Source organism: Rhyacophila brunnea, unplaced genomic scaffold, assembly GCF_057557595.1.
Source record: "Rhyacophila brunnea isolate RB1 unplaced genomic scaffold, BYU_Rbru_1.0 scaffold_73, whole genome shotgun sequence".
In the NCBI taxonomy this organism is placed as follows: Eukaryota; Metazoa; Arthropoda; class Insecta; order Trichoptera; family Rhyacophilidae; genus Rhyacophila; species Rhyacophila brunnea.
The window spans coordinates 439,468-583,646 of record NW_028233343.1 but is presented as its reverse complement, the minus strand read 5'-3'; the positions used below and the strand labels follow the sequence as shown (position 1 = coordinate 583,646).

The 144,179-nt window shown below is 24.7% G+C and overlaps 1 protein-coding gene across 1 annotated transcript; it reads right to left on the bottom strand.

Moving 5' to 3' along the window:
- Positions 1-139,825: 139,825 nt before the first annotated feature.
- LOC147064331 (trehalase-like) lies at positions 139,826-141,790 on the bottom strand. The gene has a single exon (XM_085958488.1). The coding sequence runs from the start codon at positions 141,788-141,790 to the stop codon at positions 139,847-139,849; it is 1,944 nt and encodes a 647-aa protein (XP_085814614.1). The 3' UTR covers positions 139,826-139,846.
- Positions 141,791-144,179: the final 2,389 nt, after the last annotated feature.

Here is a 144,179-nt window from a genome sequence, read left to right as displayed (position 1 = left end):
TTCCTCTGCTTTTATAGAATAAATATTCGTGGTTTTGTAGCATTAGTTTTCTTGTCTATATTTTTCAATATATGCTCTATAGCGCTAAAAATCCTTTCATATTAAAAAATATTGGCTTCATAAGAGATTTTTCATAACAAATTTTATTGATGGTTTACGACATATTTATGTTGAATATTATTGTTTAAAAAGAACAAAATTATAATTCATACAATATGAATTCATGTTCTTTGTTGAAAATACAAATGATATGGTAATTTTGTATAAATATCAATTTTTTCATTAGCCAATAATATTGTTGTTTAATTAATCCTGGCTTCATAATAAATTTTCAAAAAAAAAATTCATTGATGTTTATAAGATGTTTTGTTAAATAGAACAAAATTATAATTTATATGATCGGGATTTCATGCTATTTTTATGAAAATACAAATGATATGGTAATTTTGAATAAATGGTAATTTTTTCTATTTGGCCAATAATATTGTTGTTTAATTAATTCTGGCTTCATTTAAGAGATTTTTGAAAAAAAATTAATTGATAATTCATAACATGTTTTGTTAAATAGAACAAAATTATAATTTATATGATCGGGATTTCATGCTATTTTTATGAAAATACAAATGATATACTAATTTTGACCACATATCAATTTTTCTATTCAGCCAATCATATTGTTGTTTAATTAATCCTGGCTTCATATAAGAGAATTTTCCAAAAAAAAATTCATTGTTGTTTTTTAACATGTTTTGTTAAATAGAACAAAATTATAATTTATATGATCAGGATTTCATGCTATTTTATTGAAAATACAAATGATATGGTAATTTTGAATAAATATCAATTTTTTTTATTTAGCTAATAATATTGGCTTCATAATACATTTTCAATAAAAAATCGATTGATGGTTTACAACATTTTTTGCTAAATACTATTGGCCAAATCGAACTAAATTTATAATTATTTAAAATTTAGATTCATTTTCTAATCTAAAAATACAAATGATATGATAATTTTGAATATATTATATTTTAAAAATATTATTTACATTAAGCTTATTAAAACCAATTTTTAGCTATTTATTAAATAAATTATTCTACAGTAAAATTTGCATCCTATCACTTTGATCACATTTAACAAAACACTTTTTCTAAAATGCGAACTTTATGATCATTCTTATATCGATTTTCATGAAAGTCGTGGCTTATAAAATATAAATGGTTCGTGCAGAGGTTTATACGTGATCAAAATGGATTTTAAAGAATATTATAATATAACACACAAATCATTCCCGAATCTAGTGCCATATTAATCTACCAAATATTAATCAACCACATATTCTACATGTACGAGCAAAGTCTAATTTTTTTGTTACTAAATCGAACGTCTTTCAATGAGAATTTTTGCAAATTAAATTGCTTTTTTTCTGATAAAAACAACTAAGTGTTAATATATAGAACAAATAAAAATTATGCTTTGGATAAATGTATTGATGTTTACATTTGAATATCAATAAATATATTTCCAATATTTAATAACTTAAGGTACAAATATAGTCCTATAGTTTTTTTTATTATTAAAATTTAGATCTTCTTTGCTTTTCTTATTTTTTCGAAATATTTTTGACAATTTCTCATTTGAGCATTTACTTGTGTTTCATCAGTTCATATTTTTTATCACAAATCCTTAAAAGGAAAAATTATTGTGAGGTTTATAAATAAGCGCATCTTTTGCGTATTATCATAAAATGAAAAACATATTATTGCTGCAAAGATTTTTAATGTTCATATTTTTGATGTTTTGTTGTGTTTCAAGTCATGATGAAGTGATAGTGATCGATTCCGATCATAATATTCATAAAATAAGAACGAAACTAATTGATGCTTTTACGGGTATAGGAATAAAAAACATTGAAAAAATAACAGAATACCAAATTATTGGGGTCTTGGTGCCACGGGAAAAGGTTAAAGAACTGATATATAAAATCAAAAATAAGTTCAATGAGATGGATGAGTTGGAAAATACAAATAATAAAATCGATTCTCCGTGTAAATCTATGAGTCAAGAATTAAGAGGCCTCGATAAACTTGGTAATCGAACACACATACATACTTACTATAGAAGTTTTGGTTATTCTGAAAATTTCAGGAAACATAAATATTTTAGAATTAACGAAAATTTATCATCTATTATTGAATATATGTTCAAAAACAAATTTAAGACTTTCGAAAATCTTGATGAGATTCAAACTGAAGATTTCGCTAACATTGCACAAGAATTTTATATAAATTATGAAATATCGCATGGAATAAACAAGCTTTCTAATCACATCAATAATTACAATGTTGCTTTAAGTGAACTGGATGTAATTGTAAATAATTTTGACACAGGATTCAGTTTTGAAGTTATCGGAATTTGTGATCAAATAGACAAAGATATACGAATTTCAAATATTTTGCAGAAATATATACAACAGGATTTAAAAGACATATATCCAACCGCATATCAAATTTTTCTCGATACATTAACATACTTTTGCAGATATTATAAAAAACATGAGCTTCATGATAATCAAATATTAAATGAAGAGGAATTCAACAAAAATGATACATTTTGTCAATTTTATGAATTTAGATTTGATATAAGTACGAATTTTAATGATTCTACATATTTAGTCGAGTATAATATATCAAAAAATTCTATTGATATCAATGGTTCAAAACAAATAAAAAATGGCGGCATTATTATTGAAGATATAAATGATAATGATCAATCAGATTCCGTAATTTATGTTGACGACTTGAAAAAAAAAACATTAAATAAAGTTTTTGATGAGAAAAAAGATACAACATGTGTAGCTGATTCAAATGCGCATTCTATAAGTGGTGAGCATAAAAGATTTGTTTATAAATCAGACGAAGAAATAGAGACATTGATACATGATGAGTTCATAAAATCTGGATTATTTATTGAAAAAAAATACGTAAAAGAATTTTGGAATGCATTTGTTACTGCTTTAGACAGTAAATTCAAATCTAAAGAAAATTCATATCTTATTTTTAAATTGTGCAAAGAAAAAGCCGATGTGGTAATGAATTTATGCAAGGAATGTTGTATTGAGAACCCCAAAATTTATAAATTTTGTTTCTTGAGAAACCAAATAAGCGATGGAGATTTATGTATTCAATTTCACAATACAAATATACTAAAGGACAATATTTATGGAGAAATTTTGTGTGTAGATGGATATTTTGAAGTATTGAACATATGTAAAGGCATATTTAACATAAAAGTTTGTGGAAAATATTCCAAAAAACCGCAACTATTACATGAAAAAATATATATTGGTTTTGATTTGGATTTTACACTATCCAATACACAAAACAACTATATATTCAAATTCACATCTACCATAGATGGTAATGAATTTGAGTACAGTAAATCGAAAATTAATAGCGAGCAATCTCAAATATTTGTATACAATAATGTAAATCGCTTTGGGTGGATCAAAAATATGATAAAAAATTACATGCTTGAGGAATATGAATCCTTAAAAATCAAGGCTTTACATTATAATTATAGACTAAGCTATACTGGTTTTAAAAAGGGTTTTAAAAGGTTGGAATTCGAGAAAATTTGTTGCACAAAATATTTCGACGAAAATATACAAAAAAGATACAAAAATATTATTTGCAAACTAAAATCCTTGTTTATTTCAGGCTATAGGCTTGAAAAATCGATATATATGGCTAAAGATTTAAACATATTCGAGGAGATAAACCTATTTGAGATAAATGAAAATCAAGATGATTGCTTGTTGTACCTCAATATGTGCCAAATTTCTCAAGACGAAGTCAATAGTTGCCAAGATCCAAAACAACATCCAGATGCATCCGTTGATTTATTATTACGCATACAAAATTGCATCGATGGTGAAAAAATAATACTAAGATTTAAATTCAGTTGGAGCAAAACAGTTAAATACAATTTGTTCTATGCTTTTGTCGTAGAAAAAATAATTCAAAAGCTCAAGAAAGCAGAAATTATACAACCTAGCAAAGATTATCTGAATAGTAAATTTGATCAGAGGAAAAAATTTATAAGGTATTTAATAGAAACAGTAGAAAATTCTCGATACTCATCTGTGAACAGCTTTCCGACGAAATCTTTTACAGATGAAGAGTATAAAAACGCATATTTTATAAATATTGAAAAAGCGTTTAATTTGTACAAAAACGCGACCAAACCCGTAGTTCCGGTAGAGAAGCCTATCAAATCGAGAAATGCTTGCTGCTTGGAAAGAGGTATATTGCAGATTAAGAAATGTGTTTACCTGGAAAGAAAATATGATTTTGATTCTGTAAGAGAAAAACTCATAGAAAACATATATATCTCTGCCAGTACAAAGAAATATATGTTAGAATTAGCCGAAAAAAAGTCTAGGGAATATAAGTCTTTGAATTTTCACGTCGATATTTTTACCCCTAGTGATTTTGTTCCAGATAAGAAATTCAAAGACAACTTAGAACAGTGGATTATATCCATACTAGAATAAAAACCTATATAATTGTTGAAAATTAAAAAGATATAAAAAAACAGATTTGTTTGTATTTATATTTATTTTCAGAGTAATAAATAGACAAGGTAAAAATGACTTTTTATTTGTGTCGTTGTATTAAAAGATGCAAAGCTTATTGCTTTCATTTGATTTATGTATAAAAATTAGAACAATTTTTTTTAAATAATTATCAATTGTTCTTTATTTTTTTAAAAATTACAAGTAAGATCTTAAACATAAAAGACACTTTATTAGCATGCAAAATTTGAATTCTGTAATTTTATTCATGTGCAAGACGAATAAAGCCACGGTGAATATCAAAACAAAAAAATTCACTATATAGCGTTGCAATTAACTAATAAATGTATATTATATTTAGCCAAAATTATGGTACGCATCTGCAAAATTATATTAGAATTTAAAATAAAAAAAACAGCATATCTATATTTTTGCATGAAAGCAATTTTCATTAAATACGAAATTACATATTCGAATATTCAGGTGCATTTTTTTTCAACTAGTGGAAGAAAATGAAAGTCTCATATATGATGCGATTTTTATATTAGAAAATAAAATCTATAGTTTTTATCCCACAAAATATACCAAAAAATATAAAAGTATCTAGATTTTAGTTTTCTAAAATTTATTTAGCCGATAAAATGATTTTCTTAAAAAAAAAATTGTATTTGTAATGTAATAGTGGCAGCGAAATTCATATAAATTTAAGAATTTTATATCTATTCAAATAAATTTAAACGGACAAATACACATAAAAATAATTTTACGAGACAGCAATTTCAAAATAAACTATTATAAAGGCTATATTAAATTAGAACCAATATACTTTGCCAAATATAAAAGATTGTATTTTAAAAGATAGAAATTGTGAAAGAACAGACGAAAGGCAATTTTTCACGGAAAACATTCTTAGTCAAATCAGATGCTTAGAACCGAAAAAAATGACACCAAGAAGCGCAGCTATACAAAAAATAGACGAAGGTTATAAACACTCATATCATTTATAAACACATAACTAGATCTTCAAAAAATATATAAGACAATTTATATATTAAATATAGAGTTAAAGCTGATAAAAAGTATATTTTCTATATTAATATTTGAAACCACATCAAAAACTCTTTGATATCTATAATAAATCAATAATTGGCATGGTTGGTATAGTTTGATAGTTAGAAATTGCAAGTATAAGCAAAAGAAGGAGCAACAACTTGTTTTATGCGTGGTAGAAAAAAAAATGTTGATAACAGAAAACTCAAAAGGTTAACTAACACAGTATAACACAATATAAAATATTAGACCACTTAAGAAGCCGATGTAAAAGATTCGCATCTGTATATTTTACGGAGATATAACGAAATTGTATGATGTGTTCTATTCATGCACAGGTGAAAATACAACTTTAAAAAATCACAAGAAATCAAAAAAAGTCTGTTCGAAAAGTAATTGAAAACAAACATACATACATTATGACTTGTGCATGAAAAAAAAGATAAAAGATATTCAAATGATCGACATGTCATTTTCGTGTATGATAAGAAAGATACTTAATCACGTTAGTAAAAACAGAAATAACAAGCATTATAAGATAAAGAATTTTAAAAATTATCAGCTTAGAAATACTTCTAAAAAAAATATATTATCTCTTATTTTATTTGTTATACTCGAATATTGCTATACTATATAAACTCGAGTGAATTACAGACTAAATACCATATCGTATATTGAGGATTTTAGAATGGCAAAAAAAGCATATGCAATAACAATTGCGTGATAAAGAACATTGTAAAATATAAGTTTCAAGAGTAGTAAGCAATGGCGAAGATTCTAGAGATAATAAGATAGTAAGAGAATCAGTCTGTTCTATTATATAGAGCAAATATAAGTTTTGCTTGAACAAATATGATTTCTTTAAATATAATCAACATTTAAAAATAAGATGATTGATTAATCATTTCTTTAATTTTCATATGGTCAAGTTTATCATTAAAATATTTTATGAAATATATATTCTTCATAATATTATAAGCTTACAAGTAAATTTAAATTTTAATTTGCATTTAATAGAAATTTGAGGTCTTATTTTATTGGAAACAAAAACTTTGTTTATATTTCGGCAAGTTTATGGTTTTTTTTCTTTTTACCTTGTTGGTCTTTACAGTATCTGAAATTATATGCAAAATTATAACCGATGATAACAAGAGTATTATAGAAAATCACTGGAATTACAACTTAAATTACCATTTTGTAATAAATACATAAAAATCAATAAAATTAAGTTTTTCCTGGATAATATATTAGAATAGCTATAAAACAAAAACATTTATAATAAATCATTACTTAACCATTTTCAACGTTTTTATATTGTATTAAGCATAATAATATCTTATAAAATTAAAAATTTAGATTCCACATAAATACCCTATTTAAAACGATAATAATTCAAAATCGCATAAAGTACATTTTCATATAAAATTCTGCATATAACTGTTGCAAAGCATATTAACAAATACTGTTAAAAAAAGAAATAGAAAGCAGTTAAATAGTTAAAAAAAAGTTATTTGGACTGAATAAAAATGACACGTAGATCAATTTTATTTTATCGACACTGAAAGCATGTTTTTTATAACCCTATAGTACATATACTTGTAATTTTTATATCTTATTCTTTTTCTGTATTATCTTTTATAAGGAAAAATACTAGACATTTCACCACGTAGATATATTCAGAAACTATGTTTCCAATAAAATGAAGATATCTATTCCTTGTTTGTTTTTAAGGCAATAAATATACTATATTTGAAGAGAAATATTCTTATTATAAATTTTATTCTGACTACAATTGAAATGATCTGGCAAGATTTATATATTCTGACTCTGCCATATTTATTTAAACGGCTGCTATTATATCCCACAATGAAATTCATTTTAATATATCTTGTCGATTCTTCACCGTATATAGAGCATGAAATAGCTATCTTAGACAAATTTTGTTGCGAATGTGGAATTTAAGTTTCATTTAAACTATTTTCATTGCGCAATATGTTGACATTTACTGCATTCATATATAATTTCCGAATTTATCCCTGTTTAAAAATAAACTATTTAGATGGTTATGTCGGTAGATTGTAAGGATTAGAAAAAGGTAATATTGACTTTTTAATTCTTATAGTGCTATCAAAGACTGCTATGCGACTTTAAATCATTTGAGGTTTGTCTAAGATTGTAAAACTGTGTTTTTACGTGTATAAAAACATTTTTGCATCCTTTATAAGGAAAATTTGCGTTTAAAACGATAACAATATTAAATACCAATTCGATTATTTCCACGTTTAAGCAACTCTTCACTTTTTATGACCGATAATCTCGCATTCTATTTATTCAGATTTATGTTCAACATTTTATACAAGATTTTCTGAATGGGTTTTATACACCGTGCACATTAGACAAATATTAAAAAATATAAACAATCGAATCGTATTTTATGCTTAATCACATATATTTTATTGTTAAATATTTTTTTAATATAAATTTGCTTAAAATTCTGGTGTGACGTATAAAAACGCAGAAAAGTTCGCGAAGGATTATATTTTAGCGCATTATCTTTTTATCTTATTACAATTCAAGATTTTTACCGTTCAATCTTAATGATTTTTTCAAGTTTACAGATATAAGACAATTAATGTTGTTCAAGCTTAACTTTTATTTGCTCTATGTAATAGATTAGGCAGATACTCTTACTATATTATCATCTCTAAAATCTTCATCATTGCTTACTAATCTTAGACTTAGATTTTCTGGTGTTTTAATCATGCAATTGTTATTGCATATGCTTTTTTTGGTATTCAAAAATTTTTAATATACGATATGGTATTTCGTCTGTAATTCACTCGAGTTTATGACGTATGGTAATATTCGAGTATAACAAATAAAAGTAAGAGGTAATATATTTTTTTAGATAGTATTTCTGAGCAGCTAATTTTTTCAATTCTTTATCTTATAATTTTGTTATTTCTATTTTTACCAACGTGATAGGTATCTTTCTTATAATACCCGAAAATCTCATGTCGATCATGTGATAATTTAGTAATTTTAAAATTTTCTTTGTCATGCACAAGTCTTAATGTATACATGTTTGTATTCAATTACTTTTCGATCTGACTTTTTTATAACTTCTTGTGATTTTTTAAAGTTGTATTTTCACCTGTGCATGAACAGAATGCATCATACAACTTCGTTATTTCTCTGTAAAATATACAGGGTAGAAATCTTTTACATCGGCTTCTTAAGTTGTCTAATATTTTATATTGTTTTAAACTGTGTTAACCTTTTTACTTTTCTGTTATGAACATTTTTTTTCTATCACGCGTAAATTAGCGTTGTTGATCTTATTTTGCTCATACTTGCAATTTCTAACCATCAAAAGAGCCAACCATGCTAATAATTGATTTATTATAGATATCAAGAGGTTTTTGATGTGGGTTTCAAATATTAATAAAGAAATTATACTTTTTATCGGCTTTAGCTCAATATATTCTATATATAAAGTCAAGTTCATTTTTGGCGATCTAGTTGAGTGTTGTAAATGATGTGTGTGTTTATAGCTCTCTTCTATTTTTTGTATAGCTGCGCTTCTTGGTGACATTTTTTTCGGTTTGCAGCATCTGATTGAACTAAGAAAACAATCCTTATAAATTGCCTTTCACTTTTTTTTTTCAAAATTGCCCTCTTCTTAAATACAACCTTTTTTATTTTGCTTGTGTAATAGATATGTCACTTAAGATTTTTCTTATTCGGTCATATAAGTAGCAAAGTAATAAGTTCTAATTTAAGAAGCGCTTTATATAAGTTTATTTTGAAATTGTAGTCACGTATAATTAATTTTATGTGTAATTGTCTGTTGAAATTGTTTTGACTAGATTCGAAATTCTTAAATTTATATGAATTTTGTTGCCCCTATTACATTAAAAATACGAAAAACGATTTTTTTATATAGAAAATCAATTTTATCTGCTAAATAAATTTTAGAAAACTAGAATCTTTACTTTTTGATATTTTTTGTTATATTTTGTGCAATAAAAACTATAGATTCAATTTTCTAAGGTAGAAAAATCGCATCATATATGAGACTTTTAGATTCTTCTAGTAGTTGAAAAAAAATGCACCTGAATATTTGAAATTAAATATCGTAATTATGAATATGGCTTTAATGTAAAAATATAGATATGCTTTTCTTTTTATTTTAAATTCTAATATAATTTTGCAGATGCGTACCATAATTTTGGCTAAATATAATATGTATTTATTAGTTAATTGCAAAATATAAAATTTAATTATTATAATATGATATCGATTGTGACTTGATTCTTCTTGCACATGAATTAAAACTCAGATTGCAAATTTTGCATATTAATAAATTTACTTATATGTATTTATAATGTTATTTAAAATTTTAAAAAAAAATAAAGAACATTTGATAATTGTTACAAATTTTTTTCTATATTTTTTATACATAAATCAAATGGAAGCTTTCAGCTTTGTATCTTTTAATACAACGACACAAATAAAAAGTTACTTTCACCATGTCTATTTTATTACTCTAAAAATAAATATAAATACAAACAAATATGTTTTTTATAATTCTTTGTATTTTTCGCCATCTATTTAGGTTTATTTATATAGTTAATGATAAAATCCACTGTTCTAAGTTGTCTTTGAATTGCTTATCTGAGATAAAATCACAAGGGGTAAAAATATCGACGTAAAAATTCATAGAATTATACACCCTAGTCAGAATTTCTGCTAATTCTAACATATATTCTTTTGTTTTATCAGTGATATTTATGTTTTTTATGTGTTTTTTCCTTCAGAATCAAAATTATATGGGATTTATGGACATCCACGGTTCCCTATCTGCACAATAGGCCTTTCTTTGCAATATACTTTACTCGAGATACATTTATTTCAATCGAAAGGTTTAAAGGTGTTATTATATGATTTCAACGCTTTTTCAATATTTTTTTTAAATTCGTTTTTATATTCTTCATCAGTAAAATATTTCGTGGGAAAGGTGTTCACAGATGAGTATCGAAAATTTTTAACTGTTTCTATTAAATACCTTATAAATTTTTTCCTCTGATCAAATTTACTATTCAGATAATCTTTGCTAGGTTGTATAATTTCTGCTTTCTTGAGCTTTTGAATTATTTTTTCTACGACAAAAGCATAGAACAAATTGTATTTAACTGTTTTGCTCCAACTGAATTTAAATCTTAGTATTATTTTTTCACCATCGATGCAATTTTGTATGCGTAATAATAAATCAACGGATGCATCTGGATGTTGTTTTGGATCTTGGCAACTATTGACTTCGTCTTGAGAAATTTGGCACATATTGAGGTACAACAAGCAATCATCTTGATTTTCATTTATCTCAAATAGGTTTATCTCCTCGAATATGTTTAAATCTTTAGCCATATATATCGATTTTTCAAGCCTATAGCCTGAAATAAACAAGGATTTTAGTTTGCAAATAATATTTTTGTATCTTTTTTGTATATTTTCGTCGAAATATTTTGTGCAACAAATTTTCTCGAATTCCAACCTTTTAAAACCCTTTTTAAAACCAGTATAGCTTAGTCTATAATTATAATGTAAAGCCTTGATTTTTAAGGATTCATATTCCTCAAGCATGTAATTTTTTATCATATTTTTGATCCACCCAAAGCGATTTACATTATTGTATACAAATATTTGAGATTGCTCGCTATTAATTTTCGATTTACTGTACTCAAATTCATTACCATCTATGGTAGATGTGAATTTGAATATATAGTTGTTTTGTGTATTGGATAGTGTAAAATCCAAATCAAAACCAATATTTTTTTTTTCATGTAATAGTTGCGGTTTTTTGGAATATTTTCCACAAACTTTTATGTTAAATATGCCTTTACATATGTTCAATACTTCAAAATATCCATCTACACACAAAATTTCTCCATAAATATTGTCCTTTAGTATATTTGTATTGTGAAATTGAATACATAAATCTCCATCGCTTATTTGGTTTCTCAAGAAACAAAATTTATAAATTTTGGGGTTCTCAATACAACATTCCTTGCATAAATTCATTACCACATCGGCTTTTTCTTTGCACAATTTAAAAATAAGATATGAATTTTCTTTAGATTTGAATTTACTGTCTAAAGCAGTAACAAATGCATTCCAAAATTCTTTTACGTATTTTTTTTCAATAAATAATCCAGATTTTATGAACTCATCATGTATCAATGTCTCTATTTCTTCGTCTGATTTATAAACAAATCTTTTATGCTCACCACTTATATAATGCGCATTTGAATCAGCTACACATGTTGTATCTTTTTTCTCATCAAAAACTTTATTTAATGTTTTTTTTTTCAAGTCGTCAACATAAATTACGGAATCTGATTGATCATTATCATTTATATCTTCAATAATAATGTCGCCATTTTTTATTTGTTTTGAACCATTGATACCAATCGAATTTTTTGATGAAGTATTTTCGACTAAATATGTAGAATCATTAAAATTCCACTTATATCAAATCTAAATTCATAAAATTGACAAAATATATCATTTTTGTTGAATTCCTCTTCATTTAATATTTGATTATCATGAAGCTCATGTTTTTTATAATATCTGCAAAAGCATGTTAATGTATCGAGAAAAATTTGATATGCGGTTGGATAAATGTCTTTTAAATCCTGTTGTATATATTTCTGCAAAATATTTGAAATTCGTATATCTTTGTCTATTTGATCACAAATTCCGATAACTTCAAAACTGAATCCTGTGTCATAATTATTTACAATTACATCCAGTTCACTTAAAGCAACATTGTAATTATTGATGAGATTAGAAAGATTGTTTATTCCATACGATCCTTCATAATTTGGATAAAATTCTATCGCAAAGGTAGCGAAATCTTCAGTTTGAATCTCATCAAGATTTTTGAGGGTCTTAAATTCATTTCTGAACATATATTCAATAATAGATGATAAGTTTTCGTTAATTCTAAAATATTTATGTTTTTTGAAATATTCAGAATAGCCAAAACTTCTATAGTAAGTATGTATGTGTGTTCGATTACCAAGTTTATCGAGGCCTCTTAATTCTTGACTTATAGATTTACACGGAGTCTCGATTTTGTTTTTTGTATTTTCCAACTCATCCATCTCATTGAACTTAGTTTTGATTTTATATATCAGTTCTTTAACTTTTTCCCGTGGCACCAAGATCCCAATAATTTGGTATTCTGTCTTTTTTTCAATGTTTTTTATTCCTATACCCGTAAAATCATCAATTAGTTTCGTTCTTATTTTATGAATATTATGATCGGAATCGATCACTTTCACTTCATCATGACTTAAAACCCAACAAAACATCAAAAATATGAACATTAAAAATCTTTGCAGCAAATATATTTTTTTCATTTTTAGATAATACAACAAAATAATCGCTTATTTATAACCCTCGCAATATTTTTTCCCTTTAAGGATTTGCGATAAAAAAAAATATGCATCAAATAAAGCACAAGTAAATGCTCCAATGAGAATTGTCATTAATATTTCTAAAAATAAGAAAAGCCAGCAAGATCTAAATTTTTGTAATCTAAAAATAACTATAGGACTATATTTGTACCTTAAGTTAAAGAATATTGGAAATATATTTATTGGTAAAAATTCAAATGTAAACATCAATGCATTTATCCAAGAATTATTTTTGTTTGTTCTAAATATTAACACACAGTTGTTTTTATCAAAATAATAGCAATTTAATATGTATAGATTCTCTTCGGAAGACTTTTGATGAAGTAAACAAAAAACAATTTTATACTCCTTTTACATGTAGGAGACGCGGTTGATTAATATTTGGTGGATTAATATGACACTAGATTCGGGAATAGGGGTTTGGTATATTATAATGTTCTTTTAAATTTATTTTTGATCATGTATAAACCTCTGCACGAACCATTTATATTTTATAAGCCACGACTTTCATGAAAATTGATATAAGAATGATCATAAATTTCGCATTTTGAATAAAGTCTTTTGTTAAATGTGATCAGAGTGATAGGATGCAAATTTTACTGTAGAATAATTTATTTAATAAATAGCTAAAAATTGGTTTTAATAAGCTTAATGTAAATAATATTTTTAAAATATAATATATTCAAAATTATCATATCATTTGTATTTTTAGATTAGAAAATGAATCTAAATTTTAAATAATTATAAATTTAGTTCGATTTGGCCAATAGTATTTAGCAAAAAATGTTGTAAACCATCAATCGATTTTTTATTGAAAATGTATTATGAAGCCAATATTATTAGCTAAATAAAAAAAATTGATATTTATTCAAAATTACCATATCATTTGTATTTTCAATAAAATAGCATGAAATCCTGATCATATAAATTATAATTTTGTTCTATTTAACAAAACATGTTAAAAAACAACAATGAATTTTTTTTTGGAAAATTCTCTTATATGAAGCCAGGATTAATTAAACAACAATATGATTGGCTGAATAGAAAAATTGATATGTGGTCAAAATTAGCATATCATTTGTATTTTCATAAAAATAGCATGAAATCCCGATCATATAAATTATAATTTTGTTCTATTTAACAAAACATGTTATGAATTATCAATTAATTTTTTTTCAAAAATCTCTTAAATGAAGCTAGAATTAATTAAACAACAATATGATTGGCTGAATATAAAAATTGAAATTTGGTCAAAATTAGCATATCATTTGTATTTTCATAAAAATAGCATGAAATCCCGATCATATAAATTATAATTTTGTTCTATTTAACAAAACATCTTATAAACATCAATGAATTTTTTTTTTGAAAATTTATTATGAAGCCAGGATTAATTAAACAACAATATTATTGGCTAATGAAAAAATTGATATTTATTCAAAATCACCATATCATTTGTATTTTCAACAAAGAACATGAATACATATTGTATGAATTATAATTTTGTTCTATTTAACGAATAATATTTAAAAAACATTAGATAACCATCAATGAATTTTTTTTTGTGAAAATTCGCTTATATGAAGCCAGGATTAATTAAACAACAATATTATTGGCTAATGAAAAAATTGATATTTATTCAAAATTACCATATCATTTGTATTTTCAACAAAGAACATGAATCCATATTGTATGAATTATAATTTTGTTCTTTTTAAACAATAATATTCAACATAAATATGTCGTAAACCATCAATAAAATTTGTTATGAAAAATCTCTTATGAAGCCAATATTTTTTAATATGAAAGGATTTTTAGCACTATAGAGCATATATTGAAAAATATGGACAAGAAAACTAATGCTACAAAACCACGAATATTTATTCTATAAAAGCAGAGGAAGAAAATAATAAAAAATAGAAGGCTTTATTAAAATAATATAATTTGTAAAAGCACCTTCAGAAGTAACCATAAAAAACCAGACTTACCTGTATAAATGTACATTAAATATGCGATTAATTATATTTCATCAAGTTTTTAGCTTACGAACGCCTTTATGTTTAATACTTAAAACTTAATATATCGAGAAGTTTATAGTAATTTGTATTTTTAGTTTAAATGATAATTATCAAAATTCTCGTACTATAAAATAATGTGATGAATCCTTTTTGAAAATCTGATCTTTAAACCACTAAAAAAGATTAATGAAATCTATAAAATTTATCGCGATTAAAACCTGGGGTAAGTTAAGGTTTTTTATCTTAATGTAATTATTTTGACTACATAGGACTATGAAGATCAAAGGTTAAGACTTTTATAAAAAACCAAGTTGATACTAATTTACAATAATGTTATGCTAGAACTTTATAAAATTATAAAGACGAATACTAGTAGTCACCATCCTTAATATGTGATAGATAAGCGAAAATTTTTCTATCAGAAAAACTGAGCTAAGTAGAATCATGATGTATAAAGTAACATATACGATTAAAAGACAAAAAAATGCAAAAGTCAGCACAATAAAAAATAAATATCTAAGGAGTTTTAGGATTTTTAAAGTCATTTCTCTATATGAAAACAAACATACAAAGACATTTGATATGACACCATATAAAAATATTGAATAAAAAAGCCGAGATTATAAGGCTTTGAATCGCGACAAATATAAAATAAGAACGGCAAACGCGTAGATGTATAAGATATAAAAAATTAAAGTGCTTAAGCCGAAAAAAAGAATTTGAAGCATACGGAAAAAGATTTTTCGCTTAATGACTCATAAGGAAAATATAAGAATAGACAATAAACAATGCAAACTATAAGATTAAACAAGAAAATGAATAAAGAAAACAAAACGTGGATGTGCAAAACGATAAAAAGATATTTGAATCGTTTTAGCAAAAATAACTTAGAAAAACATTCCTTTTTAAAAGAGAATGATATAAAAAGTGTTTGGTATATGCACAATTGAAAGTAAAACTCCCACACGGAATATAAATTTTTCAATGAAAATTATTGAACTTAAAAGAACTGTACTGTGACATGAAAATGTTTTTTATACAAGAAAAAAAAAGTGCAATCTATGGTTCTAAAGAGAAACTAAATGCCTTATTTCTATTAAAGATGCCTAAAAATTTATTTTTGTTAAGGCATAATACGTTTTAAAACAAGTTCTAGGTGTTTACTAAAAAAAAAGATTGAAAAATTACAGCTAGAAGTAATAAGACAGGGTTCATATAGGATGCAAAGTAATAGGCGCTTCATATCGCGTATATAAAAACCCAAATAAAATAACTAAACGAAGATGACTTTATACAAATAAAAAATATAGGATCAACGAAGCGTTATCGTAAATAAAAATTGTGGCGCCAATCTTCCTTTTTTTCTTATTCATGTACTCGAAAAACCAAATAATTTGTGAATTCTTTTATTTATAGACGTGAATACAAGCAGAGATGAACAATAATGCAATAAAGAATACAGATATTTCGTGTATAGTTTGAGGCTGTTAACAGTGCTTCACGCATCCAAACTTCTATCCGTTCTATATAGGACCAGATAACATGTTATATTGATAAAGCCATTTTGGTAAATGTACAAATAGGGTTGTTATAATTTTTCAAAACCTCTTTACTGTCTTTTCGATCTCTAGCTTTCCGAATGGTCTAGAAAACTTCATGCTTTTTCAGCAAAAACGATCGCATATTTTATGAGCCTAAGACTAGAACTCATCTAAGCATAGCCTGCGATGTGAGAACGAATAGACTACCCACGCGAATCTTGTTAGTGTATAAGATAATTAGAAATATAATATAGTATTATATATAGTGGTATGTAATTCAACCAACAAGTAAGAAGGTATTATATAAATAATCGTGAGAATAAGTAATTTAAACAAAAAAAATGTATTAAAAACATTCTAATAATTTTAAGTGGTGCTATCTCGCTTATAAAAATACCATTTGTGTATTATCTATTAGAGCGAAAAAGTTTTGAAATAAAAGCGATCTTATTTAAGAAGTTCTATGGCCAGAATTTATATTTATTCTACTATAGAATTATGTAAACCGAATTTATTAACAAGAACATCTATCAGATATAACCAATATTCTTTTAATAGAGAAAATGCTTTTTCAATGTAAAAAGACACTAAGAAACGATAAAGAGATGTTGGAAGCAAAATCCAAAAAAAAATGAATAATATTGAGTGATTGAATTCGATAAAAATTATATTAGATTGAAATATATCAAAAAATTATAGGATATATAAGATCAAGCTGTAAAGAAAGGTTTTGTGATAAATATAATAAATAACTATACTAAGAACTTCACAGTAAACAAACACATTTATTGATATAGTCATTCTAAAAAAATGGTTAAAAATATGAAAAACGAAGCGGAAAATATGCAAGAATCTTCTACATCAGCATACAAACATATACCATATATAATAACCAGAGGTTTTGTTAATTAAAGAAGCAGTTTAATCTCTAGATCATCTAGTTTAAAAATTAAAAAGGTGCTTATTCAAATATTCTCTAATACAGGACAAAAAATAGTGGTACATACACTTTAAGCATCAGAAAATTTAGCTTTACAAAAATGATAATAATTAATATTATACAGAGTCAAAAAATTTGTTCATTTTAGCAGCAGCATAATAAATGAACATATAATAAAACTTATATATAAAAGTGGCAAAAACGACCATATTTTTTAGTTTACGCCTAAAATGGAAATTTAATATCTCTTAAAAAATAGTTTAAATATGTAAAGAACAACTAACGCACGTTAAAAATAATACATGTGGTAGATTATTTTTATTTTTATTTTGCTCTTATTTATATATGTAAGAGAAGATAAACATAATATTTGTCATTTGATAAAATTGTTCCATTGCAAAACATGCTAATTTTTAAATAAAAAGATTGACCAGTCAAATAAAGGCAATTGTAAATTCACAGATATTAGTAATGATATAACACTCCATTGTATTCATGAGCTTATAATATGTGTTGAAGTATAGTGTTGGGATATTTTACCAATTTAAACCATAAAAGCCTCTTTAATCAAGATAAATACAAAATTTGTCATTGAAAAAACTATAAATGATTTGTTGAAATGGTCTTCAATTAAATTAAAATCTAATATTGTAATTAATGGCTCTATTTTGTTTTGAAACACAATCTGGTAAGAGGCAGTATATACTTAATAGAAATATTTATTGATAAAATGGATCAAGGTTACCGTATTTTTTTTCTTCGGCTTTACAAAAAAATGATGTATACTTTTTATACTTAGAAGCATTGTATCACGTGTAAAAATATAAGATATGTAAAAACTTATACAAACTATTTACTTTTAAAGTTTCTTTTTTAGAAAAATTACAGTGTAATTGATTTAGTTTGATTAAATAAATAAAAGTCAATGTATGATTACCGATAAAATGAAAGAAACTAAGGATAATTTTATGCTGTCATATATAAGCAGAAGAAAAAACGTAATATACATATATTACGCATGAAATAATCTGCAAGATTGACAAATTTTGTATAAAATAATCCTTTAAATTTATATGTATCGCGAACACGAATACACATTAATACTTGATAATGGGGTTTCTAAGTATTATAATCTAGATTATTTTCAAATACATAATTTATATGAACTCAGAAAAAAGGGGTAAATTATATTTTTAAACGAAGGTAAATACGAAAGGCATTTGATACAGGGAGTCGGCACACAAATAACACATCAAAATGGTATTTTGGAGCATTTTTATGTGAATTGCGTGTAAAAAGTAAAAAAATCTTTATAATGTTATAAAACTTAGAAAATGGGAACTCGTAAATGTCATAAGAGAAGGTAAAACCTTTTTAATGCTTTAAAGTAATATTTGATCAATATCAAGTACCAAACTGCGGTAATCTATATAGAAAATCTTTTTTTATATTCGGATTTGCTATTTAGTCACAATTAGCTAATGTAAAAAAAAATTTAATTCTGCAACCGTTTAAGAAAATTGCAACAAGATTTAAAAGAGATAAATATGCTAAGTTATGTAAGATTATCGTATAGTACGAATATACCATCAAAAGTATGTTTTTAGTACGTTAACTAACAAAATAACGTATGTAATTAACGCAATCAACAAGCTTAATAGTTCACCATTTTTATTGTTACAAAATAGAAAAGATTATTATCTCTTATTTATAAAAAAAAATGTTGTATATTCTCAGAAAAAAAAATCTTAACCTATAATTTTTGTTGAAAATTACAGATGACCGTTCTACTGATAATTTATTTTTATTAACAAAAACACAAAGAAGCCATTACCAAGCTCAATAGCAAAAATTGTACACAAAAAGCTATAAAAATTAAAATACAATATACAATTGTATTACTATCTGCATGTTGTATTGTGAAAATACGTGTTCTTATGTTATATTAAATATTGTGCATACTATAGTTCCATATTTTCTTCGCTTTTTTTAATTCCAAGTGTTATGTTGTGTCATAAAAAATCGCAAAAATCAAATCACTATTTAGCTATGTACGATCGCAATTAATGTAATGTTGGGGCTAATATGATGCCGAAAAAATTTGATTTTGCGAATAGGACCTTAATATAATAAAAGATATATCAAAATCAGAATTCTGGTTTAAAAAATCTGGTTATATACATTTCCAAAGCACACAAAAAATATATAACTATATAATAAAGGCACTAGTAATTAAATAAATTGTAGCTTATAAATCCAAGAAAAACGTGTTAAAATAATAAAAGACATAAATTTATTATAGCTCAAGTTTTAATGAACAAGGATAAGATTATTACCATAAAACATTGGTTTTTTTATTCAGAATCAGATAAAAATAATTTTTTCTTTTTAAAATATTTATTTATAGAGTTTATGATATTTACTAAATTATATAAATTTTTGTTCTTTTAAAGAAAATAATTGCCATATCATGTGCGCTGCACTAAAATCAGATAAAAATTATATTTTCGCTCTTGTTTTTATTCTGTCTATTTTTCGCTTTAAAGTTATGACGAAACTAATATGCATCTATGATAATTTAAAAATTATTATATGCACTAATATATGGCATGGGTATCTATATTGCTAATGGACATTGTTTAAAGTACGTTCGACCGTAAAAACAAGCCTTAGAGGTTATAAAACAATTTTTTAATTTATGTAGAAGAATTACGCAAATAAACCCAAATTAAAAATTTATTAAAATAAATTGCATATTTTCTAAATCTATAAATAAATAAACATACAGAAAATTCCATGAATATAAATCCAAAATAATCCAGTAATCCGAAAAATGTTTCATTGCAAGTAAAAATTCTGATCATGAATTAAACTTACGTGCTTGTAAATACATGATCTAGGTAAATTTTATACTTATAATATTTCTTTAATTCTATAAAATCAACTAATATGAAGCCAAAAAAATAAAACAAATTAAAGATCTATAAATCTAACAAAGTACCGCTATTATTATTTTATATAAATAAAACAATATAATGGCACAGAAATCATACGTTTTTTTACCAACAATGGTATGCTTAAAATAATAGATATTTTCTGGTATCTTAAATCACATCTTAGAAACTCTAACTTGATGATCAAATTCACAATAATGCCATGAATGCAATAGAAATAGCAGAAAATAAAGTTCGTATAATTAATTTATCTAGCACCTAAAAAAAGAAATAAGTTTTGAAAGTAATAATTTAAAGTAGAAAAAAAATTTTGTTTTAAGTTATTTTAAAAATGGAAAAATAATCTTGCATGGCGAAAATAATCTAGAGTTTAAAGATTTTTCTATAAAAATCGATGATTTAATATATAAGACCAACATATTAACTGATATAATGCCTGTCTGTCTCTAAAAATCATTTTTTTGAAAATAACAATATTCAATACCATTATAGGGGGAAAACAGTTAGCATACTAGTTAGTAGTTAAGGAAAATTATGGTTCAATATATTAGAAGAAATGCATATAGTATAGATAATTTTACTAAACATGGCAGCAATAAAATATAATCAAGAACTTTACGAATACACCTGCGCATGGTCAAAGAAATAACAAAATTTTATATTTGGAAAAAAAAATTTCTACGAGCATATTTTCAAAAGAAAATTTTGAGTGCAAAGGCAAAAAACTTATATAGACTAAAATATGATAAGATAGATCTTTATTCTTATCTAATAAAAGCAATCGTAATATATTTATACTACTGATGTTTAAAAATTATATGATTTGCTACCAAATCTTTTTTTAGAGAAATAAAAACGAAACAATAAAATAGAACATATTGTATGTTTGTTTGATTAATTTCACAATTTTGCATAAAGTATTTAAATGAAGAAAAAGGCATAAAAAATTGCTAAATAATCACACTATCGTATTGAATTTAATACTTTATAATATAATCTTTGCATAGAGATAAAAAAGAATAAATTTTAGTTCATAAATTTTATAAAAAAGTATTAATCTTAAAATTCCAACAGACTAGTCATATTGTGCTTGAGATGGATTAAATATAGATATTTATTATCAAATCATTAATAGAAAAAATTTTCATTCATTATAATTTTTATTTTTGCTACTAAAAATGAATGTTGATGTTAAAAAACATTCATTCAAATTAATTTATATTTTTGCTACTTAAAGCGATTTTTGATGGTAAAAAAATATATTCGCTGCAAAAATAGCTGAATGAATTTAGAAGTATATTGATATATAGTAAAAATTCTAAAATTTAGTATCTTAATTTATTCTATTAAGTACTTGTTTTATAAAAAATAAAAATGAACAGTACCTTTAGAAAGATGAATATAGTACGAGACCATTAAATCAAACAAAAAACTAGGCTCAATAATGACAAGATTGTGTATGAAATAAGAAAAAAAGAGCAATAAATACTATATTTACATTATGTAGTACATGACACTGGTAATCTTTTCACATGAATGGTTTCATTTGCACAGAAATCTGTGCCATGAAACATCTTTTTATATAAATACCAATATATATATATTCTTAGTATATTGCTTCTGATATAAATTTTTAAAATTACATCTTCTCAAATGAAGTAATTTTTACGATAAAAAAACAATGTTTGCAAACACAAAAGAGCTTTAATAATTTCTTTTTAAAAATTTATATGAAAAAAATACAATTTTTTTAATTTAGGTTTTATGCAGTGTTTTTTTATAAAAGTATATTAAATATATGGCTGATTATATTTCTTTCAACGAGATCATTAATATACATTTAATATACGGCACAAAAAAACTTAAATATCATTAATAAAAATATTCTTTAAAACAGTTACCCATATAGATGTCGTCAAAATTAAAAAAATTGATCTTCATGACAAACAATGGACTAAATGTATGAAGTCTTCAACAATATATAGAATACAAGCCTAAAATTCACAATTTGCATGCAAAATTTGTAAATTATTTATTTTGTGTTATCTTATTTTAATTACATGAATTTTATTAAAAATCCAAATATTGCAAGATACGATATCAATAACAGCTTTAGCATAATATCATATATAAAATTCACCCAAATCGCTGCATTTAAATATATAAATAAATTAAGATGTCAACCGTTATTTTATACAATGTTGCCACTCAAGACTCGAAATAATATAGAACGGAAGATGTTAATGTACTTGGAAAATTCTGAATATCACATATGTCTTATATTTAAAACGCAAGAAGAGTTTTTCAACGCTTTTTTGAATTGGTTTTTGGTGTATAAAAGTTCTAAAAAACTTATTATGGATTACACTAAGAACATAAATATGTGTTATTTTTGCAATCAAAAGTTAAGCTAACATTTTGTTATTTATATAGGCATTGAAACTACGGGCTATTAAAGCTCACAGGCTTAGTTCTATCAACATATAGTCTGACGTGCAGTTTTAAAGTTTTAAACACTCTCATCAACGTATTTTCGAACCCTTTATATTATAAGATACTACATTACATTGGATTTTTTAGAACATATTTACTATATGTTATTGATTATATTGTTAATGCTGTAAAATTTGAATTTTAGATATTTTTTACTGCAAAATATATAAATAGTTTATTGCCGATATAATTAGAAATAATAAATTAAAATAAATGCATTGTTTAAATTTATATACATCTAGCGCTTAAATATAAAAATATGATAATAAAAAAAACATCTATAATGTAAAATTAAATGAATATTATAAAAAAATGGATTTAACATATAATTATTAAAACGTAATTTGGCTATCTTTGATTCGTTTCATTTCTATTCATGAATTAATTATACATGATGAACCGTATTATTTGTCAAAATTAAGATATGCTAGTTTTACGTGTTTTTTTCATTATTAGAATAAATTTGAAATATAAAAATAATCCAGAAAGAGAATAATAGTCTAAATGCTTCTAAAAAACATAAAACTTTTGGATTTATAGATAATATAATATCAGCACTAAATAAGAATTTTAGTAAATTATGGGTATTTTAACATTAAATATATAGCTGAAATAAGCATAGGAAACATAATTTTATATTGCACACGACTCCTATTATACTATAAATATAATGCAAAAAACTTTCGTCAAGATACTATATGTTTTAACATTGCATGATCTGATTGCAATGAAGTTAAATGACAAATTTTTTTAAAATTTCTAAATAAATTAAAATAACATAACATGTGGTATCAGAACAATTAAAAATTTAGAACAGGAAATATATTATGTATAAAATAGATTAGACAATCTGCATATAATCATACGTATTTAGTTGTTGCAAACATATACATGCCCCTTAATATTTAATAAATGATATATATCATATCTAAATTTGCATGCTTTTTCTGTAACTAGGAAAAAGATAGCTAAGTCAATATACAAAATTTACGAGTATACGAATCAATCATTATTTTTTATGAATATTATGTTTTTATTGTTTACTAAGACGGATGCGGTAAAGTATGGAAAAATTAACTTGGAGGAATTCATTGTAACTAACCAATTCGGGCATATGTATAAACCATGGTTTCATGACAAACTTCGATGAAAAGTATCAGAAAGAAGATAAGTATTGAAAAAGTAAAAAGGTGAAGATAGCCGAAATTATATATTGCTGTTTGCACTTGAAATCAGACAAATTTGCCAGAAAACGAAAATTTAATGACTAAAATATATAGCCTTAAAAAAAGCAGTTTATATCTAATACTGAGGTGGCTTTTTAGAACTGATTTAAAAAATAAGAATTGTTTGTTATTTTAAAACGTTACTTGTGTTTTGCATATATATTACATGCAAAATCGAGGCACAGGTCTAAACTTTGGATTCTAAATAAAACATATAATATTTGGTATTGAAAAAGGCAACCAATAGAATATGTGCTTAAGTCAACGTGAAATCGGAAAATTCATGCTTAAAACTAAAACAAATATCATAATATTTAAATAAATCAATGAAAAAATTTAATTTATTTGGAAAGTATACTTATATGTTACCCGAATGAGATGGTAAATATAACTTATACCTCGATGATAAAATAGATCCTATACAAAATTAATATATTCGTCAATTACGTGATTTTATATATGCGCTGCTAAAATAATATTATACTTTGTTAATGGTCTTACAAATTACTTAATTAAATTTATTATTTATTGAGGCATTTAGTATACAGCTTATTAAAAATATATAAGAAAAACTTGTATTTGCTCTATAAAAATATTTAGCTGATACTTCAGTCCACCTCATTATCTTTAACATCTTCCTTGATACATCTTCTTATCTCAAGACTTATTAGTACAAGTTTAAACTAAGATCTTGTTGATTTTGCGTAAGCTTCTGATTCATTTGGCATTCCCAACTCCTCAATATGCGACTTTGGTATTTTGATCACTCAATCGCAATATTAGACGGAAATAAATATTCTAATTTTATTTACTACTTTCTTATTTATTTATGGAAAAATTTTCTTTTTATCGATTTTATCTATTTAGACGTGTTTAGCGTGTTGAGAATTTTGCAGAACTCCTTGATGCATCTTTTGACACCTTCCTCTGATCTATCTTCATCAACTGCTCTTCTTCTCTCAAATGAGATGAGTTCAAGTGTCTTGTGGAGTGTGAGAGCTTGCATGTATGCTTCTACTTCGTCCGGTATTTTTATCTCCTTAACATATTTTTTATGATATTTTGTGACCACCCCATCCCAAGTCATCACATATGGCATTATTCTTGTTTTGCATTAATTAGTTAAATTATAAATATTTATAGTAAATTTCGCACGTAACAATTCTTATCGGTTTCAATTTACTTAGAATGTTATTTATGAATTAAAAAGAGATAGATTTGGGGGTGATTGCAAAATGGATATAATAGACTACTAAACATTGTAAACTACAAAATTATATCGAAAATATACCTAAATAATAGATTAAACAGTCATGTGAAATATAATATTCATGGATCACTTAAACATTAAATACGGATTTTTATACTATAAATAAGCTAAAAATATACTTGAAATATATGTGAATTATTATATGTGACCATTATTGACCACTAAAAAAATCAAGAGACACCATTAAAAATCAGGATCGTCAAGAAAATAATTACCAGTAGAAAATGTATTCAAACTCAGTTAAGCTATGGTAATTATATGTCAAAAAAGCATATCCGTAATCTGTAAAATACATACAGAATAATCTGGGGTTATTATTTGTGATTTCATCCTTCACGCCTGTTTCAAAAAGAATATGATAATTTCGAAGATCTGACTTTATTTTAACGTATTCCTCAATAGACTTGCTGTATATTCTTGTGCTTGTAACTTAAGTTTTTTTATTGGCATATATTTTTCTTTGACACACAAGTGAATAAAGACATGAATGTGTAATTAAAACTATTGTTAAACAATATTTTTTGATAAAGTTCTTAGCTTAAAAAAATCAATTCTATTTTAAAAAATACAAATGATACAATTACAAATGTTTATAAAATGAAATATATGATGAAAGGGTTTAAAAGACAGTAATAGCGGATTTGATTATCTTACGGGGTAAATAATAAAAATACGCGTTAAATATAAGCATATGCCAATAAAAATTGATTAAAATGGTATTTAGCTTCGACACTAGTTAATTGATAACAGATAATATAACACTTTTATTGATTTTTTTTATTTTGGTTGGTTCTAAAGCACAGATATTCGATCTGAATATTTATTTTTGTTCAATCATTTTTAGAGTGTTTATTTTATACCTTTCATCTTGTTTCTGTCAGAAGGGTATTTTGAAGATTGTTAGTTTTAATATTCCTTCATTTCTGTTAGAAAAGGGGGAGTCTAATGAACATCAAATTGTAGAATATTATGTAATAATTTTGTTTAAGATGCTGTAAAACAATGTTTATTGAAACTTAACTTAAATTATACAATGCAGATATATTTAAGAATATTTAGGGGTGATTAAAAAAATGTTGTAAATTGTAATTAAAGATGATAAAAACATTATACTACACGGTTTCTGCAGAATTAAATTCAAGCAATATTAAATTTTACCATATAATATCATCATGAACTCTCAAAGAGTAAAAATAAAAATTTCATCAAGTGATTCAAAAAAAACAATGCCACAACCTTTAACAAATAATAAAACGAGATATTTATAAAAATATAACAGTAAAAGATACATAAAAAAATTTCAATATATAATAAAAACTAAAAATTATTTTTAAATAGACTTAAATATATTTACAGCAGCGACTTAATATTTATAAAAGAAAAAAAGGAAACAATAAAAAATGATTCAAATTTTCATTCATGCCTATTCTAATTTCTGAACTTTAAAATGCTAATACTGAAAATAATATATCATTCTCTGTATGGTTACAAGAAAATAATAATGCCGTATACCTTTTTATTTTTTTTAAAGGCAAATAAAAAATATTTATGGATAGTTTATTCATTTTTTATATTGATATTGACAATCTTACTGTATATATCATGTAGAAGGTTTTGTTGCTGTATTAAGTAGTGCTCACAATATACTATTTATTGTATTTTTAAATAATTAATTATTTTCTTCTCAAGTTATATTTTCATATATAAAAATTTTTTATTGCCTTTTAATCAAAAAAAATAGAAAATTATTATTTATATTAAATAGCCTGAAAATATCTAAATTAAATATCCTGAAAATATCCTATATTATCATATTCTGATAGCTAGAAAATAAATAAATTTCTATTTTAGAATATTTAATTGAAAAAAAATACTGAACGTAAAAGGCGATTTACTTGTATTATTTTTTTTGAATGTATGCGAAAAAATGATGTTTCTAATGTATAACAGAATCATCGATATTGAAACGACACTTCCTTACTTTTTATATTAAAATGGCATCATAAAATTTTCCACGTATCGAAAACCCACTAAATAATTTTTTATCTGGAAAAAAACGGCTTTCAAAATACAGTATAGACATAAAAACTATGCTTAACAAAATTAATATTTATAAAAAAATCTTAAATCTAAAAATTGTGGAATTTGTTAGAAAAACACATTTGCGAGTATTTAACAGTCATTTCTTTATCTAATCCTAATTTAATAAATTCTGTATAGGTATTTTATAATGAAGAGTATTGGTTTGGAAATAATTGCACTAAGCAAAAAACAGAAAACCTATAAATTTTTAAGCAATTCCTTACATTTAGTCAAATGATGGAAGAAAATTATATTGAAATAAAAAGCATAAAACGATGTGAAAGAATTTTTTTAACCTGTTAAAATTGATTTATACTCTATAAAGACATTATATTTCAAATTTTTTATTGGGAATAAATAAAAGATCCTCTTATCCTCTAGAATTTCAAATATATAGACGAAAAAATTTCAAAATTAAAACAGTGGGATCAAGAGATAATCGATGGTCTTATTTTTTTAATATGTATCATTCTCAATATATCAATATTAGTAGCAAAAAAGCCACCACTGATCTTGTTGCTCCAAAAATATAGTTAATATTTAAAATATCTAAAATGAAAAAAGAATATGTTTTTAAAATTGCATTTTGATTTTTATATCTTTACAATAAACATTGTTGAAAACATAAAATCGAGAAAGTATTATCTGCTAATATTAGAGAGATTATTAATATACTAGTGTAAGACAAAAATTATTACATATGTTAAAAATTAAGACAGTGTCGTAGCACAATAATACAATGGCATCTAAAAGAACTCGAGGTAACTAACCAGATTGTGGCATATATAAAAACTTGAGTTTGAGAAAACGATTATATTGATAAGTCTCGAACATAGGAGAGGTGTTTAAGGAGATTTCAGAGAGTAAAAAATAGCCGAAAGTATTAAGACACTGTGCGCACGAAAAAATAATCAAGACATGCTTGAGCACAAAAACATAAATTGATACGAACAATTAAGCCTTATAAATATTAAATTTTTTACTTATGAGCCATATTTATAGTTGTGATTTTAGTTTTTGTTCTCAGACACAGCTTGCTTGATTCTCTGTACATGCAGCGTATTTATACTTTCGGCTATCTTCTCCTCAACATAGTCTTCTTCAATACCCCTCCTTCTTTCGAGACCTATTAATTCAGGGGTTTTTCTCAATCCAAAGATTTTAATATATGCCTCAACCTGGTTCGTGACATCTAGTTCCTTCTGGTACCTTCTATGATATCGTGTCACCACACCGTCCCATGTTATAACATATGGAATTATTTTTGTCTTATATTTGTATATTAATGAACGTCCAGATGCTAGCAGTTCATATTTTGCAATTTTTCGTTTTCAACTATGTTTATGTTTGTAATACTCGTCACGCCAATTTCGATCAGAGTGATGCAGTTCTTCTTTTTGTCATATACAAAAATATCAGGTCTGTTATTCGATAACTTGATGTCTGTTTTAATTCTTGTATCAGATTTGATCTTTGCGAATAGGTTTTCCATTATTTCTTGTACATCGTGTTTGCGGATTTTTTTGGTTTTTTTTGAAATTGTATTTTCTTGCTAACATAAAGTGAAGACATCTTACAATCTCGTTGTGTCTTATTTTATAGTCATGGCCAAGCATTTTTTTACATCTGCTTGCTACGTGGTCGATAGTTTTATTTTAGTCGTTACAGTGCTTGCACCTTGATCTATCTCCAAAGAATACGTGTCTACACTGAATTAAGCAGAATCTCGCCTCCATATGATCTGATATTTATATATTGTAGCCACTTTTAGGATCCTAATATTTCAAGCGTTGGATTTTTATATACATCGAAGAGTTTTTAATGTAGTGTTTTTATTGATGTATTTTACACAATAAACTCCTTTTTTGTTTTAATTCAAGCGCAGAAAGATCTATGTCAGCGAGGCCATATTTTGTTCTGAGTAAATCAATATTACGGATAGATGAGTTGCATTTTCATTTTCAAATTTAAATATTGCGGCTTTTCTGGGTGATTGTCCATTTTCTTGGTTTAGGGTTTTATATAGTCGTAAAAGTATTCTTTCAGATTAAAAATCAATATGTTTCAATCCACGTCCTAGTTCATTTCTTTCAAGATATAATTTTTTTTTATTGGCTGGTTGTAAGTGTATTCCATTTTCTATTAGAATTCGCCTATTTTCATAATCTAGCTTTCTTAAATCTTCTGGTTCAGCTTTAATAAACCCGCATAGTAGTTTATCGGTGATATTGTATATTCATAAATCGCCTTTATTATGTTTTTACCATTTGGTTTTGTTTTGCATATTCTTTAAGCTCTTTCTAGCATTTCTTACCTAATTTTATCCATCGTTTCGCGTTTAGTTCTCGATTTGGAATCTTCTAGTATCCCGAGATATCTATATCCATCTTTTCCTTCTATTACTGTGGCAATATCTTTGCAATTTATATTGTAAGTAGCTGATTTGGTAACGTTACCATCCTTTCCGATACATCCGAAGAATTTTGTTGCTTCTTTGGAAATTAGTTTTAAGTTACTTTCTTCTTTTGACAAAATCTTTAAATCGTCAATGAAAAGGAAGTGATTGGTTGTAAGTGCCTTCTTATCAAAGTAAATGGATATTGATGGAAACTTTTCATTTAATCAATGGCTTAGCGGATCTATACAAAGAACAAACAGTAATGGAGATAGACTATCTCCTTGTATAATCCCCTTTATATTTTTTTTCTTTAAGATTTCTTCATTGTTTAATCTTAGAGAAGACTTCCAGTTTTTTATTAACACAGATATGAGGGAATCATCCATTCTTGTATTTTAAGAATTTTTAAGTAGAACAGGAGATACTCATGGTAGATTGAGTCAAATGCTTTTTTTATATCATGCAATGTTACGTGTAATTCATTACTATGTTCACTGTTTATTGCAAAGTCTATCATGGCCTGTTCTTTAGGTCCCGGTACTCTTCTGACTGTACCAAGTTGGTTTTCTGATAGTAGATTTCGGGATTCGACGTCTAATTGTAATATGATTGTGACAGCTTTGGTTGTCAATTTATATAAGTTTGATATACATGGTATCGGTCTATATTCCGATCCATTTAAAACTCTTTGTTTGGGTATGGGGTATGTGATTTCAGAGTAGAACCAAATTTTTACCTCTTTGTTTTCAAGGCATATTGATTTTACTGTTTCATATAATATTGGGTGTAATATTGTGATTTTTTTGATTAAGAAGTTGTATATACCATCGCATCCAGCAGCTTTCCAGTTAGGCAGGTAGTTGATGATCTCGAAAAATTCAGTTTCAGAGATAAAAACCATTTGTGGTGTGTTTTCCAGCGCGTTTTTGCGCAGATAAGTATCGAAGTTTAAAATTTCCGTGCTTTTAGTCCACGTATTTGACCAGAAATTCACTATATTTTCCTTATCTGCCTTAATTTCCGGTTTTACCGCATCTGTCAATGCTCTATAAAATTGTCTTCTGTTGACTTCGAACTGGGTGATTGTTTTTGTAAATTCTTTTCTTTTTTCATATTGCTCTATCTGTATATTTATTGTTCTTATCCTAATGTTATTTTTAGTAAACACTTCGTGGACATCATTTTTTTTGTCAAGTATCTTGTTATGTTGTTTCATGATTTTTCTTAGAAATCTTGTCGCACTTTCTGGGAGTTTTACTGTGTTTCTTGCGTAGGATTTGTGGGTTGTGTTAATTTGATCATATCTTTTTATTTCTTCTTCCTTTATTAGTACGTAGTTTAATCCTTCCTGGACAGATTTTGATGTTAACTCTTCGTAACTCTTTTGAACAGCTTGCAAGATCTTTGGTATATCGCACATGTTTTGAGGGCGGTGGTTAGTGATATGCGCATTAACCGCTAAATTCAGACCTTCAATTATATCGCTTTTAACTTTAGTGTATGGTATTTTTCTTGTTCTAGGGATTTTTGTGATGTCCGTACTTTCTAAGTCCGTCAGTACTCTGAGAAATGTTTTTTTACATCTGTCGAGGTTAATGCAATGGTTAAGTGTTTTATAGTCTTCCTCTTGATCGCTTTGTTTTCTTCTTTTGTTTCTATTTCTTTGAACTTCCGGACTTGTCTACTTTTCCCATCATTATCTTTTAGAACGTTTAATGATTTAGCTTTAATTTCAGTCATGCTCATCTCACTGTTGAAAATATCATTGTGACTCTTTAGGAACTCTTGCCAGCTACATCTAAAATAAATAATTTTACTTAGCAAGTTATGCTTGAGAGCAAAAACTAAAATTTATACGAATAATTTAGCCCTTAATCTATACGAAAAACAAGCCCTAAAATTATTTCGATAAATTTATCCCTAAAGAAAATAGATTAATTATAATTTATTAATTTTTCATTTCTTATCATCTTCACAAAACAGAAATCATAAAAAATACTAAGAGTTTATTTATTATTGTTTAGTTTTAGCTTCTCTCCACATTCTTTCGCAGTATTCATTCATTCCTTCCAAATTTTGCCCTTTATCTTCAATAAAGTAGCTAAAAAATATGTCTTTAAAAATAGATGCCTTGTTATCGTCAATGACTAAAAAATAGTTTACACCCATAATCCTATCTTTAATCAAATTGTCAATAATATTTTTGATTTTTCTTATGCTTCTTGATTTTTTATTAAAGTTGGGGAGGAATCTTCCTGTTTTGCTTTCTTTTCCGGTTATTTCTTGGTGTATTTCTGGATTGCATTCGCATCCTATGAAGAAGAACATGTTTATTCCAGTGTCTAGTAAATAGAATCCGTCCGTTTCGAGGTATTCGAGGCTTAGATTAGTCAGTTCTATACTTTCATTAATGATATTTTCAAATTGATTGTGCTTATAATTGCCATTTTCCATCTGATTAATATTAAAGTCTCTTCCATTAATAATATTGTTATTATACACATTATTGCCATTATCACTTTCATTGATTGTATCGTTACTGTAATTAATTGCATTACTATCTTCATCTGGATCATTTATACTGGCATCTTCATTACCTAAATCATCATTTTCATTCCCAAAATATTTATGTAGGGGTATAAGAACAGGACAAATGACCATATCAGCAACCTTGCATCCGCTGCCAACGACCACATGTCCATAAAAAACGCGATAATCTAGTGGTGTAGATTTAGTTAATCTCAAAGGAATGGATTTAAGCAGAGAAAGTGATAGTATTGGTATTTCTATTAAATGTTTATGTATTTCGTTCGTGGTTTTTGATAGCATATAAGACTTGAGTATTTCTTTTATGTTCTTGGTTGTGTTGTCGTATGATTGTTGTGGATTTTTCCCAAATTCAGATTTTAGGATTGATGTAATTCCAAGGAATCTTATTATTTGTTCTGGTGATATGTAATCGTATATTGAAGATCTGAAGTCGAGGACATCACTATTTTGGGTCGAAAAATTTGTATTTATGTTTGGAAAATTATTCTGGTTTGTTATATTGGGTTCATTATTGTGTACATTCTGATTGGTGCCATAGCCCATGAAATTTGTGTTGGAGTTATTCATAATTGAGTTTACAGTATTATTTGTACTATTCATAGGATTTCCATTATCCGTAGTATTTGAGTTGAAATTATTAATCTTTAAGTTTCCACATGAATTCATACTATTTATTGCTTCATTTTCCGTAGTATTTGTGTTGGAGTTATGAATCATCATGCTTTCATTATCATTTAAACTTTTTCTTGGAATTAGATTGTTCCTAAAATTCGTGTTGGAGCTATTAATAATCATATTTCCGTTAACATTTAAGCTATTCAGAGAATTGTTGAGCAAGTGTTTGTTTGTATTTACCGAATTGAATTCGGTCACAGGAATACAGAAATTAACAACACAGATCATTCTTTTTCCCGCAACGTTTCTCAAAACTGCTGATTGGAAAGAAACACAGGTACTTGCGTTAAAAACACTATAATTAACCTCAATAGTAATATTATTATATGGGCAATGATTAGCAAATGTAATTAAATCTCTTTTATACTGATAAAACTGTCCGTAATATTTTTTGACTTCGACTCCTTCTGAACATCTAACTTTTCCCACGCCATCAAAACCCTTCATTCCAGAAATATTGGATTCTTCAGACTTGTATAGTAAATTTTTCATATCATCTTCAAATCTTACCATAAAAGTATTATCTGTACCACAAAAATTCGGGTAATAAAATAGATTTCCATTTGTGTGAAAAACTAAAGGGTATATGTAATGGAGTCCAATATTGCTATGTGGAAAAAGGAACAAGTTTATGCCGATTTTTTGGTCCACTAATATTTTAGATAGTTGTTTGTAATATTTTGATGGGTTACCAACGGTTAAATCTTCACTTTCCGATATAGTTAGTGATAATTCCTTTAGTCTTTCTGATAGTGAGATTTCTTCACTCTTTTCTGTCAGGGTTAGGGTGCCATGACCTGTATTAGTGAGGGATGATAGGAATAGGTTTATTGTGCCACCAGATGTTTTTAAAATTGTGCGAGCTACGGTTAGTGCGCCAGAAAGATTTGAAAGTGGGTGGGAAAGGTTTGTAAAGTATGTTAATATCTTTTCTACAAGTATGGTATCGAAAAACTGGCATCTGAAATTATCTTTACTTTGATTATTGGTTTCATTGTCACTATTTTTGATTGCATTATTATCTTCTGAATTTGTGTTATTGCCTCCTTCGCTATTTTTATTGATATTACCTTGATTAAAATTTCTGTGATTTTTGGTTTTATTTTTATTGGGATAAAACAGATAGGAATCGGCAAGGAAAAGTGGACAACAATCAAAATCACTAAAAATATCAAAAGAACCATCCACCCTCAACAAAAACACCTTATCAGTAAAAAATATAAATCCACACCTCGCCCTAGAATCATTCATAAACAAATAACTATCTGCATTATTACAATTATCATTAACTTCAAAATCGGTATTATTCTTATGATCATTTAAACCACTATTAGTACCAGAAAATAGTTGAAGCAAAGTTTCAAGCACACTTCTCAGAACACCATACCTAATACTAGTTTCGCTTACATCAATAACAAAAAATGTTGTTGGTGGCCCAGGAGTCTTAAACACAAAACTAGGAGATGCCATGATATCCACACCCAAATAATTTAGAGATGGATGTAAATATCCTTTGTTGACTTCACGATTCCTAATAGGGTCGAACGACGGCAGAGTATGAAAAGATCCTATACCATGATGAACATTTCTATAATGGGGTTTTTGGATAGGTACACTATCATTTCTAGCAAAAGGTGATGTTACTTGATTTATATTATAGCAGAGGTTGCACTTCCATTGGAGACCAGGCGATATTACTTCTACAAATGGATTTAGATATGATTTACATGTATTGCAACGGACAACTTCGGTATTTATTTCTTGGGTACTAAGAAGAGAATAATCAATCGATATGGACCATGGAATATTGGTCTCTTTCAATTTCTTTGAATCTGCAGGAATACTCGTGTATGAAGAGCGTACTGGAACTGATCTAAATGTTTTGTACGTCAATGGATTTTCTGTCATTTAAGGACTAAAAAATGGGCTACCATAAATAAAAGGATTTTAAATACTACGAAAGATAGCAATCGTGTAATTTACGTAATTGCATGAAATATTTAAGTAAATTGTTTGAAATAGTAATAAGAAATACTAAAATTTATTTTATGCTGTTAGTAAATCTTTTAAAAGGCAATTAAAAATGCTGTACTTTATTTTTATAATAGTAATTTTTGAAATGGTAACAAGAAATACTAAAATTTATTATAATCTATTAAATAATAGAGTATGTTTTATACTATAAGATGAATCAAAAGTAAAATTAAAGCATGCAAAATACAGATAATACTTCAAAGTTAATGAAATATAAAAAAATAAGAATCATAAAATTTATAATGTCCATCAATTTATAAAGTAAATTAGTAAAAGCGATGTATTTTACTTAATAATATTGGAGTTCCTATAAGAAAAAGATACTTGGTTAAAGTTTTAAAAATTTATATAATGCAAAATAAATATCAAAAGTAAAAGTCATAACAAATAAATGCTGCTAAAATATTAATAATTGACTTTATAGCCTAAATTTTATATTATATTTCATGTATTTTATAATAAAATGATACATTCATAAATTTTTAAAATAATATTTTTTGTAGGATTTCTTTAATATATATTTTTTTCTTTAGGTTTAATTTCCAAGCAGTTATTTGATGATTTCGACGCATGCACGTCTTATCCACGCCATATTTTATATCTTTTCCCTTCATAAACACCTCAAAATACCTCTAAATATGTTCATTTTGAATTAAAAAGATTTTTATTCGATCATTAACGAAGATATATCATTTTACAATTTATTTATTGATAAACAACACCTTCCTGTAAATGTACGTAAAATTAAATATTTTGAAAAAAAAGATTCGATGCTTTTTAGGTTCAAAGAAACAACAAATTTATTAAAGGCATCATATTAAATTATAGTATCATTGCTTTTAATTATAAATTATAATATTATAACATTCGAAGGTACCTGAAGGAACTAGATGTCACGAACCAGGTTGAGGCATATATTCAAACATTGGGATTGAGAAAAATCGTTGAATTAATAGGTCTCGAAAGAAGGAGGGGTATTGAAGAAGACTTTGGAGAGGAGAAGATAGCCGAAAGTATAAATACACTGTGTGTACAGAGTATCAAGCAAGCTGTGCCTGAGAACAAAAACTAAAATTACGACTATAAATATAGCCCATAAATAAAAATTAATTATAACATTCAAATGAAATTATAAAATATATGTTTTCATAGTAAATTATATTTATATTATAAAAAGATAATGCACTATTTCTTTTATATTAAATCATAAAATTTATATATCCAGTAAATTATAAATATTATACTTTCAAACTAACTCAAACATAAATGCTTAAATATAAAATTTGTTATATCGTATATATTAGTGTTCCCGATTTTTTTATACAGCTTTTACCCTAAAAACAATTTTTTTTAAATTCGGATTTTCTCATATATTTGTAAATGAAATATATTTAAGAAAAAATTTGTTTTTTGTTGTGTTTTTAAATCATTATAACTGTAATGTTAAGTTTCCAGAAATTATAATAACAGATATAGATTGTGATTCGTTTTTTTATATAGTTTTTTATCAATAGAAAATCAAATAAGAATAATTCTTTAATGTCCACGCATTGTTATTATGTTTTGTAACTATCTAATTGAAAACTATAGTTATCAATTACGAAGTTTACGAAAAACGTATATCAAAAAAAAGTTTATATATTCATAGAATACTTTTTAAATGTAAAAAAATGTTTGTCGTTTGCATTATAGGAGCACAAAAGACTACAAAATAAATACATCAATGTAAAAAAAGCTTTTCGTACGTTTAACATAAAAGCATATAAAGTAAAATATAGATTTTTACATGTCTGTAGTTAGTTTCTCTATAATCTTATTGTATTTTACTAACTAAGAGTTTTTATAAAATTATTTTTATCCTAATATAACAAGTTTAAGAACAGATATGTTTAAATTTTACTACTAAATGATTCAATTGAAATATTTATATTTGCATCTATTTTATAAATCAATTTAAATTTTATTCACCAAAACTCACATCGAAATGCTTATTTGCATCGTAGTAATTTTCTTTGAAATTTTTAGTTTGAAATAGAACGACTATTCGATTTTTTCCTCACGAAAATATCATAAAATACAGCTTATACAAATTTTTAACGATTAACTTATATTAATAAACGGAATTAATTCATGTATTCTACAAATTTTGTTTTACTATGCACAATTATGCTTCATCGGCATTTAATATTCTATAATTTTTTTTCCCTTTGTTCTATCAAACTATTGTATAACGATACAATATTATAATTTTTATTTCATATAAAAAAATACCATATTTTAGAATGAAAAAATTAAATGAAAAAGTTTCTATTCATAAAAAAGCTGAGATTATAATAATAAAATACCAAGATATGAAAAACTATGCAAAACACATAAAATATAAATTTTCATGAACTTTAATGCTCTTAAAGGATTAACTAGGTCCCCTAAATAAAATAATTAATTCAATTGTCAATAAAATATTTATTGTGAATGAAATTTGAGTAAAAAAGGGCAAAATATCCAAGAGAGCATAAACTTATACACTTTTTATATTATAATAAAAAGAGATCTACTCTTTTTGGTTTTTTATTCATCCTTTATAATAAAAAAATGTGGTCAAGGAATAATACAACTCTTAAAATATCGTATTAATACGCCTTTTATCATTTCTAACTTATAAAATATATTTATATTGTGCCGTAGCTACTGCAATGGTAAGCTCCTTCGTAGTGCCTATTTTTTTTATCATAACCCAAATAGTGTAAAAAATACACAAAATATAATAAAACTTTAATACATAACCAGAATGCGTAACAGTTTTATGTAATTTACATAAAGCTTTCATGCTTTTACCTGATAAGTATCTAATAAATCATCTAAATATAGTGAGTTATACAGGTTTGATTAGAGCAAAAATTATGTGATATCCAACTATCTAAGTCATAATGAATTCTATTTAAAAATAAAAAATTACACTACTTGATTATTACTATTTTTAAGATACATAAACAAATATAAAAGGAGAATGTAGGAATTTTTATAGAAATAAACAAAAAAATACGTAAAATAAGTATAAAATATACAAGATTAATGCGAAAAAAATATAAATTTATTAAAATAATGTCTATAAAGCGGGTGAAAGAAATGTTGCAGAAGATAATATAATTTTTGTCATAGTGTTGAAATTATTTAGGTAACTGGTTCAGCTAAGAACACCAAAAAAATATTTTTCATATTGTCCAAATTATAAAAAACGGTTTAATTAAGACATATTTATCATGCTTTAATTTTTTATTATGATAGGAAAAGAGTAATCATTAATTTAGGTAATATTGGGTTATATTACAAAAATATTAATCATAGTATTAAGTTTGTTATTCTATTTACAGGAATTAAAACCTAATTCATAATTGTAAAGAATGTAATAAAAAGCAAATAATGCAGGAAAGGTGATATAATAAGGGAAAATATTGGTTTTTATTCCATAATGCATTTGAATACAAGAAACTAAAATAACATCTTTAGGCTATTTAATGAAACACTGCAATTTTTTTAATTTTTCTCAGCATGAAGATTTATCATTATATGTAGATTCATTTATATTCTGTAATATATATAAAAAATCTGCTTATTTTTTTTTACTATTCCAATAGGCATTAAAATTAGAGTTTCAAACACAATAAGTAAAATTTTATCTTAGATATAAAATATCGTAACATTTTTAATGGGCATGGAAATATTTGTAAGAAAATTCTATTATTTAAAGAAGATGGGATATTTTTGCCAACAAATTTGCATTCTAAATTAAATCAAGCTGATATTTATTTATCCTTTATATTCCCGTTTCCAACTACCTTTCAATAAAATTTTTAAATTTTTTTTACAAATCTGCATATAATGTATAGTTCTTATAGAATAGCAGTGAATAAAATCTTCTATCTATACAATAAAATGATATTTTTGATTAAACAATGAAATGATAGGTTTTATATTCTTAGAATAACTGCAGCAAAATAGTGCATTAGTTCTTCATTTTTAATAAGATAGATAGACTATTTGACATTATCAACAAGTAAACAGAATAACATGAGAAGGGTATTTTCGATGGTTTTAGCTCATCAAAATAAAAAACCACAAAAAAAGTCTATTTATTTATACTTAATATAAAGTAATTGAATTCACGCTTTAAAATATAATTTGTATCTTTCTTTGGTCTTCATTGTTTATTTTAAGATAGAAAAAGAGTGCTCCATAAGATTCTTAAATGATAGCCAACTTTTTTTTGCGCCGTGAAAAATAGTTTATCAACATTACGCACATCAAATAATTTTACAAAGAGATTCATAATAAAAAGCTTTGATGACATACAAAATAGTGTAGTATATTGCATAAAATATATCGAATATATGTTTAAATCTAATTCCGGTGCGTAAACTGAAAATTAAAACTCAAACAGATATATAAAAAGATTATGTTTATTAATATAGTTTTATTGCCATGCGTAGAAATTAAGCCATAAAAGTAAGATATATGAAAAAAGTCGAACGCGATGTCCATTATTGATCCTAAAATTTTATTCTGATGCATATTATTTAAAGATATTATGCGAATTAGGAATTATCTAGATCTTATTTAATCTAAAAAAATTCCGAAAAATTAATAGGATTTCTTCGTGGTAGTCATTTAAAGTTTAGATTGCGGTGACAAAAAAAACAATAATTATGTGAAAATAAAACCTCTCGAGAATAAAAATTAAAGTTTTATTATCTTACAAAATTTAAGACTAATAAATTTGAAATTACATATGTTTAAACAAATAAAATGTGAAAAAATCACATTTTGTATAAAAAATGACATTAAAATTTTTATTATTTTATGCACTTAAAACCGATGATATAAGACAAAAAACCTTTACACACCAATTTATTTCAAAATGAGCATGTTCTCAATAGTAAAATATTACCTTGTTATATTATTACAAGAAAAACGTGATATAGCTTCATATGACTGTTACTTCTTTCCATCTTATCATTTTTATAATCTTATTAGTGCATCTTCTTCTCTTAATAATTATCGGCCAAGCCTCTTCCCCAATCCTATTGTTTTTTTGTGTGTATACTTATGCTTTGATGGAGATTCCTAACTTCTTTAATATACGACTTATGGTATTTTATAACTACTCCATCTGAAGTAGCACACTATATATATAAAAATATACAATAGATAAACATTTGAGATATACAGGGTCTTATAAAAATTTTTACAAAATATATATCATGATTTTTTTATATTTCTGGATTGTTAAGCATAAAATTAGTATGTCTTAATAAAAATATTAAAAGCGAAATTTTTTTAGGTTAATCTTGTTAAGTTAAATTATTCATTCCCTTTTATAAAAGTTTGTTAAATGCATATATATTTTTTGAAGACACAAGATAATGCATATTTTATGTTTTTAGTTTGATTTTCTTTTGAAATATCGGTATACAGCCAAAGCATAAACATTTTGCTAATATTTTTAAAGAAGCAAATAAACCTCCTTCTTTAGTTCGAATATCGTGAAACATGATAATTTATTCGAAATGATAACACGATTGTAACTATTTTGTTTCTTTCAAAGCTAGATTACAAATAAAAAGAACATATAACCAAATATATTCATCAATAGTTACAAAATTGCAGTAAACTTTTTAGAAAATTTTTAAAAAAATTTACAAACAATAAAAATATATTTAAATTATCTTGTATTTTCATCATGAATTATAACATCCTGAATCTTTTACCTGCTAATTTTACTTTAAATTTAGAAATAAAAAAATAAGCAGAAGCTTATCTTGTTTTTTACAATTATTGAATCTTGTTTAATGAATTTGAATCTCATGGTTTTACCATTAATTCAATATACAATTATTTAAATTATTATGCAACAAATTATATAAATAAAGTTCTTTTATTGACTTAAAAACCAAATTCAGTCTTTTTAAGAATGAAAACAAAAAAAAGGTTAATACTTGTACACTTAGAAAAAATTATTGCGTGTTTATTACTTAAGGCAAAAAAAAACCTTTAGGCAATTATAATTTTTGTAATTTAAATTTTTGTTTGTTTCATTATAATTATTCATTTTTTTTTGCGTAAAATATTGTAGGTGGCATTCAAACAAATTAATTTCGGATGTAAAAGTGCCTAAATTTTATTTATATTATAAATATGCCTAGCATCATCATAAAATAAATTTGGAGTGAATTTAAGATCACTTAAGAACACATATAATTTAAAAAAAAAATTAAACTTTAAATCTTAAATAGTCGGACAATTTATTTGTTTTATATAAAAATGCATTTATAATTTTCTGAAACTAAATTTATAAATAATTAACGAAGAAAAAAATAGATAGCTTATTATATTATTGATAAATTAAAATTTATATAATCTATATTTAATATTAAATATACTTTTATAAGTATTTTACCATTGGGATTGAGAAAAACCCTTGAATTAATAGGTCTCGAAAGAAGGAGGGGTATTGAAGAAGACTGTGGAGAGGAAAAGATAGCCGAAAGTATAAATACACTGTGTGTACAGAGTATCAAGCAAGCTGTGCCTGAGAACAAAAACTAAAATTACGACTATAAATATAGCCCATAAATAAAAATTAATCACTATAAGTATTTTACTATGTACTCCATATCAAACCTTTTAATTTCATCTATCGAGCTAGATACTTGTGACTGAATACAATTTTCTATGTGTATTATATACTTTACTTATTTCCAAAGCAATATTGTGCTATATAGTGTCGCTGATGTATTTTTTTTATATGTAGGGATTATACGCATATAAAAAGCTTTAAAAGGTATTTTTATGGCAGTAGAATGGCTACAAAGTCATGAGAAAAAACCGAAAATTGCATAAAAATATGTCAACACGTTTTTTAATTCATAAATATTTTTTTTTCACTTCACAAGAAATTTGTTTATACGCGATGTATAAATTTATTATTATTTATATTTACTCGACAAAATAGTGATCAAGGTTCTAACAATAGAATATAAAGAAAATTTTTTTCTACATATTTTTATGTATTCATTTTAGAGTTTTAACATGTTATTATACTTGTACGGAAAGTAATATCAATCCAGCAAGAAATTTTGCGATAATAAATTTAATATAATGCTTAAAAGTTTTTGAAACTTATACTTCTTGCCGCAAAAAACTCCGTATTATAATAAGCAGTTAGCCTCACGTTTTGCAGAATGGGTTTTATTGTTACTTACACTACTTGTTACATCACAATCACATCTATGCACATTTAATTCATGTAACTTGTTCTAAAAATAGGCTAATATATTAGTTACCGGCTGCATTCTGATAGCATCATCTATATATTTTTTTCCTGTAATGTTTCTTCGAGATTTGGTAAATCTTAGTTATTTTACATAAACAAGTATTACCAGAAATAGTTAACATCTTACTTTTATCCAGGTTACGTAAAATTATCGTATATATCTAGAATTTTTGCGTTTTTCCTTGAGTAATAAGGGATTTAAAGCCTTAAAACGTGTAAATTCAATAAGTCACAGAAGCTTAAATATTAATAAAGATCATAAAGGCCTTGATTGTATTATGCTTTTTTGAGGCTAGAAACAAGAGTTACATAATCTATAATACCAATATAATCCATAATCTCAAAGCATACTAAATAAAAACCTTATTTTACCACGAAAAACGCTAAGCTCATGAAGTAAAAACTCATGATCTACAGCAGATATTCGAAACCCATTTTTTAATATATAAAACACTATATTACACATTTCTCATTAAAATCTAAGTCTAGTGTTTAATTTCAAATTAGTATAGTTATATCGTGACTGCATGGTTGATATTTTACTGAAATAAAAAAATCTTTATTTATATACTATTCAATAGAGATTAAAAAATTTTATGTTTGGTTTCTTTGGTTTATAGGTATCATAAAAAACATCTTTTTCTAACATAAAACCAAAAAATCATTTTTTTTGTGTATAATGCATTATTATGTACACAATAGAAAATTTACAGAAATTAATATACTAAATACAAAATAAGCCCTGTAAGTATCTAAATATTTTTGGATAATATATTAGAAAGACAAAAACGCAGATAAGGTCAATACAAATTTTAAATTGAACTGGAAAAACGCAAACTGACTTTTTTAATATTGTTATTCGCTTTAAATGTCGCTATACGTAAACTAAAAATAAGCAGGAATAAGCCCTAAAAGAAAAACAGAGACGCGTTATTACAAAGTCTAAAGAAAAAGCACTTTTGAGCTAATTTTTCGAACTAAAGATATGAATCTAACAATAAGTAACTTATGTTTATTCTATAGCTCAATAAGTATGAGAATCAGAAAAATTACAATTTTTTTCTTATGTTGCTAAATATAGATTTCGTATTCTAAAACATATTTTAAGTCACAGAGAAGCTGGTTTATGTGTGATATTTAGATCAGTAGCTTGTAAAAACCGATAAATTTAGCGCAAAAACAGGTATTGGACCTACTAAGCTTTGAAAAATATAGATTAATATACCAAAGATTCTTAGATACGATTTTCCGGTGTAATACATTTTTAATTACATTGTTTATTGTGTATAGATATAAAAATCGGACATATTCAAGTTAAAAGATGCTAAACTGCAAATGTAAATTATACATAAGACGACCACCCATTATTAAAAAACAGAAGATGCATATGAAATTCTAAGCCATGATAAGAGAAAATACTGTTACTTTTATTTAATCTGGTAAAAATTAGAAGCTGGCACCATGATGACAACATTCTGCGACAGGGTATTAATTGTGTTATACCATCACAAAAAAACGAAATAATTAATTAATTCTTAAAATAGAAGTTATACACCTGAAGATTTCTGTATAAAATGTAAGCTTATTACATGGAACCACAGATGTTTATATCAAACCATTAAAAAAACAAATAAAAACCACTGTGGATGATTGAATTATAAAAGAATGGGTATATCGCTATGAGATATAATTTTGAAGGGTTTGTTACAAATCTAAGAATCTATTATTCATCGTTATATCTTATAAAAATATAAATGGTGCTGCAATTTTCTAAGTTTGAAAAGGTTGTGTTTTTTTTTCCTAGATCAATTTTTTTCTAGCATAAATTTACCTTCATTAAAAATATATTTATATTTTTTTTGGTTTTTAATGGAAATCTTTATGCACTATATTTCTTTAAATGGCTATATTATACTTCAAAGAATAAAAAAAAATGTATTTAATCAAGCCAAAAAAACTTTTACATGCTTATTTTGTATACTTAAAAAATATTGTAGGTTTATTATAGATTTAATACAATTTATTTAAAAAAAATTTACCAAATTTTTATTTGTACAATTACCCAATATTGACAATAAACACATGCTATTTGTGTATAATTAGTAATATATAAACAAAATCAATAAGAATTTTAGGTATTTGAAACGTTATCTAGGACATAGATAAATAAATTTGATTTAAAATATACATAATTTTGGTTTTTTTAATAAAATAATTTTAAATAACTGTTTTATGACTTAATTGGAATTTTAAATGCTTATTTGTGTACGATTTCAAAATAAACCGTCCTAATTTAAGATTCAGTGATTTTTGGAATTTTCGTGATTTTCATACACAAAATTATAATAATTTTATATTTCAACAAGCCTATTTTAGATTTTTTTATCTGAATATTCAAGCATAGATCATAGTAAACTAACTTCACGCGACCCTAAAATTTATGAGATAAACAGAGATAAAATCAAATATATCATTCATTTTTATATTTTATTTTTAAAAACACGATACAAAACTATTAAATTTTTTGACATTAATATTTTTTAATTAGATAAAACTTGTTAGCCGTCTGTTAAAATAATCAAAAATATATCAATTCTTATGAATATTGTTGGTCTAAAATAATAACAAAAATATTATGTGCTAATCAAAATAGATATTAACGTTAATGAAAAATTCATTTAATAAGACTAAATGATTTATAAAAATACACATATATTAAATAGAGACGTGTTAAAAAGATATTCTTTATATATAAATATACAAAAAGGAGGTGAATATAAAGATCAAATCTTTATATGAATAATAAATTTACGTGAAATTCAAGTGCAGTTATTCAAATACATATATATATGTTACAATTATAATAAAAAACTATGATTTTAAACGTAAAACAGCCTTTAAAAAATAGATTTGGTTATGATACCAATTATTTTTTTATCATCCTATTCAATAATTCTTGGATTAATAATTTCATTTTACATAATTCTTGTATCTCTTACATAACAAACCTATTAAATAGATTATACAATGGTATTTCTCTACTATATCTATAAAAATAATGTTATTATTTGCTCGGGTTAAATTTAAATATAAAACGATGCGAAGCAGATTCAAGATTTTAAATATTAGTATAATCAATTTTTTGTAATACATTATATGATATTTCAACGTGAAACATCTTTTCATTTTTTTTATCTTACATCTATACATAGTTATAAAATATCTAAAAACATATAAATTGCTTAAACTATTTACAGTATATGAAAAGAGTATTTGATATGAAAAGACTGGATAGTTTCGCAAAAACATGTCATCTGAGTATATCACCAAATGTGCTTATAATAGATTTAAAAAATAATACACAAATAGAAAGAATTGATGTTTCTTAAGACAAACATTTAAGCACGTGTTTTACGGCAAAATTTTTTTTTATCATAATTTACTAAGGTTCTTTCGACTTTATGCATTGATGTCTTAATTTTTATTGAGTCATTTAATCCCTATAAAATACCATAACAGCCTAAATAATATCTTAAAAATATATTTTTTTGTTTATAATATTTCATATGATTTCATTCTGGTTATATTACTAAGAAAATATATATTTGATTTCCTAATTTTGAACAAGTTTTCTCTCACCACTGTAATTTTCCATAGACTTCGTAGTTGGAAAATTTAAATTACGTCTTAGTTTTAAATTGTTATTGAAAGAGTAAATTTTGATATTTAAGAAAAATTGGAGCTTGACAAATTCCACATCCCCCATCAAAATACAAAATAAAACAATTAATATATGCTTTTAATTTAACATAACATCTCATATAAATAACATTTACTATATTTTAAGCCGAGCTACAATGTTTAGAATATCAAAATAAACTACTGTACTATATTTTTAAAGATGATTGATTAAAGAATATACTAACCAGATTTTTGAAACATTCCACAATATTATGGTATATTAAAAATGTAATATAATTTGATTTTAGAAATTTATTGCATATGTGAAATTCAAAAAACATCGTATTTTATTAAATTGAAGAATATTGTATCTTTTTAGCTCTAAAGATTACAAAATATATATATTGCGCATTATAAGCACTTTAAAGAGTTTTTATAGATGCCAAAAAATTTCATCTAGTAAATGTAAGCAAAATTAGTTTAAAATATATGTTCTCATCTAAATTTTCCAACTTTTTCCAGATTAGGTGATGAATTTTATGTCTATGTGAATTATGAAAACTTCAATTTTTTCACTATTATTTTTTTGTATTCAAATTCTTACCCATTAAAGTGATAAAAATGTTCGATGCATTCTATTGATTTAATATAAAGAATTAAAAAAAATCTGTTGCATATATATGAAGTTAAATTAAATTAATCTGTCGATTTCAAATATATGATAAAATCACTCTGTTGATTATGTATGCATTTTAAAAAAGGCAAAAAATCGATTTTGCCTGCATAAGATACTGATCAAAATTATATATCTTTGCTAATTCGTTTAATGTCCTTACAATATATATTTAAATAATTTTGTACATTGTATCTTATAATAAAAACGCATTCACAGGCTTATAAATGAGTATTTCATTCTTTTTTTTGTCTACAATATATTAAAAAATATGTAACAGCGCGAATCCAACCATCATATTTTTATGTTTTCTAATTTATAATTTTTGTTAATATATATTGCGGAGTTTTTAGTGCCTAAGATAATTGACTTTAGGATGGAAAATATATTGTAAAGATACAGAGCTTGTTTATCCAATCAAAATTTCGCTGTATTCGCGAGCACATATAAATAATGTAATAGAAAGGGTTTCTTATAAATTTGTGTTTAAAAACTGAATTTAAAATTCAACTAGAGTAATTGTGGGCATCATATTGCATATAATTAGATTCAACCTTTATCTTGTCTATATTAAAATCATATTATAAAATAATTACAAATAAAACACTATTGAATAAACATGCTCATTCCAGATGGACAAAGGTTAGAGGATTATAAACTTCCATATATTGAGTATTTAAATGGGCGTTATAATAGAAAAAAAGAATGTGATGGCTGTTTATTTTTATGAAAAAAACAATGTTGAGACCGAAAAAAATTTCGCTCGGTAGTTTATCATTCTAAAAGATATTTATATGGATATAAAAAACAATCGCAAATAGATTGTGGTTTAAATCGTTTTTTTTCTTCAAAGTTAGATATGCTATTTTAGATTTATATGTATGATTAAATACAATGAAAATTAAAATATGTACTTCTGATCCTTTTTTATGATCTAGATATAATTCAAATAATTTGTATTTGATCCTTACAAGATGGTTGTAATTAAAGTTCTATGCGATAATAACATGATTAGTCGCAGCAGGATATCAGTCTATGGATATCTTCTTTTTCATTAAATAGAAAATAAAAATATTTAAGATACGATAAACAGGTGAATATATTAATCTTAATTGAACTTTTATTGTTTTTCAGGCATCTAACCAGTATATATATTTTAAATTTTGTTTCTGTATAGAAATTATGAACATATGGAAATATAGAAAATTTTTATTAAAATAATTTTGACATATTAAATACTAAAAACCTTTTTTTATAAAATAACGAATTGCGTAAATGAATTTTGCATTATTGTAGGTTTATTTTTAAAATCAGAAATCTCATTAAATCATATTTATTTTTTGTTATTGCTAATTTAAATATATAATATGCACAAAATCAGATTATTTTGGCTTTTTAATATTTTTAGTTGCATCGAACACAGTTAAAATGTTTAAAGGGCTTTTTTAAAAGATTAAAAACCCATATAAATTCTAAACTGATATATTAAAATCTATAAAAGCTAAGTCGAATGGCGACCCTTTTATGCAAATGTTTGTATTTTACACTTTTTTGACAAATAAAAATGAAGGAATAATATTATTAAAAAACAAAATGCTGTCAAAAATAAAGGATGAATGTTTTTAAGCCAGTTTAAACTTTTTAAAGATTTTTATGAATCATATTTAGAAAATCTTACTCTTTCTTGCTCTTTGGGCTTATATTGGTTGATTTTCAGCATCTTTTCTAATATGAGGTGCCCTAATCTATTTAAAAACAACCAAATAAAACTTCCTGGGAGCATAAAAGGACAAATTTAAATTTATGAAATTTCCTGTAAAGCAAATCTATTTAGAAAATATCAAAAAAAGTGCATAAATATAACTAGCATGTTTTAATTTGCGTAAAATGTATATTTTGTCTTAAGTTATTAACAGTAATATTTTGATTAAAAAATTTAATAAACATATTTATCACTAGTATATATTATAGAAAGGCTATAATTCCATAACCAAAAGACCGCCCAAGCATGCAAGAATATAAAAGACTTAAAAGTGCCCACGAAAACATCAAAATTATTTTCAAAAACGGTTTTTGCGAAAAATCTATATTTATAACTGGTAAAAGTGAGATAATAACTATAAAATTATAGATAAATCTATAAATAACATACTCAGATGACAAATAGCATTTACCATCTGATTTTGAGATTACCATATTCAAAACTAGCAATAAATATATAATAAAGCATAAAAGAATTATAAATTTGTAAGCTAATTTATGCCCTGTCATAATATAATTATAAAATTTTCTTCTCAGCGTGGAATTACTTTATCCTTATTAAATATTTTATAGCCAATTCTACAAATTAATAATTGATAATCTATGAGTAGTAAATGAGTTAACAAGATTGAGTAAATTTGAATTACTAAATTTGATTATTTCTTCTCGATGCCATTAATTTAAAGCTTCTCTTGAAATAAAAAAAACCAAATTAAATACAACCCTAAAGGTTTGTATATCTAGCCAAAAAAAATTGGAAAACTGGTAAAACTTTGAGTAACAGACATAATTTGATTCTTTATAAATAGATAGCTTATCCAAGTATTTTTATAATTTCATAATTATATTTTATGTCAATTTTGACTTCTTAGATCTTGCCCTGGCTCTAGATGATACACACAGCTTTCAAACTAATAATTTATTTGTTTCTTAAAATAAATATACAAAAACGGTGGCAAATTAATTAAAGTAAAATATAGCACCGAGTTTCTTAAAAAGTTAAATATTTGTGGTTCTATACAATGGTAAACACGTTCACATGTAAAAAACCAATTCAATATATCTATAATAATTTTATAACACGTATAAAGGTAAATTAACGATTCTTACGTCAATTTAAAAGTCAGAAATTATGAGAACGTTTTATATAAGTTTATTATATTTAAAAGATATAAATAGCCTACAAATAACACATGGAATGTGTTGATATGACAAAATCGCTTTGGATAGCCCATACATATACAAATAATTTCCAGTATAATAAAATTTATTTGATTATAATGACATAAATCATAAGCCGTGTCAATTAAACACCCATACAGTAACGATAATATATGTTTAAACAATATTTATCAAATAAAAATGAATGAATAAGATTTTTTAATGGTTGAAATGTATATAGTGCAAAAATAAAAAAATCTTCTCTATAGACTTATCATCATTTAATCATTTAAAGATTCCTATAGCAAAATTGAATTTTGATATAAATAAACATTATAAAATGCTTCTACGGTGTTAAAAATCCTGGACGAACTAGAAGCATACATGCAAGCTCTCACACTTCGAAAGACACTTTAGCTCATCTTATATTTAGGGAAAAAGTGCAATTGATCGAAGATATATTAGGGGAAGGTCTCAAAAGATCTATAAAAGAGTTGTGCGATATTCCTAATGGGCTGACAACGTTCAAATAGATAAAAAGAAACTTAACCCATAAATAAATAAATTTCAATTAATTTACAATAAACACAATATGTTTTTATGCATATAAAACTAATAAACAAATTATATTTAAAAAGAAATTATTTATTTTAGCAAATGAAAACATTCATAAACAACTCGTTTTTTATGATCGAAATGAAAATTTCACTTCCCAATAACTAAATATATGAGTAAAAACAAAAAAACATATTTAGAACAGTTAATAACCTTATAAGTATTTATTAAATATTCCAGAACAAGTGGATGATTTTGCAAATACTCCAAAATTATATTCATGAAATAGTTTAAAATATATTAATCGACGAATAATTTATAATGTGACCAAAACAATATTATTTATATTTTCTAAAAAATTTATAAAATTTTTTTATTTTCTTTCGTTATAAGTTTGTTGTGTTAATAAATCAACTTTCTTTATTGGTTAGATGATAAGTATAGTACAGTAAAAAATAAACTGTAAGAGGAAAAGCGAGAATCAGTGAAAAAATAAAAAATTTGTTACTGTTAAAAATTTTTGATTTTCTAAAAAATATCACAGAGCCGATTATTATTAATCCAAATATCCCTATACAAAACCATTGTTCATACTGTTTGTTATTTGATTTGTAAAGTGGTTCGTAAAAATTCAGAAACACTGCGCATAACATTAAAAGTGATATTAAAAAACCACCAACTTTCATAATATCTTTAATAGTATCATAAAAATGCCGTTCCTCATCTGTTATTCCAAAAAATGTTTCTTCCATATTCAAGCTTATAGTGTCATCAAATCTATCTCGAGTTGTTCTTTTCATCATTACTTAAAAAACTATAAAAAATATATTATATTTAAATTAACCAAAAAGCTCTAATTTCTTCAAAATTATACATTTTTGGATTCCAAAATAAACGTAGGACATAGAATGTAAAAAAAAGGATGGTCTTACAAATTAAAAGAAATAGGTATAAATACAGAAAATAACCAAGACAAGTTTATATCACACACAGAACCACTTTTTTTGTCTGGAGTTAAATTTATAATCGTATTTAGGGGCATTCTATATGTTTAAGCCTTACTTAAATTTATAATTTTTTAAATATGTACATAAGTGTATTTATTGTGGCGTTTAATGACGCTAAGCTTCAAGATGCGCCACCATAGGATTATCAGGGTTTGGTTTGGATAGATTAAGTTATTAGACCAATAAATAGTCTTTTAGAACCAATAAAATCAAGTTTTATAACAGATGTATTGCCTCTAATTTCTATTGGTAAAATAATGAAATATATTTACTAAAATATCAAAAAAAGGTTTCGTGTAAAATTGGAATATTTTTATTGGCAAGTTTGAGGATTTTCGAAACATAATAACAAAAACCAAAATAAAATAAAAATTAATTTTATAAATAAACGTATTCCTGTTTAAAATTACTAAAGTCTTCATAAGAAATAAATTTAATAAACAGAGTAATCGATGTTGCTAGAAATATATAAATTAATTGATGCGATTTTTATGGTATGAATTGGTGGGTTGTAAGAGTTCCATTAAATATAATTTCCATATTAAATAGAATTTGAAAATATTATAGGCATTTTTTTAGATATTTACAGGATCATACTCTTTATTTTGGTAATTAAGGGATATATAATTAGATAAAGAACTTATGGTATGATTTATGATGAATTTCAATGATATCTAATAGTATATAAATACTACATAAATATTATCATAAACCGTATTTCCAACGATAAATGATCTTTTCAACCATATGAAAACTGGATTCAAGGCGGCTGACAAATTAATAGCACAACCTACAGCCTCTACTCAATCCTTTCAATTCTTAAAAATGATGTTGCAAAAGTTGGCACGTACAAGATATATAATTATTTAGGAGATCGAAATGATTATTTATAAACATTTAAAACAATCCATTATAAATTAAATGATCATATTTAATCGGTTTTCCAATTGTTTACTCGCTAACTTAGTTTCATATCGTTTATGCAAATAATGATAAATATTATAAAACGTACATGATAAAGATTAATTTTAGATATGAACTGTTATTTTACAACCAATAAATATCTTTTAAGCCGATTGTTTTAAATAACTGGTATACAGGTCGTCGGCTGCAGACGAACTTTAAAAATGAAGAAAGAAAATTCGACATGCAATCTAGTAACATCTCTAATGCATATAATTTTATTATATGAAGTTCGAGATAATAGAACAGCAATAACACTGACTTGTCTCTCGAGGATGGATGATGTATATCAGTCAACTTCTCTAAATTTAATATGGCACAAGTTTTTAGTAATTTGAGCAGATGATAACTACAATAGCGGAAAAAAAAGAATATCGATTTTTACTTAATCTAATTAGTTAACTTATTTGGTTATTGTATATTTCGATTGCGCAAAAAAATTGAAAAATATCATATAAAATGTGTTTTAAACCTTAAATAAAAACAAACAAAACAAAATATTTTTTTTATTTTAGAAAGCTGCTATTATTGAAATTTGTATAAATGAGACTTCGTAAAAATTTTTGATTTGCATGCATAATTTCTTAATTGAGCAGTTAGCAGATAATGAATGAAAGATTTACATTTGACTGTGAAACCATTCCGGGAAATCGACTACAAAGTTATGACAAATTTACGATTGTTATAGCAAAAAAAAATTAAGTTCGGTAAAAAAATTATTGATATAAAGTCCATTTGCTAGCTGGAGGCCTTTAAAACAATTAAAGAGCCTTATATTTTTAATATAACTTCTTTTTGTGTTTATAGATTCGTTACTTGTCTATATTTTATTTATTAAGTTGCAACTATCATATTATTATTTTTGTTTTCTTTTTATCAATTCCTTCTATCGAGACGAATTCAGCCTATTGAAAACATTTCAAAATCCTTGATACATCCTTTAAAACCTCCCCTGATATATATTCATCTGTATATATCATTTTTTAGCATTTTATATTATATTCATTAAATTTTAAAAAATATAAAGTCTTTGAAATAATTCGATATCCTTTATGTCAGTGTATTCTTATATTGTTTGTGCATTATGTTGCTTTATTCATTTTAGATAATATATTTTTTTATAAATACTTTTTTGCTTTACCTCGATTTTCCGTTTTTAAATTTTAGCTGCTTTCAAATAAAGTTCAAAAAGATGATGCTGTCAATGCAAATCATCATGATTCATGCAAAGGTGACTATATGCAAAAAAATCAAGTTTGCGCACACAAAAAGAATAAGACAGATTAAAGTAAAACATATATATAAAGTTACATAGAAAGATACAATGTCTATGTGTTTATATTAATACCAGTCGATTATGTATTTACGAATAACAATAATTTAAGTTGATCTAATCTAAAATCCCAAAAAAGTAAGAATTTAAGATAGTTACTTAAAATATTTTTCCAAAGTGTTTGATAATTTCTCAATGAAAACCGAAATTTTTGATTTAGATAATGAATTTTTTGGTAAATATCTTTGATTATAGATCTTTATATTATATTGAAAATGTGAAAGATGGTAGCTGATAAATTAGAATCATGTTTCTGAATTAGAGCGGTGTGTAAAATTGGGGATGAAAAGTTTGATTTGTAGGTCAAATTACCGCTAAACTACCTTTTTCTTAGTAAATACTTATAGAAGTTAAATAAAATTGAGCAATAAATATGCATTTTTAGCATTTTTTTAATATCGTTTCATTAAATAAAATTATATAAGTTTTTAGTGTGTATAAGTTCAAAATTAGAATATAGATTGCGTCAAACAATACTTTAAACTTATTTTCTCGTGAAGATCATCTTTTTACAATGGTATCTGTTATAAAATGCTAATTGCACTTACGGAATATTCGTATTATAGAATTCTGGAGAATGTAACCGTATTTAAATCAAAAGAATTATAAAATAACCAGCATATGCATATTTCTACACAGTAATCTTTCTTAGAAAATAGTACGTGTAATTTTATATAGCATGCATCATGATTATATTAAATATCAAGCTGTTAAGTTCCCCATATAACAACCTATTATTGTAGCATCGAGTGATTTGTGCTTTATTACTTGCATGCTATGATCATGTTGAAAATTTGTTTATATTATATTACAATTTATTATGTAATACACCAATATTTCGAAGTATTTTTTTTGCAATTATGCGACAATAAAATGCTCATAATATTTTTAAAGTCTTCTTAAATACTGATTTCTGTGATATTTATGTATAATTTCGTGATTATGCAGCTATTTATTCTCTAGCACTGTAGTCAGACTTGTGTGTTTTTTAAGATGTAAATACACGGCAAAGTATCGACTTTGACTTCATACTACAATTTTAAGACATTGGTTGATTTCTATAATTTTTTTTTGGATTTCAGCAGCCATATACACATTTGGGTAACATTGCTTATTTTATTTTTATCTGATGAAAAGGTGACAAACATATATTCGCTGTATATTGAACATAAACTCATATGATATAACTCTAGAAAAATATTTAGATGAAAATTTTTCAAGATCAAGTTTGTTTTTCCCGATAGGATATTTTTGAATGGAATCTAGAAAAAACGCAAAATAAAGGCGAAATATTAAGCTAAGATATAATATCGCATACTATACTTCTTATTTTTTATATTAAATAAGCTAGGTCAGGTCTATTTATAAAAGCACCGAAAAAAATATAAAATGCATTCTCATAAATTAAGAATTACCTAAAAAAAGCAAGAAATAAGCATAATGTACACAAATTTTATGTACATTACACCTATAAATACAACCTTATATCTACGACAGAAAAATATATATAGCATAGTTATAATATTAGGAGACTTCTTGTGATATTGTGAAATACTAAAATTAGAGATAGCAATCTTCTAAAAAAAGATCATAATTTATTTTATGGTCATAAATAATATCACAAGGACACTCAAAAATAGATATAATGGTAGAGGATATCTTTTTAATGCTTAAGAAAAATTAATGAGAAGGAAATTTTTTTTCAATATATTTTATCTCTTCTATTTAAAATAGAAAAAATATTTTGACAATTAAAAAATATTTTTGTCAAGTTTTACCTATGATACTTTGGGTATTTTTATTTGCTTTTTTTACTAGCTAGATTTCATTTATTTTATTAAAATAAATATAAAAATGCATAAATTTCGTTACAAATTTTATTCTATAATATAAGCAGGTCAAGAATAATTTTATACGACGAAATAAATATGTCAGATTTAAACAATTATTGTTTTTTTAAAGGCTCGCATATGTCTTCTGTCTAGATATTTCGTTTATAATTAATATAATATTTGCAGATCTGATGTATCCCCGCGTGTGGTATACAATATTTTCTGCTATTACTTTTTAATTTGTACAATAGATCGATTTATTATAGTTGTAGTTTTAAAAAAAAAGTAAAGAAACTATATACTTTCTGTCACTGATATATTTTTCTTCCACCACTCTAGACCTACCCATATCTTGATTTATAAAGCCGCATAGACCCAGTGTTCTTTGCTCTTTTTTACATCTATAACATAAAACCTCTTATTTATTTCTAGGCCTTTCGGTCTTGCTACAGTTATACTTTCTAGTTTTCCAAGACCTTGCCTCATGTGGGTCTTTTGGTTTTACGCAACTCATATGAATCCTGGGTGATATTTTTACAACCCAGGTCACGTTTGCAAGCGTTATAGTCACACTTTGCCACTTTATCTCACGAATAAAAGAAAATGATATACAATAATTTTTTTTTACATAAATTAAACAGAACAGTAAAATTATATATAATTTAAAATAAGTTTATTGTAATTTGAATTGGATTTTGTGCAAATTTCTTATGAGTATATAATAAGTTTATGAATCTATAAGTTTATTTATTTTATAACACTTTCATGATAAACCGTAGATATTTACTCTTTTATATTTTTTCATGAAAGGTATTAAATTAGAAAAAGAATTAGAATTGCATCGTATTTGGGTGATATGATTGTGTAGAATAGTAAAAACAAATATAAAAAGAAACTAAGTTGTAATAGAAGCAACTACATCACAAAAACTTGCGAAAAATCAGGTACGAAGTATTTTTAAAAGACATTTGTTTTTGATATGCAATCAAGTTTTTCATATTTGTTTAAAATTATGAAAAAAGCGAATAATTTATATTTTACTATACTTTAAGTTCTTTTTCTTACCACACCAATGCCTTCATATATTGTTTGCGTACAAAAGCATATTTAAAACCCCGAAATAATAATTGACAGTCAAAAGAGCAAAAATATATGCAGAAAATTTTATACATCGGTTTTTTTATGCGTATATTTCGCAAAAAAATAATTTAATTTTCAATTACTATTGTTTATTTTCTTGATAAGTTTTGTTTCTATTTAAAAGGCCCCAAAAATTTTATTAACATAAAAAAAACTACAGTAAACTTACACGATAGGTGAGATTTATTTATAGAAGTATACATTTTTATTCTTCTGATTTGGCGTATATGTTTTCCCTTACTCAATAAAAGCCAAATTTTTTCTTTTTCACATATTTTTTCATTCGATAAATTGATTATATATCTATATTTAATAAAATAGCTTTATTTATGACATTTTAAAAAAAAAATTTGTTATTTTCCATATTTCTTCCTTCAAATAATAACTGTTTAATTTAAGATAGTATACAAAATGTAAAATCTAACCCTGATTACAATTTTTATTCTAAATGTGGTAGATGCTAAAAAACCATGTTTTATTTCTTATTCTTCATTTTTATCAGTTTTGCAAAAAAATATTCTAAAAATATATCGAAAAGCAGATGATGCTCAACTCTATTTATATAAACATATCAACCATAAAAGCAACAAAATTTCAAAATCTATTTTTAAACAATTCATCATATATTTATTAATTTATTATATTCAAACACGTTTGATCATTACTATAATACCTCTATAATGCTATTTTGATTAAAAAAATAAAATGTTTTCTTCATATAGTTATATCTAAAATAATATAAAGATGTAATTTTTCATCTATAGTTTGTTGTTTATTCATAATTGATATAAAAACTAACACTGATTTGCTTCGAAATATTTGCAGAGGCGAGAACTTAAAATATAATATCCATGATATTTTTTCGTTTTGTACTGTGCTAAATTTTTTTGAAGTTTTTTATTTTGAACATGAGTCGATTTAAAGTATAGCTAAAACCTTTTTTATTCTCGCATTTGATTATATATACAATGTTATTTACTTTTGTTGATATAGAAATACTAGAAAACAAAAGTATCTGATATTTGAGCAAAATTTTTTTAAAAATCAGAAGTATATTTCCATGAAGCAAAAAATCATGTATTTAGTATTTAAATAAACAAAACTACCAATAAAAAAAGAGAAGAACAGATTGAAAGTTATTTTGTTAATATTAATACCTGAAATGACAGACTTATAAATTTTGTAATTAAATCTTGCAAAAGCACAACTTTGACTCACAAAGGCGTAAGAACAATAGAAAGTTGATAATAATCTTTGTAAGGTATATTTTGAGTATAACATTCTAATTTTCTATACATGTAATAAAACACGATAATAAGATATATTGTTCACTAATAAAGTTAGAAATAACAAACACGAAAATTTAGGTTCTCGCTAATTAATTGAAAACATAAAAGATTATAAAGAAAGATTCAAGCTGTAAGAATTACATCACGAAAGTGTTTATAAGTTTTAAGAATACACCATATAATATTTTATATATCTGTTATTACCCATTTATATTATTAAATTATAAAGTTCTGATCTATCTCGAAATATTTTTAATCCTATTATATAACGTTAATTGTTTCATATAAGCATTGTTTATACAGAATCTTATTAGCAATATCATTTCAAATTGGCAATGTTTGTAAATATGAATTTGTTTCCAGTATATTGTTCGTATTAGAATTTTTTTGATTTATTATTTTATAATTAAAAAAATAGTCTACATTTTCTATATTTAACAGTATTTCTGTAAGCTTGTTTTGTTGCAGGTATGGTGAAATAAAAAAAATATATTTTTTCATGTTTTTTTTGATCAAATAAAGCAGTAGTAGTTTACATTGCATTTTGCAGCTCTATATTGAACAGTAAAATTTTGCACAAAACAATGGTATTGCATCAATTAGGGAATAATTAATACTTATATTAATGTAGTCCGGGCGACAAGTAGCAGTTTAACTGATAAATTTTATTAAAAGAGATAATAAATGTTTAAATATTTTAGGATATTTTCAATATAATAACCATACCGAAAATATTATAAAGCTATGTATAAATATAACCAATAAAGCAATCAATATGATTATAATCTGTCAGAAAATTTTATTATTTTGACATTTCAAACCTTTATAGTCAACAAAACTATTAATATTAAAATTCTTACTGCTGGTTTAAAAAACACCCAATTTCCGGTATAAAAAACAGGGTTCGCGAATGTAACTAAATTTAAATGAATTTTTCGCTTTACTTTTATTTAGAAATTGGAAAGTTTGCTATCTCTTCTACATATCACTAAATTTAGACGCTTAATCAGATAAAAGATAATATTAATCCATATTTCACTATAAATTCAATGATGGATATGAAAATTTCGATTGGTTGTATAATTTTAAAAATAAGTGAATCTTAGAAAGAACAGTGAAAAGCGTCAGATTTATATATTACAGCTAGAAATTATTTCAAAATATTAAGAATTTAGGAAATATCTATAATAAACTGTAGATAATAGCACATGATTGCATTAAAGCATAACATTATACAAAAAAGAGAAATAATAAAGCATTAAAATCAGCAAAAATTTTACAGTAACTACCAAGATTGTCGCGTCAAAGCAGAACTTAAATCAAAAAATATAAATCAGGGTATTTTTAAATGAACATAAATAAGTGCCTAAATTCAAAATACAAGAAAAAACAATTTTGCTGGCTTTTTATGTGAAAAAAAATCCAAAGGCTTAAAGATTTTTTAAAATTAGTTATGTGTCATTTTTTAAATGTTTTTTTCCCTATTCATAATCAAAATATGTCTAAAATATTTTCCACACAATTAATCCGCTACAATAAATTAAATAAAAAACATAGAAATATACTGATAATACCTTATAACTTTTTTCAAAATAAATTTATTATTTTTTTTAGTGTAAAAATGGAAATTGTTTCATGGACAATATACAAATTGCTCTGTTTAAATCATAAAGTGGACTCATATTTTATATCAAAAAAACAGAGAAATATTTAAATAGCTTAGCAAGAAATATTTTTTAAAAATGGTTTTATCTATTTTAAAAAAATCTAAGCAATATAGACGGATTTAATAGAACCACCCAAAATAAAAAATAATAGCTCAAATTTTTAAATTGATTATACTATATTTATTCGATATGGATATTCAAAAGAACAAGATATAGAAAAATTCTAGTTAAACATTTTTGCTTTTATAACAGCTATCTATATAAAATTTTTAATTTTTATCGTATTCGAAGAGATTGGAGTCAAACAACATGCTTAAAATAATTAAAATTATCTCTAATCGAAATATTTTTCAATATTAGCGAAAAAATGAGTCCGGATTCATTTTTTCTTAAATTATAATTTTAGAGAATATTTACTGCATTTATACTTTCATGGTGGTTCAACACAGGTGATTTTTGATAGTATAATGTTTAAGCTTGTACGTTTATTATATATATTTTATTGATATGTTGCGACATTTTCAGAAGCATAAATTATGGTAGTCTTACTTTCAAAAAACAGAATAATTTAATATTTTTTAGATTTATGGTAACTTTTTTTATTTTTTATACATAATTTAGACAAGTTTTGCTAAAGAATCAATTTTGATGCTTGGTTTGTATAAGTATTTTCTATCTAATCATATTTAGCAGTTAAGATATATAATCGTCAGATTTTTTGTTATATATCATTTAATATCCCATAAATTTATGTGAAGGTATCATAAAATCATAAATTAGTCTAACATTATTTATAATTCATTTAGAACGTTTCTAATTTTATAATAAATTATTAAAATATGCATTTAGTGGCACAGACATGTTCTTCACATATATAAATATTATAATGACGAAATATGAATTTATTTTACAAAAAATATAAAATTAGCAGGATATATAGTTTTCAGATATTTAAATATATTTATAGTACTTAAAGACAAAAATCATCCCATATGTTATAACATGGGACGGTGTGGTGACACGATATCATAGAAGGTACCTGAAGGAACTAGATGTCACGAACCAGGTTGGGGCATATATTCAAATTTGGGATTGACAAAAACCTTTGAATAAATAGGTCTCGAAAGAAGGAGGGGTATTGAAGAAGACTTTGGAGAGGAGAAGATAGACGAAATTATAAATATGCTGTGCGTACAGAGAATCAAGCAAGCTGTGCCTGAGAACAAAAACTAAAATTACGACTATAAATATGGCCTATAATTAAAAAATAATATTTTATTTTACTTTATTTCCAATAGCCGATTTAAAAATGTTTGTGAGGCGATTTTTTAAAATATTCGCATATATTATGTATGAATTGACAAAGTTTAAGTTGAAGAATGTTTACCATAAGAATAAATATTTCAAAAAACAACAACAATACAATATAAAAGAAATATAGAATAAAGTGATTAGATAAAAATTATTTATAAAAATAATTGTGAATGGAAACAAAAACTCGATATATTATAATTTTTGTATATATTTTTTCAAACAACTAAATTCACTGTACAAATGTTTAGAGGATTTTATAATTCTTAAGAAGTCTAAAAAAGCAAAAACAAAAGAGTACCAAGATTTTATATGAAAGATATGTTCTAAATTAGAATATGTGATATATATGCTTATCGATACATCAAAATATAATTTGAATTAAGATACGATGCGACAATAAATACATCAAAGATATAAAAAAAAAGAATTTGTATTCAATATAATTTTATTTAAAGTGTTAGCATCTACTGCAAAAAAAGAAAAAAAAAACAATCACTGATTGTAACATACCTGTGAAATATAGAAAAACATTACGAGCTTATCTTCTTTTCATCCCAAATCAATTTCTAGTTATATACCCCATAGTCAGCGTCATATTAAAATATAAAATATTTTCACTAAACTTTTTTATTTTATTGGTTATACAATAATAGCTAGCATCTATATAATTAAAATGTCTGTCGCAACATTTCTTTTTGTTAAAATTTAAATATGATTTTATCGTTTATTGTATCTTTTAATAGTTGTATTAATTTTTTATTTTCATTTTTAACTCACAGTTTGTTCATGTCTTCCTATGTAAAATATCAGAAATATTTATTTTATATATCTATAGATGATTCATTTCATCACATAAAAAATCTAGAAACTTATATAAAATCTATTAATATAAATGAACAAAAAAAGAATCAAAATAGCACAAATTTGCCGAAATTTATTATACTTCCTAAGTTTTAAAAATGCTTATTTTTTAAAAGAAGATGTAGGTTATTTAGATGTGCTTATATAAAATGAAAATAGACATGCACACAGAGTATTAACAAATATCACATACTATTTTTTTATTTTAATATAATTTAATTTTTTGATTTTTGATCTATTTTGTATTTTTTACATTATCCAGATAGATAAAGTGTTTTCTGATGTCAAGGTTAAATTAAAGAGTAAGAATCATGATTGTTTAAAAACCTTTTATGATATAACTTTAATGCACAAAATAAAACATAGTCTCTATAAACAGGATAAAATATATCTAATTATTTAAAAATCCATTTTTATTATAAAAATGACAGTTGTCACTTTTAAATTGAATTTCTTAAGTTGAAAACAGCATATTTTAATCATACTTAGAGTTGGATTATTCAACAACCTTTTTTGTATTTTAATGTAGATAAAAATCTATTTATTTTGTATGAAAAAACCAACATTTTAAGAGCTATGTAGTGGTTAAAAAACTGCCTTTAGTTATTATAAAAATATGGTGAGATATCTAATAATTTTTTAAATTTAGTCAATTATATTTTTGATCTTTACACTGTATTACTTTTATCAAATTATTTTTCATACTGGTTTGAATTTTTCATCGTATTATTTATATTTTACAGTTTTATCGATAAACTAAAGTATGCATGGATAATTCTAGATAATATTAATGATTCAAATTTTCAGTATTCGTAACCTAGACTATATAAAATTTACATCTTAGATCGCTTATTTTCATCCAATAAAAAAATTTTCAGCATGTATAATTCCAAATATAATTAAGTTATTTATAATCAGAAAATCAATCGTAACTTGATGTAACTAAACAAAAAACATCAAGACAATTTATATTTATCGAAATTTTCTGTGATTGTATTTATATATTAATTATTTAGTATTATAATTCGTATATATTCACAATTAATATAATCTCAATACAAATAAAAATTATATAATTTCTTTTTGAATTTGATATAATAATGAACATAAAAATTGAGTATCATAATAGAAAAAAATATAATCATAATAAATTTTTAAATTTCATCTTTTTTTATTTTTGAATTTCATATATTAATGATCATGAAAAATTTAATATCTCAATATAAAAAAATATCATCAAGATTTATTTTCCAATTTTAATTTCATCCATTATTTATTTTTAAATTTCACATATTGATGAACACAAAAATTAAGATCATGAATTTATAATAAAAAAATATATAATCATAATTTATTTTTATATTAATAAATTCATGATCTTAACTTTTTATACTATTTTCTTGTATCGATAATTATAAGAAATAGAATATCCAAAACGATATTGCCATACGACATAACTTGGGATGAGGGGTTACAAAATACCTTAGTCTTATATTACGGAGTTGGAATGCCAACTGAACCAGAAGCATGCGCTCAAAAAATAGGATTGTGGTGAAAACTTTAAACAATAAGTCTTAAGGGAAGAAGATCTATCGAGATATATTACAAAGATGATGAGGTGGAAAGAAGTATTAGACAAATCTGTTCTATTGAGCAATCTAAATTTTTGCTTAACAACTATAAAAAGCTAAAAATAAAATTAAATCGTAAATAGAAATTAATAATTAGTATATCTTAAAACAAAAAATAACAAAATTATAATTTATTTTTCAATATTTTATATTGTAGATCGCAATAAATAGAAATAAAAGTGTGTACATTTTTAATTTATCAAGGAGCTTGCAATGTACCCAATGGGCTGACTACGTTTAATTAGATGGAATTGATAAAAAATAACTTAAGCCATTTATAAAAAAATAAATGTACATTTTAAATTAACTAATAATCTATGGATTTATTTAAGGTCAAATTTTTCTTTTAACTTTTCATAGTTGTTCAAGCCAAACTTTAGATTTCTCTATAGAACAGATTTGTCTGATACTTCTTTCCACCTCACCATCTTTAAAATATATTTCGATAGATCTTCTTCTCTTAAGACCTATTGTTTAAAGTTTTCACCTCAATCCTATTATTTGTGCGCATGCTTCTGGTTCAGTTGGTAATCCCAATTCATTAATATACAATATAAATTTAAAATCTTTATTTTTTTAATATTAAATATTGTAATAATTTAAAAATTATTGTGATTAAAATATGAAGCCCTATTAATGGCTAAAAAATCAGATAAAGACACAACAACGCGTCTAGCAATTGTCGATCCTTCTTCATGCAAACCAACTCGATGCAATCTAGAATGCAAGAAATCATGTCCAGTCAACAAAACTGGAAAACCTTGCATAACAGTGACACCGACATCAACCACAACCCTAATATCCGAGATACTATGTATAGGTTGTGGTGCCTGTGCCAAGAAATGTCCTTTCGATGCAATAAAGATAATAAATATACCGTCATCAAGTTCTTTTACGAGTGAAGTCTCGCATCGATATACTAGTAATGGTTTTATTCTACATCGACTTCCGGTACCCAAACTAGGTTCTGTATTGGCATTGGTTGGTACTAATGGTATAGGGAAAAGTACTGCTTTAAAGATACTTGAAGGGAGCGTTAAACCGAATCTTGGTGATTTTGGTGGTAGTGGTGATTGGATGAGTGTATTAAAACGCTACAGGGGATCTGAGTTACATGGCTTTTTTGTAAAGGTTTTGGGCGGTGAAATGCGTACGGCCTTTAAGGAACAATACGTTGATAATGTACCAAGGGTAGTTAAGAAAGTTATGGGCAAGGATGAAGTTAGTGTTAGGGATGTTATTTTATATTTTTACAAAGATGAGAGTGTGGGTGTTCTTAAAAACATTGTAATTCAAAAGGGGACAAAATATCAAAGGGAAAAAGACAGATTAAATGAATACGTCAATAAAATGAATATTACTGCCAATGATCCAGATGCTTGTAGTGGAGAAAATAGTACTAATGATTTAGACACCAATAAATTTACAGAAGACATAAATAGCAATAATACTGATTCAAAGGATACAAATATCATTAATAGTAATAACTTTAAATATCATTCCTATGGCATCAATAGTAATAATAGTGAGTCGAAGGATATAAATACCAATAATAACGATAAACTTAATACCAATAATAACGACAAACTTAATACCAATAATATTAATAACCATAATACCGATGACATTAATAACCATAATACCGATGATACTAATAAATTAAAACATGGCACTGAAATATCTAATAGTAAAAATACGGAGAATAAATATGCAAATGCTAATCATACTAATAATGGGAAGGAAAACAAAGTGATTAATAAAAATAATAAAGAAAACGATAGTAATGGAGATGATAGAAGAATACCATATTCATTGATTGATAAATTTACCTTAACCCATATTCTAGACCGTAATATTGATAATTTAAGCGGAGGCGAACTTCAACGTCTAGCAATTTTAATATCATGCCTACAAAAAGCCGACATATACTTTTTCGACGAACCATCATCATATCTCGACATAAAGCAAAGACTAACGATGGCCACATGTATTCGAAACACTTTGACACCACAAAATTATATAATATGTGTAGAACACGATCTTGCCATTTGCGATCTTATGAGCGACTATGGATGTGTCTTATACGGCCAACCTTCAGCTTATGGTGTCGTTACTGCGCCTTATAGTATTAAGCAGGCTATAAACATCTTTTTAGAGGGATATGTTCCTGGTGAAAATATGAGATTCAGAAGTGAAGCTCTTAAATTCAATATTGCAGAAAGAGCTGATATTGTTGATGCAAGAGATCAGTTTACTTATCAAGCTATGGTAAAATCTTACACCCAAAAAAATACGAACTCTAACAAAAATGAAAAAAGTAATAATGAAATAGTTGATAAAAATATTAATGAAAAAAATAACAATGCTTTGAATAACCCTGCCTTTAAATTAGAAGTGTGCAAAGGAACTTTCAGCAGGTCAGAAATAATAGTATTCATGGGTGAAAACGGAACAGGAAAATCAACATTTATCGGCCTCATTTCCGGTTTAATAAAACCAAACAACACACAAATCGAATTCCCAAAACTAAGCACATCAATAAAACCACAAAAAATATTACCAAAATATAAAGGCACTGTAAAAGATTTATTCATGTCAAAAATAAGATCTGCTTTTTTAGATCCATCATTCATGAACGACGTCTTAAAACCATTAGAAATCCAAAACTTATACTCTCAAAACATCACAAATTTATCTGGCGGAGAACTTCAAAGAATAGCAATCACAATGTGCTTAGGAAGAGAAACCGACATCTACCTAATCGACGAACCATCCGCATTTCTTGACGCCGACCAGAGAATCGCTGTATGTAAAGTTATCAAGAGATTCGTGTATAACAGAAATAAAATCGCTTTTGTGGTTGAACACGATCTTATCATGGGAACTTATCTCGCCGATAAAATTGTTGTCTTTGAAGGCGTACCTGGAAAATACGCTAAAGCAAGTACGCCGATGGACCTCGAAACTGGCATGAATATGTTTTTGAAAAGTTTGGGCGTCACCTTTAGAAGAGATACGGAAAATAAAAGACCCAGAGTTAATAAATCTGGTAGTGCAAAGGATCGTGAACAAAAAGAATCAGGAAAGTATTTCTTTGCATAGTAAAATAAAATAACTAACGTTAAAAAATATATCTTATGTCAAAAGAAACGTTAAAAAATTTATTCTAGGGGTATATTTATCGTTATAATTTTACTTTTCGTTCATAAGCACAACTTGCTTGCTTGATTTAGTTTATTTATTTAGGGTTAAACTGCTAGCATCTGAGCTGTCATTAATATACAAATGCGAGACAAAAATTATCCCATATATTATAACATGGCACGGTGTGGTGACACGATATCATGCAAGTTACCTGAAAGAACTAAATGTCACGAATCAGGTTGAGGCATATATATATACAAACCTTGAAATTATGAAAAACCCTTGAATTGATAGGTCTCGAAAGAAGGTGGGGTATTGAAGAAGACTTTGGAGAGAGAAGACGGCCGAAAGTATAAATACGCTGTGCGCACAATGAATCAAGCAAATCGTGCCTTATAACCAAAACTAAAATTACAATATAAATTTAGCCCATAAAAAAAAATATTCTGGGTTATAATTATAGTTCTAATTTTCGTTCTCAAGCACTAATTGCTCAATTTAATTAATTAATTTTAGGGGTAGATTTAATGTTATAATTTCAGTTTTCGTTCCCAAGCATAACTTTCTCAAGTAAGTTAATTTATTTTATTTTATAGATAAATTTATCGTTTCAATTTTAGTATTTGTTCTGAAAAAACAACTTGCTTGATCTTTTGAGCGCACAGAATATTTATACTCTCAGCTATTTGTGCCTATCCAAAGTCTTCTTCAATATCTCTCCTCCGTTCAAGACTTATTAATTCAGCGATTTTTCTCAATCACAAAGTTTGTATATATACCTCAATCTGGATAGTTACTTAGAGTACTTTCAGGTATATTTATGATATTGTGTTACTACCTCGTCCCAAGTTTATCATATGAAAGAATTATTGTCTTGCAAACGTATAATAATGACAGCCTGGATGCTATTAGATTATACCTTTTCAATTTTTAGTTTTCAACCATTTTAATGCTGTCAATATAAAACACACTTTTTTTTGAGAGATATACGGCTCTTCTTCTTATCATAAATAAAAATATCAAGTTTGTCGTTTAATGATTTGATGCCCGTTTTAACTGTATCTACTTTGCCCTTGCAAATTTATTATCCATTTGTTCTTGTACTGAGTGCCTACAGATTTTTTAAGGATTTTTTTTAAATTATATTTCCTCACTAGCAATAAATGAACGCACCATTAAATTTCGTTATTTATTCTTTTTATGGTCATTGCCAAGCCTTTTTTACATCTTCTTGCCAATTGATCGACGTTTTAAGAGTGTCGCTACAGTACGTACATAGACCTCTAAAAAAAATTTATATCCTAATGAAACAAAATCGCGCTTCATGACGGTCTAATTTTACCGTAACTTGGCCTTTTTCTTTATGGAAGTATATAAAGCATTGAATTATTATGCACGATGAGGAGTTTTTCTTGTATTTTATGATTTTTTAGCACACTATAAACCCACATCTTGTTTTAATTTGAGCTCTATAAGATCTAGGTTTGCTATTTCGTATTTTGTCTTAAAAGTCTTTTATAAAGGTGTAAAGACACATAAAAAACGTTTTTTGATTAAAAAAATTGTTAATTAAATCAAAAAAAAATATTCTACATTTATAAATCAAATATTGGTGTTATTTTTTACTGGAATAAATAATTTTATGCTATAAAAATAAAAAACCCGGTAAAAAAAAACTACAAAAAACATTTCTGAACACTTTCAATAAAAAATATAGGGCGTTTTAGCTAATATAACCATGGCATATTATCTCTTTTTTGCTTGTCAATTTTTTTAAATTATCCTTTCAAAGAACAGATAACAAGAAGTGATAAAAAGTCCACAAATCTTACAAATTACAAGATAAGTTCAGGATGTGTATATAATATTAGTTTATCCCATATTTTTTTCTGAAATCTTATATTGCTGCTCAGCAAGAGAAAATTAATTTATACGAGAAAGAAATATCAAAAGGATGAACCAATTTAAAAATCAAAAGCTTTAAATGTATCGAATAAAAATATTATAAAGGGTTCGATATATTTGAAATTTTATTATCCGGTTTAATAAATAAAAGACTAATCCAACATATGGATATTTCTAGAAAAACAATTTCTCGAGTTGAAATTATATTAGAAGAGAAATAAAAAAAAATCATTAAAAAAACAATATAATTGGAAATTAAAGACAATATTGTAGAATCAGATGAAAGTAAATTTGTGATTGTCTAAAATTCAATCGAGCAAATAAGGAAGATGGTGTGTGGTTTTTAAGGCTATAGAAACAATAGAAAAGTGAAAAATAATTTTTTATACGCTTAGAAATCGATATATAAAATAATAATAAATATATTTAAAAAATTTATTGACTTTTTTAAACCGTATACACGTATATTAGGAAGATGTATAATTATTTAAGAGAATCGGGTTTAAATCATGAAACAGCCGATAATAGTATTCAATTTATGAACCATGTAAATGAAGTGCACACTACAACTATATTGGTAATTTGTGAAGTCTGAAATCATTGATACCAAAAAGAATAAGGACACGAAAAAAACATATGATTCTTCTATATTTTTGGTAATTGTTCCAAGAAAATGAGAATATACAAATTTAAAATAAAAAAATCCGAAATAATTTATATCCTGTTTTATTGTTTTTTTAATTGGGCTCGTAGTCACAGTTTCAGTATATGGTGACGTTTAAAATAAGGATACAAAAAGTATCTAGGAATGGCCCAAAAGAGGATACACATAGTCTTCAACTACGTGCATTTATTTTTCGAATAATATTTATTCCTCAAAAATTAAAGGCAGCTTAAAGATCAATGCACATAAATACATATGTAACTAGATTATGAAATGATTTCCGATAGGGCAAATATTCTTCAAACCATAAAATAATTAGTTTATTTTATGAATCAGTTAAATATATATACTATAAAGTTAGAAAAAAAATACACGAAATTCTAAAAAATTACATCAGTTTAAATTTCGATTACAAGCTGCCGCAAATCAAACAAAAAATTTAAATTTAATCACGCTAGTATTAATGATGATAAATATAAACTTATAATACACGCACCAAAGATCACGGTTTTTAAAATATTTGACATTTAATCAACATCAAAAACTAAATTTTGTACACCAAATACGTAATTATATTTAAAACCTTAAATAATTTCAAATCTAACTGATTATACGTAAAATTATTTCAAAACGACTAAATTTTCATGAAAGCAACAGTATTAACCTTCATCAAGATTATCGTGCTGAAAAACGGTCTATATAATTTTACGATATTAAAAATGATATTAATCCTTTCTCTCTCTATTTACATCAAATTAACAGAGAAATCTCATCATTTACACTGTCTTATCCCAATAAATAATTTAAAATATTATCACACTTCATATGTATACATCAAGCTTTTACGACTTAAAAAAAATCAAGAAAATTAGAAAGTTTTTGTATTCACCGGTATCACTTATATATTTTTTTTCGGGTTTAATGATTTTTATAATATTTTATGGTACTCCGTATTATTTGTTTTACGAATCACTAAAGGTAATAATGTTAATTTGTTAGATTTTTTCTTTATAAGTTTCTTTAAAAATAAAAGTAAGATGTGCCTCAACTGTATTTTTAATAATTCATTGATGTGCATATTGATCTTATATATTATAGCACTTATTGCATCATAATTTTTTACGAACATAAGTATTTTCATGATTCATTTACGTATTTTATTTCTGAATTCTTTATGGTATTATACCTTTAGATTTTGTTAAAGCCTGGATTTATTTGATTCCCCCTAAAAATTGTCGAAAATCTTTTGACTATATCATTTTCGTCACGTCACCTCTTTTAAAGACCTATTATTTCAAGAGATTTTTTGTGATATTTTTTTAATTTCAAGTATATTTTCAGCAACTACTACTATTTTTTTAAAAAATCATGCTTTTTATAACCTAATTATGGGCTAATTTGATTTTGAACCATAAAAAATCACAAAAAAAACTTAAGATTATTTCATTGAACAAACTTTAAACATAAAACATTTAGCCATATCATCATTATGATCAGTACATTCAATAAAAAACCCTAATACTTATATTTAAAGTCTTGTTTACTATCTTATCGTTCGTGCTTATTTTTCTGATAGTCTAGCCAAATAGAATCCTAATATACAACTAATGGTATTTAATATGCCAAATATATGTTTTATATTTTATACATTTATTGTCGGCATTATATGAAAAAAATTCATTTATCAATAAATCTTTTTTTTTAGTTTCTAGTTTTCAAATAGTCGGATCATAGTTTCGAGTTATTATTATTTCTTTAATGTGTCACAATTTACCTTTTTATCATAAATTTTTTCAAATCGGTTCACATAAAATAATTTATTAAAATTTATCTTATAATATTATCTCTGCCAGCTATATTGAATATTTTTTTGAAATAGTTACCCTTCTGATAATATTTTACATTTTACAATTAAAAATTCTATAAATTTCAAATGTCTTTTATATTTTTCCACAACTGTTTATATTATTGTTTACCGATTGCTTTTCTAATTTTAGTTGATCTATTTTTGGTGAATTTTCAGTGTAAAAAAGGTTTTACCATTAAAGATTTAGTTATCGTTCCTGCGTTTTGCGTATAAGAATTTTTAAAAACTTATTTGACAATGATTTACTGTCTATATATTTTATCATGGGGTTGACACTCTAAATTTTCCGAAAAACATATTTGTATCAGCAATAAATTAAATATTACTACTTATCATGGCTTTATGCTTTCAATTTAAAATACTTTCGATGGTTAGGTCATTTCAATCATTTAGTTGTTCAAAGTTACTTTATGCTATTTTTAATTCTCATTTTCTCAGTAGACAAAATAATTTTTGTTTTTGACCAATTAATTTGATATACTGCTTTTCATGGTCATATTATGTCATAATTTTTCCATTATCTTAAAAATCTGTGTTTTATTTACCTCTTCATTTAAAATACTCTTGTTTCTATTCTTTAAGAGTGAGCATGATAAATTTTATCACAAAAAGAAATATTTCCAATATAAATTGCATCAATCATATACACCCTCTTAAAAATTAAAACCAAATTTTTTGACGGCTTATATGATAAATTTTTTTAAGAATAATCCTTATTCGATTATTTATTTTAACAAAGTATTTATGTTACGGTTTTTGAACGCTATTATAGTAGTTTATCAATATGGTCAGATGCTCGTATAATAACTTGAATAAATTTTACCGTTAATATTAATCTTGAACTGATTTATAATTCATAAATAATATAATCACAAATTGTCTAAAATATTTTTGTCTTTTATTTATATCGAATATCTTCTAAAATTTCTTTGCTTTTAAATTTGACTTTTTCACTGAAAAATATGGTATTTGCTGCGGATATAGTTTTATCTCACTTTAATCAAATGGTATAAAATAAATCAATTTTGCATTCCTTAGCCATTTTTAGATTTTCTTTATCTCTGTAGCCGAGCTTTAGGGAATCATTTCATAAAAATAAATGGAACAAAAGCAAATAGTTTTTCGATCAGCAATCATACTTTAGTTGTATTTATCTTATGACTAGATACAGGGAATTAATACTATGAAAGTGGTCCATTATCCAGAAAGATTTATCTACCGGTACGATACATAAAATATTTTTATATTATGCATTATGTATAATGATATATGACATAAAAAAAATAAATGGTTATAATTATCACCTCTTAATCTATTCAGACACTTTTTATAATTGATTTATCGTAATATAAACCGAATTTTTCTATACATTTATGAAAACCTCTATAATATTATATATTTACAGGGAAATTCGGTTTTTTTCAGCAAAATCTTATATGATGATATATAGCAGATTATACGATCCTAGAATATAAACTTTCATTGTATAATTAAATGATATATTACATATTTTTTCCTTGTATTAACGCACTTTTTCTCTAGCATATTTTATCGGCTTACAATCATGTCTTGAACTATTATTTATAGTTGCAATTTTTTGAAAAATAGTATGAGTTGTATTAAGGTTATAAAATTTTTTAATTTGCCTTTTTTTTATCATAATATTAAACCGCTTCTATAAAATTATAACTTTTTATGCGCACAATAACCCAAATTTTTTATAATGCAGTACCAGTAGATTCCTTTTTATTTAATATCATGTTTAGTACCTTACATCAGCACATAAAAACGTTTCTTATTTGATTTTTGTCGTTTAATTTCCAAATGCTTTTTCTTTTTCAATTTAAACAAAGTTTTCTAATTTGAAACTATTATATTAATCCGCTTAATATACAAGCATTTTTTACTATTTATCACCTTATTTTAGAATTTAATCTTTTGAGCGCATATTCACTATACCTTTGTAGGATCATTCTAAGTGAAATCACTAGCACACATGATCAATCAATTCCAGTCCAATTTATAGCGGCTAGAACTAGTACTTTGACTTATCATAATTTTCATATCTTTAGAGATTTTATATTCACTTTATAAAAATTTATTTTTTGGGCGATTACAACTTGAGGTTTTTAACGCATATTTTTAAATCTTAGAACATTAGTGGTTTCTATATATTTATGAGCTTAAAAAAATCTTATATGTGACGTTGTATGAGTAATTTTTTTTGGAGACATTTAGCATCCATATATGTATTTCCGCGTTAGGATATTTTTATAGAGAAGAGTGTGTTTGTTTATGTTTTTTTTACGTGAATTTATTATGCTATGCTACCTTTTTCTTTTAAATGACAATTAAAATGCGTGTAATTTATTTCTCACTTGGTCTGAGCTTTCTGTTATGCTTTTATACAAAGTTTTTGTTTATATAAAATAATATAAATATAAATTTATGCCTAAAGATGTTCTAATTATAGATTAGTAATGCCATAGAATTTTTATATGATCATAATTGTAATATATTTTGCAGCAGGTATGCACAACTAAGAAAAAAATTTACTATATATGCATAGATATCATAAGAAATATTAATGAACTCGCAAGTAATGTGTATATAGAACCCAAAATCAATTATCGGTGTGTTATATTTTATTTAAATAATCTTATCCAGACAAGATAATAGCATGTAATAGTTTTATCACAAAATACATATTTCTTTTATAGATAAACTGTGATGCCAACAAAAGCGGGTGCAGTTAAATAACATTAGAGTTTAAGAAACGCTCGAATATATAAGTTTTGTGCATATATGCTGGGCCAATTAAGCTTCTAACAATTATGTGCTTTAATTTCAAATACAGCAAATTTGTAATATGGCAATCTAAAGTATGGTATATGGGGCATATGTAAGTTCAAAAGCTAAAGATCCTGTAAAAAAACATATTTTCAAACGGACATGAAATACTCGTATGTATACATAGCTTGTTTAAAAAAATCGGTAAAATAAAAGCATTTATCAAATAATATCAGACTTTAGCTGCTATTGTTGATTAGAAACCAATTTATCAATAATTATGCTAGTGAATTTTCTCTTATCTTTTCATTGTATTAATACTTAATTTTATGCATAATTATTTTCAATAGTTAAGTTTTTCAGATATAATGTAATAGGTATTTTAATTTAAAAATACAAAAACATTCATATGAAACTAATATCTGGTTTTGGTTCTAATAGTTAATATCAGTTTTTAAAAAAACACATTTTTGTTTGCTTTGATAAAAATGCTCTATATCGTATATACATAATATAGTATAAAGATTTTAGAAAAGGTTTTCCGTGATCAAAAACCATTAATTTCATATAACAAATAAATTTAAAATTCTAATCGAATTTACTTTATTTATTTATGTTTTCTTCTGCTACTTTTTAGGAAGTTCGCTTTATATGCATAGGAACTATTGCTTAACTGCTGCGTCTCTCTGTAGGATCCCCCCCAGCACTTCTTGTCACTCGTAATCACCGTAGATTGGGCCCTTTCTCATAGGCGGCAGTCATTATGTGGAGGGAATGAGATTCTGTCTACTGTTCATCACTAAGAGTTACAAGCTACAACCACACTCTACACTTACCTATATCCTTGCTGAACGTTGTGGGATCTTTTTAATACTGAAGGCACAGTTCAACGGCTTACACAGCAACCTCCAATTTCGCATGGCTTGTCAGAGCTTTATGGTCTATCTTTTTTAGTTCTCTGGCCGCCCCTTGGATATTTTTCTTTAGAGTAAATTCGTTTCGGAAATTAGCGGGGTGGGGTTGAAGTGGAACCCGCGACCCCTGACCTAGGGGTCAGATTTGTAAATCACTCAACCATACTGCCCACAAATAAATGTAAAAATTATGAATAAATTTATATAAAGTAATAAACAAATGAGCTTTCCGTAGTTCAATGTATATAATTAAATATGTTTTTATAGGAATTCTTTATAATTATGTTAAAATATTATTACATGCTTTAAATTGTATTGTTTTGCGCAATTAAAAGCCCAATGACAATAGCAATGTGTATATGATTTAAATTAACAAGAAATAATGTATTTTTACTCTCTTCCGATTTTATATATTTTTAAAATAACAAAATAGCTTAAATTTTTGTTCAACTAGATACGTAGAAAACTAGATAATAGATTTATTTTTATCATTAAAAACATTCGGCAGTAATAATCTATTTGTCTTTTAATCCAATTTTTATTTTTTCATCGTGCGTATTATGTGCAAAACATCAAGATTAGATGTTTTTACTGCTATATTTACATACCCTTTTCCTTTCATAGTTAATTTTATTTTGACAACGCGAATATTTTGGTTTACGCATGATATTAAAATATATTTATATTATAAAAAATCATTTTTATTAGATTAGATTCTAAAGGGTGCAAATTTTACATGCAACTTAGAATAAAAATATTTATTTTGAAATATATAAGTACTTTTGATGTATCTTTATCATTAAAAGATTTTTTATATCATACCTTAAGGACTTTAAATATATGATATCATCTAGCCAAGGATTAAAAATGTTTTATTGTTGTTTGCATTGCTATGAAATTGTTCTATGTATTTCAGAATGTTTTTACTTTTGTGTAAGATCACATATTTTACAAAAAAAAAAGATTATAAAGTTAAGCATAAATTATATGTTAAACAAAAATCAATTATATTGAGCATAAATAATAAACATTTCTTAGTTTTAAAATATATTATTAACAATGTTCTGAATAAAAAAATATATTGACATAATGTTATTCGTTTATAAAGGATTAATTAGTATAAAAATGCATATAAAAATAACTAAAATAAAAAAAATCCAATTAACAGCTAGCTTTTATTCTTGAATCAACTTTGAATCTTTTTCACGGATTGAATATTACTTTTTATAAATACGAAGAAAGAGATAATACGGACTGCTGTTGTTAGCGCACAGAGTAAAAATAAAAAGGTTCCAATAATTTTGCTTTTATAGCTCCCTTTGATTATAGGGCTTATTTTCTCTCTATATTTACAGAATAATAATATAACTATCATTGAGAGTAGTTGAGCGATCGCAAAATCATCATAATATTTTTGATTATTGTAGACTTGAAAAAAGAAAATAACGAAATCAAAAATACAAAGAGATAACGCTATTGAATAAATCAGAATAATTGAAAAGACAACGATAGATGGATCTAATGGTACATCCAACTCCCTACAAAGCCATTTAAAATAATTATAAACCCCAAATAACAAATTTCTAAAAAAAGTCCTTGCGGATAAACGAGACTCAGATGGCTCAGGTGTTTGGATTTCTGTTTTACGATTAATAAATGGTAAATTTTTTTTGAGTCTATTAAACCACATATGATTGTTATGCGTACTTGAAACATTATCAATCTCTTCGAAGTTCTGCTGTCGCGTATTTACAGTATTGATTGAAATATTAACAGATTTATCCCTATTTAAAGATGTTGCATAATTTTCATGGATGTACTTTTCAGTTGATAAAAAATGCATTTTTCTCACAGAAATTCTGGTAAAATATATAATTATTTTTAGTTTTCTTTATTATTGTGTTTCTAATCTATGAGCTGATAATTTCAGGGGATCGATATTTAATTGAATGGAAAAAGAAGAAATTTTTAATGTGATTTATTTGATCTTATCTTGCTCATGACCACAGATATTTGTAATTTAGTAAATTTTTAGCGTACATATATTTTTAAAGGGGATTCATGGCTTTGATCTATTATACCAAAAACTTCTATAAACTACGGTGTTTTATTAAATTGACCAGCACGAAATAGAAAAACCCAACATAAGAGTAAAAGTAGAACAAAAAAATTAGAAGAAATATAATTTATATACTCGATATGTTGAAGCTTGTACTTTTACTGAATAATAATTGTGAAAACGAATTTAGAAATAGCAAACGAAGTCACAATATTTTTTTTTGTTTTTCTTGGGGCATAACTAGAATACGAGCTCAACTTTCTGTATGATAATTGAGTATTATTTATAGTATTCTAAAAACTTAATTCTTTAATAGATTTCATACATATATTATAAATTTGTATAGAAAAACATTTCATAAATGTGATTGTGATTGTATTTCTTAGAAATGCTGGATAAAAAGCAGATTACATTTACATTTATAAAATATGAAGCAGGTATGTATTTTAATTAATTAAAAGTTGGGTTAAATATAAAATAGGCGCATTATTTACAAACAGATAAATTTACCTGTGTTATATACAGATAATATTTATTGGACGTAAAAAGAAAAATGATCAAGCCCTACATAAGACAATGTAGGCGTAAGAAGATATGTATTTATAAAATATACATGATATTGCTCATGTTTTAATGAATAAAAAATAAGAGCAGATTAAAATAAAAACTATAGATTTCAGCTATAAGTGCATAAAAATCATGCGATTTTTATTTATCAGATTACTATACAGATTTGGCGTATAAAATGGTTATTTCATTTTATTACTAATGTAAGGAAAGTATATAAAAATCGCAATTGTGTCGGGCTAGTTACACATATGATTTATAGTCTCATAAAAATAAACACACTTTTATTTGATTAAAAATAAAATACCAATATAATAATTGCCAATGATACCATTTCATTCTTTTTTAGATTTATCTAAATTATTTTTTATAAAGTTTAATGCAAATAAATATGTTTCAAACCCGTAATAAGTATAAAAAATACTTTAAAATAAATTTAAATAGCAAGAATATAAATTAAATATAATCATGATTTTCCGATTGATGTTCTTAGATCAATTTTATGCAGAATGTTGGCTAAAATAAGTTGATAAAAGTAGTGATTTTATAGAATTAAAATTTAAGTTCTAAGAAAAAACAAATATTACTATCCTATGGATTCGAGAAGAGACACGGGCTTAACTAGAAGATAGTACAATTTTATAGACGTAAAATTATCCATTAGACGTGTGAATAGGCTTATAGAAGCCAAATGGTGACATGTACATAATTCGAAGAATAGATGATGAAATTTTTTCAAAATGATCAAAAGTGAAATATTATCTGGATCAAGAAATAAAAATATATCTTTGACACTTTTTGATACCATATAAATTTAAACATAAAAACATTCCCAGTTGATAATTTCTTAAAATAAGTTACTTTATATTAGTGTTGATTGTCCAAAAAATTGTATATCGCTTCTCTAAAAACCATATAACAAATACAAGTTCTTAAAATTATATTCCATTAATCTATAAGATAATAATTTATCTATTGAGTCAATTGATAAAAATACTTTGGTATATCTATATAGCACAAAAGACACAGATAAAGAAAAAAAATACACCAGTTAAAAATGTTACAAAATATTTAGCGTGTGTTGACAATTTATTATATCGATAAGCAGTGATATTAGCAATGATTTACGAAATCATAAAACAAATTTTAACCATTTAATCCAGCGTAAATATAAAAAGAAGGAACGTAATAAGAAATCGAAATATAAATTTTTTTTTAAAGATATCAATAAAACTTTACTTATTGTGACATTAAAAGTTATAATAAATAAAAATTTAATTTTAATCAAGTATTATAGATTATTTTGTATAGTGAATTGATTTTATAGTATAAATCGATCCCTTGCCGTATGTAAATGTTAAAAAAATACTGAAAAGTATATTTAAACGCTAAAAAGGCATTCTTCACACTATAGTATGATTAAAATTAGAATTAAACATAAAATGCAATATAAAAATTACTTATGTTATAAATAAACAAGCGTGCATAATAAAATAACCAAAATAAACGATATACTGCGTATATCATACCAGTAACGCAATATTTGATTACGTTCCAGCAACTTACACAAGAAAATTGCTATAAAAAACATATAAATGGAAGATATATTTCTATTTTGCAGATCATATAAGGCATTTCTTTTCAATATCAACTCTCTGAAGATGCCCGTAAAACTAATTTTGACAGCTTAAAAGCAATATTTAATGAATATTGCATGAATGCCATATAAAATAGGTAAAAAGATGTAGAAACTTTGACTTATGAGGGAAATTTCAGCTTCCAAAACAAGAAAATCTGAAAACATATGGTTTTTAAATAATTATCAAAAGCCGTTTAAGAATAAAAGCACAAGGAAACTTGATAGTGTCTTTTCATAATAATATATGTTTATAACATGAAATATACGATAATATATAGATAATCATGTATAATATGAATCTTTCCCATCAATATATTAGCTAATTCTTAAAAAGAAAGAAAAATATACCAGAATATTTATATATTTTAATCTCAAAATAGATAAAAATGTGAAACAGATAATTTATACAGCAAAAAATAAAATTTTGAATTAAGAGACAAAATATAGTTTGGGTAATATAAGTGTTTTGAATGCCGATCATGCTCTGAACCATACTAATCAATGATAAAAGAAACTAGCAACGAATAGAAATATAATAATTATATATATGTTTCAGAATTACATATATGATATGAAATTAAAATTCATTTTCTTGTCTAGATTTATATTTTATTTTTAGTCAGATTATATAATTCAAAAGATCAAAAACACATATAAATAATGAAAAAAACTGTTTAAAAATATAATATAATATTTGCTGCATATGAAACAGGTATTTGAAAAATAATGATATTTTTTTAGTACATTATACGATCTATCAAAATTACGCGCTATACTTTTTACAGCCATAAACAATTTAATATATTCGGATTGGATATTTTGATTTGATTTGACGTTTTACAACTCGTTATAAGACATTTTGAAAAAGTTGTATTCTCCAGATATTATTTTAAAGAAAAAATTATTCGTGATAAATTTTAGCCTTTATTAATTATACTGCTTTCTAATATTATAATTTAGTATGAATATATCATCCCATTTAAAACGAACTTTTTTGTAAAATATAGAATTAGCAAAAATCACCATTAATAATACACACATGATTTAATTTAGAACCTCATTGGGATATAAAACGTAGTCAAGGCATAGATGCAAACTACTGATTTGAGAAAGACTCTTGAACTGATATGTCTTAAGAGTTAAATGGATATCGATGATATAATAGCCGGGGATATAGTATCTAAAAGCTGTGATCAAGTTTGCTGCAAAGATTGTATCACATAATATGCCAGAGAAAACATAAAAGTCAAATCAAAAATTAACCCATGAATATAATAATAAGCTACACACATTTTATTGTATACAAGTAAATTTAAAACAATAAACAGATCATTTTGCATTCATGATATTTTATTTCTTGACTTAAGTGATCATAGCATTTATTATTTTGATCATTCAGCTATTTAAAGAACAAAAAATAAAATTCTATTATACTTAATTTACTAACATGTATAAAGTTATAAATTTTACCTTTCTTCTGACATATTTATCATGATTTTATATGTTTATTTTATTTTAACAAATAATTACCATATGTAATAACTTGGGATGGGGTGGCCACAAAATATCATAAAAAATATGTTAAGGAGTTAAAATTCCGGACGAAGTAGAAGCATACATGGAAGCTCTCACACTCAGCAAGACACTTGAACTCATCTCATTTGAGAGAAAAAGAGCAGTTGATGAAGATAGATCAATGGAATGTGTCAGAAGATGCATCAAAGAGTTGTGCAATATTCCAACACGCTGACCACGTCTAAATAGATAAAATCATAAATCGAAAATTTACCCATAAATAAAAATCTACTATTAAAAAATAATTAAATTGATTTTTCATCGCATGGGTTATGTAAAGTTCATTAAATTTTAACAAATTTATCTTATTTTATAAAAATACGATATAATTCATAAGAAATCAGAAATATCTTTATGTTAACTGCAACAAAAGATATCTATTTTCTTATGTAGGTATCGGATATATTTTCGTATAGGCATAATTTTACAGTATGGCTAATGTTCGAAAAAATTCGACGATATTTTCGAAAAATTTTATAAATGATCTTATTGATATAATATTCATTTAATAAGTTATAACATACGCGTTTCACAATTAGAAAGAATATGTAATGTATGAGTACAAAGCCTTTGTACTTCGTTTTATATATTTAAAAGCCTTAAATGTTTCTTACTTACATAAAAACCTTTACTTATTATATGCATGTGTTTCATAATAAAAAAATAAGTTATATACCCCATAAATTCTACGACGAGATGATTTTCAAAAAAAAATAACAAATTTTGTAATTTAGTTATACAAAAGATCAATAATCGAAGGTTTTGAAAACTAAGTAACGCTCATGTATGACTAATTTATTGTGAAATAGGCAGAAAAATTATAAACTAGAACTATATGCTGTTTCACAGTATGAATTTTTTTCAATAAACTTTTTGATGACACATGTTTTTTAAAAACATATCGTATCTTACAAGCAAATTAATAAATTATAAAAAACAGCTTTACACGTATTTGTGTATTTTGAATATCTTTAACACTAAAAAATATTAAAAATCAAACTATCTAACCTAAAAAACAACACAATGTTTATGCGTTCAAAAAAAATTTTCACTTCTGGGTTTTTAAAATAAAAATTTGTTTATTATATTTTTTGAAAACACAGTCAAATTCTTTTCTATGTGGCTTATATAATGAAAAGTCATTTGCCTACCCTTATCTATAGAATTTACAGAAAGGTACAAAAGGTTTTTGCCGTATCCATCAGCATGTTTTCTTTGCTATAATATAAATAATAATTTATAAAATATTTGCGTTTGCAAAATTCACATTTAACATTTAAAAATATATTTTTTTCATTATCTATAGCGCATAAATAATTTAGTCCGATTTCATAAATTTCTATGCATTGGTATTTATGAAAGTACAAAAATACAAGCATAAGAAATATTTATTATGCAGAATCTAGTTTTTTTATGCATCATATATAATATTATGATTTTACATCCTGTTTTTATAGATACAATTTTTTTTACATAGTATAATTATGCCATTATAAACCTCTTTTTACATAAAAAAATTGTTTCTGAGCTAATATAGACTTAATACTTTTTTTATATTTGCATAGTTATTGGTTTAGGCGTAGATAATTTTACTGTTCTTATAATTTTCTTTTTACGTTTACATTTTATATGTTCAATGTCATAATCATTCTTTATAAACGCAGAAAATTCAACCAATTATGATTTTTGCAACATTTAATTTGGAATATTAAATGTTACATATAATTTTTTTAATCTTGCTAAATTACATTTAATTAGTTTATAGTTGATTGAATTTTATTTTGTTGTTCTGTGTATCTTTTTAACAAAAAAAGGATATGTATTGAATTAGAACGATTTAAGCAATTTATTGCGACCATTATGTGTAAGTTCAAAATAAATAAATAAATATTTAACCAATTTGAAATAGCAGCCCGTATATTATCTCTGCAAGTAATCGAAGTTAATTAATACCTAATTATAGTAATCATAAATTAAATATGTGGTTATTGAGACTTTAAGTCGCTAATCCAAACTATTAAAACAGTTTCTTATGTATATCCATGTCTAAGATTTAATTAATTTTCTATATTATGTATGGTTTATAATCTATTCTATACATGAAAATGTCATCATTTATTTTCTTTTTTTATAGATTACTAACAAAACATTCACATGCATTTTATGTTTGGAATATAAATTTATATAATTGTGGGATATCTAAGACACGAGATTTCGTAATCAATTACGATATTTATTGTGGAATTAAAGTGTATTTTGATTTTATACATATCTGCGCTTATTCATTTCTAGGCCTAACCATATTTTATTTTCCTATGTGATGGCGCATAATACAAAATTACAATAATATAATCATTTAAAATTTGATTTCTACTTTAAAAGATATTATTTTTCAAAAATTGATTTTATTAATGAAAAATTTAATTAATTTTTTATCCTAATTTCGGATACCAAATACTAAAATAAGTAGATGAAACACGTCTAAATTTAATGGTTTACAAGATATGAATAAAATCCTCACAAAAATTCGATGTACGAATCTTAAAGATAGTAAGTAAATCTTATATCAATTGTCTTATAAAAAACCTTTGTCACAAAAAATACAGCTTACAGATATTTTATGTGCCGAACGCCGTATTTCTATTGTATTTTAGTTAGCTGTTAAATTTAACTTAATAAGACGGTAATACATCCATTGTATTTTATGGAATGAAATTGTTCAGAGTATGACACAAAAATTATTAAAGATTTTTTTGGTAATCATATTATATTGTCCATTTATTATCCTATCATTTTTAAAAATTTTCCATAAGTGATTTTGAATTTACAAATAAAAATAAATTCTTTAATATCACAATATTATTACACTTTTTGTCTTAAATACCTTTAAATTATGTTCTTGGTGTACAAAAAAAAATTAAAAAAAAATTTATACTATGATTATCACTGTTTATTATATTTTTTAACACAAAAAAATTTCTTGTGTTATGAAATAATTGCATTTGTTAATCTATAAAAAAAAATAAACTATATATTTTATACTTCTCTGGATGTAGTATACTGTTAGATTCATTTCATTTATTTATGTGTTAAGTTTCCTTATATCAATCATACCTGTTTAGACATGGTCAGATCATTTGGAATATTGCACAACTCCTTGATGCATCTTTTAACACCACCTTGATCTATATTCATCGACTACTCTAATTTTCTCAATGTATTAAGTTCAAGTTTCTTGTGAAATTATAATATATAGAAAGTTTGAAAGTAAAAATGATTGATGCAAAAAATGATCACCAATATTTTTGACAAAAAAAATGTGGTTTAAAATATCGCATATTTTTTTTAGAGTTGGAGATGTCACAAGATGTTTCTAAATGCCTTTAAATGATAAAATTATATATGGTTTGAATTTACAACATATGTGCGTTGATTTTTTTATTGTAAAATTAAAATAATATACAATGTAAGAAATCAAATATTTTTTTCAAAAGAAATCGGAAGTGTAATATGCAAAAATAAAACTCAAATCAAATATTTTAATATGCAGAAATCTATTTTTTTTAAAAAATATCAACTTCATTCTTATATATAAATACTAAACGCGTAATATATAACTATATATATTTTAGCTAAATTTTTTGACATTTTTCATGTTTCCAGACAGGGAAAAATCAATAGAAAAAATGAATAGTTAACTATAGAGACAACTTATAATATAAACCATACAGCACGGGATTTACTATTTTCAACGGTCGTGTGGTATAGATATTAGATTCAGAACACAAAAAAAACAATTTATTTCGAATCGTTCATGCGCAAAGAAATTACTACAATAACAATGTGTAATAAATGCCACCAGTTACAACGGATACAAAATGAAAAATCGCCCAGTTTCACAATAAAATAAATTTAGTGGATACATGCATAAACTTGAAATTACCACCCAAACGACCTGGCATGATTCCAGAATTCAAGTAATATTAAGCAAGTTCAATTATGATATGACGTGGATATTTTATCGGAAAAGTGACGCGATTAACAAGAAAATTAAAAAGTATATCTCTAAGCATAAAAAACTTACCAATAAACATTGAACACTACAAAATAATCACTTCCTCATTTGGCTGTTGCTATCTAAAGTTTTAATTATTTATACCAAAATTACGGCATATAAATTTAGATCATTCCAAATAATGCTTATATATGTGTTTCTTAGATTTATAAATTTAAATATTGTGATTGCATCACTGGCAGCTAGCACATCTAAAGAGGTGGATACATTTCATCTAGCTTTTTTCGATGAGCAACCATTTACTTTTACTTCCACTCTGTGTCATAAAATATTAGTATATCAGATTTTTGTGTTCAACTCTACATACTTCGATTTTCTAGGCACATGGAATACATTAAATGAAGAGGAACAGCGTAAAGCATTTATAAAAAAAATTCAAGAAGATTTAGTTTACATTATTTGGAAATTGTTTGATATTAAAAATTTTACTTCCTCAGAAATAGATACGAGCAAAGAGTCCGACGAAATACAAAATTTATTTAAAGAAAATATGCAATTACATTTAAATGAATTATTTAAAATAGTTTATGATATATATGAGTCTATAAAAAAATTAAATCTGTTCATAGATGTAAAAAAATCTAAAACAGGAACTGGTTTTCTTTTTTTGATAGGCTCAAAAGACTTTCAAGAGATGTGCGTTAAAAATTTTTTCCATATGCATATTATTTTTGTTAAAATCTTTATAAAGGTGGTTAATGAAGATAAAAATCGAATGCTGATGCGCCAAAGATTCATATTAAGACAAAATGAACTTTTTTTGGATATTTTTCTTCAAGATAAAGAGATATTTTATTATGATTTCGCTCATAATAACCATGAGTGTAATGAAGAAGTCCAAGAAGCGTATGCATTATGTGATTTTTTTAACTATCTCGGCCAAGAAATCAATCAAGAAATTAACAAAACGATAAAAATATATTTATATCTAAATATGCACGATTTTGTAGGATATCTTAAAAATTATATTAATATTCAAAACGAAAATAAATCTCTAGAACTGACAAGACTTTTCCAGATATATAGGAAAATTAACATGGATAAAAATCAAGTTGTAGAAAATTATAATATTCTTCCGGAATTACTAGATATAAAAAATGCCATTATATATTGGAAGAAAAAATTTGAAAACGTAGTTTTTGACGTATCTTTTACATGTGCATCGATGTTTAATAACAATACTAGTGATAAAAATGAACATAATGATTATAGAATAGATGATATAAATATATGGGCGTATGAATATATTTTGATTGCACAGCTAAAGCATCTTATATCAACAATGGATTTAGAATTCCCTTTATAATATGAATAAACCAAGATTTTTATTCATATTATATGTTTTTATGTGGATCATTTCGCTTGTATCTTTTTTTTCAAAAAGTCAATTAAATATATATACACTAATTAGTCTAATATACAACTCGGTCAAATCAGATTTGCTGAATTTTTATAAAATTCTCATAGGATCTAACTTATTCTAAAGGATATATAATGGTTTTTATGGTCTAATAAAAAACCGATATATTTTAATTAGCAATTTAATTTGTCAACATAAGGATGCTTTAAATTACAGAATTCCCATTTTAGATAGATTTATGCATAAAAATCTGTTTTATAAGTTTATTATTTGTTCACAGTAATATCCATTATGAATATTGCGCGCCATATTTCAGAAAATATACTAAAATAAAATATTTAGATTGTATATGAAATTTTTGGATCAAGTTTATAAAAATCGGAAGATATGCGAAGAAAAAAAAAATTATGTTCGAATTCAGATTAATAAATATCCACATAACCGTTTATTTATGTAAATATAACGTTATAAAAATGAATATTAATGCTATTCTATGTAATATTAAAAACTAACTAATTTAATGGTTGCGTGCTTCTTATTTTTTTTACTCTTGTCAAGAAACAAAAAATGCCAAACTTATGACAAAATTTTAATGCTGAAAGAGCAAAAATAAAAATAGAGAATTCCTGCTTTTTACGTTACATGTAGTGATTACAAGTTTTTAACAGGTATAATTCCTGGTATTTCACGTGGCTACCTATACCAAAAGCTCTTGTTCACAATATTATACCCAAAAATTTATATTATATTGCATATAGTGCATTATACTAGCCCCCTTTGGTTTAAATCTTTTGCATTTAATAATATTAATATAAAAGAATTTAATATATTTTTGTATTTAAAGCATCAAATTCCTTCTAAAGTTTTTACTGTTATTTAATACTGCGTTCATAGCATATTAAGAAAATAAAACAAAGTTTTTGACGAGAGCTTTGTTTGAAAAGCTTTCTTTTTGAAATTGAAATTATTTTCAACACATACGCAGTACAAACCTCATAAATGTTGATTAAATGTCAATTAAAACTTCTGATAATGCGCTCTGATTCTCTAAAAAATTATTCCACTTGCAAATATTTTGCAGGTGTGCTATTAAAGAAAACAAATAGAATCCTATTTTTACATTTAAAAAAAAGTATTTGTATATTGCTCTTACATTGCACTAGAAAAACATGAGTAAGTTTATCTAATATATTTGTTAAAGATATATATGAAAAAAGTGTTAATAAATCTTATTTGATTTTCATCAATGTAAATAATAGATACATGAATATCATATGTTCCATATTAATTCGAGCTTATAAATATATAAATGGTTTTATATTCTATCCAAAGTTCTGACACTTTAAGTATGAATTTTTCGTATACGAGAGCTATTCCATTATATGGCATCATTAGTTAGAATATCATATGCTTGCGATATAAATAAAAAGTGAAGGTAGAAAATTTTGTAGAATAAATCACCATTTTATAATTACTGTGATAATATAAGGAACAAGAAGTACATGCTTCTAAATATGAAATAATTTAAATAAATGTCAGTAAATTTTATTGGATTTTTAGATTTAATCGAAAACCAGTTATTATGTCTATGGTATATGGTATGTTTGAAAGCATTAGATATAGTCTCTGAGGTATCTGTTTTTAAGAACGGATATATTTAACAAGGATAGATGATATAATGGCGAAGTTAATAAGGTGCTGCAGATGAGTTATGATACACAAAAAGGCAATAAAGAAGTTCGAAAAGTATAAAAACAGAAACCTTATAGTATAAGCTACGATTTAAAGATACAAAAACCAAGATTCGTACTTAAAAAACCATAGGAACATATTCAGGGAATGAGGTGCAACTATATTGCAAGGAAAGAAAAAAGAAAAATAAATATGTAACTTTTAATTGATAAACTTAATTGTTACTTTATAGCTACCTTAGTAGGTTTATCATATTTATATTTTTATGTACAAAGAAGGAACAAGTTAATAATTTTAGTGAAAAATTTTATTACCGCAGCCAGACAATCGAAAATTATTGATGTTTTTTGCATTTTACACAGCTTCTACTAATAGTTTTAGTATTTACATTTATTTATAGGGCAAGTTTTTTTTTCTATTTTATCAATTTATACGTGATCAGCATATCGGGAATATTGCACAACTCCTTGATGCATCTTTTGACACATTTCTCCGATCTATCTTCATCAACTAACTTCTTCTCATAAATGAGATGTGTTTAAGTGTCTTGCGACTGTTTTGATATATTAAGTTTCAGCAAAATTATAACGTCAAATGATTTTAGATGCATACACATGTTGCAAAATTAGATTAGTTATCTAGAAAAAAAAACCATAAACATGTATATTATCCTTACGAGCGTAAAAAAGAGTGTTTTATGATATAAATAGCATTCGGTTTATGTTTTTAAACCTTCATGAATATGCTCATCACGTATTGTATATACGATTCTAGGATTATATCTGATTTTCTCATAACGATGGTTTATTAGATCTATAAATTAATAAATTTTGTGATCATAAGAAAGTAAAATCATATATCTATAAAATTAGATTGAACCGTAATTAATTTAAAATCGTGAAATATTATGTTTTCAATAAAGTGATTTACTTAACCTACGACATAGATAATCTTGATATGCTGTAAGGCTTTTTATTAGGATATGGTCCGCAAATTAAGAAACACACACAATTATACAGTATTACTACGTAAATTACAAAATCTGTGCCCAAGATAATCTTTTAAGTACATAACTGTGCATATTATAGTTTGCAAACGATAATTTATTTAGATAAGTGATAATTATGTATCGAAAAGACTATATAGCATTTATGTGTATAGACGTATTATATAGATATTCTAAAGGTATTTATGCATTATCATTTGATTTTCGCTTTCAGAATTTTTTTTTATGCATCCAAATTGTAAAATTATTTTATTAGCGTAGCATGAATTTTTTTAAAAACATTAATAATATCAACAATTTCTTTTTGTCTTGCATATTACTTTATATAAAATTTATAATAGATCTTAATTTATTAGTAAAAATCATTTATAATTAAATTCATCGTATATATCGGTATAAATTCATAAAAATTCGCGATCTTTATAGGTCATATCATAATGCAAAGGTTAAACTTTAAATATCACTTTCCTATAATCCAAAAGTTTCTCAATAAACAGATTTGTTTTTAGAAAATCCAATATAACCAAGCAAAAAATATGTGGCATTAATAGGTCATTATCTACAAATTAACATTTGTGGTATTCAAAAAACAGATGCACATATGATGATTTAAAAAAAATTAAAAATGTTAAAATTTCAAAGTATATAATTATGTATTTCAGCATTAAATTAAATAATTTTATTCTTAGATCTTTTATTTTGTATCATTGTTTTTTGTGTGCTTACTGATAATAATATAATGTTTAAGATCTTCTTAAAGTAATCTGTCATAAAAAGATTTCTATTTTCGTTTATTGTATAATGAAGGTTTAATTTTAGTAATTTTTAATTGGAAAAACATAAAATTTTCGTATTTTTTTTTCAACTATCAGCAAAAGATACCAAAGATATAATTACTGATTATATTACGTATCGAAATCAGTAAAAAAAGGTTATTATCGAGTCTAAAATAGGTTCAAATTTTATATTTTATCATTGACATTTAAAAAGAAATATCAAGGTAAAAATTAAAAAGATACTAGTTTTAGAAAAACTATTAACGATATTGAGGACACCGATCGGGTTCGTTAGACAAAAATACCCCATTGTACCAATATAGTTTGTGTACTTGCACTTAAGTTCCAGAATCGGTTCAATTATTTTCAGCGCTAGAATCAAGTACTTGATTAAGATTAAAGCTATCTTTTACACAGGGTAAGTCTAAAGGTGTTTGCTTTTTTTTTGCAGCTAAGCAGAATTTATTATAGATTTTATATATTAATCATTTTTCTTCTTATGGATTTTAACACTCGATAATAAAATACTAAAATATAAAGACGAGTATTTGAACCACTAAACCATAGCCACTCTTACTAAGTGGCATCACAACGAGTCCAGAAGAAAACCAAAATAATATATTAAAATATAGTATTAAATAAATTTAAAAGCTTAGAATAAATTCTAGGAAATTCTTTTTTGTAGAACAAATAAAAATATTTATTTTTTTTGAATTTTCAGTGTAAAAGGAATCTATTAGCCCGATTTAAATGTTATATAAATCATATTATTTTTATGATTTTTAAATCTCTATATAATCGAATTATCTCCGTTATATTTACTGCAATCTTAAGATCTATATTCATAATAAACTAAAAATATCAAATAATAAATAAAGTTTTCTTCTTATTTTTCATCTTCGCTACAAAGACCTATTATGAAATTACAGCGAAGAATACTAACAACTCTTTATTAATTTTCTTAGAAAACATTGAATATTATTTTGTGTTTTATTTAATCTTACCAAAACCTTTTATCTCTGCATATGAATTAATTTATCTACATCATTTATAATAATCAGTTTGTCACATTCATTTTTCGTAGGAATATTTACTTTTTATTGCTTATAATATATGGTATTTAGAAAATATAAATAATTTTATTTCAAAAATAAAAATTGACAATGATCATGGCTTCAATTTCCTTATAATTTGAAAATTTTTTATTAAATAAAAATATAATTAATATTCATAAAAAGTCATGTAAATATCTCTAGATATACAGTAAGGATAAAATTTGTGATTAGAGCTATATATTGAGTGGGGAAAATTTATAAGCAAATGAAACAAAAACTTGTTCGAAAGTAAAATACCAAATTTTTTTAATTCATGAGATATATTTTAATGCATTTAGATTTGTAAAAAGTTTGACAAACCTGTATCTTTATATAAAACACACTGACTGCACCTTAGAGGATAATTTATAATGCTAAAATTGGTAAATAGCGCTATATATTAAACAATAAACTATATGCTTGCAGGAATTATACTTTATTTTATTTATAAAAATCAAAGTTTAACAATATACCAAGGTTATTGTTTTTTTTATTGCTTCAATGTATATAATAAAATATTTAAAAAGAATTATAATAATTGTTTTAGTTTAATTTACGAATGTTTAAAGTCCTTATAATATATGTAAAGTATAAAAAAAAATTATACTGCTCTAAAAGATATTTAATATTATGAATGATTGTATTATACAACGAAAATATAATCAACTTTGTCAGAATTATGTTTCAATACATCTTTGTACAATATGATATATTTTAAAAAGCTGTACCGCTACTCATTTTTATAATTATGCAGTGATTATAAATTTAACTATAAAAATTAGGATAAATATATTAAAAATATTATAAAATATTAAATTTCTACTTCACTTTATGCATAAGTTTAAGTTTTCATTGAAAAAAAACCATCAATTCTTTATTTACGCGCAATATTTTTTTGTATACACAATTAAAATTTTATGTACACTTTAAAAATTACAAAAAGGTTTTTTATACATATCATTCGTAAAATTAGTACATGATCACATCCTTTTTGCAGTACATCATAGTCTTATTGTATATTTTCATTTTTAACAATAATGTTTTTTTTCATAAACGAAGAACTTTTTTAAAAAAATATATCGAGAATAGAATTAATTATTGACCTTAAACGACTAACAAATAGCAACGTAGTTTAAAGAATCTGCTCTTTTTTTGTTTTATAAATGATTATATTTTATGATTTAATTTCTTGAATAAATATTTAAATTCCAAAATTTTATTCCGTTGATATAATAATTTAATAAATTTAGGATTTTATGATAAAATTACATTTTTACAGTCTAAAAGAATGAAAATACATGAAAATTAAAAATAAATAATATTTCAATACCGTTTTATTTCATAAATAACATAATATTTTTCAAATTGTTAACATATTGAATCAGTAAAAATATATCTTAAATGATTTATATAAAAATTAAAAAACGATTGCGATTGCCCTACAGAACTGCTTTCGTAAATTGATATGACTATATTTAGTTGCGCTTGTATAATAAAACAGAGATGGCAAGCGTTTATATTATATATATAAACGTTTTTATATTTAATGCGTATACAGGCCGTAAAAAAATGGCATTGAATGCAAATCAAAGCTCTAACTAAATATAAGTAGTATATAAAACTGTTTTAACAATAAATGTTCTCTCTAACCGAAAAAATTTAAAGAATTTTTTTGGTAGTTCTGCAACTAGAAATGCGTCCAAATAGATTTTCAACTATAATATATCATGCTTTAGATTTATTCATGGGCAATTATATGCTCTTATAATAATGTAAAAATTTGTTTGATTGATAATACAATATCCCTTATTAATTATTTACAGCTAAAAAAATTTGTAGCTATGCTGGGATTTACTTTCATTTTAACGGATCAATTATTTCAGAATATGACAACAACTGTGTTTTGTAATCTAATAGATATTATCAGAATTATATATTTTAGACCAATATTTGTATTATTTTTATCTAATGACTTTACTTATATAAATTTAACATATTTTTTTTGTTTCCATATACAAACCTATGACAAATATCAGGCTCAAAAACTCAAGGTTAGTTTATATGAGTATGAGCATGGAGAAAGTAATGTTTCAAAAACAATAAATGTGGATTCTGTAAAAAGTTAAAATCAAGATCGTTAAAATGAAATATAAAGGCCTTATATATCAATTTATGGACAAAAATCGTATTTTTAGATTTAAAATAAATCTATATGGGGCAATCATAAATGTAAAAAACCTATATAACATATAAAAAAAAACGATATTTTCGGCATGTTTATTTATTGAAAAGCTGATAGAAAAGTACTTATATGGTTATATAATAAACGGCAATATAATATATTTTTGTTTTTATGTTGAGCACATAAATAACAAAAAAAGCAATTTTTTTGTCATTAAATGCCATTAAACGAATAATCTCTTAAATTTTTTCATCATGGTTTTTTTTTCATAACATGATAAAAACATAAATTCATAAAAATACTGGTATACAAATATATTCTTAAGACATTTATATAACTTTTACGTACAAATTTTGTCTTTTAAATATTCTGCTTTGTAATATTATAGTTTATAATCGTTCAAAATATCATATTTTAATGTTTTTTTTATGTATAGTGTATATAAATTTAAATAATTTCAATGTAATTTTTGTTTGTTATACATACTGATTAACTAGTTTGAGTTTCGTAATCTCATATTTTCTCTCTAAAATAACGTGATATTATCTAAATAGAACAGAATAGAAAAAATCTAGATTTTAATTTTTTTCTTAAACATTTCAAAATTAATCTCTTTGTAAGAGTACTCTAAGTATATCATTTAAGCTATCCCATAGTAAAAATACTATTCCAATTAGTAATGTGACCCCTATTTTCTTTCAGATATATTCTTAGCATGTATCTAATACTAAATCGAAATATCTTAATATTTTTTGCAAAATATTTATCTTATTTGGGTTATTTTATATCGGTCTATTCCTTTATAGATACATTTTCACGCATGAATTTTTTTAATGTAATTAATTATAAAGAACTGATGTATATATTATGAATATATTATAATATAGTTTTTTAAATATTAATACTTTAGAGTTATTTTAGTAGACATATTGATATGGTTAAAAGCTCAATTAAAATCATCATATTTTAGCTGTTTTACTTAAGATAAAATTTTCTAAAATTACAACAAATTTATGTCTACGAATGCATTCATAAAAAGTAAAATAATCGCATTTTCTTCTAATATATTGTTAAAAAAATAACAAAACAAGCAAATAAAAAAAATTAAAGGCAAAATCATGAGCTCGTAGCTAAAATTATATATCATGAATTTGTATATAATATATTTATATGCTTACTTTAATTATAATTGTATATATGAAATATAATATTATTGATTTTATTTTACAGATTCTTTGTAAATAGTGAAACCTAAACAATTTTAGAATTAGAACATTTTTTTCTTTAATATCAAAATATTCGTATTCATTACGGATATAATACGATACATTTTTACTTAATTATTCCGCTCGCTTTCTTATCGTTAATGTCCTTGTATAAATTAAAAAACAATAATTATGCTGACTTTGTACTGTTTTATGCTATGAATATCTCTACTTTGTGCTACTTAAAAGGAATTCTATATAAATTTTATAGAATACAGTGTTAAGTTTGTTATATAATATTAATAATTTTTAATTAAATTTGTTTTTTCTAATATCTTCAATCATTGCCTTTTACATAATATATTAGAACAATATTCAAAATTTGTTTTTTTGTGAGTTTTTCACGTCAAAAATCAATTTTAAAGTAGAATTAAGGTTATTAAGACAAGCAAATGTTGTTTCGTATTGCTTTCTAACATTAAATGGTATATTTTATTTTTCTTCATGTACTTTTCTGTTAAATAAAGCATGTTTAATAAGATTTACGTCAGAATCTCCTAAAACATGATTTAATCTTGTTTTCTGCATTACTATATGCAAATTGGTATTTTTTGTTTAGTTTTGGTTAAAATATACATGCTGATAAAACAAAATATACGCAAAATAGCCAAAGTTTTATAATTTATTATATGGGCTTAGTCATCGCTTTTATACTTCTGCGAACTTTTTTAAAATATATAAAGTAGACTAAATTCGATATTTACACATCAGACAGAAAAGGGGGAACATATATCATACCACAAAATATTTATATCCAGTATTTATTTTTAAAATAGGGTTTACCTGTCTGCATCTAACATAATATACTAAATGTAATGATTTAGTTTATATAAAACGTCTATAATTCATATAAAATAAAAAATCACATCATTGTATTATTATGTGCATCATTTATTTATTTAAAATCTTGATATTATATTTATTTGAATAATTTTGTAAATACCAAAAAAAAAGAAATCTTATAGCGGAAATGATATACAAGAAATAATATAAAAAAGTTCATAGCTGTATGTAGAACAGCAAAGATAAAACCTACTGATATATTAACAAACTATGAAATATACAATTCTTATCCTATTTTAATATAGATAAATTTATATTTTAATAATTATTAATGAAATATTAGTATAGTCATTGAATAACATGAAAACCTTTATTTATTTTTTCTAAAGCGCTTGGATTTATATTTATTAATACAATAATTGAAACTTTAGCGTTTTGTAATACACGTTATGCGAAATGTTAAAATCTACATAACTTTCTTATTGAATATCTTTCTTATTGAAATATACAGTTTAAAACCCAAAGTCGCATAAAAAATTGTAATTTTATCTAATTTAAACATCCAGTTAAATATTATTGTATTAATTACACCATTAATTGTGATATAAAAAGTCGTCTAGAATATTTCTTCAGGTAAAACTTAGAAAATATATTACTGATTGGTATCGATCCGTGTATCCAAAAAATACTGATGCAACAAATATTTTTTTTTTATAACCACTGTTACAACATACGAGAATATGGTTAAATGCAAATTTATGAGATAACATAAAAAAAGGATTAGATAATCAAATTATCATTGTTTTATAATACTAAATGATTTAAAATAAGTTGAATATCTTAAATTATACATATAGAATATTTTCAGTACAAAGTCAGTTTAGAATTATGTAATTAAAATATGGGATTTTCTTACAGAGACGTGTATTATTTACTTTAAAGAAGCAATTATCATTATTTTGTAGTTTCAAAAATAAAAGCTAAAATTTTAAATTTATTTTGACATTAAAATACTTAAAATTTATTACCTACACTGCAATTAAGGGATAATTCAGTCTTCTTTTATCAAATGTCTATAAATTTTACAAAAAACTAGAAAAAATCATAATTTGAATAGTGTCGTATTAAAAAAAAGTTTACATATTTTTATTGTTTTCATAGATGTTATTTTATATTCTTAATTATATTTATATTGGTCTTTGGATTGTTTTAAAGAACAGAAAACTTCACAATGAATTTAATATCATATCTGCAGCTTTATATAATCGTGAAAACATAATCATTTGAAATACGATATTATAACGCATTCCAATAAAGCTTATTAAATATCGAGTTTAAATCTTATAATATCGTAGTTCTTTTAATTCCTGATCACTTCATCACCGACAGTTTTCTTTAAACGCAGAAATTTGTATAAATTGTGTTCCAATGCTATCACATGTTTCACATACTAATGAGATGTATAATATATTTATTTTTGAAGTATGTTTTTCTAATAGTAATATAAAAATGAAAATATTTCTGTGATTTTTTATAGATTGGAACCCCATAATTTTTTTTATGCGAATAGATGTAAATTAATTAAATTACGTATGGGCTTAAATATCTTTTCACATTTCCGTCTTAGTTTTTTTGTGTTTTAAACTGATTACTTCAGCATCTAGTTTATCTTTATGTTAGATATTACAAGATTCGAGATTTAAATTTTTTAATGATCTCTAATTCCAATTTTGTGTTTTAATTAAGGATAAGGGTCGTAATTTTAGAATAAGAACATTATAATTGTCGCAAGTTTATCAGGAGTTCAATAAATTAGATTTTCTATTTTTATAACCATAAAGAATTATAATAATTTCCAATATTAATATAAGATCTCGTATATATTACTAAATATACAATTTACTTTCTAAAATTGTCATCAAAATGTTTTTGTGTTATTTTATTATACTATCTTATCTTTTTACAGCTCACTTTGGAGCTCTTAACTATAGATTACTTCGACTATTTGCACCAGTTCAATATTACAAAATATATTATTTGTCTTCTTTCTGTACGAGTATACGTTCCAAGCTTAAGCTAAATACAAATTTATCAAAAAAAGCTCTATATTTATTATGAAGCCTATTTATAATCTTAATACAGTTTTATATTAAATATGAGTTTAATAATTGAAATATATCATGTTATAAAAAACCATTTGAATTTAATAAATATTTTATTTTTTTAGAAATATCTATAAATGTGTGATCTTTACAACTTTTTTATGTTTTTTTTATTTTTAGAATATAATAAAAATTTAGACGTATCTCTTATGTATAGACTCTTTATTTGTATGAATAATTAAACATTTCGAATATAATATTCGAATCTATTGATCTGCACGTTTGGAAATGGGCATAAGTCAAAAATTAGCGCTGTGACTTACAAAAATACAAATCCGATACATATGCTGTTAATTTTATCTTTAGCGCCAAATCTGTCACCACCTAAATATAAAAAAAAATGAAAGTATGTGTAAAAAAATTAAGTATAATTGTAAGAAACATTTAAATAACCTATATTTTATTTATCTGTACGTATATATATATGTTTTTGTAACAATTATAACAATTTAAATCATATAAAAATATTACAACATTAGCATAAACTTATATGAATTTAAAAGTACTTTTCATCTGACGTAAACTATTTCTTACGCATACTACAAGTTATTTATATTATGTTTTATACCAAAAACCACACAAGAAATTTCTTAAAGCATCCTTTCTTTTTTTTCGAGATTGAATTTGAAAACAAAAAACAGATAATATTTCTATAAAAATAATCATGTGGTATACTAACGTTTTTCTATATAATTGACGCTTTTGCACTTTTATTCACATTTGAAGTACTTTTACAGAAATATCATCAGATCGTACAGATTCTAAAACAGGTAAAAGATAAATTTTTTATGTAATATAAAGTTATATTTTATATATATAGTTCTAGGATAATAATATATTGAAGGCGTTTTTTTATGTTAATACTTTGCAAATGTGACAATTTATAGGTAAAAAAAATTGATTTATAAAAAATAGATACACAAAATTATTATTCTACACCTTATCAACAATGTTTAATAGCATAAAATTAAGACAAAACATAAATAGTAAAGTGAATCTGCAAATAACCAATCGACTTTTTTATATTTGCGCTAAGAAAAATGTATTATTAGATTCCATAAATTTATATTATTTGTAGATAAAACATTGATTTTGTAAAACTAAAAATGTATCTGCAATCAATATTTTTTAACTTTGTAAATAATTTTTTTATAACGTATTACTTGTGTCGAATTAGACATACAAAACTTCACTATAATAGGGCATCATGTTTTCACTTTATTATAAGATTTTCGTCTATTTTTTTGTTTCGGAAAAAAAAATTTTTTTGTTAAAAATGCAAAAATTTAGAATCATCCTTTAATTTTTTTTTCTTATGCACATCACTCACAAATACTTGTATTTTTTTTGTATATTAAAGAGCTTAAATTGAAAATATTTACCTTTACAACTGCTTTTACTATAATTTTCATCCTACAAAATTTTTTCTTACATAATTTTAAATGATACTAAGCGATCGTATTGCTGATAATTTTAATTTAGTGTCCCTAAATTAGTTAATAATATCATCTTCATGCAATGAAATTATTACGAGCATACAATGAAATGAAAATTATAAATTAATTGTGTTATGCCGTACATGCATATTATTAAATTTAAAAATATGAATATTATGCATCATTTTACATTTATGAATTTTATAGATTTACAGTTTTGTTTATAAACTTCTTTTGAATATTTACTTCTTATATATTTCTTAGGATTTTTTGTTATTATAGATACTAAATTTCTTAATTGAAGTAAAGTTAAATGATATCTACAGAAATTATTGTATACCTGTTTATACATATACAATGAAATATCTATCTAAATAATAGATTAATCTTTTATTTGATGTTTTAAAAGTGAGATTTTACCAACGTTTTACTTGGTATATAATATACCTATCAGTTTACAAACCTTTAACCACGCTATAAACATATTTTATGTCCAGTAAGACAATAAAAACGAAGATTTTAATATTATTTTTTAAATTCAGATTTTTCACTCCAGTAGTATTTCTTATATTCTACACATCTTAGTTTTGATAAAAAATTATTCTAATGCGAATTTTATTTTTAATATGTTCTTTAAACACATTGTTTATTATTCATAATAAAATTAGCCGAATTTTTTATCTTTTTTTTTAGTTTTCTACTAGTAATCGTCACGAAACATTAGCTTTTATAGTTTTTCAATTTGTTGCAAAAAAAAACTGCGATTTTATGGGCATTTTATCCAGTAACTTTCTACCATCATTTTATTTTATCCTGAATACGTACAAAATGTTTTTTGTGTTTAAATTTTTCTCAACATAATAAATATTGAATAAGATTCTAGTTTTAGCCTTACAATTACATCTTAGTTTTAAACTCTTCAATTACACGAGCATTTTAAAATTTTTCTTTTTTGAAAATAATAAAAAATGGGTTGTTTTGGTCAAAGAAAATCTTTAAGTTTTTAGCGATAGCATGATCTAAAATCTTCGTAAGATTCCAATATTATTATGAATTTAGCAGCAGCTGGTGTTTATAATGCAGGAAACCCTTGTTTATTCGCTTTTAATACATTTATGCAAACTAATTAAATGTATTAAAAAAATTTACATTTCTTTTTCATTATTTATATGATTTAGTATTATATTTTTTGTGCTTTATTATATTAATACAGAAATTATTAAGTTTTTTTGTTTTTTTTTATACATTGTGCATAATTAAACATAAAATTTTTTGTTTTTTTTGGGAAAAATTCATATATTTCTATATTTTGCAAGGTTTTACGTCCAGAATACAACATTGTATACTTTTATCTTCCTTGTTATCGATTCAATTTTAACAAATATTTAAGCAATTTATTATAGTTTGCGTGTTATATAAATAACATTTGATAATAAAAAGAGTTTTTCGTTAGAAAAATCGAACATTTATATTTAATTCACATTCATAAATTTTTTTGATTGGTGGTATTTAAAAAAGAAATTTTTGTAAAAAATAATGATACATAATTATACATCAATGCAATAAAACTTTAAAAAGAACATAATAAGAGAATCTTATTTAATAAATACTTTGAAAATATTTTTCTTGCTGTTCTTAAAAGACAAAAAGTGTCTTAACCCTGAAATATGATTCTCAGCAAAAATATACTGCATAATATCTAAATATAGCATTTGTATATATTTGATATACTATATAATTTCAAATTTGTACTAATTGTATATTAACCACAAAAAAGTCATCTCTTAAAATTTTTTGCTATTATATTTGTTCAGGATTATTATCACATAAAAGTTACCCGAAGGAACTAGATGGCCCGAATCAGAACTGGGCATATATAAAAACCTTGGGATTGAGCAAACCATGAATTAATAGGCCTTGAGAGGAAGAGTGGTATTGAAGAAGAGTTTGGAAAGGACAAAAAAATCGAAGAAATCAATACGCTGTGCGCGCAGGAAAACTAGCAAGTTTTTCACAAAAAAAACAAAACAAAAACCACTTATTTAGCCCATAAAATAAGAATACTGCAATTATTATCTATTAAATACCCATATTATTGCGTGCTTTTGTATGATGCTACGTGTAGAAATGTATATTGTCTGTGTATATATCATAAAATAACTGAAGATATATCACAATAATTTAACACTACTGGTATTTATTATGTATCATAAGACATTTTATAATATAATAATTTTTCTCCTCAGATCTATAAAACTAGAATATATAAAAAAATAACAAAATTTCTGTAGAACAAAGAACGACAAGATTTCTATATAAAAATTTTGGTTACATTATTGGATTAAATTTTTTAATATGTCAAGAAAATAGTATCTATTTGCCTCTTATACTCTTCTAATATATTTTATAATCGAAGGTCTGTGCTTTGATGTATAATATGATGTATAGATATTTAGATTATATGTCCGAATAGAAAGAGATCATGCCATGTTTATACAAAATCCAAGTGATAAAAATCTTCACCTATTGTATAAAACGAAGCACAATATTAATGAAACAAATTTCGTATGTAAGTTCATAAATGATCAATAAAAATAATATGTTTCTTTTTTAAAGTTTACTTATTTATAAAGTATATTTATCTCGCACTCTTTAATGTATAATTTACATGTTCGATGGAATTTTCATATGATGGTTTATAAAAAAAGATATATTTTATGATCTTCGAATGATATTTGAAATAAAAAAATAGCACTGATGATTTTTAACACAGTTATCGATTCTTTTTGTCCATCAAATCCCGATAGATAACATTAGAATGTAAAATATAATTTTAGTGTGTCATTGCTACTGGGTAAATTTACAAAAAAAATTGGAAATTATTAATATACTAATTTATTTATTGCGTTTCTATTTTTTTCTCATAATTATGTCAATATAGAAAAGTAACAAAAAATCAGCAAAGAATATATTATTTCAAAACATAATAATTTTGTGGTGCTAAGAAGGGATATGTAAATGCTATTTTTTTAAAAGATTCGATTTTTTAGTTATATTAAAAATATTATAAAATGGGCTACTTAATTCATACTAAAATGCTTTCTAAATAAATATAACTGCCATTCGAACTATCTTAAAAATTATTTTTATTATTTCAAACATTTTTTTGGGCCATTTGAAAAGATACTGACGCCCATGAAATAAATACAACAAATAAAACCATAGTAAATACCACACAACAAGAAAAACACAATATGCCATGGTCTGTCCTAATTTTAGATCCTTTAGGTCCAAAATTGAATTTATCTATAAAAGTAAGATATAAAAATACATAGAATATGCAGATCATGTATATGTATGTAATAATCCAGAAAGGTCCGTTAAGAAAATTTACATTGTAAATATAAAGACGAATAATGCTAAAAAAAAGAACTACTGTTAATAAATAACAAAAAAATAAAATACTAGAGCCAATGCTCGGATCAATAAATTTTACTTCTAAATTTAAATAATGCTTTGTAAATATATCTCTCATTTTCTTAATATATGATGAGCTAAGTGTAACCGAGGCTGGAACTTCACCTCGTATAGGTGACCCCATTGTATCCTCCGATAATAGTAATGATGTTTCTAAATTTGCATGTTGATCCGGGTTTTCTATCACGACTGACATAATTTTATTATTTTTATTAATTCTGAAAGTATGTATTTCTGCTTTTCTAGAGTTCCTGATTCGATAATTCCAGTTGAAGGGTGCGAAAATGAAGAAGTATAAATAAAGATTGTAAAAATTTGCTCTATTTAATATCTTCATATTTAATTGGCATAAAAAGCCAAAAAAAAAGTGTATATAAGACATTCTAGAGGTGGATGGTTGGTAACGTTTGATATTTACACTCAAGATATTTTAGATTTTGAAATATAAATATTTTTTAATATATGTGTAAACTTTCTTTTTATCAATTTGATCTATTTAGACGTGTTCAGCCAATTTGGAATATTGCACAACTCCTGATGTATCTTTTGACACCTTCCACTGATCTATCTTCTTCTCATAAATGAGAAGAGTTCAAGTGTCTTGCGGCGTGTGAGTGCTTGCATGTATGCTTCTACTTCGTCCGAGATTTTTAACTCCTTAACATATTTACAATGAATTTTGTAGCATCACCATCCCAAGTCATTACATTGGTATATAAAAGATTAAAATTTTATATCCTATAGCAATGGGAAATAAGATGGATTCTAAACGGTACTTTTATCTTAAATATAAAATACGCAAAATCTTTTTATTTTATATGGTGCGGGATTTATGTTTTCTGAAATGATGCCATTTCTAAATACTTCATATATCAATTTCAAATGTTTTCATCCTTCCCGCTAAAATTGATAATGCTTATATATAAATTATTTATACTTAATTTAATTTGTCTTTAAAATGCAATATTTGGAGGTTCATTTATATAAAATACAAAGATGCATTTTTTTCTTTATAAAAATCATTTAATTATGATTGAAAAACCATTAATATTCTGAAAATAAATGTTTATTCATAGGACTAAGATGTTTTAACTGTTTTTATGACTCTAATATAAACTTGTGGGACACTTAAATATTTTTAATTAAATTTTTTTTATATTTTTTTTTGAAATAAACTTGTAAGATTTTATCAACTCAAAGATTAATTGATCTTCTTTTAGAATATATTACACATGAAATTTTACAGCCGTTTTTTATTACGCATGTGAAGTAAAATTTGTTTTTAGTTGGTATTTTTTGTAGCGCAGATAAAATCTCTCACACTTCTCAAGACACCTGAACACACCTTATTTTAGAGGAGAAGAGCGGTTGATGAAGATATATCAGGGGGTGCTTTCAAAAGATCCATCTTTGAATTTTGCAATATTCCCAATGAGCTGACTGCGTCCAACTAATTAAATTTATAAAATTAAACTTAAACCATAAATAAATAAAATATTACCAGCTTTTTATGCTACCATAGATACAATTTTTTTTATATCACTGAAAAAAAAAGTTATCAATTTATTATCATATTAATAAAATCTATTAATCGCTGATATTATTTAAGAAAAGAATTTTTTAAAAATCATTTTTTGATTTGGGTATTATTTATTCATAGATTCCAATTTTATTTCGGACCTCTATATAAATAAATATAAATCATATAATTATTCATTTTAGAAATCTAAAAAAAATTTAAGTCTCTACTTATACAGGTATTCAATCAAATAATATATTCTATCTGGCACCATTAATGATTTACCGACTTTTTGAACATAAGCTTTAAGATGTCGGTATAAATAATTATGATGCAGCTTAATTACGGTGTTTAATGTTTTTTTGCTTTAAAATATTTTTGGTATACATAAAATTATATAAACCTTCTTGCAATTTTTTCTTGGTTTTCTCACGATTTATTTAATAAATGAATAATTTCATCTTATTTTAAGCCTTGGTTACACATATTGATACTAATACAAATATACGAAATACATATCTAAAAAACTAATGATGCTAATAGTTTTTAAAAAAATAAAAGGGTTTTCGTTTTGATTAACTATCCGCAGGATTAATTTTTTTAGCCAAAATTTACCAAGTGATAATATTTAAATTTTTACAAAAGAACAATAAATTTTCAGTAATAATAAAAATATAAAGAATAGTAGCGTAATCAAACTAAAAAACAAAAAATATATATACAATTGAAGTTTATTAGAAAAGATAAATAAATATTTTTTATTTCTTAATATTAAAAAGCTATGTGAAATATTTAATATTTATGAATTATGTATGGATTACAGTTATTGATTTTCAAAATATCACAGAAGAAATGTGACTAAATAGTTTTTTCCTTTTTCTGTGAATTCTTAATATATTGAAGTATATTTTTGATGCTACCATTTTTTGTTTGAAATACATTCTTTGATTTATTATTATTATTTTGCAAACAAAACCATATGGTCCATAATGAGGGACATGTTTGTTATTTTTTGCCAATATAAATAATTTTTCTTGTGTCAGGTAAACATTAAAAATACAAATAACAATGATAAACCTTTTTTTATCGACAATGAAACAATATTATTACACGAAAAAAGTTTATTAGTCGATTGTATCCGTCAAACATATATCTGTCTTTGTAATATTTTTTTGATACCCACTAGACAGTCAAATTTTTTATCTAAAGCAACAGGCGGTAGTTCCACCAATCTAATAAGTAAGAAATATATTAAATAATTTCATAGCTAGACAACCCCAATTTAAATGCATCAAAGTTTCATCGATAATAAGGTCGCAAGAAAGAAGCAATAAATCTTTTAGACAACATGGTGTCTCCCCAATTGAGACAATACTTCTCATATAATTTCCTATAAAATTCCGTTGTTTTGACTTTCTGTTTCGATGCTAGTCACTAAAATTACCCAGTTACTCTTTGTATTTTATATTTACTGTTTCATCGTATAATTATTAGGCCATTTTATTTCAAGATATAAAGTTTTTATTTTTTTCATGATATTTATATTCTATGTTAGTACAATATTTCTATTTATATCTTCTTTTGTAAATAAAAACAGTATAATTGATAATGTTCAACAAAATGATTGTTAAAAATATATTATACCTTGAATCTTCATACTTATTATGTATGTATTTTGATTGTAAATATGTTTAAAAATATATTCTATAATTTTTTATAATCTTTATTGTTTAGCCGTGTTGATTTATATATGCACGAACAGAAAAAACCTTTACTATAAAATTATCAAGTTGTAAAATATATTTTTAATGTACTAATAAAGCATTGAAACATAAACTTTATAAAAAAAATATAATTATCATAATAGAATATGATTTATTGACGAAACAACCCTGGTTCAAATTTAAGTATTTTGAGGAAAAATCAATAAAGTTAAAGGAACCCCCCCCCTTTTATAAATTTTTTTATTTTTCAAACATAAAAGAACATATTAAAGACACAGATAAACGTAAACAACAACTGAAAAATTAGAAATATAAAGATTACCCACAAAAATATAAATAAGATAGTGCCTATTTCACTCCTTGTTGCGGATCCTTTAGGACAGATGTCAAATTTATCAATTATACAAAGATAACCAAATATACAGAGAACGAAAATTACAGATATAGAAGAAGAACACAATATCTTTGCCCCAACTACACCTTTGGTGAATAAATAACAGCATATACCAGCCAGCAAAAGAAAAAAAGCAACAAGATAACTGAAACTTAGAAATTGGGCAACGAAAATCGGATTAACATCAATTACTTCTAGATTTTCACAATGATCTTTATAACATTTTTTAAATTGCTTCAGATATAAATTAAATGTATTCACAGCTTTCAAATTTTCTGTTGCAGGTGACTCAATAGTTTCATCCGATCCACTTATTATTTTTGCAAGTTTGTCGCGTTTTACATTTCGAGATATCATGACTAATTTATGTGTTATGTTTTTGCGATTTTAAAATTTGTATATCTACTTCTTTAGTTTCGGATCTGAAAATTTTTATTTAGAGGGTTCTGAAATTCAAGTAATTGAATTTTACTTAAAATATGAATAAAGAAAAAAATGACATAGTAATTGTGTTTTATAACAAGATATTATAATAACAAATTTAAATAATATATTGCAATAAAAAATAAATTTGATGGTGAAAATATTTCAATTTCTTCAAAAAAAATTACAAAAAGGTGCATTTTATATATTTATAGAGAATTTTGTTATGTTGAGCATCATTAATGTTATATAATTTTGCAATGTCCATTTCTACAAAATCAATATAATTTATGTTTTCTATTATATAAAATATGCACGCTGTTCTTTTATTCTGTAAAATAGATTATTGTAAATGAGATAATCACTAATAAAATTTAATATAATATGTAATAAGTCCCGCGATTTTTTTTTTAAGCAAAATATATTATTTTTTCATTTTATTTTATTGCTCATTAAATATCTAATTTTTTTTGATTTAACATCTATAATCATTTTAACACTAATAATAAAAAATTTATTAATTTTTTTTTAATAGATGCTCTTATATTTTATTGGTAAATTTATAATTGCTGACTGATTTCATGTTGATGCAACCTATTTTTATTGTCTGTTTTAAACACACGATAAGGATATGCATATTATTATAAAATCTATAATTGACAACTAATTATTTTGAATGTTCATTATACAAAGGTTCAATCTTGACTGCTTGTGTCTTGGTAGCACTACAGTATCACAATAGTTATATAAACTAATAAAAAGATGTTAATTTGAAGTTAGGAATACATATATTACATAATTTTGAGAAAAGCGATAATAATAATGAATATTGACCTGTATGAAGATGCATTGTAATGAAAAATAATAAAAAGTTGATTTTATAAACACATTCTTATAAAGTCCATATTCTATCCAGTGAAATTTTGTTTCTTAACGAAACATAGAATTCTGCAAAGTAGATTATTATCTTGTTGAAATCAACTATTTAATCTATTTTATCAGAAGTCTTTGCTTATTTAATGTATTAAGACTTTTAATTTTATTAGTTATGTCTAAGAATACATTTATTAGTTTTTTGACTTTCTGTTAAATTTTATAACCATTAATTATAATTATTTTCGCATAAAAAAGCGGCATCCTGATGGCTATCCAAAAAAACAATTAAAATGAATTTTCAGCAATATGAAAAAAATGTCAATTAAGCTTATTAAAAATGAATGAACAAAAAAAGCTTTGCGATAACTAGTCTCCCGACAATTCGACCTTTGATTTTATTTTGATTTTAAATAGCAGTTAATACACTCCTCTTGTAAATTGATAATCAAAATATCAGCTATATATTTAAAAGTATATTATCGAGGGTTGGAATCTTATCTTCGTCAATTATCGTAAAAATTGAAGTTATCCACATATTCTATTACAAACTTGACATTATTTTAATTCCTTTGTAAAATAGATATGTTATTTGTGTGCATGAAATGAAATCGAAAATTATCGTAGTGATTTAAAAATAACTGTTTGTTTTAGAAAAGTGTTATCTATACGAAAACATTTGCATATTATAAAATTCTCTGTACAAAACATAATTACCATATCTCTTAATTTCCTTTATATAAAACAATCATCAAAATATAATTATTATACGGTTCAAAGGATATCGAAAATAATTTAAGGGTTAATTTTCTGCTATAATTTTCATCTATTAAGACGTAGTCAGCATATTGGAAATATTGCACAACTCTTTATTGCATCTTTTGGCACATTTCCCAGATATATCTGTATAAACCGCTATTCTTCTTATAAGTATTATGTAAGAGGTTCAATTCGGAGTGTGAGAACTAAAATGTATGGTTTTACTTCGTCCACGAGTTTTAAATCCTTAACATATTTTTTGTGAATTTACAACCACTTCATCCCAAGGCATCAAATATAGTATTATTCTTGTTTCTCATTTGTAAAATAAACCAAGTTTGTCTGCTAAGATGTCATACTTATTTTATTTTCATTTATAACTCTAGTTAAGTTATCAAGGCTCGTTATACCTATTTCGATCAGCGTAATCATATTTTCTTTTTTATCTTATAGAAAAATATCAGGTCTTTTTTGTTTGATATAAATATCTGTTTTTATTCAGGTATCAACGTTTATTTCTGCATTTTTATTTTCGCAGATTCCTTTCTTACTAAGTGAGTTCTGATATTTTTGGTTTTCTTTAAGTTGTATCATCTTATTAGAAGTAATGAAGACATCTTACTTCAATATTGTCTCTACGTTTTTTATTATTGCAAAACAATTTTCTTGCATTATGTTGCACGGTGATCGATTGTTTTCATTGATTTTTTTACAATGTAGCCATTTTATTCTCTCTCATAAAACACATTTCTGTCTATAATAAAGCATAATTTCCCTTCTCACTTGGGATATTTTGCCGATTTATCCATTTTGATGATCCAACAATATCAACCATATTGTTATTCTTGATTCAAAAGGTTTTTGGTGTAATTATTTTTCTTTTATTTTACACAATAGACTTTATTGCTGCTTTGTCTCAAGTGCTTCTGAATCGGTGATATTAACATGATAGGAATTTTCAAAATATTCTTCAATTATTGAAATATGTGTCTTGTTATCTTTTCCTACTTTTAATATTGCTACCCTTCTCGAATTTGTTTTTACTGTTTAAAGCAATTTTTTCGGCTGTTGGATCATCTTCTCGAGCTTAAATTCAATACTAAAATCCCAAGTTCTATTTCATTTATCTATATATATAATCTTTTTAAATTACTATGATGGAGTTGAATAAAAAATTCGTTTTAAATATCTCTGATCTTATCATAAGATTAGATCATTCGCCAGTATATTATTTTAATACGCTTTTATGAGAATTTTTGAGCATTGTTGCATGTTTTTTAATGGTTTTTAAATATTCCCAGCATTCAGTTTAGTCTTACATATATTTATTTTTGATTTAGTAATTCTTCTGAATTATTTCATAGGTATTCATCTTTAGCTCTAATTTGCTATTCTCATTTACATCAAGATATTTATAGACTTCCGGGCTCTCAGTAAATGTTGACACATCTGCACATATTTCATGGTTAGTGGCAGACTTGTTTTGTTTATTTCAAGGCCTACTGCTTTATAGATGGTTATTAATTCACACTTTATGAGTTTAAGTGTTTCTGGAGTTTTTGATATTAATTTAAGGTTGTCTATGAAGAGTAAGGGATTTTCTTTACAGGTGTTATTTATATTAATTGCACTAACCCCTGGAAAGCGTTCATTATATCTTCTGATTCTTGGTTTCATACATAGAACGAAATAAAAAGGTAACATACTTTCTCCTTGTTACATTTCCATATATATTCTTTTGTGAAATATTTCTTCAGCATTTAACCTTAGAGATATACTCCATTTATCGTATCTTTTTCTATAAAAGACATTATCCATGTAGATAGGTTTAAGTTCAAACATTACTAGTAGTTAATTATGTTCTATAAGGATAAAATGTTAATTTTATCATCAATCCACGCTGTATAAATATTTTCCTCACGCTCTTTAATTATCGCAATGTTCGAAACAGCTTATTCTATTGCTCCTCAATCACGCCTTATTGTTCCTAACTATTTTTCAGTAATATATTCTATTGTCTATAGCTTTATTGAATGATTTTATAACCGCTTTATTCGTAAACTATCATAAATTGAACATACGAGTGATTGGTCATGATTTATTTCCATTCTTTACATCTTCTTTTGGTATAAGATATGATGTAATAGAGTTTTTTATTCTTCGTGTTTTTTATTTTCCTAACATTCGTCGAAATTTTCTTTATTATGAATTTATGAAGATTCTTCATCTTTATAATGAGGACCTAAAGATTACAAATAGTCTAGCAGGTTTATAGTTTGACAGTGATTTTATCGTGACTCTATATTCAACTTCTGTTATGAAGTTAATTTTTCCTGTTTTTGAACTGGTAGAAATGGACATAGTAATCGTTTTAATCTTTTTTGTTATAATTTTCGGTTCATATCTTCACATTTTATATCTAATTTGTTTTCTGATTTGTTCATTCTGCGCTACTTCTATAATTCATGTTTTCAGTCAATCCCTTGTAAAAAAAGTATCAGTCCAGCTCAAAGCAGTTTTTTTTGTCTGGTAAAGTCACATCTTTTTTATACTGCTCTATCTTGTTATTTAATTTACGACATTTTTTTGTAGACACAGAAAACATTGTTTGTGATGATCATCCATTCCTGGGAAAATACTTCTTGATCGCCAATTTATTCTTCTTTTTTTTACTTTCTTTTTTGTTAACTTCACTACATTCTTTTTTATACAATTCTAGTATTTCTCTTTGTCTTTCCGATAGCACAATTTCGGCAATTTTTTCCGAAATATATTCGTTGTCTTTTTTTTGTTTTGTCGTGAGGCTTTTGGGTCTGTTGTGCGGTTTGTAGCAAGACTGAAACATTGGATATATTCGAGGTTTTTTGGGTGGATGTAATTTTCCCTGTTTACATATTACTAATTCGAAGAATATTAGAATTAACCTGAAGTTTGTAATTTTTATTTTCCTTTCAAATACAACGATGTTTGCTTTTTTTAGCTTTCGCATATTTCATATAATTCCCATTATATAAGTCGACTCCACTATATTTAACAATGCCAAAATGAGATAACTAACTTGATTTTGTTCTTTTGAAGTTGATGACGTTTTTGGCATCAAATAATTTGATAAATGTTTTCCTTCCTTTTTAGTTTATTAATATTTATATCGCTCTTCTTTTTAATCTTGTTGATACAAATTCTATTAGACTAATGCGTATAATTTTTATGGAGTTTCTCCCAAACTCTAGCGTGGCATACAATGAAAGCGTACTACTATTAGCGCATAGGCATCTTGAACCCATCCAACTTAAAAAGATTCTGTATACGTGATGATCGATTCTAACGTCAGATTTTTTTTGATTTTTTAAAAAATTTTTGCGGGTTTTTAATGCCACCACATCAGAGCGATTGATTAATGCCGCAGTTATGCATAATTTGTCTTTGAAGTGTTCTGCTTCTGATTTTTCTGTTTCTCCCAACCAGTATCATATTAATTGTTTTTTTCAAAATCCGTAACCATTGAAGATAGCATGCGATCGCTTATAGTTCTAGAAGTACAGTATCTTCCTGGATCTTAGCGAATTCAAAACATGTAAAACTATACAAAATAATTTTATGATAAATTTATGGCATAATCTAAAAATATTATTTTGTTAGAGCTGATTTTAAAGGTATCTGGATGATTTTTGATCACGATCTTAGCATAATACACTTTATAAATGCAGATCTTACACATTAGTTGTTATATATTGATAAGACTGGATTTAGATAATACATTATTTGTAGTTTCTGTCGAGTTAATTATAAATTTAAATTTATAGTTTAAAATATAAAAAGTAAACAACCTATATATCTTATATATTTACATTACAAATTCCGCACTCTTTTTCATCATCGACTATACATTATATTTATAAGAGCATTGATTTTAGATTATTTTTCGACGAGATTTTTTTACCGAATATATTATATTTTGACAGGATGAATATTCATATGTTTTAACTTTTCTGCAGGCTATAACTTGTGATAATATTTAAAGAATATTTTTTTCTATTATAATTTTTTGGCTGAACTGATCACAAAAAGTTGGTGATTGTCAAATGAAAGTTGCAAACAGAAACATTAGAATAGTGTTATTTTGTATTTGTATAATAAAATGATGATATTTTAGATTTGGAAAAATTTTAAATTGTATTTCGATATTGATTAATAAGCAAAAAAAATACGAAGGAATATAAAAAGTGTTGCATATATTTGAATTTAATATTTTGAAAGAATTTATTGATGATATACGATCGTAAAATTGATTAAGACTAATGTTGTTATAAAAAATATATAAAGCTCTAAAATGCACACAGATTTAGATCCCAGGTATTAGATAATAATTTCCCCCAGTTTTTTTAGAATGAATATGATAAAGTTGTGACATACCTAATATTGCAAAAATTACTATAATAAAAACCTTTTAATGTAATTCTAAAAATTAATATTATAAAAACCTTTAATGTAATTCTAAAAATTACTTTGTTCTTATTTACAAACATGAGAAAAAATAAAATATACACCCAACTTTTTTCTTTATTTGTAAATAAAAATAAAATATTTTTATCATTGACTTAAATTCTGGTTTTATTTTGTTAGATTTTAAAATTATTGTTGCGTATTTTCGTATTGTAAAGTAACTTATATATGTATCAAAACTGAATGCTATCATCAAAAAAACTTGAATTTCTTAAAATAAATTTATATATTTGTGCAAAATTGTTTATATGATATCTAAAAGATGTATGCGCGTATTTTTTTTGTACATATAATTTTAAGCAAACTTTTGATCACAAATTTAAATGTTTGTCAATCTTACAATTTTTCTTTTTCCTATTTGATGTCAAGCTAAATAATTCATTATGGTAAAAAAGTTTTTTATAATTAGTTTTTTGATTAAATTGAAAATAGCATTTCATTTTTTATATAAAAAAATTCTCCTATGTACAGTAAAAAAAAAATTTGATCGCAATTATACGCATAAAAAGAGTGTTTGATGCATAATATTTTATCTGATTTAGCTATAACGCAGTAAATTTTATTTTTCTAGATCGTTCAGTTCGCTAATTTTAGTTTGTTTTCTATTATAAGTATATATATGCAACAAAATTATTTTGAGAAATATTTGATTTCAAATCAAAGCAAAGCTTTAATTTTTTTATTAAAAAAAAAACAGATGATAAATATTTGGTAGTTTAACGCATCTAAGCATTATAATAAAGATAATAGAGCAAGCAGTATTTTGTCTATTCCTGTAAAAAGCGTTTTTTTTATTTTCACATGTGTTTTAGATTGGGTTATGTTCTTTTGTGTTCATGTTTTTTTTTATCATTTAAATTGATAATATATAGGTACAAAATAATTTATACTCTAATTTACCAATAAATAGGTAATAAAATTTTACTAAAAGGAATTTACCATTATTACAGAAAAAAGATGTACGTTCGCTCTTATAATAAATAACTTTATATCAAGATTTGTAATTTTTTATTATGATAATTTCCATATAAAGTCAAAAGTCTCATAAAATGTGAATATATTTATGTATCTTAGATTTAATTATTGAAAATTTTTAAGTTATAGCTTACCGATATCCAGACAATAAATAAAAAAACTATTAATATTGCAAAAAGTATAAATAAAGTTAATAACCGTTCGTCGTCCTTTTTTCTATCCGAAGATCCTTTAGAGCTAACACTATATTTATCAATAAAAGAAATATATAAAAAAACATAGACTGCAAATATGATATAGATAAATGCAAGCATCCAAAAAGCAGAATTATGTAATGCCATATTACATAAATAGAAGCCAATAATAAATACAAAAAGCAACACAGCAATTAAATAACAAATAAATAAAATAGCTGCGCCGATACTAGGATCGAAAAATTGAACATTTAAATTTGAATAATGCTCTGCGAGTAGAATTTTATATTTTTTCCGGCGCGAACTTGTTGTAATCCGCTCTGATAAGTCACCATATATAGGTGACACCTTGATTTGATCTGGTAATATTACTGACTTTGATTCAGTCTCACGTTGAACTGTTTTTTCTTCAATGACTGCCATTACCTTAACTATTTTATGTTCGGTTTTTTATGTATAAATGTTTAGCAGTGTTTCCGATATGAGTATGTATTTGAAGGGTTTGTAATTTTTGGTTTATAAATAAAAGAAAAGAAAATATATAAATATGTCTTATAATTGAAAGATGATGTATGTAATTACATATGATCCAATTATAAAAAATTTAAAAAAATCATAATAATTTTCTCAATATACCTTTTATAGTGCCTTTACAAGGCAATTTCGATTTTATTATAAAAGTAGACTTTCATAATCCTCTAATTTGCGGAATATTAGAAAATGTAATATTTGATTGACACGTAAGTTATAAATAAAAAATTCATGTGCTGTATGATGTAATTTTTATGTATTTTTAGGTTCAAAATTTTTACAGCAGAAAACATGAATTATTTTTTCATTTATATTATTTTTATTATGAACTCAACATGAATGATACTGTTGCAAAACGTATTTTGATATCTGTTCGTAGCTTAGAATAAGTTTAGATGCCCTTCCAAAGCTATAAAACGTAAAAAAAAGCATCTTTCCTTATTAATTATCAACATGGCAAAAAAAATCATTTATATAGCTTTATTTTTTTATCTGGATAAGAGATAACAAGATTTTAACTAATCAAACACATTAGAATATAAATTCATGTATTTTTATAGAATATAATCTTACATCTATGTTAATCATGCGCAAGAAATATCTTTTTACTATGAAACACTTACGATAAACAGAGAATAAGAGCAGCACAGAACCATATATTTTTAAAATTATAATGTATATAATATGTGGAAAGAATCACAGCACAAAACTCCAAATGAAGAAATTAATATTTTAAAAACTTCTTCCTACGATGTTAAATAAAAAAATGTAACATCTAAGATTGATAAGAGAATAAAAAAACTTTTTGCATATATTTAGCTCAAGCGTATGCTTCTTCTATGTTTTAAATACCCGATCACCTCGATAGGTTTTTTGTTTATGTCTCTCTAAAAGATAGAATTACTATTTATAATATCTTGTCCTCGTTTGAGTTTACGATCGGCCTATTCGCATTTTCTTTAGAATAACATATAAAAAATGATAAGTCGTATATTTTAAAACCACAATCTTATTTTAGAAAAGGAAAATTTTTACAATGCAAATAAAATTAAGAAATAGTTTTATTATCAAGACAAATATGTTTTTTTGCTTGCAAGAAAGCAAAATACAGATGAAATTACATGAACATCAGACATGTTTTAGATGTCGTAGTTCAGACCTTAAACATCCATACGTACAATAGACATAATATTATATATAAGATCTCTTAACTTTAGATATTAAATTACAAAGAGCACCACATGTGTAGGTTTTCTAAATAATAAAAATTCACCTGCTTATGGGAGAATTCAACTAAATATTGCGGTTAGAAATAATAGACAATGTTTTAAAATACTGTATATAAGGTATATGTCTATAGTGAATTGATTTTTTCAAGCTTTTTGCTGATGTAAAACAGTTAGGTCTTTGTATAAGTACTGTAGATGCATTGTTGTAAGATCTAAAATGTAAAAAAGATAAATAGAAAGGAGGAAATTTCGTTTTTTAATTTGCTAGGAGGCTGTCAAATTAATATATAGAAAACTATATAAAAAATATTAAATTTGCAAATATCCACTACGCAAGATACTTGAACTTATCTCATTTGAGAGAGGAAGAGCAGTTGATGAAGATATATCAGGGGAAGGTGTCAAAAGATGCATCAAGGAGTTGAGCAATATTTCCAACACGCTGAACACGTCTAAATAGATAAAATCGATAAAAAGAAAATTTCTCATAAATACATAAAAAAAAGTTTACTAAAACCTTGTACTTTGCTGAATATGTAATTTTGTAAACAGAAAAATATGCAAAAAATATTTTATATCTAGTATTATAATACTATTGAATGTATGGGCTCTGCTTTTTATAATTCTCTGTGTATTGGTATTTGTTACTAATCTACTTGAATAGTATAGAAAATTACTTATAAAACACTTTTTTTTTATATATTAGTAATAATTTACCATTATGCATTTTAATCAATTTCAATTTTTGTTTTCAAAATAATATGATTAACTGATTTTATTATTTTTAATTATAATTATTTCAAATGATGGGGTGGTATGGTTGAGTGGTTTACAAGTCGGACCCCAGTGTGAGGGGTTCCACTTCCTTACCCTACTGATTTCCGAAACGAATTAACTCTAAAGAAAAATACCCAAGAGGGCGGCCAGTGAACAATAAAAGATAAAGCATAAAGCATTGACAAGCCATGAGAAATAGGAGGTTGCTGTGTAAGCCGTTGAACTGTGCCTCCAGAATGAAAAAGATCCCACACCGTTCAGCAAGGATATAGGTAAGTGTAGAGTGTGGTTGTAGCTTGTAACTCTTAGCGACGAACAGTAGACAGAATCACATTCCCTCCACATAATGACTGCCGCCTATGAGAAAGGGCCCAATCCACGGTGATTACGGGTGACAATGAGTGCTGGGCAAATTCTACAGAGAGACGCATCAGTTAAGCAATAGTTCCGATAGTATAAAGCGAACTTCCTAAAAGTAATAGAAGTAAACATTAATAAATAAAGTAAATTCGATAAGAATTTTTTTGTATTTATGGTCTTAATACAATATTGTATTTCATGTTGCGTTGGAGATATAGTTGAGTGGTTTATAAGTCAGACCCCAGTGTGGGGGTAGCGGGTTCCACTTACACCCACTAATTCAAACGAATCTACTCTAAAAAAATACCGAAGAGAGCGGCTAGTGATAAATAGAAGATCTACCATTAAGCATTGAAACAGCCATAAGAAATCAGAATCGCATAGTGAGCCGTTGAACTATGCCCTCAGTATGGCAAAAGATCCTCATCGTTCAGCAAGAACGAAGGTAATAGTATAGTGTGGTTGTAGATTGTATACCATACTATTAAAAATTAGACAAAAACTCATTTGCTCCACATAATGACTGCCGCCTATGATAAAGGGCCCAATACACAAGGATTACAGGGAGAAAGAAGTGCTGGGAATTCCCACAAAGAGACGCAGCAGTTAATCAGTAGTTTCCTATTGATATAAAGCATAAAATATCGAGGTTATAGAAGTAAAACGTGAATAAATATAATTGGATTGGATTGGAATTTTTAGGTATTTTTTTTAATCCAAACTTGTTCGATCTCCTGCGCGCACAGCGTATTTATACTCCCGATTGTCTTATCTTTTTCCAAAGTCTTCTTAAGTACATCTCCTCCTTTAAAGAACTATTTATATATGAGTTTTTCCCAATCATAAGGTTTGAACATATGCCTCGATCTAGATTTGTGAAATCTAGTTCGTTCAGGTACCTTTTATGATATTGTGTCACCTTAATTCCCATATTATAACATCTGGCACAACTTATGTCTCGAAATGTATATTAATGAAAGCTCAAATGATACCAGGTCAATTTTTCTCAATTTTACGTTTTCAACTATTAAATGTTGTCAATACCTGTTGCGCCAATTTTGATCAGAGTTTTACAATTCCTTAAAAAATTATATGCATTAATATCAAGTCTGCCAACGATAACATGAAGTCTGTTTTCATTCTTATATGTATTTTATCTTTGCGAAGTCGTTTTCATGATTTCTTGTACAGATTAGCTGATGATTTTTATGGTTTTTATATATAGTGTAGTTTTTGTGAACATAAAGTGAAGATATCTTATTTTCTCGTTGTGTCTTCTGTAGTTTTTTCTTAATATTTTTATTAATCTGCTTGCCAAGTTGTAATGTGTTTTAAAAGCGAAGTTTAGTCCAGACATCTTGATTTAACATCAAATAAAATGTTTCTATTCAGAATAGAACAGTACCTAGATTCTACTGATGGTATGACGTTTTCATATTATAGCCACTTACAGAATACTAGCATTTCAAGCGTGGAATATATATCTACATTGAAATATTTTTGATGTGCGTTTTGAGTTGTATTTTACAATAAACAATAGTTTTGTATTAATGAAAGTGCGTAATCTATGTCAATGTAATTGTATTGTTTTTAAAAATTCATTCATTACGGATAGGTCAGTCATGTTCGTTTTTAATTTTTAATATTGCAGATTTTCTTGGTTTTTTTTCCTCTTTTTTTGCCTGACATTTTATACAATGGATAGAGAATTCTTACAGATTTGAACTCTTTATATTATTATCCATGCCGTAGTATGCTTTTTTTGGTAAGATCTTTCTTGATTTGATGGTTAAAAGATTATTACTTTATCTTTTAGAATCCGCCTATTTATCGTGATGTTGTCTAAAATATTTTAGTTCTTGCTTTAATAGACGCAATATTGGGTTTTTAGTGCCATTGCAATTGATATATCGTTTAAGTATATTTTTACCATTTATTTTTCTTTTCCAATAAAATAAAATAAATCATTCTACTCGCAATTCTAATAATTATTAGCTGGATAATAAAATCCCAGTTATGTGATTTTCTGGCTTTGTAAGCAATACCTTTGGTTGAAATTCCATACTTGTAATTAGTAGCATTTTATTAATCTAATAAATAATTAAAAAATCCCCTATACAAATCAGTAAGCTCGGACAAGGCGAAAAGACTTAAGAAGGCGTGTCATAAGCGACTAATTTATGACGCCTGGTTAATATAACGATACCGAGGGCTCTTTATAAACATTTCAAATACGAGTCTGGGTCTAATGACCGGCCTGTATTCTTGTTTTACTATCCATCTCGATATCAAATTGTAAATTTATAATATTATAAATTATCAGCAGTAAACATTTATATGAAATTGTATAATCCAGATCTAAAAAAAAAATTGGATGCTTATATATTATTTATATACTTCTAAAAAAATATTAGAGTTCATATGACATTTATATTCAAATTTGCATTTTATAATGGTTTTTAGGAATTGATTTATATTTTTTTATAGATTTTCAAGCTATAAACTTACTAATAAATCATTTTTCAATGTTTGAAGGCAAATTCCAATGGTTCTAACATATGCAAAACAAAATTTCCGACCTTAAAAATCACTTTAAAGAAAGAATACTAGACTTTTTGACGTGAATTTAATTAATAGAGGTTTTTGCGTGTAATATTTAGGCAATTCAATAGTTTATAATAAGTTATTTTAGATAAATGAATATAGTTTGCATTTTTGTAAATATTATACTGTAAATAGTTTGTTTATTTATATCTTATTATATATTTTGGATTGCTTCTGGTTCTTATTTAATTCCCATTAATTTATACTTTTTTGTATATATATCTGTAATATCCTGTTTGCTCATAGATACTTTAAACTGATTATATTATCATCTGATCGGATATTTTTATCATTTAATATCAAGACCTTAAATAGATTTTATTATTCGCTGTTATGGGGTGACAGATTTTAAGGTATCAATATTTATCAAATATTCAACAATAATAAAGTTTCGGAATTAAAACGTCAAATATCCCCTATTTTAATAATAAACAGAAATATATGAACTACAAAGTAACAATATTGTATTTCTATATATTTTAAGATTATTTAAATAAAAATTTCTTAATATTATCTAAATTACAGATCCAAACAGAGTTTATATAATATAATCATGTATATTTAATCTATGAAAAAAATTCGTATTCTGATCTGATAAAAATTTTGCGAATTTATAAATTATTTTTGCAATATAAATATACTTAATAAAACTGCGCAAGACATTCTTCCGTATATGAAGGACAAAATATATATTACAAATCATCCTCATATTAAAATAGCACATTAATATCTGAAATTCCGCTTTTATGAAGTCTACGCTAAATCCATAAAAATGTAAGTTTTATCTCACCAAAAAAAATATATGCTAAATAAATAACAAATGATGATAAGTTATAACTAAATATTTGTTAAAATGATATTTTTGTGGCGTAAATATGTTTCCTCTGCCTAAACACTTTTATTTTCTGTTTAAAGCGGATTTTTTATCCTCGCTTAATCGATTTCAAGCTTGATTTGCCTGTACAAAAGTTACTAAATAGATCCAAGCGTTTATTTACATATATAACATAAAGTATATTTCCTAAAAAATCGGAAATAAATTTATATATAACTTAATGCGCCTTAATTTTTAAAATAGAAATAAACATCTTACGTGTGTATATTGGCTACAAATACAAGAAATAGCATCAAAGGTGTATGATACAATTTTTTCGGATTAGTTCGATATTTTTTTGCTTTCAAAGGTATATTAAATGTATTTCAAAATCTTATTAGTCAACTTTATATTTTATATCCTTGAAATCTACTTCTAAAAAAACTTATTATCAGGTGATAAAAAATCACAAAAAATAAAATTTTTATTCTATACAATATAAAAATCTTTGAAATTTTATATTGATAGAATATTAAAAAAAATTATGCGTATTTAATTAATCCGAAAGATATGGCTGATGCAGCTATTTTGGAAGGCAATTATTTTTATTAGTTTAATAAGAACTAATTAATAGATACAAATAATCTATGTAATTAAAATATTTATTTATATATTTTCATAAGTTGACATCAATGCAATTTAGCAAAATTAAGGTTTAGCTGACAACTTTAAAAAAATTCACTTCCCAAGAATTATTATGACTTAACAGAAAATTTTTATCATGAAAAAATGCAAACATATAAATTTAGGCATATAATTTTTTTCAAAGATACAGCAATATAGACATAAATTTTAGCTTTTATGTGTGAACTAACGTAGAAAGACCATATATTTGCTTTATAAATGTTTGTTTTATGCTATAGATCATATAGCTTTGTGATAATTTTCTATAATTAATATACGAGATCGCATCTTTTTTTGTGTCTTTGATTAATGCATTTAATTATAACTAAATATAGTGAACGTAATCTTAAAAATTAGAGATCATATCGAATGCATTGATATTAAAAAAAAAATTTCAAATCCTATATATAATGTATAAAAGCAAAAATAACTTTTTGAGCAGAAAATTGTATTATATAACAATTGCCAGCCTATAAAATAAGATAGTATTTATATAAAATTGTCAGAAAAGATTATTTTGCATTGACTTGTGCACTATTAGTTTATTAAATGCTATAAAGAAGAAAATATAATGTATTCAGAAAATTTCGAAAAATATGGTGTTCATACACGATTTGCTACATTTAGACGTTATACACATAATACCACTGTATATGTAGGTCAATATTTACAACGGGGAGAAATAATTAAGAATTATAAATTTAGAATGCTTCACTAAAAAAAATGTTTTATACTTTAAAAGAATACTACAAACTTAATTAAGCGTTTCCCAAGACGTGCTAGTATTTCTCAAAAAACTGTATGTAATTATAACGTATTTTTCACAGATAAATAGCATTAATTCATACTAAAATTATATAGATGCAAAGGAATAAGGTAGAATTGTAAAAACAAAAATTTAAATATGTACAAAGATTTAAAAACGATAACAATATAAAAAATAAATTTACAAATTTTTACCATATGAACTTGCTTATAAATGCAATTTTTTTGTGTATAAATTTGTATTTTGGGTATATTTAGTTTGTCAACAATAGGCAGTCTTAAAATCAGTAGAATCTTTGAAAAATAGAAACAATATAATTGCAAAGTTGTAACTTATAGATGCCAATATAGTTCAATTGGCTTAATGTTATGAATTCGGATGCATGGACGCAAAATTCATTTAAAGTAGATTTACGATAGAAAAAAGTAAAAAAAATAACATAATGCAATACCTACAGGTTTAATATAGACATACAAAAATTAGAACCAATAAAATATTAGATGTTTATGGCATTTATTTTTATTAAAATTAGTAGAAATAAAAACAGCTAATTATTTTCGCGTAGCTAATTTTGATGCTTCGAAACCGAGTAAAAAATTATATCTAAACAAGCTCAACAATAGTCTTAAAATTATATCATGATTTATGTATATAAAATAAATGAGAATTAGATGAATAAAATCTTTAGTCGACAGTAAAACAAAAAAATTATCCATAATAAATAATTTGAAATGTAGAAAAGGCATTAAATTTATATTTGCAGCTATGAATTTATTAAATATGACTTTTTAAAATTTTTTTTTTGAAAATGATTTTATACTACAATATATCTAAGTAATTAACACCAATCTAAATCATTTATATATCTGTAAAAATACACTTTAAAAAAACATTAAGATGTATGGTACAAAACAAGAAGAAAACTTTACTAGAATCAAGCTGTTATCTCCAAAAAAAATATAAACACAATATCATCCAGTACATTAGATAGCTGAACGTTACCTCTTATACTTTTTTTGTGTTTTACTTCAGATTTTTTCCTATTTCTGACTTAATATGTAACAGTATTTCTTGAATCAATTTTTTTTTCGAATATTAAAATGTAAGAAGATATTATTTATTAAATCTTGAGATAAGGAAGAAAACTAAATACTATGAAGTAAAACACAATAAAAGATGTCGAGACTATAGTCGTATAAGCATTAAAAATGTCATATTTTTCATATTTAAACAAAGTTTTCATTTCTAGCGTATTTAAATGCAATAATAATGTTATATAATGAAGAAAGTATATTCAAAAATAAATGTTGCTAGAAAACCAGTCTAATTATCTATATTTTTTATTGGTTGTCAATAAAAATTTTACAAAATAATCCTTTAAAATGAAGTTTTATTATATATTACAATAAAAATTAAATCCTTTCATTTCTTGACATTATAACAGCAACGTGAAATTTTGATAAGATCGTTTCATATTTGATAAAGCATATACTAAAAGTTTTTTTAATAATATTTTTGATGTCAAATTTCAAGTGCTAAAATACAATCGCGAAATTGATTCATGTAATCCAATAATTAAAAATGCTATATTTATGATTAACCAAGCACATAAAATGGGAAGTCCTGTATAACCAGTATTGCAGCATGGTTTTTCTATACTGTATAGCAGATACTTAATAATACAAACAATGAGAATAAAAGTGAAGGCAACAAAATTTACTAATGATGCGATAAAGAATTCCAACGAAATATCTGCGTTCAAATGCACTGCTGCTGCAACATTTAGAATCAATACAAAAATACTTAAAAAAAATCCTATCATATAAATGAGTGTTATTTTAGTTGAAGACATCGGCACATCAGAAGAACCAAATATGTTTTTTAGGATTTCAAAAAAATGTGTAAAAAAATTACAGATATGATAATTCCATTTTTTTCTTAGCGTAATGGTTTGTATATTTGATTCTATGGCTATCAACACTACTCTATCTATTTTTTCGCCTGGGACTTGTTCTATTTCAATCTGTTGATCTTCTGGTTGGTTGTCATCTTCGCCATGTAATTTTTCTGCCTTTGCTTCGTAAAAAGCAGAATAAGAAATAGAAGTGTTTTTAGTATCCATATTTTTTATTTTAGCAATGGATATTATATTTATGTTACAAATACATAATATATTCTAAATATGCAATCGATGTTTTTGACATTTGTTGCTTAGGGATCTAATTGTATCGATCGATTTTAAAATAAGATTTAAAAAGGATTGACATATACCAAATGCGATAAAATATCTGGAAAAAAATAAATACTTACTAAATTAAAATATCATTTCCAAGAAAAATATGGCTCGGTAATTTTTCTTGTTAATTACTTTCAAGCGTTATTTTGTTTTTTAAAAATGTTTCCTGTTATTAGAAAAGCATATCTGAATAGATGCTAATCAGCCACTGTTTTAAAATACCAAAATAACATCGATTCCTAATCCACTAGTATACCGAGAAACTCCAAAATAAATACAGCATTGAAAAAGTGATAAAATATGTAATGACAAAGAAAGTATTCGCGTTTATCTAAAAAAACATAGCGCCAACGTATGATGGATTGATATTTTTTCCTTTAAAACTTTAGATATAAAATCTTTTTTTAAAATTTTAAGTAACAATTATTAGATTTTAAAGACATAAAAAATTATATACTATTTGAAAAATTTCAATATACAAATCATTACGCTGCACAAATAAACAGTAAAAAGCAACAATGAATTTTATATGCATATAAAATTGATATTCTTGGTAATTAGTGCTAATATCACGTGGCAGATACATAAATGCTGCAAAATACTATAATTGATTATCCGAAGTTCAGCCTAAAAAATTACACTTAAATAATCACTTAGTTTTCTCAAATATTCTATTCTAGAAAAAACTAACAGTATTTTTAGAAATTTAGTTTTGGTTTGAATCGCATACTTATTTTAAAATAGAAATTATTATAAAATAAGGAACATTTGTGTCACTTCTGTCAAATTCGATAACAAAAAACCGGCAAAGTCTTTTGCAAATATATGATGTTTAAAATTGAATTTCATTACAATTAAATTCATTTTTAGCTTTTTATAGTTATTCAAACAAAAACTTTGATTGCTCTATAGAACAGATTTGGCTGATACTTCTTTCAACCTCATCACCTTTACAATCTTCCTCTTTACATCTTCTCACACATGACTTATCTGTTCGTATGTTCTTCTCAACCCTATATTTTTTTCGAATTTTACTGCTTCAGTTGGCATACATAACTTCTTAATATATGACTTATGAAATATGATGTTAACAAAATGTATTTAAATATATTTTTAATTTTGTTAAAAATCCAAATAAACTATTTATGAATAATTTTTATAACTCCGAAACGAGAATCTATTTCATTTGGAGCAAAATGTAATAAGATTCTTTTTAAATGATTCTAGAAGCTAATATAAGAAATTCAAAAAACGAAAAATGCAAAATATTTTCATTCCTTTGCAAATTATATATTTTACTTGAGTAAAATATATAATTCTATTTGATTTTTAGAATCTCAAAACTTATATATTTTAATACATTTTTTTCTTGCACTCGTTTATTATCTGTCAAAACTAAAAATTATGAACAAAATTATTTGTGTTTAGAAATTTTATACACTTTTATATCAACCAATATTTTTTTTGCTATCACAGAAACGCATGTGCATGCAAAAAAAAATATTTGCATTACTTCTGTATTCTTACCGTTTTATATTATAGTTTTTTTCTTCCTACATATCATATTTCTGTAATTCTTTTTATAAAGAAAGAAAAAATGTTGAAAAAGTTGTAATATAATTATCCAGACATGTGCTATTGGATTTGGTTACCATTTTTAACTTTCATTACTTAATTCAAATTTTTCAAATTATCACAATGCATCTTGTACTGTAAAGAAAATAGCACTGCAGATATAATCAAAAGAATCAAATATTCTGTGTTGCATAGTTTTCTTTATTTTTTCATGGTTAAATGAATTACGCGAATGATTTGTACACATTTCTGTTCCTTGGATTTTATTAATAATTTAAAAAATATATTGTAAACAAACGAAAGATATTTGCTACAAATATACAACAATAAAAAGACAGAAATGTTATTTCGCATTTAATTGTTTCATATTTGTTGCAAATAATCTGATCAGCATAAATTGCTTTTGCATCTTTATAAGTCACAGAGTACCTTTTAATTTGGTTTGTTTAAAGATCTTAAAACGTAAATTTTCAAAAAAAATTACTAAAATATAATTTATATGTTAAATAAAATAATCACGGCATCGATTAATGAATACTACAAATCTTCAAGTGATTTTTTTTTTCAAAACACATAATCTTGAAATAAATCTTTCATTTTTCAATTTTTCAATATTGTACTAGTATGAATATTAATATAAAAATGTATTCAAAACATTTAGAACCATCAATTATCGTTGTTTTGTCACCTTTCTCTTTTATAGATATTTTATGTAATTATTAGTATATTTTACCGTCTCTTATTTACAGATGCTCTCATAAATCATTTCCTTTTATTTATAAAACATGATTACAAGGAAAAGCTCATTATATGTTATATGTTTTATATTTTGCTATTTTTTTACAAACATAGATAACAGAAAACAAAAAATGAAGATGTTTTATAAATATAAACCCACAAATATAGATAAGTTTTTTTTAATTTTGTTGTTATTTTAGATTTAAGAGCTGCTAAAATACGTCAACTATAAAACATCTAAATTATAAAGATTAAGAATAGAATGAAAAGGCAAAAATTTAGTATGGATTATCTGTTATTTATAAAAGCCGTTGTATTAAAAATATAAGAGGTCTTAATATAATTATTCCTTGTCTAAAACTACCACAAAAGCATTTCAGCAAGCTTTATATGTTATATCTTAATTATATAATTCAATGTTACAAGAAAAGAACATTATTAACATTTTAATTTACATCATTAAGCTAATTCGGGTTTATTAAATTATATTTGTTTTATTGGCACGCTTGTATAAATGTGAAAAATTTAATTATCTTTCTAATGATTTTTTAGGCATATAAACTATTCTATAACTTATAAAATGTATTAATGCGAATTAAATTTGTAATAATCACATCAGAAAATTCAAAAAAAAACACAAATTTAAAAATCCAAAATTTTGGGCTTATTGATGTAAAAAAAAAGATATTATACAAACATTAAAAATATATTTTATGATTTTTGCGCCTACATCTATATATAGTATAACAATATATCTTTTAAAATTAATTCAAAAAAAAATTACTCTTAACATTCTTAAAATTTTTTACGTATATTTTTTGGTTTACATTTTACAATTTTTACAGTATACATGCTTTTTATTTGTTTCTAATTTTTAAAGCTTTCTTCCTTTTATTTTACGGCTTTATACAGCAATTTTTGAATCTAGAATGCTAAAAATCCATATATTATTCTATTTATTTCAGCTTACTTCTTGTTTTATCTCTTTTCAGTGAACTTCTCGTTTCTTAATTTAAAACTAAACGCTAGTAATATATAAGGGGGAAAATCTAAACGCCATGAATTTTAAAAATAAATTACACTGATTAATAAAAACTTTAAAAGTTCATAAATTACATCATTATTGATTGTCTTATTTCAAAGAGAATCCATGGTTATTTATCTGCTATTTCTATATATACATATAATCTCATGATAATCAGAATATTTCAGCATAAAAAATTTCTTTCAAATGACTAAATGTATATACATTTTTGTTGTAATATGCACCATCATCCGGTTTAGAGTATTTTTTTTTAGGTGCATCGGTTCTAAAAATTTAATACGCTTGTAAAGGATTTTGATATAAATCCGAATTTTTAAAATGCATGATGCATAATTTTCTAATATTTAGAGTGGTATTAATAAATATGCTAAATTTTATAATAATATAGAGTCGCAGACTATTTTTGTTTTGAAAGGTATTTAAACCAAGAAAATCATATATAAAAGTTAGGGAATGCAGGTTATGAATATTAAAGTGGTTTAGTGCTTTAAAAAATAGATGTTCGAAGTCTACGGTGCAAAACTATATTTATATAACGATGTCGATCTTTGTTATACATAATTATTGGTTGAACGTCATTCTTTTTGACTAAATTGCTGAGAGATACATTAGGTAAAGATAAAAAAAGTATAATTTCAAAATAGACAATTAGGAACACATTATTATAAATATAATTTTGCAGAAAAAGCAAAAATCGTAAATTGATAGATACTTTAATAAGCTATAGGCCTATTTGGTATGGCACCGGCAATAAAACCAGACTTATAAAACAAAAATGCAATCTTGTACCATCGTATGCACCAATTTTTTTTTTATTTTAGTATTCTTGCTTACTATTATATTAGAATACGCCCGCACTGTTAAAATGAATATACAATATAATTTCTATGGATCATTTTAATGTTAATATATATACCACTGCGGTTTGCAATTACTTTCAGAAATATGATAAAATGCAAAAAAGAAGATTTTATATAAAAGGAGCAAAAATTATTGAATATAATTAAAACAAATGATTTTTTTTTGTAACAAATTATGCCAAAATAAGTTTTAGTCTAGTCTAATAATGATTTTAAAAATCTACAAAAAGATGCTTATTTCTATGAACATGTGCCTTTCAAAATATAAGCAAAAAAAAACATTCATGTAAGAATAATAAGATTTTTATATCAGCTCTTCTATATATAAAAATACTTGGGTTGAAAGAAGAGTGTGATTCAGAATGAACAAAATAGTTTAAACGCTTAAATATACTATATACTGGAAAAAGAGGTTTGGTGATTTTTTAATCTAAAAATACACAAAAATAACTGCAAATGCTCTGCGATAATATTTTAAAGCCGTCAGGAAATGGAAATTTTTAGGTTAAAATGTCATAAAAAAGCAATTTTGAATATTTCAACTTTTCCATGTTAATATATAATACAGATATAACAAGTATAAATATGTATATTAACATGAACATGTTATGTATAGAGCAATTTCTATATATTTTGTAACTTCTCTAATGCATAAACCGTATATGTAATTATGTCGTAATAAAAATTATAATTACAAAATAACAGTCTAACACAAATTTAGAATTTTAATATAATAAAATGGCATCTTTTTGCAATATTTATCAAGAAAAAAAAAGATCAATTAATTTGCAGTTATTTACATCTTATGCCATATCATCATCTGGAGAAATATAATTTAAAAGATTTTGCAAGACAAAATCCGGCTATCTTACGTGTATTTTTTTTAAATAAACATGATGCTTAATAATATAAAAATACCTATTTTTTTTGAAGCGGTATAAGATTACGTTTAAACATAGCATTTTAGAATAAATATACAATATAGTCTTAAGTTATATATTTCTAGCAAAAATACATTTTATACATTGATTATGATAATTTTAATGTAATATTCGATCTTTAATTTACATATAAAAAACTGTTGAGACACCTTATGATTTGATATATATAGAAGATAAGTTCATTTGACTATATGAATATATGATAATCTGTAAGTAGACTAGAAGAAAGGTACATCAACAGTACGAAAAAACAAGAAAACCATGACAAAAAAAAATTTATTATCATAGTACATTTTGTAACAGTTTCTTTGCAGAAAGCAAGAGTAAGCTATTAAGTGTGTGTATAAAATTTTTGTTTTATAATATGATTGCAAAACTTAATGCAATGATTTCATGTAGGGTTTATGTAAAGAATTACTAGTTTGTTTATACCAGTTAGTCGATTATTTTTATCCTATCGTTAATCAATGTCTTTCTTACCTATTCAGCTGCATATTCTGTATAATACCCATACTTTTTCTTTGGTTTATTAGTTAATGGTCTTTCTATATTCTAAAAAATATAAATATACAGTGTATTTAAGCATTTCATGGTTTATTTAGTCATTAGAGCTATTTTCTGTAGTTTTTTTCACTATGCATTTTATAGACAAAAAATTTATCAACAGCCAAGAAACTTTTAAAGCTAAATAAATATATCGTATTGTTAATCTCTTTTTATACATATAAAATACATACCATTTCCTTTTTATAATTGCAATGAATTTTACGCTCTCACTTAGAATGCATATTTGTTATAATTAGAAATATTGTATTTCATTTTTTGCTTTTATATCCATAACACGACCATTGCATAAATTATAGCTTTATTTTTAGCGTTATTAGATTTTCATTATTCCTGTATGTGTAATAGATATATAAAATGTCAGTTTATCGTAAAGTAATGATTACTTTCTTGGGTTAAAATTTTTTTTTATATATATTTTTTTTTTCACATATTCTATATGTTTATTTTTGTAATTCTATTACATAAAATGTTAGTTTATATATTTCTTGTTGTGTTATTTGAGGTTTTGAACTGCTTTACAAATAAATTTTATCTCGTTTTAATGTTTTTATTAAATTCGAGTTATTTAATAAACAATAATTTTTGTCAAATAAGCCCCTAATAAAATTTAAATCATTAAACACGAAAATTTAAAGTATTATGTATTATATTATCTGATTATTGTTTAAAATTTTTTTTTTGTTTTAATTAAATTATTATACTTTTCCAACTGAAAAGACGCAAAAATTAATGCAAAAGGATTACATATAAAATATATATAGTCAGCTTTTGCGCAGATGAAAACTGGTAAATATATTTTTCCATTTCACTATATCGATTGGTATAATTATCATTGCATAAATTTTTGTAATAATAACTGAAATTGCCGTATATAAATAAAATAAAGAAAATATACTATTCAAACCAAACAATGATTTATGAAATTCATAAAAGGCTTTAAAAATTCAATTAAAAAAAAATGTAATTATTTGTTGGCTAGGCGCAATTGCACAGTTTTTACAGTTTATTGCAAAAAATATTGTTAAAAATTATATATGTTATATAAAAAATCCAATTTAAACGTATAGGGTGCAAAACACATATAAGAAATATCGTTCATTTTACAAATTAGATGTTTGCTAAACGTGAGAACTTTATTTTTAGTTATATTAAATCTTGCATTTTCACTTTTTATTATTTCTTATACATTTAATGCGGAGAAATAAAAAATATGTATTCTTTGAACATTGATAGGCTTTGCATCAAGTCAATAATTGCCACGTTAGGTAAATAAATAATGTAATAATTCTTTTTAAACTGAAATTTAAGGAAGAGTATTTCCTTATAAATACATAAAGGACGCAAAATTAATCCATTACCGACGCAAAATTCTCCCTATTTTTAAAAAAAATAATATTTATAGCTTATTTATTTTATTTTCAGTTCATAGTTCTTCTGATTTCTTTATAATGAGCATAAATTCGTACCGATATTTGGTAGCCATTGTATTGATTCCTGTTTGACAATTCATAAACTGATAATAAAGCATGCAGCGCATTATGTATTATTTATATATGATCAGTTGCGTTTTTTTAGATAGAGAACAAGGCTATACTTGGCAGCAATCAATTGTGACTATATTAAATCTTTTTTTGTCATGATAGGTAACTGCAAAACTCCATTAAAAATTTATCTGGCGTTGCAGAATACATATAAAACTATTCTTTATACGCTGAAAATTTCTGCTGATTTATGCATAATAGTCATGCATGTATCAACTGTATTTTTTGATATCTATCAGACTGTTTGAAAGCATAAAACTTTGAAACCGAATATTATTTTTAAAGGCTATTAAATATACTATTTATGTTTATCTATAAGATATCATGTATTTTCGCCTAATCAAGTTGTCTAAATGCTAAAAATTCACAATTCTAGTTTAAATAACTTTCTAAAGAGAAATTGATTAACTAAAGCAACGATACAATCATTTTTCGTTAGTTGATCTACATTTATAATTCTTTTATACTGCTGCTGCAATTACATTGAACTTTTCGTCTTAAAAAATCACAATCTTTTGAATCTTATCTAGATCATGTTTTCTAAGAATCTATTGCATTTTTTGCACGTTGAACATTATTTAGGCAATGGAAATTAGCATTTTTTTAATTTGTAATGCTATTTAAAAGGCTATGTTTCGATAAAATTTGCGAATTTTCTTCCTTGGTGGCAATCAAAAATTCGAATCCTAAGTATTGCACAGTTATTAAATATAAAAAACAAACATCTTATAGAATTTTTAGTGTATCTTTGCGTTATTTTTGAAATATATATGACTAGAATCTAAAATTATATAAATTCAATGTGCAAAATACATATTAAAGCAGTTTTACGAATCTAATAGGAATATATCAATTTTTTTATTAAATACACCTCCATATTTATTTTATATCACAAGCTTATTACCTTATCTAGAAACATTTTATGTATGTTAAATTCATAATTCTTACATACCTAAGTTTTAGATGTATATATATTATGCATAGAAATTTTTATTTGAATATAAGCAAAATATATGATTATATTTTTTTTAGCAAGTTAAGGATAAAAATTAGACTGGATAAAGATATACAAACTAGCTTTTAAAAATACCAAATGCACGCACATGTCTTTTCATGGCTTATTGATTGATTTGGAACAGTTATTTGCTATTTTATAATCGAAAACATTTAAGTTTATATGACATTTATCCCATATTCAAATAAAAGTATAAATATACGAAAGTAAAATATTAAATGCATTTGTAATATATCTCTTTGCAGATATTACGTATATTTTATTTTGTTATATTAGAAATATACACTATAAAAGACTATTGAACCAGCCATCGTAGAGCTGTAAAGCAATCATGATTTAAATTTATATTTTATACTGTTTTTAAAATTAAATTATATACAAGAAAAAACATTGCGGGCTTTTAATATTATTATTTATGTAAAAAATGCATCATGTATTTTCATCTAAGATTTTTTTATTGTAAATTTGCAATAAATGCAGCAGTAATGTCTGTAATTATAAAATAAAGATACAAAACATGTTTTATTTTTTCTAATATTGCAACTTTTTCAAAATTACTGACGGTCACAAATATGAAATACGATAGATTTACTATATGAAAGACCTGTATATGTATTTGCAAAGTAATTTAAATTTTTTCTCTGCGGCTTTCAAATTATATAAGTATGTACTGTGAATGCTAACATTCTTAAAAAAAATACTAATAAACTTGTATTTTATAAAAATATTTGCATATTTTTTTGACGCGTTCTTTGTTTTGCTTTAATCATTTAAATTTGTTTATAACTACTGAGATTCTTAAAGGTTTATAATTTTCGTACTACGGCTTAATACACCCAATTTAAAAATTCTATTATTTATATTTGCACTTTTATTTTTGTTATCAGTTGATTTTAAAGAAACTATCACGTATTATGAGTATAGTTATTGATGATCATTAAAATTCTAATCTTTGGAGACTAATTTATGAGAAAAAAAAATAAATTTGAAGTATTTTTTTTGCATTTATATAAAAAATCGGAATTTGTTAAAGTATCTCATGCTTACATGCAATTTTTATATAATTACGGATAAAATTTTGATAATTAGAAAATTCTAATATCCTCGATTTGTTTCACTAATTAAATATATTAATTATATTTGATCTATATATAGTGATATTTGCGCACTGTAATACAGTAATTATTTTTTTCTCTTTGTAAATTCATTTTAAAGGCACTTATAATCGATAATATTATAAGCTTTTTGTTATTATGCATTTACAAGTTATACAATACGTGACCTATAAATTTACCAAAGTTCATTGTTATAAAATAAAAGACATTATGTATCTATTAGAATACTTCTTTTCTATGTAGTTTCTTCTTCGAAGTATCTTTATGAATTTTTTCCAAGGCAGTTATTTGATATCTTTCTATATAAAAAAATTTTACTATAAGATTTTAGGTAAAAACTTAAATTACTTTTATTTTATTATTTCAAATTTTTATATACAAAAATAATATCTTGGTACTTTTTTCTTGTATATTATGCTTAATACATATCAATAGTAATCGAGTCAATATTTAAACAAATCTATATTTTTACAAATATGTTATGCATTTCGGTTGATATAAATATATATTTATACTAAATAGGTAATAACAAAATATAATTATAACATTTTTAATATTATTCAGATATCTAGATGATTAAAAAAAGTTTGCCACTATTTTTTGATAATATTTAGTTTATATAGAGTAGATTTTGTGATAAATAAATCTTTATCAACTTATATAAAATTGAGCACTGAATATCAAATTCAAAGTTAGAAAATCTTAGATACGTTTATCTGTTGTTACATACCAAAAGTAATTTTACATAGCATATATCATATGGTTTATATATTCTCTATCAAAATATTTATTCAAAATAAATACAGTGCAAACAATAAATATGTAAAAAACCAGTAAGTGACCACATTAAAGAGGTATGTCTGTCCTACAAGTATTGCAGCATATCAGCCATTTCATCAATAGCAAATGCTTCAAATATATGAAAATTATGATATAAAGAATTTGAAAAAAATTTAATATGATACCATAATAAATTCAAAAGAAATGAGACTAGAACGATAACATGCTAAAGTTTTTTTTTAAAGCAAAAATAAATGCTCGTGAAAAATCGCTAGAAAAGGATATGTGTGATATATTTTATATTCTCGGAACATCTATGATACAAAAGATGTAATTAGATTCCTGGATATGTAAGTAAAACTAGGAAAAATCTCCTCATAAATTTTTTCATATGGTAATGGTTTTTTAGGCTTGTTTCCATGGCTATCTGTATGGTTTTAATTATACAAAATTCAACCTTAATTCTGTTTTATGCAGTTGATCCTTCGTTTGGTATGAATCTTCCCCATGTCTATTTTCAATTATTTCAGAGCAATATTTAGAATAAGAGAAAGGCATTTTATACATATAATGATCAATTTTTTATGTCTGTTTGATTTTTTCATGTATTTGATCATATAGTGTTAATATATAAATATTTTTTGGAGTGTTTTATGCAAAAATGATATCATATATGAATAGAAATAGATAATAAAAATAGTAGTATCTATGTCACGTATATTACAATAGAAAGAATACCAATGTACTATTTAAAAAATAAACTGGGTTTTTGCGCAGCTAGCCTGATGAAACACATAAGATGATGCATTATAATTACTTAATATCGTATGTTTACTTTATATAGGAATAAAATATTAACAAGACAATTTTTAAATTTAAGACATAGCAACATAAGGAAATGCTGTGTCATTTCTGTCAGAAATCTTAGCTCAAGAAACTGATAAAGTTGTTTATGCCCTTAGAAAAATATGATTAAGTATGATTGTGATTTTGTCGTATAAAAGAAAATTCCTTCAAATACAATATTTTTTATGCTAATGGCATATATTTAAAAGAAATAGTAGTTATATTAAATTTGATGGGTCAATCTTCTACATTTTATGCAAAAAATTCTTTATGGAAATATATAATTATTTCTAATCCAATAAAATAAGAATATAGAAAGCAAAGAATTGTTTTTCTCATTGTTTGGCAGATCATTTGTATAATTTTTTATTATAATGAACATTATTTGCTTATGATTCATTTTGTCTGGTTTAAATATTGAGTCATTAATTTACTTAAATTACGAATTTTTTTTATATTTTGTTTAAATTTTCTTAAATATGCAATTCTTAACGTATTATCGTTGTCTAGATTCAAGGTTATATATTAATATCCAAACTTTTCTTACGGCTGAAACCAATACAAACTTTCCTCTTGTGTTTAGAAAAAAAATGATAAACTGTTAGAATTTTAAAGACAAGAATACTTTTGATTAGGCATAGCAATTCAATATTTTGTTAATATTGCTGCAATTTTTAAATTAAAAACATCTATTCACAGCGTTGATTCTGTTTTCAACATAATAATAAAGGCTCTCTTTTAAATAATTATTTCTTTTGTAGGAAGTTTATGAATTTTCATACTTTTTTGCAATTTTTTTAATAAACTCATATGTCTCATAATATATAATAAGCTTAAACATTATTTAAACTTATTCTAACTTAAAAGCGTTTTAAATATGGCAGAAGAGTCATTTTTAACACTTTAATTACAAGTTCTTTGTTGGAGTATAAGTCAGTGTTTATTTTCTTTTTCTAATATGATGTATAGATACATACTAGTAGAAAAGAAATTTTATGTGTGAAGAAATATAAGAAATTATATATTATGACGAAAACTCTTGAATTTCACCACATTAATTTTTTTTAATATAAGTATTTTCTTTTGACAATCGTAAAAACCATAAAAACAGCGTAAATGAGGTAACAATATCATATTTATATATTGCTTTAGGAAATAAAATCCTTTTTCTCAAATTTATTGCTTATGGAAATTTATGATTCTTTATTAACTGCTGGTAAACCTGAAACTGCCATCATTATAAATATGATCAAAGATAGATGTAGATGGTTTCGTATTTATGTTCTCTATCTTTATTTTATATTCAGAAATGTTTTTGATGACATTATTTTAGATAAAATATTATCCAGATAATTTCATTTTAAATTTACCTAATGTCTAAATTACCACAATCATTTATATAATTTCTAAGTAATTGCATGACTTGTTCACTTTTCAGCGGATATGTCACAGTAAAAAAAAACATATATATTAGACTTGTTATAAGATTCTCTACATTATATACACATTAATTATGCTTGTATATACCTCTTGAACTTAATATTACACTATTAAAAGTCTGAAAAGGTGGTATATATTTTATATTAAAAGTAATCAAATTAAAATTGAGATGATTATTATGTATTTTCGAGGTATTATATTTAATGAAGTGGAAATATACTTTTTGTGATGTTTGATTTCGGAGTACGATACTGCGAATCGAATTTTGTGGTTTTCACCAATGTTTTACTTGTTGCTAGTTACACATCATTTAAAATTAGAATTATATATATTTATTTGCGGAGCGAATTTATTTTTGTCAATCCACCACTATAATTTTTTCAAAACCTCAATAAAATACAATGTTTATATATAAAAGCAAAAATAATTCTTTTTTGCCATACTGTGATTATATTTAGCAATCATGTCTCTTTCATGGCCCTCTTTTCAAGAGAAATCGAAATATTTAATTGTAAAATTTATCGCTAATAAAGTATAATCATCCATACTGTTATAATATAAGTTTTTTAATGATTTTTTTGATTAATAGTCTTATTTATTTTCTATGTTGAGTTGTTTTCAAAACTTAAAAGTGTCAGCATGATAATATTCGAAATACGTAAAAAACATTGAATTAATATTTAGGAATATAAAACTTTGGATTAAGATCTCATATACGTTTATATCTATTTATATGACGCATATAATGCATAATATCGAGAAAGATATACGATTATCATATATTCTAATAAAAATATTTTTTTATTTGTAATGATTTTTAGCTATTTTTATATGTCTATGCAAATTTAATGTCCAAATAAAGATGAATTTTTCTTTTCTTGATCAGAATCTATTTTTAAAATTCTATGCGTATTTATAAATACCAAGACACATAAATTCACGGATTTTGCACAATCCTTTTGTTCACCCGCATGTGTAAGGTTCGACTGACATCTTTAAAATTAATGGTATTTTGTGACTGTAATATTTTATGTTATAAAGTATGTTAATATTCATTTTCTGCGATTTTTACGAAGTTTTAACTAAAACTGTTTGAAAAATACAAAATAAAAATCTTTTTATTCGTTTATAGAGAGGAATTAATTTTCTACAGTAATAGAACTTTATATTGAACATATTCAAGTTTATATCTATTTGTATAAATCTAAGTTATTTTACTATCAATTGATGAAGAGCTGTACGGATGTTTGGAGAAATTCTGATATATTATTTAATGTTGGGTCGATAAATTTGCCTAAAACCTTGATTTCTTGTTAATCGACTACCGTGTTATTTTTTATTCATGGGTAATGATCTTTTTATCAATTCAATCTATTGAGACACGTAGTCAGTCTATTGTGAACAATACACAAATCCTTGATACATATTTTGACACTTCGCCTATTCTGTCGTCATCAACTGCTCTTTTTCTCTCAAATGAGATGAGTTTAAGTATCTTGCGATCGACTAACATGTTCAAGCCATAGTTTCGATATCATTCTCATCATACCATAAGCGGCTTTTATCACAAAAAAGATATAAAATTTCGAATCTTTTCATGTGGTTTCTACACAATAATCAAGTGTTTTTTATTTCAGAAAACTTATTTATATCATGAAAAAGTCTAACAGTGTTAGTGTATTTCTGGAAACTATGTGGTATTAATTTCATGGCTCTACATTATTCATGCCGTTACATAGCAAAAGTTTGTGCATTTCTAGCAGCTATGTTTTATTATTAACAGCCTCCTAATTTATATATGCCGTTTAATAGCATAAGTTTGTGAATTCTTAGCAGCTATGTGATGTATATTACCAGGCTTTATAATTATCAATGCCCTTGTGTGACAACAATTTGTTCCTTTAATCCTCAAATAATCTTATCTAGGATCAATGATGTTACAAGATACCAAATAAATCTAAAATAAATATGATTAAGATTTGCGATATAAAATTTTAAAAAATGTTTTGATTTACGATATGTTATCGTATTTTTTATGTGTCAATTTTGGCACTGTAATTTTTTATTTTTTCTTGATGCATAACGTCAGTAATTTCCCATGGACATGTTATATTTATAATCTTGGTTATATCCTATTATCTTATTTCCTTTTCATTACCTCTTCTCTTTTCAAGGTCTATTAGTTTAAGTGGGTTTCTCAATCCTATGGTTTTTATATTTGCTTTTTTTTGATTTGTAGCTTCTAGTTCTTATAAGTGTCTTTTATGATTTATCTTACCGCTTAATTCCATATTACAACATTGGTCATAAAAGTCATAAACAATTAAATAGAGGTAATATCTGAAAATGATCAAGTCCAAGTAATACAAAAAAATAATTCTTCACATAATTTAAATAATTACAATTACCAATGTAAATATTTTAAATGTAATAAATCAGTACATGAACCAATAAAAAACTATCAAACGAAAGATCAATTATTTATTTATATGATAAAAAGAAATACGCTATCACTCACATAGAAATTTAGGAATAACTATTGAAAACATAAACATAGTGAAAAACACAAAAATTAGGAAAATATGATCTTATAGCATCTAAGCTGTGATAACAAAATATCATAAAATTTATCAGTAAGAACTGAAAAAACGAATAAGTTTGTGGCATATAGACAAACCTTGGGATTAAGAAGAAAACTTGAATTAATAAGTCTTGAAGGGGGAGAGGTATTACAGAAGACTTCCGAGGGGAGAAAATAGCCAAAAGAATTAATATTTTGTGCGCACGAGAGATCAAGAAAGTTGAGCATGTGAATAAAAACTAACATTTAAACAAATAATTTGTCGCTAAAATAAAAATGTATTTGAGTTTTAAGAAACAATTGTTTTTTTAATTAGAAACTGGCAATTTCCTTAAAGATATTAGTTTAAAATTTTGAGAATTGAAGTAGATAACAAAAAAAAATTATTTGAAAACTGAAAATTTCATTAAAAATAGGATTTGATTAAATAAAAAAACAATGCTTTTATTTAACTACTATCTATTTATAAAATTAAATATAACATATTAAAAAATCATATATTAAATTTAGTAAAAAACAAAAGGTAGTTGTAATACTATTAGTAAAATATTTTTAAAGCTGTAAAAGATGATTAATATTTGAATATTAGATTTATAATGTCCATCACAATAAAAATTTGGTTAGTATAAATAAAATACATTTTTTATATTCCATATGGCTTATATTATGAATATTCGTGCCCAATTTTTTAATTTTCAAAATCATTTGTTATTTTGCATTTTCTTGTGATCTATTCTGCATAAAAAACATTGTGCTAATTTGTAATTAAATATAGAAATTCAGAATTTTTTTTAATGTTTAGAAAACTTAGCCATTACTACAAATTATAGGCAAATTTATTGTATTTTTCGGTATGATTTATTTTTATAAAATAAAAATGAATTTTACGTGCATCTTAAACATCATACGAAATATGAAATTGAGGTTAAAATTACAAAGTCTATTATATCTTTAAGCATTTTAAAACGTTAAAAATAATTAATTTTTCATTTGATAATATAATTATGTTTTTATAAAATTAAAAATTTAATATTAAATGTGTATAAATTCTTTTGCTTTTATTCTTTAGTCTTCTAAATTAGATTCCAATTAGAAATTAACGAATATTAAACTACCTGATTCTAAACACAAATTTTATCCATTTAAGTATAGTTTCTAACACAAGAGGTGTTAGTTATAGAAATTTAGATTAAATCGCGGTTTTATAGATATCTATTACATTTCTGATATAATGATAAATAAAAACACAGAGGATGTGTAAATTTATTTTTGAAAATTTTACTATAGACTATCATGCTTACTTGTATAGAATAATAGATTGCTCTATATTACAGATTAGCAGCATACGCTTTTTAACACATCATCTTAAAATACAAGAAAAAAGCCATATTATAAAAATTGTAGTAGTTTATATACTTTTTGGATATATTATATTATAATTTTTTCGTATATAGGTGGATTTTTAAGAGCATAACAACAACTGTAAAATGTATTGAGATTGAACTTTAATATTTTTTTTTCACTTGACGAGAATTCCATCAATCACGAATGCATTTTTAAATGGCTCTGGCACATCAGAATCATTTTGAGATGGTATTTGAGGAACAACTGCACCATCAAGAGTACTGATTTTAGTTTCTAAGCTAGAAACGATCCTTTTGTATCCATGATCAAAGTCATATTTTTCTTGTATCTTGTCTCCGTATTTCAAAATAAAACTGAGCGCAGTTCCATTTGTCCATCCAAATCCAGTTTGAGGTGCATACTCACCGCCTCCACCAGTATTTCCTAGATCGGTACAATTGTATTTTTCGAAAAATGCCTTACTTTGCTTGAATCCTTCACTCACTGAATTATAGAATGATTTGGCCACATGGAATGCCATGTTTCTTTCATCAACACTTAACAGGAATTCAGCCATCATGTGCTGGTGAGGTGCCCAAACATTTGGGAAGTCCCATTGTTGTTTGGTGTTTGGACCATCTCCACTTGCTGGAATACCGCCTGGATATCCAAATATTTCTTTTGAATATTTATGTAGAATTTCGTAATTGTTTCTTCCATCTGGTGGTGTTATGCCGTAAATCATTGGAGTTACGTTAGAAAAATAGAATCTGTAATCCACAAACTTATTTGTAGAAACAACGTAATCCATCCACGAACCTTCTTTCTCATTCCATAAAATAGAATTTATTGCTCTCTTCCTATCCTCAGAAAGCTTTAAGAATTTATCAGCGCCAGCTTTATCGCCTTTTTTAGACAAGAGTGTATGAATAATCACTTCATTTCTGTATTGTATTGCATTCAAATCGACTGGAATTTGATAGAAAGCTTCAATCGTTTGTAATTCCGTTTCAACTTCTAGCCAACGTGAAGAGAAGTCCCACCCAGATTCAGCACCAGATTTAATATTTGAAAAGACTTCCTCTTCTGTTTTCCCCACAAGTCTTTCAAAAGTTAAAATATCTTCACTAAATGATTCTGGCCTTGGGAAGTTTGTCCTTACATGAAATTGATTCAAACTATGAACATTTCCTTTGGTGTCCTTAATTTCAATTTTTCTATTATGATCCCAAAATTCATATTCTTTTATTGCCATTTCCAGACCTTCACCCATAACCAATTCATTGAATCTTCCATCTTCATAATCAAGAAGCTTAAGCAACATCATCGTAAAGAAAGGCGGCTCACTTCTGTGCAAAAAGTATTTTCTAGTTCCATTAGGAATATATCCATATTCTTTTATGATAGAAATGAAGTTTCTCACAATATTTTCCGCTGATTTTGCCATGTCACAAACTAAAAGTCCTTCTAAAATCCAATACGTGTCCCAATAATAGAATTCACGAAATCTACCACCAGGAATCATAAATGGAAAGGGAAGATCAAGCAAAGAACTGACACCACCATTCTTTATTTCATTCTTTTTTCTCGAAAGTTCTTTCCAAATTTCATTCAAAGCTTTAGAAACACCAATCAATTCTTGATTCTTTAAATTATCAAGAAATCTTGGTGAAGGATCAAAATCTTCTGGATCATGATTTACAATGTCATAACCAACTGGATGGAAATTATCCTCAATAAATTGACTAAGAACTTTCAACTTACTCATCATCTTTGCTTTCTTAGTCTTCTTCTTCTTTGCAATAATAGACTCCGCAAGAAATTCTGAAATTCGTGTCTGCGTGATTGCATGATCGATGTTCAAAATCTCTTCTGTGTAGGAAGCTAGTCCAAGATCTTTCTGAATAGTAGCGAACTCTTTCGAAATCTCTTTTATTGGTCTCTTCGTCGCTCTATCAACAAAATCTTTAGAGTCGGATGTTGGTAAAAGAATCTGGACGGCAAGAAGAAGGTTTATATCCGTATAGTCGGATATATCTCTTACATCATCAAATTTCTCTTCTCTTCCTTCTACTAGCTGCTGGAAAATAAAAAAAAATAAACTTAGTTGGAGCTCCATATCTGTAAATCAAATATATATTTTTATTTATAATTTGTTATCGCGGATTTTTTTTGAAACATTGTTTGGAGATTTTTATTTAGATTGATAATGAAGGATCTAGATGTTAAACATTTTATTTATTGATTAAGATTCTGGCGTGGTCATCATTTTTTTAATAATGATGTGTTATGCGATATGAATGTTTCATTTCAAATTTTTTAATTTCAGGCTGGAATAATATATAACACAATCAATGGTAAATTAAATAATATTTCCGAAGTTTTTCTCATGGTAAACATCCCATCATAGAAAATTATCATGAAAGTTTAGGATTTTGATTTTCTGTTCATTAAAACAAAAGATAACATAATATCTAGTAAATTAAATAATACATACTTCCGAATTTTTGCACATTTAAACATAAATTCAAAAAAAATACTCTAACATATTGTAAGATAAAAATATATTGCACTTTTAATCATGGTAAATATGTATTCTTAAAAATAAAAATACAATTTTTTATTATTACTTTTTTATACACAAAAAAATAAATTCTCATAATATTTTGAAATTACGCGCCTAAATTATTTTTTTATATATAGGGCTGGTACAAAGAAAAAAGAAAAATAATAAATTTTGGGGATAAATATTACTTTTTGATATTGGTAAATAGCACTATATAAGAATACAAAAATTATATATTTTATACCAGGACAAGATTTTTAGAGATATTCTTTTACATATAATAGTTTTTATAAAAATTTTTATTGCTATGTTTATTTTATAATATATTTAAGCATATTTTTGTGCTGTTTTGTTATTGTAATATAAATGCTAAAAAAAATTGTTATGCATGATTAAAATAGAATCTTTAGCTTCTCTAAAATTCTACAATAACTAAATAACAGGGATAGAAAGCATTGAAATTATATTTTTTTGTTTATTGTTTATATCAGTATACGTTAAGTGCATTTTTGATATTTTGGTGCCTTAAAAGCATTTTCAAACTTCTTTTAGTTCTATAAATGTTTTGATCTGATGCTAAAAATATTTAAAATTTATATACATTATATAAAAAACAATTTTCAAGTTTTACTGCTATTCATTATTGTCAAATGTGATTTATTTAATCTTTAATTCATTTTTACTGGTTTATATATATATGTAATGTAGAGTAAAAAAATATAGACTTATAAAATATTCTTGTTTTTAATGATATCTTTTTTTATCTCTTAAATCTTAAAAATAGTCGTTTAATATGAAGGTATCAGGATAAAAAATAATAATTTTTAACTAGCTATTTTGACAGCCTTTTCTTTTTCAATTATAAATCACAAGCATATTTTGGTTTTTATCCAAAATATTTATTTTTTATTATTACATCTTTTTTATAAGCAAGACACTTAAACTCTTCTCATTTGATAGAAAATAACAGTTGATAAGTATAGATCAGCGTAAGTTATCAAAATATGTACAACGAGTTCTGGTATATTCCCAACGGGCTGACTACTTCTAAATAGATATAATAATTGATAAAAAATAATAAACCCAAAAAAAAATTTTTTCGTGTTAAAATATATAATGTAAATCTTACGGGTTTTATATTTATTTTTATGTTTCTAACTGCAAATAATGCAAAATCTTATGGCACGTTATATCATGCGTATACTATTTTATATAATATTATATATTTGCATTTATTTAATATTTTAAGTCGGCTATTTTTTTTATATATATTCTAGAATTCATATGCATTTTAAAAATTATCAATCTTTCTTAAATTCGTAATACGTTGTTCGTGTTTATTAAAACATGAAGAATATGACACTTCTAGAATCTAATAAATTATTTTCATGCACATATAAATATAAAAACGTTTAACGATAGCACATTATGGTCTATTGATAGATAAATTTTTTTAATGAAGTTTATTTACATTAGTACTATTTATATTTTCTTTTACGTTCTAATAATAAGCTATTTAGTTGAATATAACATTTCTTACATGCAAAATTTATATTTTCTCTTGAAGATAATAAAATTTCGTAATTTTGAACTCTAGAAGACGATTGCCCCAGAAATATTAAATAACCATATTCACACAAAAATTCATTTTTATAATAATAAAATCGATTTTACATTTTAATCGAATAAAAATTATTATTTATTTGTGCAACACGTGTTAGTTTATTCATGATCTCGGTAAACTATATCATAGATTATATAATGTTTCTTAGAAAATATCTGCGTGTCAATACATAGACCATAGAGTAATTATAAATAATTTAAAATTCAGAAAAAAAATAAGATATCTAAAAAAGTCAAAAATAGAACAATTTACGTACATATAATACTTAATTGCGCGTCAAATATACACGAATATGATTTTATAACCATTGTAGATCAT

Bases quoted from the DNA above. Each gene is read 5' to 3' on its own strand.
- LOC147064331 (XM_085958488.1), bottom strand. From the start codon at position 141,790: ATGGAGCTCCAACTAAGTTTATTTTTTTTTATTTTCCAGCAGCTAGTA.